The sequence below is a fragment of the Haemaphysalis longicornis genome, unplaced genomic scaffold (genome assembly GCF_048455015.1).
Source record: "Haemaphysalis longicornis isolate Haplotype H1 unplaced genomic scaffold, Haemaphysalis longicornis Haplotype H1 scaffold_3, whole genome shotgun sequence".
Classification (NCBI taxonomy): Eukaryota; Metazoa; Arthropoda; class Arachnida; order Ixodida; family Ixodidae; genus Haemaphysalis; species Haemaphysalis longicornis.
The window spans coordinates 198,607,181-198,741,696 of NW_027526335.1; the positions used below are offsets into that span (position 1 = coordinate 198,607,181).

At 46.9% G+C, this 134,516-nt stretch overlaps 1 protein-coding gene across 1 annotated transcript; it reads right to left on the reverse strand.

Annotated features, from left to right (window-relative positions):
- Nucleotides 1–5,474: 5,474 nt before the first annotated feature.
- LOC144173646 (DNA damage-binding protein 1-like) lies at nt 5,475–118,568 on the reverse strand. Its single transcript, XM_077701981.1, has 22 exons — nt 118,508–118,568; nt 116,940–117,088; nt 111,332–111,448; nt 92,607–92,752; nt 86,266–86,569; nt 81,624–81,863; nt 72,443–72,726; nt 70,567–70,675; nt 54,815–54,993; nt 53,989–54,152; nt 44,023–44,153; nt 41,023–41,207; nt 37,124–37,219; nt 34,852–34,980; nt 33,586–33,701; nt 29,045–29,209; nt 28,380–28,645; nt 22,196–22,305; nt 21,182–21,345; nt 11,532–11,634; nt 8,576–8,699; nt 5,475–6,544 (listed from the first exon to the last, which is right to left on the reverse strand). Exons 1-22 carry the CDS (start codon nt 118,566–118,568, stop codon nt 6,458–6,460), a joined length of 3,429 nt encoding a protein of 1,142 aa, XP_077558107.1. The 3' UTR covers nt 5,475–6,457.
- Nucleotides 118,569–134,516: the final 15,948 nt, after the last annotated feature.

A 134,516-nucleotide genomic window follows, 5' to 3' on the forward strand; every position in this document is an offset into this window, starting at 1 on the left:
ATCTGCTACAACAAACCTCATGTAACGGGCTAGCGCAGCAGCTGCACCGGTGTTTGAGTACTTAGAGGGGCGGGAAGAACGGCGTTGATGTACCAGTTCATCGACAGGGTCAAGGTATGTCTTGGCCTACAGAGTTGGTAAAGGGTTCATTAGGGCTAGACCATTCGGGGCCCACGAGACATCTCGATTGGTGGCATCTCGGCAATCCCTGTCCCTCATCGTGAGATGTTGGAATTGGGCCGGATACACGAGTGGGGATGTAAGACTCTGCACAAGAAGGCGAGCAATTCTGGTTCGGGACCCACCAGCCTTCATGGCTATTCAGCGTATCAGGTGTATTGTGCCTGCAGCAGTCTCATTTGCCCCCTACCACCCATGAAGCCGCGTATCCCGCCGAGGCGACGTCGAGAACAACACCCGTAGATCTAAAACTTCCTGTAGTGGTGGCGGATCAATAAACAATATGACAGCCGGTTCGCAAGTCGACGGCACCCGTTGTTATTACCCACTGACGTATCTGTTTTTCTTCGAGAGTTCATGCCCTACCTTGGCGTACCGGGAGTTGGTTGTGCTTAACGCCGTTCGTAGTGCCCTTGTATATCGATGTCATCGTGCACAGGCCACACAGTAAAGTCATCGGCGTACATTACGTACTTTGCGTCCGGCATTGCCGTCAACTGCCAGGCTAAGGGAAGCAAGGCGATGACTATTGGGCCAGCATTCACCCCTGCGGAGCCCCACGATACGAAGTGAAACGGCCTGTAGCTTTTTGGCCAAGCGAACAGAGAGGGTGCGGTTTAGAAAAAAAAGGCGTTCACAAACGTGCATCGACGACTTGACGGTTAGGCCACTCAAGGATACCAACGATAGCTTCGCGGCTGAGGTTGTCGTACGTATGCTTGCTTGATATCCATTGCCAGGACCATTCGAATCTGACGAAAGCGACCTCCTATAAGGACCATAAAGGAGAAATGCATGAGTCTCTCTTCAACACCCAATTGCGGCCTGAATTTTGTTTTACCAGGGTGGTCGCACTAATATTGCTCCAGCCTCAACGAAAGGCCTTTCGCTAGCATGCGCTTCATCAGCTTGCATATCGTAAATATAAGAGATGTGTACCGAAGGTTGGAAATGTGGCCCCGGGGTTTTGCCTTCATTCGGAATTGCAAAGCTTTCGGCGCGGCACCAAGAATCCGGAATGATGGCTGTAGTCCAAGCGGTGTCTATAACCTCAAGTAATACATTGATAGTGGTACCTTCCGTGTTCTTGAACAGCTCGTAAGGAACGCCATCCGGTCCTGGTGCTGTTCTGGGCTTGGCATGTTCGATGGCTGCCGAGAGTTCCGCCATTGTAAGAGCAGCTTTAATCGCTGCTATGTCTCCCCTTCTGGGCAATGAACCGGCTCCAGTCACCAAATAGTTTTGCACAGCAAAGGCAACTGACGGAGCGGCAAAGGCGGGAAAGAAGATACATGAGGCCGTATAAGCGAAAGTGGACAGGTCCTGCCCAGATGGTAATGGTGCACTAGCCGTTGGATCCGGATGAATTTTACCGCATTCCATTGCTCGAAATGCTCGCTGGACTGGAGAATTCTACGAATGACTGCCAAGTAAAGCACACCCGTCTAGCCAGCAAGCTTCAGCCGAGCGTCGATTGACGTATGGTTTCTCACTAAGCAAATTTAGCTTGGCAGCGTGCGGCCCACAGGCCGCAGAGTTTTAGGTTCGGAGCAGGGCGGGATTCCTCCACCCAGGTAGTGTGAGTCGCTGCCTCCAAAGTGGCACGGAGTCGGAGACTCAGGTCAGGTAAGGGACTGGAGACAGCCGTAGCTGATAGCGATCGATAGACGTCCCAGTCTACCACCTTACACAGCCTTCCAAGACGATCCCTACGACCGGGAGAAGGACCGAGATAAATCCGGTTGTGATCGCTGCCGCAGCAGCCCTCCTCCATGGGGCAGTCGTCAGCTCCTATAGTTGTGCGCGAGTGAAGTGTACCGCGACAACGTTCTCTTCTCCTTTGTCACCTCTAACGAATAAAATTTTTGGCAACATTGAGTAGCTTATTTATCAGGATGAATGTTTTTCCTCTCGAAAAACTACCCAAGGTTTATTCTACCACCGCAGATCCAAAGGAGAGAAACCACAACGAAGCAGAAACCTCATGTATTTCACTTGGTCTAAATCCGAATTGTAAGATAGTTAAAGCCGGCACGTGGGATGCATGCCCTGCATGGAAAAGGTGGGCGGGGGAAAGCCTTCTGTCAGTCCGACTTCACGACAACATTGAACATGCCGCTTGTGTAGATTTACACACTATACTCAGCCGTGAGACAGAACAAACACCGTGCTTCATTTTTGGCTTTTGCCTGAGTGAGATAATGCCAGCAAGGGGATAAAATAAAAGCTTGAATGGTCCTTCAATGTCGTTCTTAGTTACAGTCTCCTCTGCAGGGATCCCGTGTTTCATCTCTCCAGCCCATTGGGCCTGAATTTGCCCAAACTAGGCAAAACCGAACACCTCTAATCTTCCATAGTGCTGGAAATACCCTGAAAATGCCATCCGTTCATTGTTTTGAGATGTGGACACCTGGAATACCCAAAAACACCGCCATGTTTAAGGATCCCCGTCTTCAAACTGCAAAGAAAAGTTGTATGGGTGCAACTGCAGCGTAATCGCTTCAAACTATGATTTATTAGGTGTAATCGCAGAAACTGCACTCGTCCGGCTGGATAACCGCGAGTGGAATCCCGTTTCGCAGTGTATATATGCTTTCGCGTAATCAATGTGAGAAGTATGTAGGTCGAACCCATTCTGTGCTTCATGTTGTGAAAGACGCAGCTTTGTGAGCAGCAGATAGGCCAATATTCCTCGTGAGCATGTGTAGAACGGCTATCCAACGTATGAGCGTACGAATGAAGGACGTAAAATGCGGCTTTCAAAAAAAATATAATAAATACAAAATATGCCCCATCTGCTCCTGTAGAGATAGATCCGCGAGTCGCGTAGGCTTGTGGATCCGCAGCACACCAGCGGGGGTAGTGACTGAATGGGATGGCGGAAGGGCTAGTTACGAAAGGGAAGCCCGAAAAGGCTAACGCGGCTCATACTCGAAGTATCGAAGAGGAAACTCAATAGTGAGGTACGTCTCTCCCTGGCATCGGTTCTCGGCCATATCCATTTTCGTCGGACCCCACCGACAAGGGGCGATGCTTGTCGCACGACGAATGTGAGATTATCGCACTCAAAACTGAGGTGTGCACGTAAGTAGCTACTTTCGTGGCAGCCCACGCTTACCTCTTTAGTGGCGGGCTGTCGCTTCGTAGGCGTACGGATACTTGCATAGCCGTCATCTGTCATTGCTACACTTATTATGAGCATTAGCTATTTCTAAGACATGCGTTGTTAGTGGGTCGTCAGCTTCCAGGACAGTACCAAGATTGTTGTATCGGTGACGTTGCTTAATTTGACACCATTTATTTTTTGGACATGTATATCTCCTGGGTTCAGCCAATGGGGTTGGGGGCGCTGAATAAAACCAACAACGGCGTTTTTGGACGCAGTGTTGGCTGCGAGATGCAATGTAGCTAGCGCCACTGTATAGCCTAGCGCTGCTCCTTGAAAACTGTCACAAGCAGTGGCACACGATGGCCAGCAGGGCGGCGGTTCAACATATAAGGTAGGGAGGCGGGGGCAGCGCGAACGCACCCACAGAACACTGCTCCTTGCTTTGTGACGGCGAGAGAGAGAGAGCGAGAAAACTTTTATTTGAGCCATGGTTACTAAGGGTTGGTAGCGGCTGGGCGGAGGCCTCCTGGGCCTCGCTACGATGCAATTCGGCCACCCCTCCTGTAGTCCGCTTACTTTTGCGCGGACCTGTAAATGCTGTCAAGAAGGACTGCCTTCGCTTAAAATGACAGCAGCATTCCGGGTCACAAATTCATTTGTGGCAAACAGCGACCTCATTCACTTTGAATAGGAACGATGAGCAGCTAGCCAATGGCTTATCTAATGATCTGATTGGCTGATTTTAACAGATGGATTGACTTCACCTTTAGTACAAAACTTTATGTCCACAACTGCGGTATATATTAAGACTGCAGTAAATTCACTGAAAACCATACCTACATGAACGCTAGCCCAGGTCCCCATATCACACGGACGTAGGGCCAGACAGTCTCAAGCGGTCTCGGCAGTCTCACTCGAGCTCACTCGAGCTCACACGCACTCTGAACCACTTGGGCTTAAACTTACTCGTGCTGCAGTGCACTCAAACTCAGTCGGACAAACTCACTCGGGATAACATGGGTTCAAACTCACTCGAGCTCAAACTCATGATGCCTCACTAGTGCCACGCTCAGTCCAACTAATACTGACTGGCGAGTTTGATCCCAAATGACTCTGAGTGATTGGACTCACACAGTAATTGAGCCAACCTCTCCGTCAACACACTAATCATGCTGTACACGGTATGCGCAGCCAGGGATTTTTTTTTCTTTTTTTCGAATCATTGTTGGAATAGTGCACAGGGCAAACACCATGAGCTTGTCGAAGCAATTCGGGCATAGATTTCCGGTGGGTTAGAAATTTAACTTCACACAGCTTAGTTTCCTATACCTGATCATTTCGCGGGTTGGCTTGGCTGCGGTGAAACAGCGGACGACTCTCTGTCGTCGACGCCTCCTGGAGAAAGGAACTGATGAGCGCAACGCTCAACATACGTAGAAAAAGTACACTCTGGACAGTTTTCGGGATAGTAGAAAGGCGAGGCTGGAGACTTGCACTTAGAATAGTAGTCAAGCACATAGGCTGCGGTCAGTGCAATTCAAAGCAGTGGCTCCCTTTAGCATGGCGGCGTGTAATTCCGTTATGCTGTAATAGATTTTCACTAGTGCCATAAGTAGGTGTAGAGGTTTTGAAAGGGGAACGTTTATATATGTATGCGCAGCTGGATTGTCAGCCCAGTCCAGGGGCCGTCTTTTCACCTTCTGCCGTCTCCGTGAGGAATACCTGTACGGCGAGGTGTGCGCTGCAAAAAGCGGTCTTTCGCTGCTCACGGGGGGTGTTTGTCAATGAATTGGGTTTAGGTGGCTTTGCAAGATTATGTGCTACCGGTAGCCGGAATGTCAGCATAATGTCCATTAGGTGAATACTTGTTATGAAAGAGCGTTTCTAAACTGAGCAGCTTCGAAAATATTTTATTCTACGACTAGTGTCGGGAAGGCGTAGCACCAGACATTTAGGCCCCTTTTTTCCAACACCAGCTTACCGAGATTTAGGTTTGATGTGCTGAATTGAAATGTTGCAAGTATAGAAAATAAGCATCCGGTTGCATGTTTCCGGACTAACTTATCTCATCCAATGAAGTATCCAGACGTTGGTATACACCGAGTAAACAAAAATATATTTATTTCCGGAATGTATTGGCATTCAGGCCTATGTACGCCAAATAAATACCTCTGTATGATTTTCGAAAAAAGTATCAGCAACACTTTATATCGTACTGTATATGCAAAATGCCATCGTAAATGTAGTTTAAAATCAATGTGGACATTCATATACGCTAAATAAAAAGCAAAACATAATTTTTAATGAAGACATCAGCAAGAAAATGAATACGTTCATATTAGCGAATTGTCCGTTTCAAATCGCTTACATTAGTATACAACAGCTCAGTAATACAGCGCCACAGTTTGCAAACTGAAGTGGCAGTTGTATATGTGCAGCAATTGTTTAGTAAGCAACTGTTTAGCGAACTTGTATCAAGAAAGCTTTGATTTTCAAAAAGCTATATGAATCGCAAGAACACTAACCAGCTTTTCATCTGTGAGAGGTTGCATGTTTTAAAACTGATTAAAAGAAGTTTTAAAAACCGATTGAAATAATGAACCGGAAGACGTGAGTTATTTTATCCGAACTCTAATACAGGAACAAGGTGCAAATGGTGTTGTTAGAACCAAATCATGCTGTAGAGGTTAAAGTGTTTACGTGATGGAATCCTGAATCAGAGTTAGCTCACTTAAAAAAGCTACAATACGCAGCATGCAAAAAATCTGACAAAAAACCTTAACCGCAAGACATGACTGAACCGGGCGTTAAACTGCACACTAAAATGTGGCCCGAAAAACGCAACGTGCCTGGTGGACTTCGTAGGCAAGCAGCCTTGAAAGAGAAATATGGGATTCGATAGCTCCAAGATTACCGACCATTATCGTACAAATTGTGATTGTGGGGTTTTGAGGCCTACCAATATTAATCGGCCTTTATCTCGCCAAAGAGACACATACATTCGTCCCGACATCGCGATTATGCAACCAACCGCTGCGGCCACTGCACTGTGCTGGTTACTGGTTTCTTCAGTCAGACTGTGGAAATGGCGACACAGTGATTTTATGACTGAGTTGTGGCGAAGTTCTCTGATGGCAATTATCAAGCACTGGCAGTCTATCAGTGCTATCAGTGCACCAGTCGGTTTAGTTCATCCACGATGTTGATTAGATCGTCCACGGTGGCGTCTCTTTTCATACCACTCCCGTCGTCAATCTGGAAGAAAAAGGGAGCATGTAAGCCCTTCGACAAAAAAGGCAGTGTTCTAAGCCTGATGCCACTACGTTTGCTCCCCGCAACAACTGAACTGTTGTCATAAGCCTTAACTTAGATTTAGCACCTTAGTGCTTAAACTTCTCACCCGTATAGTTATTAAAATACTGACAGTTTGAGCTACTTAGCGCAAAACTACAGGTAATACGAAGCTTTTATTATCTCGTACCTGTTATAGCAACCATTTGCGTATTCTTACGTGCCTATAAAGTTTTCAGGGCGCACGACTAACACCTTTTGATAGCACAACATAATTACTAAATAACTTGGCGGGAACCACCTGCGCTCCGTAGTATTTATGAGACTGATTCGTGGTATTTAGTATTCGTATTTTAAGATGACCATGTCTGCTGTCCTACTTCATAGCCCGCTGCAAAACTACTACAAACGCTCTCGGTTCGTGCATCTGAAGATGTTGAAACTTAAGTTTATATAAAAAGTCATTCCTTTTTAGTAAAATTTTAGCAGTAAATTTTCTAATAAATTGAATACATGAACCGATGAAGCATTTTATAGAAAGAGCGCAATTTGTAGTCTGCCTACTTTATTCATACCATTTTCTATACCTTGTCAATCAATGTTTACGGAAACTATTGCAAGCTATTACTTCCTAAGGTGTGCGTACATTCTCAGAATGTACACACAAATCATATCTCTTTGTATAAGACGCACTAAGGACGCCTAGCTAGTAGTACTACTTCCCTTTTTCTTGGTCATCGTGTGACTCAAGCAAGCATTGTAAATAAGTTTTTAAATTTCAAACTCAAGGTATTATTACAGTGGTAACTCCTTTTCCACCACTAATGTCCTGTTCCCTATCCTATTACGTTCTACACTCATGTTAGAATATCTTTTGTATTATGCCACCAAGCATCTGTTCTGCGGTAGTACAATTTCCACTGTCATGGTTACAATACCATTATAGTTTTGTCACGGTATTCGTACCAAGCGCCAAGCAGGTGCTGTAATTTCCCCGACCGCATCAATAGAAGTTCTCTGTACACAACCATAAGGAATTGCGGTTACCATGTTGTTTCATAATTTTTTTCCTAAATGCTAGCCTCGAAGGAAAACGCAAGCCCATTGGTTTCACTTGCCTGTTTGTTGCGTGAGTGGAAACAGACCAATTTTATTTATTACATAGGCCAGCCACAGCAAATTGCACCAGGAAAATAAATTTGTGGAATACAGCAAAATGTTTCAAACTAACAATTCTATTCTTCATACTTTAGTTACCGGAGGCTTTGTATAACCCACAGAGTGCTAATTCACAAAAAAGAACCGTATAAAACTGTGTTACCGTTCCACACTATCTCAGTGGATGTTCGTGAGGTGATTTAACTTAACATATCTCGCCCCGGAAGTTGTTACGCGTACATACCTTTTTGCATGGTGTATCTGAACCTATATCAGGGTGGTTTTATTAGGTCTATTCCTTGAACCACTGCCATCGGAATCTATGTGTAAGGAATCCCCAATTTTTTTCAGCACCTTTCTTCCTTCAAACTATTCATCACCATCACCATCATGATGATCATGCATAATCATGATCATGCTTGTGCCCACTGCCGTAAAACGACATCTTTCAATTGGGCACACTACTACACGAGGCTGGCGAGACCCATTTTTTGTGAGAGAAGTGTCCAAGACTGCTTTTGTAACATGGTACTGTATCGCCCCAAATACTTATTCCCGTACATCCATCAAGGTATAAACTGCTGTGAGATGATATTTGATAGAGAGAATGCCAACGACGGATCTAGGGCCCAAGTTTACAGACCACTGCACGAATATTCTGTTTACAAACTTGCACACAATAGTTTGCTCAAAATCGCCCTTTCCTCTTGTGTCCTTACAGCGAAGCACGTAGTTTATTGTACACTTTGGGAAACCTCACAAATAAAAGCGGTGGTATAACCCTCTCATCGTAATATAATTGACCTTTCAAAATCGGTATGCAATTTAGTTTCTGACCCGAATTCCTTGAGCCACTTCCTGCATCTTCTCCCTGCTGAGGTCCAGGAAGCTCTCGATGAGATCACCGTCGATGAAGCCTGTGGCCGGCTCTGCTTTCGTCGCGTTCGAAAATGAGCGCCAGGTGCAGTCAAAAGGTTAAGGTTTAATTGTAATCACGCTGAACAAAGAACTTCTCCCCACCCGCAGTACATGGCGTGCTCCTGACGAAGTAAACTTTGCAGAATTATTGATGGTGTCGAGAATTAAAAATAAAGGCGGAAGATGTCTGGGTTAGGGGAATGTGTGGCTTCCTGACTTTGTTCATTGCAGCTGACATGGTATTGCAGTTTTAATCAAGCTACAAGAGGTTTAAATGCGCGCAGTGGTGAAGGCACTTATAAATGATCGTGAATGAAAATGAATAGAAAAGTCAAGTCAACTGAAGTTTCAGAACAAAAAAGAAAAACACACAAATGCAACACGGGGACATACGCATGGCTGCCTTTGTTGTCATTGTGTGTGATTTTTCCTGCGCTGCAGCTTCAGTCATGTTATACCAACTAGCCCACATTTCAACTTCACTAATTCAAGCAAGCTTTCAAGGACCAATAATTTCAAAGGTATTTAAATCATGAGAAAGGCCTGAATGAACCGGTTGTGGCTTTTTTTACGTCTCAAAGGATAGGTCGAACACATTTTATACACGGGCTACAACTGCAGAATCATTAGATTCTTGGTATAGGAAATCTGAACCAGTTACTGCGGTTTGCAAACTGCGGGAACATGACTACACTCCAGGTTCAGTAATTGCGTTCCGGGTCTACCGTAGGTTACTGCAACGCGTCTACCGACTTCACACGTAAGCAAGCAAAGACCTCTACGAATGGTCAGGTCTTACATATTTTATGGCAACGCGAGCATGCCAAGCTTGTGTCACTTCCTCATAACAGCCGGTTTCGTTGACTTTGCAGCTGTCACTAAAACGTACAGTAAGGCCTAAATAACTGTGCGTTTTAAACGAAAGAAGGCAACTTCCAAGGGTCTTTCTTCTTGCCTTTTAAAAATAACGATGCTTTGCTCGTGAATGAGAAATGACGTGTTTGCGAAGATTGAAAACATTGAATATAACCAAATACATTATCAAAATACTGAAAATATATTTTCCTTGAAAAAAAGGGTACAGGAAAAACATGCTGCCCAGGACTAGATGCATTAAATTAGAAGAACATGACTATGCGCACGAATAAATACACATGCAATAAATCCACAGCAATGTGTATTGTACTTCCTCTAATGACCTGGGATAGGGCACATTTCGCAAGCTTGAAACAGCAACAAAAATTACTTCAGTATTTTGGCTTAGTTATTGCTCTGTATGTAGCACTCCAGTGGACCCTTTATCACAGAAAACCTATCAAATGCTGGCAACAGGTTTGCTTTTTGTGCCACCCCCTTACATGGTACTTGCCTCCTTTCAACTTATGAACACCCCATCCGTCACTGTGAGCCACATTCCAATTCTCTTACCCCCATGTTCGCAGTGTTGTCAAATTCAATGTACTGGTTCAAATAAACTTGCGGTCTCAACCCCCAAGCTGACCAGCTTGTTTCACTTCTCTTGCCACAAATTCTCCGATGCCGCTGACTTGGCCAGAAAACTCTTTGATTACTTCGCATTAAAACTACCCTGTAAAAATACGGCAAGGCATCTGGTGAGCTCACAGTGACCTTCTATATCTTAAAGACAGTTTAGTAAAGACATTAAACGGATGTTTGGCATAAAAGTAGGGATACAATTGAGCACAAGAAATCACTGCTCTAGCCACCGTAACGGGGAGACAACACATTCACAAACTTGCTGACGTGTCCTCACTTTGCACAAAGAAGACGTCAAAGCCTCCCTCAAATACGGCAAGTTGTGTGTGGGATTGATTACGGATTTTGATTTCAAGCATCTGAGAAACACTAGGCAGCGTTCTGAAAACGTCCTCCTGAAAGTTGTCCTGACGTTCAATTTCCAACTTTGTTGTAGAAGCTGTAACCAACCAAGTCTCGTTAGGTATTCCGCAACCTAACAATATAAACGCAAAGTTATATAGCGTCGATGCTATTACGAGAGCTCGGCGCCCAAAGCAATTTTGTCTACGTAATGAAAGTCGAGCTAGTTCGTATGGTTGATTGCTTAAAACAGTGCTAACAGGACGGGGAAAAGAAAGTACGACGAACTCAGGCAAATGGGGTGCCAAACATGATTATGGAAACTTCACAACCGAGAACTTCAAGGTATCGGCAGTTTTTTGGTACATTAAACCTACTAGATATCAGCAGCTGTGTGCCGTATTTCAAGTCTTCGCATATTGGTAGTTATCTTCCGCCCTTGTGAATACGTACATGATTACTGCACAAATCTGGCGTAGAAAGATGACAGGTGTCGTGGTTCCTACGTTTAAGCAACAGCCTGTTGTAGACCGCGTTAGCTAACTCCTTTCTGGTAGAAAATGGGCAGCAGCCGCTAGTCATACGAAAGCCTCAATATGGGCGTGGGATAGAAAACTCTAAAAAACCGCCATGCTATATTGAAAGTATTCTATTACCAAATGCTCCAAGCGAACAGGAATCAAATAACGCGATTCGGATTCGAAATCATCATTTTCTTGGAACGGTCAGTGCCAACAGAGCGCAACGAATGGGCGCCACATTCAATATATTTTCTGCCAAGAACTGGTGGGTAAATAAGAGAATAAAAACACCTTACAGGAGAGATAAACATTTTGCTTGACTGCTTTACTTTTACTTTACTTTACAACAAGCAAGCAACAAGCAAGCAACAACCAACCATTACTTTTCACTCATAACGTTATATTTTTATTAACATGTTTTTTTCTGCGCAACACGGAGAGGTCAGACTCCCACTACTCCTCTACTGTTGTTCTAAAAGTTTACGCGCCAGAAAGCAAATCCTCAAAAAGGATATAAAGTGTGGTCAATCTTGCCCACACTCTTGATGACCTTGTTCAAGTTTTCCTGTACTTCGTAGAGGAGGTTGTACAAGTCGGTAGGCAGCTGCACCACCACACCTACATTGATGAGGGAAATAAAAACGAGATTCACTTCAAACGTTTTAGTTTTCCGTTATGATCTTGATTTGGGTAGCGTGACAATGAAGGGAAAGACATAATGAAAGTTACATTCGAGCGTCCGAAGTTGAGGCAAATGCTGGCGCTATACTGTCGCCACTACAGAAAAGATGCCTTTTTACATGTCCGCAAACAAACACGGTTGTTCTTTCGACTTGGTTAATTTATTTCTCTTGTACACAAGCTCATGTGGTCCGTCTCCTATTTTTAAACTTCCGGAGTAGACCGTTGGGCACATGATACGCTTAGTTCGGATTGGTGTTGCACGCACTGTGGCTACAGCTGTGGTATGGAAGAAGTTCAGCTTTACGGACTGTTTTACACCTCTGTTGGATGCATGGCGTGGTGTTCCCAATCATTTTCACTTTGGCCCCATCAGAAATACAATGACGCTAAAAACCATTGCAGTTCTGCCAGTGTTCTCAGGGTGGAACGCGTTAGCCACTGAGCCACTGCAGTAGGAGAAACGGAGTGCGTTTTCTGCACCCCCACGAACATGCTCTTGTTTTAATGACAGCGTAGCATTGCAGTGGCGATCACCATGGCTTTCGTGCCGTGCGAAATAGGCTGGTTCACACAGAGTGCGGGTAAATTGCACAACTAAACATTACATGGCGGAGTCGACTCTCGCTCACTGAATTTGATGGCGCATTTGCTTTACTAGGCACATTGTGATATTTTGATGGAGAGCAGGCATCGCGCAACTGCCGCGGTTCTCTGCCGTGCTAATCAGCCCTGATAATAATCGCCCGTGGAAAGGCGTCATCGCCAGTAACCGAAAACGACGATGACGTGAGCAACAAGCAAGCATTCGCCTGAAGCTGTAAGCAGGCGTAGCGACGACTGTAGTGCAGAAAGAAGGCGTGACTGTAGGCTCGCCGGCAGTGGTACTATGGCAAAAAAGACAGGATTCGTGACGCCAGGGAGTGTCCCGCTTGCGCACAGATGTTCCTTTTCCTGCCGTCATAGCTCATTCAGATGACGGGTTTCTCTGCCCAGCGGCGTAGAAGGCTAAACGCAAACAAAGAACGCGGACCGAAAAAAGGACACTAACAAGCGGTTACTCTAAACTGCCGATGTATTCAAACTGCGACAACCTATACAGAAAACAAACTATAGAATAAAGAAATGCAGTGCCGATAATAGCGTTCTTTCCCGATTAGAGTGATGCTTACACCCTTGTAACCACTCGAACTGATAGGCCTGTAACAGCTCGATAACAGTTGGGCCACTATGCCAGTAGAAAATCACAGTTACGTAGAAAGCAGGCTCGCAAACACACTTTTTGCAACGCGCAGGGAGGTGAGCACTCCTCGAATGAGAAGTTGTGAGTAAGCGCATGTCTGTGTCCTTTCTTGAAGTCCCCGTTCTTGGTGCGCTTTTGGTCTTCCGCGACGTACCAACTAGCCCAACTTTCGCTATTGCTTCAGCGGTGTTGAGGTACGTAGCACTGACGTTTTAAAGCCGAGCAACATTGGCATTTGTTTGCCCAAGCACTTAGTTTTGATGGGAGAAGTGGTGTACAGTCATGGACAATTGAAATGCGAACCACAGAACGCACGGCCGCAGATACCGGAGCGCTCACCTGGCAGCGGCCTGTGAAAAGATACGCACATGCACAGTAGAAGTGTCGGAGCGAGATGGCGTGCCCAACTGCAATATGTTTTTCCTCACTCCGCTCGCACGCTTGCCTTGTCGCCATGCCGCAAGAGCGCTGCAAGCACTGCAAGTAGTACCGCTGCCGCAGCTTCGGGTGTTGGTCGGGATGAGAGCAATAGGGCACGTAATTGCTTGCAGCTGAAGCCAGTGCTTGCGCGGGAAACGCGTGCATGCTCTCGGAAGGCAAACTGTTGCGTTCATTATACGTTCCTGAATAGAACCAGCGCACAGAAATGTAGATTTAGAAAATTCGCGCCAATTCACCCAGTTAATGTGGTTGGAAAGCAGAGCTGTAACCGGCACCCATAACGATTACTCATGCGACGTCGCTTGAATTCACTGGCGTCACTCTGCAAATATTGAAACCATTGACAGGTGAAATGCGCTTAACCACACCCTTTCTTACTTCGAAGAGATATTCTTGGTAAGGCTAAATTAATGCATGATGCATAAAAGGTGGCTGTTTAAGTTGTATTGGTGTAGCACAATATGGAACTCTTTTTTTTATATAAAATTAAAGGAAGCTCAAACACGGTGTTAGACGATGTCACTTCTCCGTCTCTGCCGCCGCGGGCGGAGGCGACGAGACCGGCGGCAGAGACGATGGCAGGGGAGGAGGAACAATACGGGGAGGAGGAGGCCAAGGGGATGAAATACTTATATTCAGATTTCTGAACGGCCCAGAGTGCGGCCCAGGGGAATGGTTCTTTCTTCATTAGAGCCCATATGGAGTCGCGCCGCCTGTGCTCTGTCCACCGGCTGAAGCTTGTAGGCAGAGAGGGGCTGGACGGCAGCTTCTCCCATTGCTCTTGTTCGGTGGTTTACGGAAAGAGAGGACGGTGCTCAGGGCTAAAGTCGCAAACCCCGATTTTGTGGCGGAGTGTTCCTCCTTCTGAGCAAAATTTACATTCAGCGTAGTAATGACTCGTGCGCAGAAAGTGAAGACGCGTCGGGTGGGTGAGCAGCCGCATCTTACGAGCCGTACAGGGTAGTTTGTTGCTCTCTGGAAAGGTCAGGGTAAGGCGAAGGTAGGGTCTGTCTCTGAATCCGATAATGCTGGGTTATGTCCCTGCACGAGACAAACGCGTGACTCAGCTCGTGCAGCTCCATAGCACGGGGCGTAAAAGCGCAGGCATGTTGGTGCGCGTATTCGTTGCCCTCCACGGAAGCGTGAGTGGGTGGCCAGATGAGCTGAATAGAACCATTTAGGGAGTGGTTGATTAGCACACGCAGTGCAGGTTGGGACACCAATCCCGACTGGTAATTTCAGAAGGCTTGCTGGGAATCAGTGACTACCATACGAACCCATGGTTGAATGAGAGCCAAGGGGATGGCTGCCTCTTCTGCTGCCGTCATCTCTGAGGTCTTGAGTGAGGCGCACGCAAGGAGGTTGGATCTGGAGGCAGCCATGATGATGTTGTGCTGCTGCCTTCGATGTTGGGAGGCGTCTGTGTAGATAACCGCATGATCCCCACCGAGGCTGGTGTTCAGCACTTGACCCCTGCTTGTCGGCGACCCTCGTCGTGTGAAGGGTTCATATTTCTAAGCAAAGGGAGCATTTTTAGTTCTTGCCGCCGAGAGTCCGGGAGTACATCAAGCAGAGTGACATTCTGCGCTGCCCAGCCAATGTGGTGAAGGATACGGTGACCCGCCGCAGTTCTGCTCATTGAGAGCTTCTGGTTAGAAAGAAGGCGCTTGTGAGGAGGCGCTGCTCACCGGACAGGGGTCAGCAGGTCGAAGCGAAGAGGACGAGGTGTGTGCGGAGGCCGAAGAAGGGAGCAGGAGAGAAAGAGGAGGAGGAAGCCAGAAGATCGTGGCACGAGAGCGGAAGGAACGATGTTCGAGGAGAGACCTGCCGGACGAGAACGTTCGGGGAACCTCCGTTGCGAGCCGCATCTTCCCCGCGGACATCGAGGCAGCTCAGCCGAGACTGGCCACGGAGCACCCGGGCCGAAGCGCTCATCAGTCGCCGCACCGGCGTTGACAAGGGCACTGCGGCAGCGCCCCGAGCCTAGCGCACGGGTCCCGACTTTGCGGCGGCCAGCGCCAGCGTCAAGGATACAGCGCCTGCAGCCATCACACCGATCAAGTGTACCGCCACAGCTTCCTACCGCGAGTACTGCAAGACTGCAAGACGTCAGCGGGAACTCTATTGAGTTAACAATGTCTTGTCGGATATCTAGTCCTTGGATTAGATTAGCTTCTAGTTAATTTGTGTAGTTTTCTAATTTGTGTATTTTTCTAATTCTGTCCCGTGAATAGTGTATGTCCTTGTCTGACGTCACGTGCCTCGCTTCTTCTCTGCCAGTTAAACTTGACCTCCTCATCCACACAACAACCCGCATCACAAAAATGGCGTCCGCGACAGGACTCTCTGCGTAACTTCCAGAGAGTCGAGGAGGTAATTTTTGCGGCGGAGAGGAGAGCACTTGGGGCCGGAATGGACATTGACAAATTGCTCGCCGTGGGAAAAGAGTTGGGCCTGGTGGGCAGTGAGCTGAAGGAATGGGTCGAGAGAGAAATGGAAAAGGAAAGACAGGAAAGACAGGATGCGAGACAAGAAAGAGCGCTCGCGAGACAAGCCGAAATTCGTAGGCTTGAGCTCGAACGCGACGAGCTAGATCGTGAAAGACAGCTGCAAGAGAAGAAGTGCGCGACTCTAGCTTTAGATCTCAAAATTGCAGATAGAGAGCGCCGCGTCTCCGAAAAAGGATGGAAAAAGAGTTTCGAACTCCACGCACGTGCGACGGAGGGCATGCGGGTCAGTGGCACTGATGAGGCCGCGTGTCGAAAGGAAGAAAAAAGAACAGATTCCGAACTGCCACATGTACAGGTGAAAGACTTGCTCCAGGCACAAGAAGTTGCACGGGCTGAGTGTGGCACGCAGGCAGACTAGCCGCGTGCTGGAACGCTTACCGTGAAGGCGCCGAGTGAGGTTCGCGGTGCACAGCCATGCGACAAGCCATCCGAGGAGTTTGGAACGCGCTCTCTCTCGGAACGCTTCGCTGTCGGACGACAGGCACGAAGGAATGAATCGGGCAGGGATGTCCTGCAAAAGTTCTTGGTCCCGGGCGAAAAGCTGTTGCTAGCCGAGAATGACCAAGCTGTGACACATTGCTTCCAGGAGAAGCGAGCACGTTCTTTCAAGGAAGTTCCCACACACGAAGGGATTAAAGTTGCGCCGCACTCAGTGAGAGCTCAAGTAACTGGTCCGAGGACCGCGTGCATACGCTAAGCTGGGGGTGCAGTTAAAAGGGACCGGTCTTTCAAGATACGGTTGCGGAAGTCATCATGCGGCACCCTTGCGAATAAAAGAATCCCTTGGAGAAGCCAACCCGACCATGCAGCGAAAGGTGTCCAATGGACGCGTCGGAACAAAGTGAAGATGAAGTTACATGGAAACAAACCAGATTGAAGACATGTATTCGACTTGGCTTGAAATGGCATGCCTAGAGGAAATAAACTGTTCTGAACAATCTTTTAGGAAAGAAAACTTGTAGCATGTATGTTAGGTTCATAGGTTGTACTCTGAACTGTGTGCGGGCTAATCGAGCCACCTTGAATGACGGCCGCCCGTATACATTGCTGGACGGTTTTGCGCGGTGGTAGTTTAATTATTGTTTGGTATTGTTTAAAACGTCTGTCACTTCTTAGTTTCGGTGGAATAATTCTGGTTCTATTAGTCACTACTTATTTTGGGTGGTTTGTGTAAGCCATGACTTAGGAGATGCAGTTTGTTGTATTATAAGTACTTGTATTTGAGTTTAAATGTGTGCTGTTTGGATTCATTGTTATGCAGTGATTTGGAAGTGTTACTATATGACGTGAAAGTGTTCTGGTGGTAGTGCTGATACGTGGTGCCTGGCGTGTAAGCTGACTGGACTTTCCACCGTGACCATCGACGGACTTTTCACCGGAAGTGTTTTTTCCCCCAAAACACTTCTTTCGATGGGGGCAATTGTGAGGAGGCGCTGCTCACCGGACAGGGGTCGGCAGGTCGAAGCGAAGAGGACGAGGTGTGTGCGGAGGCCGAAGAAGGGAGCAGGAGAGAAAGAGGAGGAGGAAGCCAGAGGATCGTGGCACGAGAGCGGAAGGAACGATGTTCGAGGAGCGACCTGCTGGAGCGAGGAGCAATTCGTCAATGTCCATTCCGGCGCCAAGTGCTCTCCTCTCCGCCGCAAAAATTACCTCCTCGACTCTCTGGAAGTTACGCAGAGAATCCTGCCGTGGACGCCATTTTTGTGATGCGGGTTGTTGTGTGGATGAGGAGGTCAAGTTTAACTGGCAGAGAAGAAGCGAGGCACGTGACGTCAGACAAGGACAGACTCTATTCACGAGACAGAATTAGAAAAATACACAAATTAGAAAACTACACAAATTAACTAGAAGCTAATCTAATCCAAGGACTAGATATCCGACAAGACACTGTTGACTCAATGGCGTTCCCGCTCACGTGTTGCAGTCTTGCAGTACTCGGCGGTAGGAAGCTGTGGCGGTACACTTGATCGGTGTGATGTCTGCAGGCGCTGTCTCCTTGACGCTGGCGCTGGCCGCCGCAAAGTCGGGTCCCGTGCGCTAGGCTCGGGGCGCTGCCGCGGTGCCCTTGTCAACGCCGGTGCGGCGACTGATGAGCGCTCGGCCCGGGTGCTCCGTGGCCAGTCTCGGCTGAGCTGCCTCGATGTCCGCGGGGAAGATGCGGCTCGCAACGGAGGTTCCCCGAACGTTCTCGTCCGGCAGGTCTCTCCTCGAACATCGTTCCTTCCGCTCTCGTGCCACGATCTTCTGGCTTCCTCCTCCTCTTTCTCTCCTGCTCCCTTCTTCGGCCTTCGGCCTCCGCACACACCTCGTCCTCTTCGCTTCGACCTGCCGACTCCTGTCCAGTGAGCAGCGCCTCCTCACAGCGCTCTATCAGCTCCTCCACAGTGTTGTGGAGCCCCGTGCTAAGAAGTCTCTTGTGGGCGCACTCATGGAAAGACCAATGGTCCTCTCAACTGCCTTTCTAATCACTATATAAAGCATCTTTATGTCCTCCTTGCCGACAAGAAGACCGCGGGTTGACGTAAGTGATTCTCGAGAGGACAAAAGCTTGAATTATTCGAAAGGTATCGGATTCCTTGCCGCCTCGGTTCTTACTGGCAACTCGATTGATCATGTGTATGATTCGGTTGATGCTGTGCTGGAGGCGCTTGAAGAATACGTCATTCTTGGTGTTGGCCTGGAGGTGTAGACCCAGGATCTTGATACAAGGGCTTGGAGTGATGGTCTCGCCACCAAGCAGTATTTGAATGTGTTTCTTGGTGTGTCGTTTGGCGTGACGACGCACGACGAAAAGCTGTGATTTCTTACGTGGACAGTGGAGGCCGGAGGCCAGAGGCTTTAGCACATTGGTGTACTAGAAGTGAGATGGCATGCGTTGGTGTGAGCTTCCAAATATTTTTAAAACTCCTAGCACACGCACAAGGCGCACACAGGGCTCCTAGACGTGCCGTGGGTACGGCGCACAGCGGCGCGAGATGTCGCGGGACGCTATCACTTGGCATTCAGCGAGAATGCAGGGGTTAAATCCGCAGATGTGCTTGGTGAGTCCACCACCTGTTTTCCTAGTCTCCGCGTGATCTCATAGCTGCATGGTACATGCCAGGTGGCGTGTATGGGTATTTTAAGGAAATAGTTATGACGACCCGTTTTCTATTCGCACGCTTTTCTGGCGGGTACCTGTCTTCTGTGACACGCAAAACACTGTATAAGGACATTTGCGATGTTGTTTTCCCCGTCCCTGTGTATAGATATAATTACCGTGTTGTGCCAGGCCAAAATGTACTAAAGCGCGTCAAAAGAATGGAGGTTCACCCTCGAGTAAAAACCTTTTTCTTCAAATTACACACAGGGACCTTGTCTGTTGGAACCTGGATGCAGGATAGAGGGATATCTGTGCCATGGGAACTCAGTTTTCTACTTGTAAACAACCAGAAACGATAGAGCACGTTTTTCTGCATTGTTGGGCTGCGCTATTTTCGTGGGATGTCCTCCAGAGGACCCTTCATAAAGATTTCCCTCTGAGCCCCCATGGCATACACTATCTAGCGGTAGAAAATGGGGAGGGGGCACCCTTGCACCTCGTTATGTTGGTGGCCTTGCATAAGATATGGCGTTCGCGCATGTTCTGGCTCCACGGTGATGTGGACGCCCGCCCTGCGCGGCAGTGTTTTCGTGAGTCCATATCCCAGAACGTAGAAGTCCAGAAGCGCAAGGCATGCGCTCCTGAGTGGCTGTCACGGATAGAACCCTTGACTACGCTTAGGGAATTTTAGAGAGACATCAGCCTTCATAGGTTGGTGGCTTGTCGCTCTAATTGCTCATGTGAATAAGTTTGTTTTGTGTTTCTATGTTGTGTCGAAGACCGGAAGACAGTCATTAAAGAAAAAAGAAGATCTCATAGCTACATCGGTAAGACAACGGGCTCGCGCTTTGTTTCTATAGCAGTTCCAGGTTCGATTCCTGGCGATGCCACTAAATTCTTTTATTCACTGGAGTTTTCAGTTGACACCAACGGTCGGGAAAGAACCCTTGTGGGGTAGAAGTAAAAAGCATGCCGCCTAACTTCTGATGGCACTGGAATCGTTTGCGTTCGTGCTGCAGTCTGAACAATGATCTGGCTGCAAAGATAACGCCTTAGTTTGACGCAGTAATGGCTGAGTCACTTCGCTCATTCCGTGTTTGTGGAAATAATAAATATACCACCATAATTTGTCTCCAATTATATAGACCTTTTTTTATTTCTTCGTCCTGGGAGCAACCACTTTACCAGTGGGCTGTGCTGGCGGATCTATGATTGGCGCAGTGGACAGCATGTAACTGGGCATGCGCAACACAGCCCAGAACCTGGCCTGGTCGTATTAAAGATTAACCCATGAAATGGTCTATATGTGACAGCAAGCACCGTCTGCGCTGTGAAAATTACTAACACAAGAATTCTAATTTTCTGAAAAATAAAGTAGTCACGCAGCTCCAACCATTCTATAGGCCAGTTGCCCTTTTACAACTATGCTGGCGGCCGGATTTTTTTGTTTTGTTTTACGCAGGGACCTTAGTGCTTGTAGGCCCCGAGCGGGCAGCACTGAACGTAATTGTGGGCGTTACCCAGCCGTCCATCATTATTTGCTCAAGTTACTGCGTCACACATGCAAAAATACGCTGCCAATGTGACGCGGGCACAGACTAGGAGCGGGCGCTCGTGTGCGCCGAGCAGGCGGTGCCCGCAGTTTTCAGCGCTCTTGCGGCATGGCGACAAGGCAGGCATGCGTGCGAGGAGAGGACAACATATCGCAGTGGGACCCGCACCCTCGTTCCCGACACCTGTACGGCGCATGACCGTCTATTTTCCCTTCCGCTGCCAGATGACGGCACCTGTATTGTCGGCCGTGCGTTCCGTGGTTCGTATTTCAATTGTCCATTAGCGTACTTTCAGCGGCTTGTGTACGAGAATAGTTCCCACAAAACCGTGGCCGCTAGTCTCTTTCCGTCAGCGGATTTTTAGATCTTCGAGAATGAGAATGGCCCGGCTCCGTTCCAAAACAGTGTCTTGCTGATGGCGTGATGCTACTAGATGTCCAATCTTAAGGCGCCTAGCAGATGTACCATGCATGTTTTTTACTATTTATTCCAACAAAATTTAGAGGCCCCTGTCTGGGCCTAAATGCTGTTATTGCGGTTAGGAACGTGTATTTAGGTGGAACGTATTTTTGAGGTCCCGGCGGCGTATAGTCAACGCTAGTCAAGTGTACAACGTGGAAAGATCGGCGGAAAAACAAAGAGAAGAGTCCCTCACCGATGGCACCGTGAATGGTGCCAAAGAGCACCGATCCCTGCACGGCTGAGGCCAGCTCGGTCATGTTCTGTCTCACCAGCGAGCCACGGCGGAAGACGTTGACGAACTCGCCCAGGTGGTACTGCGCCACCTGGCTCAGGCGCCTCCGCTCGTCATCCACCGCACTGTTGAAAGGTGTGAAGACACGCCCGAGCCTTTCACGGCCAGTACCGAGGAAGTTGCTGCACCACCCAGCAGAGGAGTGCAAAGAGAATACGTCCTTGCAGGTTCACGCTTACATGTGTGCGCTCCTATGAGCCTCGCAATGTCAGTAACCCTCACTTGCTCTTTATTGCCTCATTTCATTCACAACATGTAGGACAGTATCTAGCAATGCTAGGCGGTACAACGAGTATACTCATTTTAAAGTGAAGCTTTCTATGACTGAGTGTTGGCGTATGTACTGTAAACAAAACGCTGCAGAAAAGCCAACTTTTGTCGATGTTGATGATGATTATGGGTGACGTCAACGAAAAAACGCTTCCCGTGGTAGGAATCGAACCTGGTACTGCGTATTATGATGCCGATGACTATTTTATTGCCCTATTTCAACACTGTGGGAGCAGATTGGATTTGGAGAGAAGTGCGGGGACGTAACAAAAATAGAACAATTATGATGACCTCTGTTGACGGCAGTTGAACTCGCAGGTTCATTCGTATGAAATCAAATGGTAAAAGTCACCGCGATCAAAACTCCAAACCGCCTGCGAGGGATAGTCCAAACTTAAACGACAGCCAAGCTATCCCTTACGAAAACGCTTCGCGGTCAACCATCGTCGTCGTTAGGCGGAGGAGTGCATGAGTTGTTACGTAGGGCCTATGTTCTGAATTTACGCACGCAAGAGCGAAATGTCGTGCTAAGTTTAGTCATTTTTAGGATTCCCTTTTCCTACATTTCTCAATAAAAATTCGATAAACCACTGGCTGTGACAAAATCCCAGGCACAGAACATACTGCACGATTAAAACGTCTTACCTGTCCTTTTGGCAGGTGAAGAGGTTCATTGCTGTTTCCGCTCCAAGGAAGTTGTCGTCATCCAGGATCTCGACACCACACATCCAGTTAGTCTTATAATCTTTCGCGATCTGGAGCCGAAACACATAATGGAAACATTGTATGCGCACGAAACATCTGGTACGCCTAATAAAATAATGACAAGAGACAGCAAGTTTCAGTTGCTATGGCAAAGCCTAATGAGTTGGGAAGAATGAGCATGGGGTTGAATGCGTCGACACTGCACAGCTGATAAGGCGCTTCCTAGTGGGGGGCTCCGGATTAATTTTGGTTATCTTGGAATCTTTACCCTGCGACAAAGTCTTGCACACGGGGGTGTTTTTGCTTTTCGCCTCCATCCGAATAGCGCCTGCCGCTGCCGGGAATCGAACCCGCGTCCTCGTTCTCAGCACCGTTGTGGTGCTTTGCCACTGAGCCACCGCGGCGGGTAAAATAAAATAGAGTAATTCTGCCCACAGTAGCAGGCAAGCGCACGCTGTGTGCGGAAAAAGCTATACAGGTAGTATATAAACACGTAATTGCACTAAGTGTAAAAAGACAAATCTGAAGAAGAGAAAAAAAAACGCGTAGCAGCATTACATGGTGTCTATGAACCCCGCCCCCAAACACGCATCATATATGAACAAGAAAACAAGCGTGTGCGTATGCCGAAGATTCCTTAGGCATGCGCATAAAGGATGCAGTATTAGGGCAGTCTACCAAGATGGCTGGTAATTAGTTCTACTCGCGTATAATCCCCAGACGGAATGAATTTTGAAAGACGTTAGCAAAACAGTAAATCTCGGCTGGGTTTTTTAGTGTGGAAAGCTCTCGGGTAGAGCACTTATTTGCTCGTGTTAAGTGCACGTTGGTATCAAAATACAGGTTTCATGTTAGAGCAGCTGGGTTTCAGGGGGTCGCGGTAACGTCTCATTTGCAAGGTTTCAAGGTCGGCTAAAATCAAAAGCGCTGTATGGTAAATATGGGAACCGTGAGCATTGTAGGTAAATCTTAACGATTTTTTTACGCCTTCGAACGTGGATATATTAATTATGGTGAGCATACGGGTCCGACATGATGGATGGATATTCTAAACATATCGCAGGAATAGTCTAAAGAGCAGCCTAATAACGCATAAAGGACGCATACGGCAGGGATAGCCTAAAGGAGAGCCTAATAACGCATTCGCCACAAAAAACCCGAGAGTAGAGTTGGGAGGACGACTCATTCATCGTTCCTAAAGTAAAGGCGTGACGCAAAAAGAATGTTGCTCACATATCAGTGAATCTCTGCATATAATTGATCGTAGGAAATGGGATGAGAAGCGAATGTGCGAGCCAGTAATCGCAGACACTGAAAGGGACGGCGACCCCAGCAACCACGACGCTGAAAACAGAGCATGACTACACTGCCTCAGAAATTATTTTGGAACACACCCATGGCACACAGGTGCAGGAGTGAAATTATCTATTAAAGCAAGCAAGGTAAAAAAAAACATTGTGAAGATAAATCAAAAAAGTTCGCGCACATTGCTCTAGTGGTGCAAGGCAGGATAAACAGCAGAAATGAAAGTCTACGTAGCTTCTCTCCACAGTGAATGCGAACCCAGGAGACAGAAAGCAAAAAGAGCAAGTAAATGCACGTTTCTCGTACGGCGGTCGGAAACCCAAGACACCCTCGACAGTGTATGTTACGGATGACATTGACGGCCGAGAAGTTGCTGTCGCCGCCGACCGAGTCAAGCCCGCTTACGCCGGCGCCCCACGGCCCACGCAAGGATTCTCCGTCTTAACGACCGCGCCCTGAAATTCTCAAACTAAACCGTCCAAAACCTCACGTGGGCCCCACAACGGCCTGGGACTCTGCGAGAGGGAGTAAACTGGGAAAGCGTTAATTTATATATTTTTGCGGAGTTGGGTGACACACTCTTGTAGCTACCGGCGGGCCACGCGTCCGCCGCACCGAAGATGACGGCAACGAAGGCGGCAGCTCCAGAGGTGAGGCAAACCCATGCGCAAGCCTGGACGACGCCGGGTGTACTCACGAGGCGCACGCTGACGTGCAGTCGGTATCTCTTTGCTGAAGCCACTGAATTAGGGTCGTTACCAGTGCCTCGGGCCGGGGCAGTTTTTAGGTGCGAAGCCCCTTAGCGGCTCGAGCTGTGGGGTTCTAATGTCATCGTCGTAACCATCGTTTTATGTAGTCACGTTACTAAAACACCGGGATTCCAGCTTGCGCCTCGCGCTAGACTCTAACGCGTGCTAAAATATCACCGGGACACTCGTTTCTGGTTCGCGCGAGAACGCTTCGTTCTTCAAAGATATGAGACTTTTACAGCAAAGCTGTATACCTCTAGCCGCAAATGGTTAATCTCCGCTGGCAAACACGCCAAAGCGCTAAGAATAAACTTATATACACTGCATTAACGGCCGCATGCTTTTAACCTGCCAATGTTTGATGTTAGTGGAGATGGCCTGGGATTTTTTTTTGGTACTCCTCTGGAACGCCAACGGACAAAGGTCAAGTTCAAACAGCTATTCTGTAAAAGTAAGCGAACAAACCAGCTTGCACGCCTGGTGGGATGAGAAAAATCACGCCCACCTCCCCTCGCGGCAACCCTGGTGTGATGCGACGCTGAAGGGGGTTCCGTTGGTTGTTTCTGTTGTGTCGATTAGTCGCATTGCGTGAAACGCGTAGTGAACGTGAATTGCGTTTCAATCACATCGTTGGGTTCCACGCAAGGGGATGCGGCACAAGCCCAAGCGCGGGTGGCTGTCGACTGAGAGAGCGGCCGGAGCACGGCAGTCCGCTTATATGCCCAGCGCACACGAACGAGAGGAGACCGCGGAGAGAGAGGGTACTGGACATGCGCACAGCGCGCAGTGCCGCGCGCAGTGCCACCCACCGGCAGAGTGAGGGTGCGCTGCGCCACGCGCCCGCAGATGTTGGCCGAGAGTGCTCGCTATCGGAGAGAGGAGAGGGGGTGAGTGGAGGAGAGACGCAACTGTGCGGACGCGGACATGACGACGCAGGAAGGACAAGGCCGCCGGCAAAAGATGCTCCTCTCAGTGTCGCATCTAAAAATATAGCAAAAAATATATTCCAACCCGGTGGTGGTGATGGAAAACTTACAGCATAAGTACCTGAAGCGCCTACGCTTTCGGAGGGCCTACGTGGAACCATATATAACCAGCAACTGTAAATATGCACCGAAACCCGATACGAGCAGATGATGAGTAATGATAAAGAGTTTCGGCGTTGTCGCAGCAATTGGATATAATAAATGCGCAAAGTCCAATTGGGCCATTTATGGCAGAAAAATCTCTATTTGTGTGCTGGAATCTCCCATGCAGCGTAGCCGCCATATCAACGAGATGACTGCCACTTGCAGTTCAACCAGAGTAGATATTTACGGTTACCAATGTAGCGCCTATAAATTGAGACATTGTAGACAGTAAAAAAACATCCAAATTAGGCCTTTCTCTTATAGCGTTCCACTGGCAGGGCTAGCCTTACCAGAACAACAGCATAAGAAGTGGGTTCGTCACTGTTACTCCTGGTTTGAAAACGAATATGGAGATGCAGGCTCTAACTCAGCCTATGCAGTTCATTGCGGAAAATATTGTGGGACAGGGTACAGTGAAAAAAATTCCCCCGCACCTCCCCGAACGGAATCGTGCAGAAATGCGAATGGATTGGGTGCACCGATGAGTGTGTTGCGAGTAATGGCGTAATTAATGACGAGAGTGTGAACGTAATCATTTATTCATCAGCACCTGTTTGTGTTATCGTTGTACCTGACGGCCACAATCACTGACTTGTGATCGCTAAAGTGCACGGTAAAAGGGTCTTTGAGAAGCATACGCGCGTCACAGTTTCGCGTAAAGACCAGATCAATGCCACTCCCGTGAATGGTAGTGGGGCACGTGTCGAAGCCGGCAGAGAGACAATGCATAGAATGCTTGGTCTGCATGTACTCGACCAGCCACCCGCCACTCTTCTTGCGCACGTCAACGTTGAAGTCGCCAACCAAGACTATGTGGTCAGAGGGTTTGGAGCGCACGCGCACACTTTCCATAGCCGCGTCCAGCTGCGCGGCAACGGCGTCTCGAGCCCCCGACTAAGAAATGCATTCGCATTTACGACGACGACGACGACGAAGGCAGAACTACGAGGCGCGCGCTCACGTGCGCTCGCGCTGGAGGAATGCAGGCGCACATTCGCATTTACGACGACGACGACGACGAAGGCAGAACTACGAGGCGCGCGCTCACGTGCGCTCGCGCTGGAGGAATGCAGGCACACGCCTGCCAACGGAGCAAGACAACCTCCGGCTAATAAATGCATTCACATTTAAAATCTGCATGTGGCTACGCGCGCACGAACGGCACGAAGTCAATCTAGCACACCTCTATCATCTTCAATATATACCCCATGCAGCGGCGTTCAAACTAGGGCCGAAGAGCTTGGAGCATTGTTCAGGTGTTTGTTTTTACCAAAGAAGAGTACACTCCTGGCTTCACTGCAGAGCAGAATCTACCTCTCCATACACAACTGCGTTTTAGCGTGCACACGTGAGGAGTCTGAATTTATCTCGCACCTTTTGGCCTCTGTGGTGGCGTATAAGCAAAGTCGAAACTGACTGGTGCACGCTGATTTCTGACGAAAAGATTGTCGAGGAAAGCTGGCCGCAATTTGATAACTTTTTTGCAAAAATGCAATCAATAATCCCATCTGTCATAAATATTATTGCGCCACAGCTTTTCGGGCGGTAATATTCTCTGTGCTAACGATGGTCTTGCCATGACAACCGTTCCACACCGAAGAGGCATGTCGTGAACGATTTAAAAGGAGTTTGTTGAAAGCTTCTTCTTAAGGGCACTTTTTCTGCCTACATACATGACAATGCCAAGGAACACACAATATTCTCGTTGAGGTTGCACAAAGAGTATTCCTGTAAACAATTCAAGCCTCCTGAGGTGGCCCACTGCTTCGACATTTCTCATTAATCTTCCCGTTGCCTTCAACACGCCAATTCTTTAAGAAAGGAAGTACTCAAGTGCTTCATTACATACTAATTTCTTCAGCAGACTTGATTCGGACACCTATCAGACGGACGTGTATATGGGGAGCAAGCGGTGAACGCTAGTGTTCCATATTCCGCAGGTTGCCTGGAGTACTGGAATTTCTTTAAATTACCTTAGTTCTCAGTGAATAAAATTGCATGACCGAGATCCCTATGAAGAACATTAGAAGTGTATGCTGCCCCTCGCTATTGATACCTGGACAAATACATGGATCAAAAGTCTGGTTATGTCAACAGACAATGAGTCCGATGAACAACCACACCAACACGTAGGATTCTCTGACGAGAACTCTTACAAAGGCTTCTAAGCTCCTAAACACAGGAGCTCCACCTCGTGGGTTTCACCCAATAGCTCTAAAACAAAAGAACTGCATTTTTAAAACATTGCTCAGTGAAGTTTTCAGCAATAAGAACGTATGCGTGTGAGGTTTTACTGAATAGTTTCAATTGTTATGCACCAAACGTACCTTCTCACACTCAAACAGCCCCCAATGACCCATTTGGAAACAGCTACAATACGTACGTTTTTGTAAATATGATTGCTGTCTTTAAGCCACTACCATTTTGTTACACGTTTAAGGAAGTTTACTGAAGTAAACTTGTGACCTGAAATAAATTTGAAAATAACAAACGACGACGCAGCAGCCAATACGAGTGGTACACGCAGTCAAGAGTCGGCGAATGGAATATCGGGGAGTTTGGTCGGCATGCATCTGTCGTGAAGCACCTTACCTTACAAAACCATTAGGTCAGAGACAAATAATTTAGGGAACTTGGCTAACCATCAAGAATAGCCGAGATGAGTGAAAAAGGGGACAACCTTTTGCGATCACACAGGTTAACTTGACTCGGCCTAACGATAGAAGAAGCACCCGCTTACTCTTAGCGGGGTATAAGATAACCTTAAGCGATCCCGAGCTGCATATACTTCACATATACTTCACACGGGGTGGATATACTTCAGGGGATATACTTCGCTGGATATACTGCGCTGGATATACAATACTTCACACGGAGTTGTTGGGGGTAATAGAGTACGGCCCCCAAGCAGCCGAAAAAAGTGGGGCCGCTTCCCCTCACCTCCTCAAACCTGCCCTCGAGGGGCTTGTAAGCGAGCAGAGACATGGAGCGCATGAGGTCCCCGACGAGCACGAAGTCCCCCTTGGCTCGCAGGTGCAGTGCCAAGATGTTGTTGAAGTGGCTGCACTCGTTGCGCAGCTCGCGCTCGGCGTTCCACTCGAACAGCCGCACCGTGCTGTTTACGGACGCCAGGAGCTTGCCGCCAAACTCGAGCAGCATATAGGGAGCACCCTTGAGCTCCTGCTCCGTTACCAGCTCCAGCTTGCCTGCGTTTTATGAGAAGTACAATCTTGTAGACGGTTATTTATGACGTAATGGGATGAGAGCTCCAGATGAGACATCAATACACCAGAAGAGTACGGTACGCAGTTTGAGTAAAGGAGGCGTTTCAAAGCTCGAACGAAACATTCCCACCTTTGGCCGCACAACCGTTGTGTGTAGTTCACTATACATTTGTGCATAAAACAATGTTTGCACTTTTTCTCTTATATCGCTTCAACGTAACCGTATTTGGGTAAAAGGTTTTCTGCTGTTATTTAAGAAGATATATCGCTGCACGTCATGACAATGAAACTGGTTGTTTCTTAGCGCCTGTCCTGTCCTTTTTGTAGTCCTCGTCCATTTTAGGCGCTAAAAGCATGTCGCAAAATTGTTTGACGGCTCACCATTTGCCCAACAGAAAACCGTGATGCGGCCGTGCTTTGCGTCAGGTTCGTCGGGCAGAATAGTAGCAGTACCCACAACATAGTAGTCGGTTGGGTCGTCACCGAGACGCGTGGATACGATGCTCATGGCATATTCATTGTCCCGGAAGCGATGGGCGTGCAGCACTGCACAAAACACAAACCGAGCGTTCAGCAACAGTTGAATGAATACTTAGGTATATTTATAAAATCCCTTATTCTCACTTCTAGTTTTCCTTCAAAGTATTAAGATTTTGGCAATATATAAAGCAGATTTAAACCTTCGTACTCCAGATTACACCTTTAGGGCTAGGAATAAAAGTTTCAACTTCCCGACAAAAGTTTTTGGCGGGAACAATGAAATTGGCAGATATATCTGAATATTCGTCAGTTGTATTATTCAAACAGTATATTATACTGTGCGAACTTCAACCACAATTTAAGTAGACAAGAACTTCTCAATTTTTGCGTTTTAGATGTTAGCAAAATGTAAAGCTGTTTTATCCCCCTAAGAATCATGCAGGCCTGACGTGTATTCAAAACTAAAGGCAAGCATAAACCTGCTCCTCCTTGGTACTAGCGGGTTGTGTTAGTGGAAGGACCGTGTGAGCACCAGGCCAGGCGCGCATGGCGTGAGCGCCACATCGATACGATCGGAAACTTTATTTCACTCAATTTTGCAACCATGTCACAGACAAACGTTATAAGCGGGGAACTTCGCAGAAAAACGTTATAACCGAGGAATTTAGTTTAGGCTTTTATTGCGGCTGCAGTAATCCTTACACGGAGCTATCTGCCTTCAACAGCAGCGTGCTCGTACCTTTTGGGGGTCGAGCTCTGCAGCGGTAATAACGATAGTTTGCTGGAGCTAGCAGGTTTTGCAGACACATATTCCTGGTAGACGTGGACGTGTTTCTTATAACTTAGTCACTACTGCTGCAAGCGATATTTGTGTTCAGTAAGTACGGCGTTTAGCTGCAGTTAACGGTCTAAAAATCACGCTTTTCTCCTGCACATAAAACGTGTAATTTTTGTTACCAATAAAATCAGTACATTTAATAAACAAAGCATTTTGAACACACTCGCTCTCGATATGAGCGTTCCGTCGTACATTTGACAATCCCTCGTGTGTTTGCTGTCCTTGAGTTGCCACTTTGTTAAAAGGAGGGTCCACCGATTGCCCGTCATTCGCATGACATGTACTACCCATTCTAACTTCTTGCGTTAATACGCAAATGAAATGTACTCATCTAAGATTCTTGTAATTCAACCGAAAGGCTTCACCAATCACTGCGTATAGCCAAGACACGCTAATATTCAGAAAAAAAATGCTGTTTCCCTTCTGAATAGCGTTAATAAATTAACAGGTAAGCGTATTCTTGTGCAGGAACTCTAGAATTTATCGGCCAGAATAAGAGCAAACCGTATAAATTTATGTTGCACGCGGATGAAGCTCCATTTTGGCGAGCACCGAACTAGGAGAACGCCAAAAATGTTCCTCCTTTTTGCAGCGGCCTCTTTCTATAAGGGCGATTTTCCGTGCAAGCCAGGTGAACTTTCCAAGCGTTGTAGTCCCACGCAAGGACCGAGCGCCAGGCCCGGTAGTCGCTTGTACCTATTTTATCTGTAATTGCCCGGCACCACCAATCCACACGAATGCACACGGTGCCTTCCAGAGCCACGGCGGACGCTCAACTCGCAACCGCCTGTGGCAGGACATGCCGCCAGACTCTTTCACCCCCGGCAATGTCGCAACGCGGCATGACGGCCGGGGCCCCGACAGATGGACAAGGGTCAGGGGCCCCTCGAAAGGGTAAAGGCAGCTTTCCAGCATGGATTCCCCTTTCAAGGGTCCGCCCTTAACCAGGGACGCCTGTACCCGCTAAAGAAACCGGTGGGTGTCCGGCGGTACCAGGATTCGAACCCAGTACCTCCCGCATACGAGGCGACTGCTGTACCTCTGAGCCATCGCCCAGTCCTCCACAGTCTTAGCTGGAGAAATGCTTTACCCATTTATAACCTCCCCCTGCTTTTGTGGAAGGTAATTTAGCCACAACTGCTGCACGTTTTTCAAGAAATAAATACCTGCACATTCGTTCGAACAGATTTTTGTCATAAGTTTTTATATGTTCGAGGCTAAATTCAAATCTGGTGTTCCGGCTCAGAATGTGGACGACAGTAGAGCTAGAAACGAAGGGGACGCGTGATGTCATCACGTACCACGCCTTCGCAGAGGCCGAGAATCTCTTACGCGCGCCTTGGAGCCCCGGGTGCGTTCGGCAGGCATGTGTGATCAGCAACATCCCGTTCGCACATCTGCCATCTGCTTCAATGCAGCAATGCCCCAAATAAAAGCATTCCAGGAACGCAAACACAGAAAATTGGACAAAGCTACTGTGGAGACGAGCGAAGTTATAATGACATGGTGCAGAGCTGACCTGCGGTGAACCGAAAACCACCACGGATGTCTTCGTACGCGCACTGGTGACATGGTCCATGGACTGGCTTGACTTTTCTACCGCTCTCTAGACAATGCGTAATATCCACAATGGTGAGGAAGCCACCAAGTGGCCGCTGCTCGTGACACAATGGCGTTTTGTAGAGTGAGCGCCAAGGGAAGCGGAGCGTATATTGCCCGCATAACATTCCCACCTATCGCTCGTGTCCGCTAGAAAGGGGACACCACGTAAACAGGTAGGGCCTGCATCGGTTCGTTGGGCTGCGCAGTTACCTTTGCTACAAATCGGTTCGTTGGGCAGCTGAGCAAACCGCCTTGGTACTCTATGAGCACAAAAACAGACCAGAATTTTAGAGCAGCTTGGTTTTCGGCTAACTCAATGGAAACAGATCCCTACACACGAAGCATTCAAGCTACTGTGCAGAAAATGTGGACACCACTATTGCTGAAGGAGAAAAGGCTATTAAAAGGAGAGCTTGCAATTAGTGGAAAAACACCTTATACCCTTCCCCTGAAACTTTCCAATAGTTTCGCTGGCTATAGTTCGTAAGGGTGTAAGCCAAACCTGTTTAAACATACGTCTGAATTGAAGTATTTCGAGGGTGTATAACAACTAACCAAGCTTCACTGAATTAACGCCGCGAATGCTGTTGTTTACACCAAATTTGCCTGGCGTTCTCTATTCGCAAGGTTAAGGTTCATAGAACTTCTCAAAGCCAGAACAGCGACTCCCATTCACGACCAGCGGCGACTGCTTTTCTGATAGAGGCGAAACGCAAAAACGCCCGTGTGTTCGAGATTTCGCGCACGTTAAAAAACCCGAGGCGGCAAAAACTAATCCGGAGCCTTCCACTACGGCGGGCCTCATCGCCTGTGTAGCGTCGCCGCGTTAAACCCTACAATCAATCAATCAACCGTTCGCGACCATTCGCGCCCCAGCTCTTGCTGGCGCTTTCAATTGCCGGCGTCTTCTTCCGGAGACCGCGCTACTTTACTTAATTTTACCGAACATTTGAGGAATGACCGCAAAGCACAATCGTATCTCTATGCGCGCTCCTCCGAACCATTTCGGCGGCACGCGTTCTTTAATTTGCAGATTCTTCTTTTCCCCTCCATGCCACCGCCCACGTGTGCCTTGCACTTGATCTTCCCCTCCTTTACTACGCTGGACGAGTGCTTTGCTCTTTCCCTCCCCCTTACAAGACTATGCCCTCTCGACAACGCTGAGCTCGCGCTACAACGCCTGGTGCCATGAAAGCATTCACCGACAATCGCTTCGCAGTTAAACATTTAGTAGCCTTCCACTTTGTGAGTAAGGATGACGTGCGAAGCTGGGAGTACGAGCAGAGCTCGAGACAGAACACGTTTATTTGTAATTTGTGCTTGGGCATACTTCTGGCTTTTATTAAACTAGGGAAGACTGGAGTTTTATTTTCGCGGACAAACATAGGGATGTCCGTTACGAGCCTGCACCATAGGCATCTTACTGTCTTTGTAGCACACCAACCCAAATCCCTCAAAAACGCAGGACAGCACCCATATCACACAGGGCCACAAGACATGTTCTTGTAAGACTCCGAACGGCACAACGGGCAGGTCCCCGTTGAGGGCGTCAACCCTGACTGTGCCTGCACACCCCACTAACAACTCCAAGCCCCACCCGTGCACGCATAACTAGCAACCGATGACTTGCTCGTCCTTAGACGCGGAAGGCACAGGGAAAAGTATTGCTCCAGAAGCGCTTCAAGCTTGACGGCGAAAGCACCGGAAAAAAAGCCTAAACGAGAGTCTTTTCAGACGGAAATGGAATACGCAAGATCTGGTGCGAACCATTCTGTGTCTATGGTGATTTATCTCCGCACGGTTCATGTGGATGTCGAGGCATACAAAGCTGCGCTGTAAAAACAAGGAAATGCGAACATTTTGACTGACACGTCATGGCCACGTAACGTTTCCCCGTGTTTAGATACTACTTCGTCTTTGCAATACGCACCAATCACCCAGTTTTAGGGTTACTTCTGTCATAATTACACCAAAAACAATGAGGATGGTGAAGGGTGACTACCTTCAAAGGTGTGCTGGTTGATGATGAGGAGATTGTGCACCTCGACCTCCTGGCCGAGCCGCTCACTCGTGGTTCTACTGGCCCCGACAATGTGCAGGGCCGAACTGCTATGCGAACTGCAATAAACCATACATGAACATGGATTGCATTTAAAAACACAGGGTATAGGAAAAGGTGCACGAAAAACGCATTTAAACGTGATTCGTGCTTCTTTCCCCGTGGAAGGCAGACGTTTGTGCTCCAGAAATCGCTCTTACATGAAAGAAGCCAAACAAACATCCCCTGAAGTAGCAGTAATATAATTGCTATTCGCGCACAATTCCAGCAGCTTTACACTGCGTACATGCCAACGCCATAAGGTTAGTAGCGGTGGTTAAACCTGATCTTTATTACGGATGGACCTCGAGATCGATTGCTATCTCCTGATCACAACAACAATTCGTCACATCTAGGTGCGGGAAAACAACAAGGCAAAAACAAGTCAAAAGGAAACGAGGGCAACATTTGTGCAGCAGCATCATTTATACAAAGCAAGCACGGACGAAGTATATGACTTATATTTTGCATATAGCTGACAGCAACTACGCAGGGTGGAGGAATAGGTGCGCTTGCCAGCTTACGTCACATAAGTTAACCGAAAAAGCACGTTTTCAACATAAAACGTGCGGCGCAAATATAAAGTTCTTCGCCGATTTCCGTTCCTGCGAAGTACAGGTGTGTCAGGGAGCTTGCAGCTACGCGATGATGCTGGCTGCAAAGTTACAGTAGGATGACGAGCAGTAACCGATGATCCAAAGCACACTTGCAGTCACACATACCAATGTGCGTTTACAGGCACCTAGATCAAACGGAAACCAGCACTATAGTCACCGACCCTGCAAGCACTGTGCCTAACTCACACAAGGAGAGGAATAGGAATGTGTGAACTCCTGAAGGCAAAAGGGTGATGGAAACTAACTGGACCATTTTTCCAGCTACTGCAGCAACCACTAGGCCCACTGGAGTACAATCTGTGTCTGAGTCAATGTCGAATTACGACCACAACTACGGACTTCCACGCAGCTTTCTGGAGCACACATTATATGCCTTATCCCACTCCTCGTCCGCCTCCTTCAATTTTGCGTAGTATTAGACCTCCACCCGGCTTGCCCGCCCTTCGCCGGTTCAGCGCGAATGTACATCTTGAAAGGTGAGTGTACATCACCTTGTCGGGGATGAAAATATTCTAAAGAAAGAAGAAGCTTTGAATTGAAAGAAGCGTGACACCTGTACGTGAAGCTTTGCGCCAGCGTGCTAGCACTGGGCCGCACGGGTGCAAGGCCTGCACTGCCTTGAATGTCTTGGCGGACCGTGATCACTCCGAACGTCTGCGTGGCTCCCTGGTGAGCTATTCTCCTGCAAACAGCAGTTGCCGTTGTCGGTCATTATTTAAAACCATACTCACGACACCACTTAAGCAAGCATCAAACTGTGAAAATATTGGCAAATTTATAATTTATAAGCGGCGGTGCTGGAAGATAAATACCTTACCGGTGATAGATCATCAATTTTTAACCGTGAATCAAATATAATAACAAAGACTTATGGCAAATTATTATCAAATCCTTGTTAATAGAAACATCATAGTAATATTTCCTTCCGAGATAAGCACAAGCGTTGCACTTCCGGGTGTGATGCCGAACATTAATAAAGCGGACCTATATGCCACGTCCCACCCTTGAAACATCGTTACAATTACTAATAGACCTTTATTTAATGAACGAATTCTTTTAATAGACCCAAAGACATCGTATAACGAAGTAACAAATTACTGTTTTTACAAAAATTTCTGCACTGCTGTAGCTTCAATTCAAACGGTTGGCGACGAAATCCGCGGTTGTTCTAATTAGGCTATACAGACGCCGAACTGTGGGATTCCCTTACAGTTGCTCAAAACAACCCAAAGAGGGCTCGAAGCGAACCAGTAGATGGCTAATGCGGAATTCCGGACAAGCTGGCATTGCACCGCTGACGAGTAAAGCCCAAAAATTACACAAGGGACGAAGAAGGACAAGCGCTTGTCTCTGTTGTCTGTTGTCCCTTGTGTGAGTTTTGCGCTTTACGCGTCAGCAGGTGGCGCAGGATGCACAAAGGGAGCGGCGGACTTGAAGCCATAACGGATGGAATCTGGCATTATCATCTATGTAATTTGTGTGTTGATACCGCGCACACCTAGAGAAAAATAATTTGGGCAGCCACGATTTTACAAGTAGTATGTTAAAACGTTCATGTTGGGTGCGAAAATGTAAAAAATCGGAAATATTAGGACGAGGTGACAGAAGAGGGAAACAAAACCTTTGACAATCACTTTCACGAAAGAAGGCTACGTCGAGAATGTTTTATGAATGTCGGCAAGGTATTTTTCTGAGGGGAAATCAATATGGACACAAAAAAACCTGAAAAGCGGCTGCTATGACCAAAGTATCTTGATAACTTGCAGTAGTACCGAAAGATATATCTTTCCAGTTTATATTGGGTATATGTTTATTAACATTAATATATGTTTATTTTCTATATATTGGGACCTATTAGTTGGACGTGGCGAGAAGGAGTGTAAAAGCGGTGACAATTAAAGTGGCTTCACCTGAATGAAAAGTGGGAGTTGGAGAGAAGTGAGGGGGTTAGAAAAAAGCGTATTCGCTGCAAAAGCAACAGCATAGCGGGTTTAGACACATCCTAAATTGGGACTGGAGCCTGATATGCGTCAATAAAAGAAGCTGAACCTTTAATACTTGTTAGTTTGAATTTTGAAAAACTTTGTATCAGAAGTCGGATAAAGGCGGCGAGTGAACCACGTATTGTATATATTCAAAAGCTAACAGTAGCACACGCATAATTACAACGTTTCGGACATGCCCCAGCACTACAAGGTTTTTTCACACCTATTGCCGGTTCTATCGGTAACATTTTTTTTGTTGTTGCAGAATAGGATTTCATATCAACTATATTTTAATACAATTTTTCGCTTGGCCTATTATCTAAGAAATGCAGTTGAAACCTACATTTGACGACTGGTAGGTTACAGCGCAAAATACTAATTCATGAAACATTAGCTGACAACATTTCACATAATGCAGTATATCACCACCTCGCCCTCCCCCTCGTTTTGCTGTAGTTCATTTGTAGCAAGCCTGGACATTTATGCATATGTGTAGCGGACACTGGCTCTCCCTTGTTGCGTTCATACGTTTACTGTAATCTCTATCATGGCCATTGCGTAAAATGCCCCTAAATTGAAAATTTGATGGTGCTGTGTTGAAATCCCGAGTACTGGCAACGACTTCAAAAACACCTCAATTTGTTGTGTCTTCTTGGGAGCGGTCCTCACGCATGGCATCTGAAGAAAGCATGTGTTACTTAATCTACAAGTAATACCATGTACCCGTCAGCCCTTTTGCAGCCCTTTTCCAATGCTCAGGCTTGAACTCTAACGGTCCTATAAAATTACCGTGCCATTCTCGTTTTGCAGAGGCCAGCAACACACAAAGCAAACACTCGCCTCGGCTGCTCTCCGAGAGGCACCGTGTGGATGTGGAGCTTTTGGATTTCATCAACGGTCCCGATGAGGAGGCTGCTGTCACTGGCGAGGGCGAGGCTGCAGATTCAAATATCCGTGAGTCAAGACGAAAAAATGACGCTTACAGTGAAGAACTAAAAACAGTACAAATATTGTGCGATACACGGCCGTGGCTAAGACAAGGGCACACCCCACACCGGGATGGTGCTGAAGTGAAGAATGGAAAATCTCGAAGCGAAGACCCCACAACTTTGTTGCTTACCGCATTTCAGAAGAGAGTAGCACGTGGGGTAGGGAAGGACGTGTGTGCTTCCACTACTGTCTATTATGTGCCCTATAGGTGTGAAATGGGTGCAACAGCTTAGTTATTAGCTCACATGTGACTTCACTGTGCCCAAACGAAAACTGCGAAATAAGATAAACCGTCAATGATCTGCTAAGGCGGCATTTGTTGAACGCTTTAGATTGCACCATCACGGCATCTAAATGTTTTTTATCCGCAGCTAGTCTGTCATGACAACCCCACCTGCGGCCTGGATGCAGATGCGGCGCCGTGCAAATGTGCTCACTACACTATTGATGCAACGGTTGTCAAACTTCGTCGCCCTGACACACGTTCCGCACTAAAAGTGGTGGCATCCTTCGGCCTTTTGATGCAAGCAATGAAATGAAAGCTATTTGTAGCTCATGGGCATGCTGATGTCGTTCCCATTACTCTGATCGGCAGGCGTGAAAGCCCCGGCTAAGGAACCCGGGGAAACCCGGAAACCCGGAGGAAACCCGAAGGAAACCCGGCTTCGCTCTAAGGTTTTAGAGCGAAGCTTGCCACGCGTATTTGGCGAGGTTCGCTCACTAGAAAGGTCTCGCCGGAGCAGGCGCGACCAAAAAGTATCTCGGTGCGATTGCGTTGTTGCCGTGGCTGCCGAGCGCCTCCCGCCCCCCCCCCCCCCACCTGGTTTCCACTCCGCCACTCCGCGGCATTTGGTGGCGTCAGCGCCCAAAACACAACCACCAGGTTTGCATCAAGGGGTTGTGTCACCATTAGGAGCGCATACTGCTTGGAAGCATAAATGGCCTCAATGGGTTTTAAGGATGATAGCCTTTCTTGGGCTACCTAAACCCAGAAATTTTGGTCTGTCTGTCTGTCTGTCTGTCTGTCTGTCTGTCTGTCTGTCTGTCTGTCTGTCTGTCTGTCTGTCTGTCTGTCTGTCTGTCTGTCTCTCTGTCTGTCTGTCTGTCTGTCTGTCTTCCTGTGACTGGATTCAGCCACCCGGACCAAGTGAAACGAAGTCTGCGCAATGGTCTTACATCGTCACAGTCAAATCTGAATGTCTAAGCCTGGTTTATATGTTCATACTTGCCAACATTTTTGAACAAGAACAACACATTACCCAAATATAAGAGAGGACATCAATACATAAGTGGTATTTGCAGTGGTACTCTATTACAAAATTATGAATGCTTTGTTTTTGCTAAATGAAATACTACATCTACCGCAGAAAAAAAATTAACACTGTACTCTGCTGTCGTCCGCGCCACTATAGCTTCTGGTGGCATTTTAACAATTAAAGCGGAAACAGTTACGAAAGGTTTCACCAGATAGCTTCCACGTTCTGCTTGGAACGCACGTGGACTAAATCAACGCGGTTCTATAAACGTTGAAGTAGGGCGCCTCAATTCACGCGCGTCTCCACCTTACGGCAGCGTTGACATCGAGGCCCCCCGGCCTGGAGCAGTAGAACGCGGTAAATTCAAATTGACTGCAGCAAACATATAGTGAGTTTAACTTGGGAGGAGCGTGATGCAAGAGGGACAACATGGTAGGTGAGCGGGAAAGCGAATGGAGGAATTTACATGGCAAATGTCGACAAAGACTGTCGTCTTTTGTCGACATTTGCGACGAAAAGAGCAGATACGCGGATATTTTCTTTCCGAACGAAAAATGGCCATTCGAAAGATAGACAAAATCAAACAGAAGGATAGACACAAAGACAGATAACACAGAAGATAGAGAAAAAATGGAAATTTATCGGCCCATACTCATGCTCGTCTTCTTAATAAAGCAGTGGAAAAAGTTATCGTTATTTTTGAATGCGTACCTTGAAAACTCTGTCATTCTCACAAATGTTCAGTTGGGATTCAGAAAAGCCTATCCGAATCGCACAGCTATTTTGACCTTTGTAGATGCAGTGAGGAAATATATAGACAATTGTTTTTAGCGGCAGGAATCTTTATAGACTCAGCTAAAGCATTTTATTCCTTGAACCATGCACTTAATAAAGCAAAAAAATAGCGTTACGGCAATAATGAAACTACTTTGAGCGACACAGAAATTTATTTTAAAGATAGACAAAACAGAGTACATTTTGCTAAATCCCCTATCAGACGTTGTAACTATAAATCTACGAGTTCCTCAAGGATCCTACCTTGAACCTCTATTGTTTTCTTGTACAGAAATGGCCTGCGTTTTCAGCTAGTTCACGCCATCCAGGTGCTTTTCGCCGGTGATACAAATGCTTTAATTTCCGACCACGATAAGAGGGCCTTAATTATGAACGCTAGTGAAGAACCAAAATAATTGTGTTTGTGGTGTACAGCTAGTGCCATTCAACTTAACCCTCAACAGACAGTTCACATCGTATTTCACTCAAAGCTACACGCGTTGGAGATCTACCTCCTGTTATTCAGAATTCTGGATGATAGCACGCACCAACAACACAAAATGTTAACTATTGTTATTGATAATCCCTTAAACTTCACTCATCAAAACGCTTAATCATAAACAAGTCGTCTTATGAATTGCATGTACATGCGCGATGTCGACATTTCTTTACTCCAGACATGTGAACATATGCCATAAATCCGTACACTGAAATCATAAATTATTGTATCGTAGTCTGGGGCTGCACATATAAAACACATTAGTTGCCTATTTTTCTGTTACAAAAGCGAGCCCTTCGAGTAGTTTTACCTTGTTCAAGTAACAAAATATTAAACATGTTTAAATTTTTTGATGTATTCAATGTACAAAACTTAGAGACATATACCATTGCTCAACTGATGTTCCAAATTATTCATCGAAAAATAAACAAAAACACAGTGTGCCTGCAAGCTTCCCAACAAACCACTGATACCATCCCACAACGCCTTCTCTTTCCTAATATTCGAACCAGCTATTGAAAAACAAACTAGAATTTGTGGGAGAAACTTGCTGGAACACTTTGTTTGCCGGAACTCTGAACCTTGCTTCGTTTGTATTGTTTAAAAAAACGTTGCAAGCAACACCTTACTTCTGAAAATTACAACTGAAAGCGTAATATTTGTTCCTCCTTCTTTCCCTTGTTTTCTTTTTCGCTATAATTACCACTGCCAATTTGTTGTAAAAGTTCGCGACTATTTGTTTGGGACCCTTTGACAACATTGTTGGGTGCTTGTGTACATTGTATAGGTGTCTTTTTTGGTTGAAATAAATGAACTTCAAAATAAACTTGAAACACCGTGGCATCATTCCACTCCACGCAAACATGAAAAATAGGATCCGGCTGAGGCAAGATCATGATAGCGCTGGTTTTTAGCCGTGTCTTTCATGCTAATCTTTTTTGCGCGAGTAAGAAGGTCAAATTAGGCACAAAAGGGGCCGTAATTATGATGTTGATATTTTCGGGAGAGCAGCGTTTTCTGCTCATCACATTACCGAGGACATGATTTCGCTACTTGCGGTGAACAGTAGTGTCATATTAGGTTCATTAGCACCATGGAAAAAAATGGGAAGTCATGATGATGGTATAGCTCTCCCTTGCCAACAGATGCACACGGGAATCCAAATATTTCACACATGCCTCTGCAATGCTTGAAGCATAAAAGCAGCTTTGGCGATTCACCTGTCCGGATAGCCTTCCGAGTTCAGGGCGCACATGTGGTTGACCTCTTTGAGGTTCACGTTGGAGAAGACCAGCTTGTGGTTGACTGAGTAGATCACTGTCGGACGGTCCGAACACGCGAACACGCTGGTCGTCGAGAGCGACTTGAACGCCTTCAGCAGCGTCGGCTGGGTGCCCAGCTTCACCTATGAATACAATGCAACACAGTTGTCCCCCACACGTCATTTCAGTACAGACTGCATTCTAACCGGCCTTAGTGACCCAATATGTCATCAATTTAAACACATTGAAGTTGACCAGTGCGCATGCTCATCACAATTTGAAGATTGCATTTTTATTTTGTACGCCAGGAATGGTGTATGAAAATACTTTTTAACAACAAAAGAGCTACATTTCGGCATGTAAATTTTTGTGGTATCGTTTGAAGCGTCGGTAAAAAATGAGGTGGATCCTTCTTTCATAGAAATTGTTAAACACGACCGTAAAGTGTGCCTTCACATTAACATTTGAATGTCAATTGTGCATCGACATGAACTTGCACATGCCTACTTAAATTTCCGCGGTATGGTACCGTTGGACACATCAACATTAGGCGCTGAATTACACGCGCCGGAGCATTGCGTAAATCTGACTGAAACCCCAGGCGCCCGCAAACCATGCGAACGAAACCGAACGGGTTGTCAGCGAATCTTTTGGGGAAGTCACAGTACGCAACAGTGAAAGGAGCATGATTTGTGGTTCGGCAGCAGGCTTGTGGGAGCGCTTGGCGAGCGACGTCCTGTTGGCGGGTCACTCAGGCAAAGGTGCGACCACATTGGTCCTGCTCCGTGGCGTGTCCGCCAGACGCTTGCGTTGCAACGAGCTAAGATTTTGGAACTCGACGTCTGCGTTCACAATCTGAGCGGCGTTCCACAAAGGGGGTGAACGGGTAAACACAACAGCTTCCGCTCCTACACGCTGCCCTGTCGAGGCGCCAACTATAGGCGCTCATTAGCGTCATGACGCACTACTTCGCTTCACCTCTCCTAGATGGCAGCACCATCTGAATGAAAAAGGTAGCGAGAAGGACATAAGGCGCCTTCGTACCGCTACCCGTGCATTACTTCATGGGTCAGTCCGTTCTTTTCCGTTCCGCACCTCCTGTCCCACCCAGATTGATCGTGGGCTTCCAACCCAGCACCGACGCGCAAATGGAACATTTTCTGGTGATGTCATTTCCGTGACTGATATGACGTCGGTGAGGTTTGTGTACCGCGGCATAAAACACTTTCGTGTTAAAAGACCTTAAAAGTAACTTTTAATATTGGGTGTTAGACTTTTTACGCTCGTTATTGACAATAGCTTACATTATTGGTAGCGGCAAACAAGATTTCTTGCCTTGAATATGCGAAAATCCGTGAAACAAATCCACTCTTCTACCCCAACGTATGTACTTGGGTTTTTTTAAGAAGAAGGCGGCTGTAATCAAAAGCTATTACTTAGACAATTGTTAAACTAAGCCCTTAGCGGCGATATACATTTTGCCCAATAGCTGCGTATTAACTGCAAGCAGTAAATGGAAAATAATTTCTGCGAAGCAGTACCTGTCAGACCCTCTCAGTGTTCTTTCCGGTGAAGCCACTTTACTCGGCGTTGCTCCAGCGTTCTTTTTCTCCACCGCCAACCCCTCTTTTACAACTGTTAGTCCCTTACCAGGACCAATGCCTCTTTTACAATTTGCACAATCCGCTGACAACGGCAGTAGCGCCGTTATCTGATGATTGCGGAGAATCAACAGCAGTGCGAATTCGCGTGAAAAATGACCGAAAGCCGAACGTGAACGTTTAACGTTGACGTCAAACGGCCAAATCCCACCTGTCCGGTGCCATAAGTGGTGGAGTCGAATTCATTAGTGTGCTATGCAAACATTAAGATGCTACGACGCGGGAGCGAAACAAGCAGCTCCCTATTTTTCCGCTAGAATAAAGCTCGGGCCCATTCAAGTTTCATTCAACTAATTAGCTAGGAAGCATGCTCAATCGCACAATCCTAACAAAGGTGTTTTGTTTCGCAGGTTATCCTTCAGAGAACGGAAGAGCACTAGTTACGAGATTGACAAACAGCAACACTCGGAGAGCAAGCGCCGGAGTGCAAACAGCAACACCGCAGGGCTGTACGCACAGTCACTGACTATGGGACCTCTTTCTGAATATCTTGTACATGTATATTCAGCCCAAATAAACCACTTCTGAATTCTTAACACAGTTGAACACATTTTAAAACCTTGATCACCTAAAATGGCGCTTTGCAAAAAAGATCCACTTACGGTTCTCGCAAACACGCGGTTCAAACTACTGATGACAATTCGGAAGGTGGTAGACACTTTATCGGGTTATGAATAATGTGTGTGCCCCTATGGTTCAGTCTTATCTTCCTTCGTCTCGTCGTTTGCGCTATTTTTCTTAGTCTAACAGTGTGTGCCCCCAATTCTGTTTCTGAGGGCAGATGTGTGCTCCCCAAATCCTGTGTTACTGAGGGCAGCCATTCATTTAGAAGAAGAGTTAGTGCAGCCGCTGTGTTATTTTATATCTATTCTCGGTCGGATATTTCTACAATCTTTCAGGTTCCCGTCCACAAGTGCACGTAGCAGTACCTGAAGGATTGCCGACGTGTATACCCTGTTTAAGTTTTGCCTCAGTTCTCAGACTGTGTATAAAGCACCCACATATCGTCCATATAGCGGCCAACTATATCACGTAACTGCGGCAGTTACCGAGACGAGACAAACATATTGCCGATGGCTAACTTTTTGTCTTTTGGGATTTTGAAATAAGCTTTTGGGCTTCAGCGTTTTCATTTCCCGAGAAATGAAAAAATGCATGAACTGAAATACGGAAGACATAAATTCAATTTCCACAAAAGAATAATCGTGCTTTGTTTAGAGAACAAAACCGTGGAGTCATTATTCTTGCTTTAGCCGACAGCTAGGCAATGACAGACCTTGGTTGCTCTCCCACGTACCTTTCTCTTGTCGAAGAGGGAGCCTATCCCGACATCGACAAGGAAGTAGACGAGGGAACCGTCACCGAGAGAGCACAGCAGGTAGTTATCCCCCTCGAAGGCCATCAGCAGCACAGACCGCGGTATGATATCTGCGCCGAGGCATTTATCCCATTCGTAAGGTGAACGCCTTGAATGCCGCCTTCTGCGAAAAAATTAAGCCCAGCTCCACCTAGGGTTCCTCCATATAGCTCCCGCAGGGAGCTGAGAGTTGCGCGACCCTTTTCCACGCGCCGCGTGATGACCACTCCGGTTATCTATGCCCCGCAGAGAAGCCCCCACTACGGCTGCGGCGCACACACCGACGCGGGCGGCACCACGTCCCGCCCAGGAACAGCTGCAGCAGCAGCGTGAGCGACATCGCAGGAATGCAGCGTAGGCGCCGTAAAGGCGCCGCCGACCGAAGCGCCCCCACCGCGCGTCGGCCGCCGTCGGAAGCGTGGCGGCGAGGCTCCTACACTCGCGACGGGCGGCTTTCCCGCAGCTATCCGGATAACAAGATGGCCGGTGTTCGCGCAACTCTTAGCTCCCTGTGGGAGCTATATAGAGGAACTCTAGCTCCACCCAGTGTCAAATCTGCTGAAACAGCGGGGCTCTGGTTCTCTTGTGCTTATTAGAAAGTGAAAGGGCGCTTTGCCGAATACGGCAGCGCGGTCGGCGCGAAAATTGTAGGGTTCGCGCAAAAAAATCGGCAGCTAAACATCAGCGGCAGGACGCTCCCTCCCCGAGCGGGAGAGAGAGAAGCTGCGTCTGCGACAGCACTGCGCCCTCTATCGGTGGGTCTGAGAACCGGGTTCTGCGAAGCCGCCGGCAGGACGGGGAACCTGCTTTCACCCCACCGGGACGCACCACCTCCAGCAGACGGGCAAGGCTCAGCCTACAACCGCTCCGCTGTTAAAAGCGTCGTTGCTGTTGTGCAGTGAAGAAAATGGCCGTCGCTGCAAAGGCCAAATAAACAACAAACAAGTGTGATCCAGCAGTATTTTAACCCCGGCCTCCACACCAGCAGCTCGATACAATGCGAACTGGGCCGCCCCAGCACGTTGCAAGCAGTGGAACAAAAGTTGTTCTTGTTTAGCGTTTTGGTTTTAGTTGCTTGTTTCTTCGTAGCACGTGCCCACTTCGAAGATCTTTAATCCGGAGTTTGGAGGGCTCCTGTGCACAACACTTACAAAATTCGCAAAACTGAGAATTCTAAACGTAAATTGTTTTACGTAAAACGCAAAATTTCTAGAATGATGCGCTCCGCATGACCACTAGACTTGATGGCCCGTGAGTAAAACAGGTGCACACAACCTACGCGGAACCATGATTCTAGGGAATCTGTGCGCGTGCTAGTATGCTTGGTGAAGTTATTTGCGCCGTGGGACAAAAAAACAAGAGACGCAACAACTGTGTACCAGAAAAGAACTCAGTCGACGTAGCTCGGGCAAAAGGGCAAATGGATGAAACCAAAGAGAGAGACTCAAATACGATGAGTTATAAATATAACTAAGCTTTTCCCCTTCACTGCACGTAAGAAGACTTACGTGCCCCGAAGAATTTTTTAACTGTCTAGAGCTCCAACATGGCATTCGAGTTGGGCGGCTGAAAACTTGGAAAGACTGGGTCGATCACAAAAAACGGCGTCATTGTAAAACGGAGCAGGGTGACAACACGGTGGGTCTTTATTCTTAAGAAAGTTTCGGTGCAGCGTTTGTTGCCTTTGCGTACGCTAAACGCTAAACATTTGCGTCACGCTACGTAAACAGCGCGAGGGGAGTTTTAGTAGAGCGCCTCTACTCATCATCATTATCATCAGCCATTCTACGCCCACTGCAGGGCAAAGGCCTCTCCCATTATTCTCCTATTACCTCGGTCCTGTGCCAACTGCGACCAATTTATCCCCGCAAACTTCTTAATCTCATCTGCCCATCTAACTTTCCGCCGCCCCCTGCAACGCTCGCCTTCTCTAGGGATCAACTCTGTTACCCTTATGACCAGCGGTTATCTAGCCTTCGCAGTACCTGCCCTGCCCACGTCCATTTCTTGTTCTTAATCTCTACTAATATGTCCTTAACACGTGTTTGTTCCTTGACCCACTCCGCTCTCTTCTTGTCCCTGAATGTTAACCCTATCATTTTACGCTCCATTGCCCGCTGAGTCGTTCTCAATTTAAGTTGAACCCTCTTAGTGAGCCTCCAAGTTTGTGCCCCGTATGTGAGTACCGGTAAGATGCAGCTGTCATACACTTTCTTCTTCAGCAACAATGGTAGGCTGCTATTTATTATCTGGGGATGCCTGCCATATGCACCCCGCCCCATTCTGATCCTTCTAATTATATCTGTCTCATGGTTGGGATCGGGGGTCACAACTTGGCCTATGTAGATATATTCGCTTACCACTTCCACTGCCTCGCCACCTATCTCAAACCGCTGTGCTCTCCCGAGGTTATTGATCACTGCTTCAGTTTTCTGCATATTATTTTCAGGCCCACGGTTCTACTGCGTTCGTCCAGTGCGGAAAGCATGATTTGCAATTCGACCCCCGAGTTACTTATCAAGGCAATCTCATCAGCAAATCTGAGGTTACTGAGGTATTCTCCATTAACCCTTACTCCCACCTGTTCCCAATCCAACGTTCTGAATACTTCTTGCAAACATGCTGCGAATAACATCGGAGAGATTGTGTCTCCTTGTCTGACACCCTTCCTTATAGGTATTTTACTGCTCTCCTTATGGAGGATGAGGGTATCTGTGGACCCATTGTAGATATCCTATAGTATTCCTACATAATGCTCATCTACCCCCTGGTTCCGTAATGGCTGAATGACTGCTAGGGTTTCGACCGAGTCAAATGCTTTCTCATAATCTATGAAGGCTATATATAGGGGTTCAGTATACTCAGCGCACTTCTCTATCACCTGATTGATCGTGTAGATATGGTCCATTGTTGAATAACCTTTACGGAACCCTGCTTGTAATCTAGGTTGACTGAAATCTAATGTTGCAAAAATTCTGTAAGCGATTACCTTTGTAAGTGCCTTGTAGACGACTGACAGTAAGCTGATCGGCCTGTAGTTTTTCAAGTGCTTTATGTCGCCTTTCTTATGAATTAGGATGATGTTCGCGTTCTTCCCAAATTCCGGTACCATTGCGGTCATTAGGCATTGCGTATACAGGTTTGCCAGTTTTTCAAGTAGAATTTCTCCGCCATCCTTCAAGAGGTCTGCTGTTATCTGATCCGCACCAGGTGCTTTGCCCCCTTTCAATTCTTTCAAAGCCTTCCTTACTTCTTCGGTTGTTACTGGTGGGATGTCTATCTCCTCTGAGCTACTGTCTCGTTCGGCATTATCTTGGATGTCCCGGCTACTGTACAGATCCCTGTAGAACTCCTCGGCCACTGTGACTATTTTATCCCTATTTGTGATGACACTGCCTTGCTTATCTTTAAGTGTATACATCTGATTTTTCCCCACGCCAAGACGCCTCTTCACAGCTTTCAGGCTACCTCCGTTCTTTACGGCGTATTCGATCCTCTCCATATTATACTTCCATATGTCAGCTGTCTTACGTTTATTGATTAACTTCGAAAGCTCCGCTAGTTCCATTCTGTCAGCTGCGGTAGAGATTGTCATGGTTTGCCGTTTGCTAATTAGATATTTCGTCGCCTGTGAAAGTTTGCCAGTATCCTGTCTTGCCATAGTGCCCCCGACTTCTACTGCACACTCCGTGATAATACGTGTAAGGTTGTCGCTGGCTTCCTGTGTCGTAAGCTCGGCTTCCTCGTTAAGAGCTGGATATCGGTTCTGCAGCGCTATCCTGAATTCTACTTTACGTCTTACTGTTAGCTCATTTATCGGCTTCTTTCGTACTAGCTTGTTGCGGTCCCTCCTCAAATCCAGCCTAATTCGAGATCTTACCATCCGGTGGTCACTGCACCTTACCCTTCCGAGTATTTCCACATCCTGCACGACACCAGGGTTATCGCATAATATAAAGTCTATTTCAATTTTGTGCTCCCCATTTGGGCTCCTCCAGGTCTACTCCCGACTGTCCCGTTTACAGAAGAAGGTATTCATTATGCGTAGGGTATTCTGTTCTGCAAACTCAACTAGTACGTCCCCCCTGATATTTCTACAGCCCAGACCATAGTTACCAACTGCCTTGTCTCCAGCCTGATTCTTGCCTACTTTAGCATTGAAGTCCCCCATAACTACCTGTGTTTTTACTTTAGCCATTACTGATTCCACTTCTTCATAGAAGCGTTCCACTGCTTCGTCGTCGTGGCTGGATGTGGGCCCGTAGCCCTCCACCCCCTTGAGGTTGTACTTCTTATTGAGCCTAATTACAAGACCTGCTGCCCTTTCGTTAATGCTATAGTATTCTTCTATGTTGCCAGCTATGCTTTTATTGACCTGAAATCCCACCCCCAGTTCTCTTCTATCCTATAGGCCACGGTAACATAAGACGTGTCCATTTTTCAGCACCGTAAAGGCTTCGCTTGGTCTCCTAACCTCGCTAAGCACTATGACATCCCATTTAATGCCCTCTAATTCCTCGAACAACACCTCGAGATCGCTTCGCTAGATAAGGTTCGCGCGTTAAACGTTGCCAGGTTCAGAAATCTAAACTGAACCTGGCAGATTACTAAAAGATTACTAAAAAGGCAGATTACTAACTGATACTGAACCTAAAGATTACTAAAACTCTATAACTACTAAAACTCCGCGCACGCACATGCACAACCGCGCGCGCGCGTGCCCGCACACACACAAACACACACGCACACATTCACGTATGCACGCACACACGCACACACACACACGCATACACAACGCACACACGCACCCACACACGCACACGCACACACACACACGCGCACACACACACGCACGCACACACGCACATACACACCCACACACGCGCACACACGCACAGACACGCGCACACACGCACACACACACGCACACACACACGCACACACAACACACACACAAACCCACCCACACACGCACACACGCACACGCACACATGCACGCACTCACGCACACGCACACACACGCACACCCCACACACACCCACACACCCACACGCACACATGCAAACATGCGCACACGCACACCCACGCACTCACGCACACACACCCACGCACCCCCCCCCCACACACACACACGCGCTCACACACACACGCACACACACACCCACACACATGCACACGCGCACACACACACCCACACACATGCACACCCACCCACACACACACACCCGGGCACACACGCACACACACCCACACACGCGCGCACACACGCACACACACGCACACACGCACACACACGCACAAACCCACACCCACGCACACACACGCACACACACACGCACGCACACACACACGCAAGCACACACGCACACACACACGCACACACACCAACACCCACACACACACACATCCACACACAGACACGCATACGCACACGCGCACACACGCACACACCTACCCCCGCACACGCACACACGCTCACACACACACGCACACACGGACACGCCCACACACCCATACACACTCACGCACACGCACACACACCCACCCACCAACCCACCCACCCACCCACACACACGCACATACACACACACGTAAGCACACACGCACACACGCACACACACACGCACACACCAACACCCTCACACACCCACACGCAGACACGCACACACGCACACACGCACACCCACACACACACGCACACACGCGCAGAAGCACACGCGAACACACATATTCGCACACACACACGCACACACACACGCACACACACCCGCAGACCCGCACACACGCACACACACCCACACACACACGCCCACACGAACATACCCACCCACACACACACACACCTACAGCATCGGTCACTAGCCTGACCAGAAAGTTTTGGTCGGACGTTCAGCGATGTCACGACGCTAGAGGGCTGGGCTAGGGCGACGTACTAACCACTCGAAGAATTTAACAACAGATGTGCAGAGAACTTGGTCCCCCAAAAGGAAATTATCTTCCACAGAAGAGTGGAACCATGAATGGCTGTCGCGCTATTGGCCGCCATGTTGGAAACGGAAGCGGCCTCGCGTACGCAGGTTATTTTGCTGAAATAGCACCCGCGCATCTTCCGTCCGCTAAACGCAGAAGCGGCCTCTCGTACGGCGCTTCCGCAGTGCGAACGACGCAAAGAAATAGCGTTCGCTAAGTGTTTGCGTACGGCTGCGTATGTTATTTCACAACTGTCTATTATTATATGCAGAAACAAAGTGCTACATGGCGGAGTGGAAATATTTACAGTAACCGCTTCATCAAGCAGGGCATTGAAGTCAGCATATGTGTTGTGGTAAACGAATATTTACAGAGAGTGATGTGATACTGATGCGGCCGTGTTTTTTTGCAATAACCCGTCCAAGAACGACGCAACCAAGCCCCTTTAAAGAAATATTTCGTCATAAAATATTTTCTCACTTCAAATGTAATAATAAAAATTGTAAAATTACTAGTTATCTAATTTGCAGGTAGTAGTATGTATGGTTTCTCCATGGACAGAGTGTCCTCGACAGCGCAACATCCTAGCACCGAGGAGGCTGCTTCACTCTGAAATGGATAAAGTCGCTATAATGTGCTTTCGCAGTGCTTGCTCCCATCGTTCCCGTGAAAAGGGCTTGTCGTTTGTTTGTTTCCTGTGGAAAAATGGTAATCTTAGAACTATAGCAAAGAAGCTGAGGCACCCGCCGGTCCGACAGAAGTTGATGACCATCGAAGCTGTTGGGTGTACCAATTAAGGACGAAGACCGAAGCAAACACTACATTAGGTACCAACCTAAAAACAGGATAAAATCAATTGAAAAAATGAAATGCGTTTTGTAAAAATTTTGATTTCCTCCGAACAGTGCAAAAAAATGACCTTGTGGGGAACGTAGGTGCCGCGTTTTGAACGTTCAGGGGAGCGTAAAGACTTTCCCTTTTATTCTATAGTGCCCCAAGCCATGTTTATGATCACGAGTGATTATTAAATGGTGTCACGACTTGGGTAGCCACTTTTCCACGGCAGTGAGCTTCGACAGCTCGGCCGGCCTCTCGGTACAGACAGACAAACGTCTCTAGAAAATTGTACCTTACCTTCCGAAACAATGTAGATAGAAGCGCGAATTCTTTATGCAATCCAAGGAAAGTGCGCCCAATTCATTGTCAAACATTTAGGGACCCAATTAGGCAACGGAAAACCAGGCTATTCGGCGATTTTTGCGCTCTAAGTGAACACGTCTACGAACGATCTCAATGTATACCGATACGTGATTTAAAACATAAAGGTGCATTATTGTATTCCTTCTTCATGATGAATGTGCGCATTGTCTTATCTATAAACTTATCCAGCGGTTTTGAAGTAACACTTTTCACCCAATGGAACCCATGTTTCACGCACACGCCGTGCGCACACAGATGTTATCACAGCTTTTTGGTCGACCACCCGGTCTACTGGGAAGTGTTTTCGTTTTTTGACAGGACGCCATCAGTTCTACTAAGAAAGCTTTCGCTTTAAAAAGGGAATTTCGTGTTTGAGATATTCAGGGGATGTTCCGCGAAAACAAAGGTGAGGCGCCCCTTGAGTAACTCTGGCTGGGAAGCTTCCAAACGCGACCATCGTATATCTCGTTCTACCTCTTCGTTGGTTGTTTTCTCATCCGTGTTTAAAGCTAAAAAGCTTAGATCGCTTCGGTCTACTACAGCACGTAATAGGTTGCACGATTTGAAGGAGTGCACGGCATTCGCAATTGTGAGGCCCGAAACTATTATGGTTTAGCGAATTCCTAGATTACTTTCTTTTCGTTATATCACCTGAGCGGTCTATGTTCCCTTACAACTGATTTTTGTGCTTTTTATTTGATGTTGTTTCACGACTTCAAAGCTCCAAATGTATTTCTCTCGGAGTGCTAGTGAACGTAGGATTGCGGCGAAATAATAACGACGAAGGATCAGCAAGAATGCTTCATTTTATGCAATAACGTGGTGATGCGAATGTATTAAAAAGTCTGTATTAAAAAAAAAGTTTTTTAGTGCTAATATTCCCCTTTCAGCCTTGTTTTTTTTGCGCGAAGAGACCAACGTTGCACAAGTATGTATTTTATATAGTAGTAAGGAATGTAACAAAATGCGGGCAAAAATGGAAACTATGCAGCCAGAATAAAACGTACAACAAGTCAGACATGAGTAATTATATTATGACCTAGCTGAGCAACACGAGCTTCGCAATTGGGTGCAGACAGTGAAGTCCCGATTATATTTGAGGGAGGGGGGGTGACATAAGTAGAAGAAATTGTGTGAACAACGGGATACATAGGACGAGAAACACCCTTACCACATACTCCAGAGTGTCAATGTGCACTTCTTTCCTACGTGCATGTACATTAGGGCGTTGGGTAGGGCACCAACACTTAAATACCACCCCCGCATGACGGAAACTACCCGCAAGTGGTTCTTACCATCAAGATTCACATGGATATTTGCGATTTTCTGCTATATTCTACTGTCTTCAAATTAATAACTTGGCATGAAATACGCCTTGTATAATTTTCATCCTGTGTGTTTATATCTGCGCAATCATTCCTTGTCGTGCTGCGGAATTCGGCTTCTTTTTTCACCTCCCACAACTTGTGTTTACATAGTACTGGATACCTTACAGCGCCGCAGTGAACCATAGAGTACTTACGGAGCGCACAGTAGTGTTTAAGTGCACTTAGAATACAAAACAAATAAGTGTTGTCTATTACAGATAACTTTATATCGCTCCTCTTCTATGCCTAAGCCATTCATGATCACACTTAAAATGTTAAATGTGCGGCGGGTGCTGGTAAGAAACCGACTATTAAAAACTGCAAGTTGAAGGGCACAGTTAACAACTCTTCTGGAGAAACAAGCATGCATAGTTACGGACCCCGGGAACACAAATTTCGCCCCAGACAAAAAAAGACAAGACTACAGCGGGGGCATAAAACGGTTTGTGTGCGCTTTATTGCTGCTGTGCGGAAACGTCGGCCACGAAGTTGATGTAAGCTTCGAATGGCTGGTACGATATTCTGGCCTAGATTTATTTCCCACACCAACGCCAGTTTTCAATTTTTTTCGCCTGTGCTTTTTCTACACCGCCTTTCTTTTCCTACTTACGGCATTCCCCCCCCTCCCCCCCCCATTACCGTTCCTGTAAAGCGGGAGCAGCTTAGCCACAACATCGAGTACAAGCATGTGGTTGTCAATCACAGCCCATGTTTGTATGTTCCCTCAGAGCCCAATTTTTATTCATAATTTATCCCACTTAGAGGTACTTGAGAGTTCTTTTAATCCCTACCAAACCGACAAAACGTTATTTTGTTACTATTTTGGTACGTCAGAAACTGCAATTACAAAAGTTCTTTCATCGGCTTGAGAAGGTGATTCAGTCACGCTCCTCTCTGCGTGACAGTTGTTTGCTTGCACAGCTTCCCACACTTTTGTTTATAGCCGGATATTTGGCACTCATGTCGACCTACTTGTTATGCGATGCTTATGTTCATCTAGCGAAGGCTTGGTCAAAGCTTTACGTTTTCCCCAAGTGAGCCTTGCGTTGCGTTCTTGCATAACAAAATAAATTTTCGCTGTGAGCACAAGCACCACGCAGACCTAATCATCATTGAATTTAGACCTGCAACCTTGGATTTTGTACCCTATTTACATACGAACAATGTATCCGGTTTCAAACTTGCAAAGCCGCAAAAGATGTTTATTGCATTGCTACAGTTTTCCGCACTCCCGTTTCCGCTTATTCCAGTTGTGCTACAAGCAGCCAAGGAACGTGCTAAGGGCTGATGTCTGGCCATTCTGGTCCACACGCATATGCTGCCGAACCAGCTGTGGTCTCTGAGTACGCACTGGGGCTCTTAGCCTTACCTCCTCCGATGTTCTCCTTCCATAGCTGCTCCAGAGACGGCATGCTGAGGAGGCGGATGGAGATGTCCGTCCACAGGCCCACGGCACAAAGCGATGACCTCTCGGCCCCCACGGTCAGTGGAGTGATGTCTAGGCAAGCCACTTCGTTCTCCAGCACCACATGGCTGGGGCAAAAAGTTCAATCACACAGCTGTGCAAAGTGTGTATAGATTTTGAGGGTAGATACAATGCGTTTTAAGTGCACTGATGGCTGGCAGTGACCAACTATCCACTGATAAACTTAGCAGCCCTGACTATTTATTCACTCATTGTAGAGTTTTTTCCTTAATATTCTCGCTTGAGGAAGAAATGAGAAATGATTATTTCCGGCATTTTTTCTGGCCTGACTGCCCTTTTGTTAAAATGTATTTTGCTAGGAAGTCGGAACCATACACTTCGTTTTTTCTTCTTGCTTGGTTTCCACAACGTCGCGTTAGTACAACTGTAGCGTTCCTTTTTCAGAGCAGTTTGGGGCCCCCCGGAACAGCACATTCATGGCTGTTACACTATACGGAAGGCAGAAGTGAGTGAAGGAGTGAGGGGAAGTCGGGATGAGTTTCCGTCGTTTTGTTACAGAGCCGGACAAAAAATTCTCCCTCCCCCCCCACCCCACCGAGCTATCCACATAGCATGCCTTCCACCCATCAAACGATCACAGCGAGCCTCAAAAGAGCTTCTTTCACGGGAAAACATTACGACCTCTCAATGGCAGCATGACAGGTCTTCCATGGGTCATTGCCGGGAAGGGCAGGAAGGTTGAAGTGTCGGTGATGGCGTTTTGGCGCACCTGATTTGAGCGAGCGTGCCATCTCCAATGTCTAGGCAGAAGATTTCACTGCGGATGGCACACACGACCTGCGCCTGGTTGCATGCAGCCACGTTAATTTTCTGGCCACTGGGCGGCTGCCACTGGTGCAGCAGTAGCTTCGTCTGGCCATCCACGAGCTGCACGGAAGCCGCTGTGACCTGCGACAAGGACCACAACAGCGTTTTGGGTACAGAAGGCAGGAGTTGAATACAGATACCAGAATACAGGGCCCCTTAGTGTAGCAGCTGCGATTTCTTTCCATGCGTACGTGGCTGACGCATTGACGTACCGTCGTTTTTATCCGCCTTTGAGGGTTTAGTTAAGGTCAGGATGGGCAAAGTGTAGCGTATTTATATATTTTATAAGTGTGGCCTCATAAAGCACCTGTAAAAGCCCATGCCGTTGCTGAATGCAGAAACGGAAATAAAATATTCTTAAGGAAGTCTGGAAAGGCCCATCTCGCGTGGCAGGAATACTGAACAGTCGTTCTGTGCAATTAGTGTGGCTTTATGGCGGCTACAATTTTTCAAGCAAATATGCAATGGTGTAAAGTGGCCTTAATTCTATCCCCTCGACACAGTGTAGTGGCATCACTTAATACTCAGCTATAGCTTTGCATTCCATAGAAATAATTTAAGGGGGAAAGTTACGGAACTAAATTGCGTGATAGGTGGTGCAGTGCATGGCGGTCACACTTAGTGGGAACAAGGGAGCGCGTGGCGCGAGCTACTACTACTAGAGCATCCTAATGGCACTTCGCGGAAACAGCGCGCATGCGCGTTGCGGGGGTAAGTAGAGTAGAGAACTCGTCGCGCGCATCGCGTAATCAGGGGGCAGCGCGTCGTCTGCTAACTGCCAGCTGCCGCCGCTTATAAAAGCAGTAGACTTTGCCAGTGGCCGCCGTGAACAGCAAAAATAAATACTGCAGCACTGGAAAATAGTTCGCAGATTTCTTTCAAGTGCTAACAAACGGTTGATGTGGAGTAGCAAGAACGAATCGGGGGCTTTTTCTACGACCCACACCGGCATTCTGCAGCCGTGAAGATCTCTAGCAAGAGCCGTCCCGGCAAGCTGTGGAATGTAATCAATGCTCGACCAGCTTGATGATACGCGCCCACCACGCGCATTGTCTGCAGCGGGCGTCGGAATATACAGAACTTCCATCTGTGTGGACGTAAATAAGAGTGAATCTCCGTTCATTACGAAACTCGTTTGAAAGAAAAAAGTAAGCCTCGGCCTTGCGAATCTTCTGTTCCTTATTTTTTTGGTTTGCATCTTCGTGCGTTTCGTGCAATGTTGCCAATAACAGTAGCTCTGAGTTTGCTTCTTAGTTTGTGTGCTTTCTGTGATCTGCTAGCTATGGCTCGCGGCATAACTAGCTTTACTGCACGTTGATTAGGAGCCTTCTTAAACTGGAGAAGCTAGCTAACCTGCGATAGGGAGTTGTGCAATGAATCCCCCTCCCCCCCCCCCCCCCCCCCCCCCCTAGGTGGAACCATTATGGGGAAGCTAGCTTGTTCATTTCAAAGAATTTTTATTTCAAGGCCTACTATCGGGGAACAACCCCGACAATATGGTAGCGTCCCGTTCTTGGTTTTCTGGCAAAACTCGCACTCAACTTCCTCGTATGGGCGTCAGTGGAGTGAAGCCGACCTGAACGCTTTTCCCTCTAATCCACGACGTTTGTTGACTGGGGCGCCATGGCAGCTCAGAATAATTCTTACATTTATCGCATAGCTTCAGGTCTAAGTGGTATTACACTGTTTATATGTCCCAGGGGTAAGCACCAGCGCTCTATAGTAACACAGCAGACCTACTGCCGCAGGCGATATCCCGCAAGAAGTCTGGTGCAAACATCCGGCCCACGTGCAGCGCGCACCTACTTCGGCGGGTAGAATACAATAAATTTCGTGGCGCAATTTCAAATCTCAGGTTAAGCTACAGAGTCTACGCTAGCAGCAAATCGTAGGCCCGGTCGTCGTTCCATACGTGAGTTACAGAAACTATTAGGACAACTCATGGTGCACTTGAGCCAGAAACGACTGCTTTAGGTATGCTTTTTATTTGCTTCCAAATGAACATTCGAGGAACTGCGCTGTAGTTACTTCAACCTGGTTGATTGAAGTGTTTGCTACGCCTATACGTGGCTGCAACCTCTCTCGGAGCTCGCATTAACGGCTAGTGCTAGCGATCTTCATAGCAGCGGAATGCCTGTGCGCGCCGTAGAAAAATACCGCGACGGGTTCTTGCTTCTCTGCATCAACCGTTTTGTTTGCGTGTAACAAAAATCTTAACTTCTTTTTCGTGCTGAAGTATTTAGTGTTGCTGTCCACGGCGGCCACTGGCAACATCGACCGTACTCAAGTGGCGGCAGCTCGCAAGTAGCAGACGACGCGCTGCCGCCTGATGACGCGAGGCGCGCGACGAGATGTGTACTCTCCTTTACCTCGCAATGCGCATGCGCGCTGTTTCCGCGAAGCGCCTTTAGGATGGTGAAGCATAATATTCAAGCAAGTTACTGTTAAAGTCCTAGTGTTTGTAGGCGCGTTGCTTTATCAAATTTTGCGACTAAAAATGCGCAACAGAGGAGCAGGGAAAAATTTGCAGGAAGACAGAATGAACTTTTCAATTTCGTTCTCGCGATTTACTTTGAGGTTTACTTCTACATTAGAATATACATAAAAAAATTCTGGCAAAACTCTGTGAAATCATACTTTAGCTCATATGCACATTTCTAACGCTACGTATATATTGGTAATTAATTGGATATGCGAGTTCTTAACTAACCGCCAACAGTTCGTTTATGCTATTAACCATTGTTCCTCTCTTTCCACTGTGTCTTCAGGCGTACCTCAAGGTACTGTTCTTGGCCCTCTACTTTTCCTAATCTACATTAATGACCTGCCTAATAACATATCTTCTAACATCCGCCTTTTCGCCGACGACTGTGTAATTTACCGTCCTATCCGCAGTACTAACGACTCCGCCACCTTACAATCAGATTTCTCTGGTGCAGTCATGGTGCGAAAAGTGGCTAATGTCTCTTAATATTCAGAAAACATGTGTCCTGTCCATTCACCGTCGCCCGGCTTACTCACCCGCTAAATACTCTATATTTAATTCGGAAATTACACCAGTTAGTTCATGTAAATACCTTGGCATTACCATAACTTCAAATCTCACCTGGTCATCCCATGTCATGAATATTATCAATGACGCTAACCGTGTACTTGGCTATCTTCGAAGAAACTTGCGACTCGCTCCGCCTTCCGTTAAACTTCTCACTTATCTAACACTTGTCCGCCCAAAACTGGAATACGCATGTGCCGTTTTGGATCCCCATCAAATCACTCTTACTAACACACTTGAATCGATCCAGAACCGTGCAGCCAGATTTATTTACTCAGATTACTCCTATCTAACCAGCGTAACCGAACTCAAATCTCGAGCTAATCTTGCTGACCTAGTGTCGCGGCGCAAATTTCACAGACTATGCCTTTTTCATCGCTTTTATCATTCCATACACCTAAACCAGGCTTTCAGTCCTGCTCATCGCCTTTCATGTCGACTAAGCCATTCGAAAGCTGTTTATCCTGCTCGTGCGCATACTGCCGCACACCATTCTTCATTTTTTCTTCAAACATCTAGGGACTGGAATGATCTGCCTTCTGACGCCGTGCACCACTCCTGCATCACTCATTTTAAAGAAGCCATCGCACAAATCATCCTTCAGTGACTTGTTTACCCCCTCATGTAACGCCCTTAACGGGGCCTTTGAGGTATAATAAATAAATAATAAATAAATATAAAGTAGTGACTTAATTATTAACGTCAAGTTTAAAACATGTTCAGAAGAAAATACCGTATTTTGAGCGCCATTTTTCGAAGGATTGTAAGAAAAATGGCCGCACAGGACTTTCAGGCCTGTATAAGCTCCGAACGGGTAGCTATCTAAGTGCATCATCTGAAAGTCACTAAAAAAATGAAGGAAGCGCGCACTAATGCGTAAGACTTGAAGGTAGCGAAGCTGTACTCAGCAGTTGCGTTTTTCCTCTTTTTCGCCTCGGGGCATTGCTTAATCCTCACCGCTGCACGAGGGACCCCTTCCTCTATCACACACGGTTCTGCTCCGCAGGTGGCCTTCCCTCGTGGCGCGCGCTTGTCGTTGCGGTGGCGGCATCCTCGCCTTCCTCCGCCCCGCCCATCGCACGTCTCCTTTTCCTCCTCACCTATCTCTGCCCTGCTACGGAGCAGCGTGCTCCATGCAGGGCGCTTGTAGGAGGGGGTGTGGTTTGACTTCTAACGCTCAAGGGCAAAAGGGGTCACCCCGCAACGGCTGCCGGAGTTAGCCTGCTGTAGCTTGCGCTACAAAAATTGCCCCGTACCATCTGGCTTTGCTATAAACGTCGTCGGATGACGACAGTCGTCTCCCGCCCCTGCCACGTAACTGTGTCTCCTCTGTTCCCAAACTACCACTCACGCTGTCACCTTCTAGTCTCAATTCCGTGATAGACGCTATAGAGCTCTGCTCAATTCAAGTTTCCCCGCGTGTGCATGCTGGCGTGCTATCGGTGGGCACCTTTGGTTACTGCTTCGCTTGTCGTCCGATCCCGGAGTTCCGGGCTTTAGCGCGATCTAGTTTTGTATTTTAAAGTCACAATATTGTTTGTCACAGTGAGGAGTGTTTGTGGGTTTCCTATCGTAAAAGTTCAGCAAGCGTTAATTTTTATTTAAATGAACAGTGCTAGTATCAGTTAGGTATTGAAGTTTGACTTGAACATGCATTCCGTTTTCTTTCCGCTGAGCAACGTTGACAAGTAGGAGCTGAGCGACCAGGTTTAGTAGTTGCGAATTGCTTTTGGACGAGCGCCTGAATCGAGGGTATGACCGAGAAACGAATCAAAGAAAAAAGCAAAGGAAGAAAATATAGAGAAAGAGAGAAAGGAAAACAAAAAAATAAAGAAATACTTACAGAAGGACAGACCGACCAAACTTTTTGCGGTTAAGTAGCCGAAAAAAAGGCTATAACCTTAAAAACTAAGTTCTGACCATTTGTTGCGTGGAGATCTTCAAAAGGCACCAATTTCGAAGCCAGTATTACTACACTCAATTCGGGACCACTTCCTAAATCAAAATTTTAAATTGAACACCACAAATAGATATTATTGTATATTCATCTAAAGCTTGTTTATAGCACCATGTGTTGAAGAATCTCAAAGGTGAACGGAAAGCAAAAAAAGCGGACTGTATTTAGTGTAAGTACCGGGCATAAGTAGTTTTAACATGGCGACCGAAAATCTTCCTTTTTTCTCGTCTTCGTCGGTCTCTTCCGCGCGCCGTCGCGACAAGATTCCCGCTTTTTTTCCACGCGATGGCCCTAGCACGCGGGCGCGAAATCTATTCAGTTGTTAGTCAGCGCCCATGTTTGTCTCTTTCTCGTCTTCCGTACCGCTTCTTGGCGCTGTGTTTTGCCTCCAATGCAGAGTGATGCGGGAGTCTGTCCAAAATATAGTTTCGACGTGGCACCATACTTTGGCAAGAAATGTTTCCAAAAAGTTTGGCATACGGGCCCCGAGGACGGCGCCAAGAAGCTCTAGTCGCGGCAATGTCAACGTCTTCATTGGGGCGACACTTGACTTGGCCATCACCAGTTCTGTTTCTACGCACTTTCTGTTGTCTTCAAGCCTTAAATGCGCGAATGCTGCGTATGTCTTTGGGCACATGTCACAAATTATGTGCAGTTGAGCTACCGTAGTCTCCGAGGATAAATGTACCCAGCGACGTATTTTAACGCTGCCAAGCTCCTGGAGGTCCGATCGCCAACGTCGAAATTGCGCTCCGATGTCAAGCACCCTCTCTTACTGCCACCTCAAGTGAGAAGGTGGCAGTAAGAGAGGGTGCTTGACTTCCTCTTCTTGAGAGAACTCTAGCCTGCTTCGTACACGCATCAATTCTTCTGAGTGAAGGAAAGGACTGAGAATCCGAATGCTTGATCGGCAGTCGAGAAGAGCTTGATTCCGGAGCCGCTCGAGTTCCTCACCGTAACTCTGTTGTTGAACAACGCGGATCCAGTAAACTTCCACGTACTTCATCTGTTCCGCTCAGATGGATCTAGATATCCGGTTGGCGACATTTCTACAATTTCTGATGAATCGCAGAATCCAATCGGTGGTTCGGAGAATACGCAACAGGTTGGTATACCGCGCCAACTCCAGGATGAGATTCACAGTCCTCACAAATCCGATTTGCACACATATCTCCCTTTCTTCCTCTACGCCTTTCAACCCAATTTCTGACTATTCCGTAGGCCAATGTGTCGGCTCTTTCAGTAACCAAATGGGTCCATGGCATCATCGCTCATCGGTTTTCAGAATGTCCAATGACACTGCGCGAGTGAGATGATCAGAAGGATTGCAATTTCCGGGATAATACCGACACTGTGTCCTAGCCGTAAATGTTTGCATTTGAGTAACTCAATTTTTGACAAATTCTTTTGATTGTGATTGACTACACGTACTCTAATGCAGAGTGTTAAGTCGGGCTCGTTGGTTCATAGTAAAGGCAAAAAAACAGCGCAAAGAAACGGCACGGAAGACGAGAAAGAGACAAACACGGGCGCTGACTAACAACTGAATAAATTTTTTTGCTTGTAGGCAATATAACAAAATCGAGAAAGAACACTAAAACAAGATACAGTTATGATTGTAGAAATGCTATCGCTTTGGTCAACAAGTCGACAAACGGTTTTCGGACGCATGCGCCCGCTCGCTCGTTCATAGAAAAAGCTTCAACGATCTCGCGTGTTCTCTGTAACCATAGCGCTCAAGGACATGCTCAAGGACAATGCTCAAACACGAGCTATATCTACTCATTGCCCGTCTGTCGACTTGTTGCCCAAGTAAATAGCATTTCTACAATCTTTAATGTACCCTGTTTAAGTGTTCTTTCTGGATCTTCTTATATTGCCTGCGCGCAGTAAAATTTATTCAGTGCTTAGTCAGCGCCCATGTTTGTCTCTTTCTCGTCTTCTGTACCGCTTCTTTGCGCTGTGTTTTGCCTCCAATGCAGAGTGATGCGGGAGTCTGTCCAAAATATAGTTTCGACGTGGCACCATACTTTGGCAAGAGATGCTTCCAAGAAGTTTGGCATACGGGCCCCGAGGATGGCGCCAAGAAGCTCGAGTCGCGGCAATGTCAACGTCTTCATCGGAGCGACACTTGACTTGGCCATCACCAGTTCTGTTGCTACACACTTTCTGTTGTCTTCAAGCCTTAAATGCGCGCATGCTGCGTATGTCTTTGGGCGCATGTCACAAATTATGTGCAGTTGAGCTACCGTAGTCTCCGGGGATAAATGTACACAGCGACGTATTTTAACGCTGCCAAGCTCCTGGAGGTCCGATCGCCAACGTCGACATTGCGCTCCGATGTCAAGTGGAAGATCCTAATCCCAAGAGACATCCCGCTTCCATAGCTCTTGAAATAATATCTTGGCTTGAACTGTGAATGGTGCAATCATTCCGAGAGGATCAAACATACTTGCCACTGTATGGAGCACTGATTTCTTGGAGTTCCGAGGCTTGTTAAAAACAAACTGAATTTGTAGCTATTGTCAAAGTGGTCTCAACGCCCTGTCCGGAAGTGTCATATGCTGTCACCACGGAATTCCTAGGCTAAGGTAGGTATGGAGTGCCCTTGACTAAACGAAATTGTGTGGTCTGAAAGGCTAGATATGAAATATTACAAACACATTTTGGGCACCAGTCTGTGAGATCAGCGGATCTGGGTTTCAAAAATAGCGCTCCATGCTTGCGTGTGCCTATTTGCGGTGGATATTATTTAAATACAAAACTGTTGCATAGCGAGCACTAAAACAGGAGCCCCGGCGAGAAGGTTTCAAACGGTGAGTTGTATCCCCAACGCCAGTAAATACGTTAGAGAGGCCTTTCCAGGTTTTAAAAGCATACGTTAACGGAAGAACGACAGAAGCGAGACCGAAGCCATGGATGCCCGTAGCGGGCACGATCACTTTTCTTACACAGTAAATTCACGATGATGATCATGACTGGCGCATAGCCAGTGGGAGATTTAGCATCCTCCAGCGCGTGCAACGTTCGTGTCTGCCGCTGTAGAAGCGCGCTACAGCATGCCGTACTTGCTCGCCAGTCGACAGCTTCTCCAGCTAGAACCACGACCGCGTATCGGCCAAATTTCAACATGGCCCTCTAGTGCTTGTATTTTCGGATAATCTACGCGTAGAGTGTCCCAGAGCTAATAGGAAAGCTTGAGCGTCATGCGGGCTCTAGTCACTACGGGCTGATTCCTCGCTTTGACACTTCTTGAACATCTGCGTACTCCGCCGCAGCTTGAACAAGCGAATCTGGTTCTTCAGAGCTTCACAACACTGAAACTTGGCACTGTTGCACGGCGAACACCCGGCTGGGATTTCACCATCCTCCCAGATAGTTCATGGTGAGTAAACAACAGGTCCACAATCCAACCTTTTGGTCCAGAAGCTCCTTCCTTGTACAGCTGCCGGCAAACGCTGTCCCTTTACGTCTCCAGCAATGCTTGCGCCGTCTTGCCGCTTTGAGGATAGCCAAGCGCCTACTTGGTGACGTGGACGACAACCAGCTCTGCGTCCTGCTTCCCGAAAGACCTCCTATCCTTCAGTCTTGCTGCGTTGCCCTGAATATTATGACATGCAACCTGGAATGCCTTGGTGTAGAGAGGTCTTCTTAGAACAGTTTTGTTACTCTCTTGGGTTTTCTTTTGTGCAAGTCCCGTTCCTGAGGAGCGCACTTTCGTCGTAGGTTTTAGCTCAGAATATGGTTCTCCTGCTTCTTCACCAGGCCTGCCTGTCTCCGCCGAATGACGAGAAGTAGTCTGCAAAGACGGTTCAGCCTTTCTGGCTACAGGTATACGGAAGGACACAAACTTTCCTTTGGGTGAAAATTCCCGGACTACGTCTGCAATGTGGGCTATCCGGCTTTCACGAAGGTTCGGCTACGCTTCACCCTTTATGAAGTTGGGAACAAAGATGTACTCGAACTCAAACTCACACGGTGGTGGCTCGATTCTTTCGTTCGCGTCTTTCACTTCACGCGTTCCTTCGTCTACTTGGGAGGAAGTAGCTGAGTTGTCCTTGTGTTGGGCTGTCGTAGCTTCACGTTTTTCCAGTTGTTTTCCGCTGAAATGCTCGACGCTACCTTAGTGCTGGCTCCCACGCCGTCAACATCTGGAACGTGGCTGTTGTCCGTTGTCTTGACACGGCCCCGGAACCCCTTGCACCCTTATGGCTAACCGTTCAAAGTTGAAACCTGAAGCATCGGCAGGGCAACTGGCGAAGTCGACGTGTGAGGGGTCATGTGGACGGGGTGAAGTTTCCTTTCCGGTAAACTTAATGCCAGCTGCCCGTAGATCGTTCAAAGTCGATCGCAGCCGACTGAGGGTCCCGCATATCTTTTCCTGGTAGTGCAAACTGTCGTAGCAATTGTGTTCTAGCGCGTCTCCCTGCAGCAGCTCACCTACCATAACGTTCAACTCATTGAGTTGGGCTTCCTTCTGTTCGAGCTCGTTGACAGCCAACTCCAAGTCCAACGCAGACGGTGAGGGAACTTGCCGGAACTCAGTCGCTGCCTTTAGCAGCCTCGTTACAGAAGCGCGCCGAGCCTTCCTCAACGAACGCAGGGCGTTCAGGTCATCACCAGCTTGGTACTCGGGGGACGTACCGTTGATCCCAAGCGTGGTACCCTGTACGTGACGGTGTGTATCTGCGTCCTGTTGAAGGTTCCAGTCGGTCGTAGGTGGGCCGTCAGGGTCAGCCATGGCGACCTCCGGCTGAGGGCGGGGCAACGGCGGTCAACGGCAGTCAAATCAGAGGGCTCTACAAACCTCAAGCCGAAGGGGACGTCGGTGGTCTCCTTCGCCACACCTGCTCATTCTCCCGGGCTTAACGGCACCGAAATGTTAATGGAAGAACGACAGAAGCGAGACCGAAGCTATGGCTGCCCGTTACGGGGATTATCCCTTTACTCGCACGGTAAATCTATGATGATGACCATGATTGGCGCATAGCCAGCGGGATATTTACCAGCATAACCAAATTTCTAGATCACTTCATTCTTGTCCATGTGCTCAGGTGACTTAGATATTTATAGACAGTGTATAATGCTTCCGTTAATGCGCCCATTCTTCTGCTAATGACGTATGGGGCAGAAACTTGGTAAAGAAACTCATACCTACCAGACGGGCTATGGAAAGAAGCATGCTAAGGATCGCACTTAGGGTTAGTAAAAAAGCTTCGTGGATTACGGAAAAAAGTCGCGTGGAACATATTATAGCCTACATTAAGCAAGAAGCTGCTGATACAATGACACTGGAGACCTGTGCTGTTCATTTTGTTGTTGCTCTAGGGAACTTGGATAAGTTCAGTATACCACTAGAGTAATATGAGAAATAGTTACGAAAGACAACAGTAAGAAATATTGTTGCGGAATAAAATATTGAAATACAACCAAAGCATCAACCCAGTTCTAGCATTTAAGTAATTTAACTTACCGTACAACCATCATATCAGCTCAAAATAAACTCATTTATATCTTTTGCTGAGCTTGTTTTATAGGCTCCGGAACGATCGCCGAGTGGCGCTGCACTCTCCCCGGAGGGGGAGTACGCCGGGACGGCCGCCTATTCGGCACGTACTTTTTTCGCTGCGCGCGTGCTGCATTTCTCGCGCTAGGAAGAGGGCTGGGTAAAATTTTCTTTCGACTTATGAAAGCATACACATTACCACGTGTGCAGCAAGTTCGGTTTACACCTAGAGTAGCTACTGGGTTCATTTTTTGCCGGTGCTTGTCTTGTCGTCTGCTAGAGACGCGTCGTCTGCTACGCGCCGCTCCAGCGGCCGAGCGCCCCGGCGGTTTCTAGGGATAAAGAGTGCTCTTGTGGGTGACCCTTGGCTGGTCTAACCACCTCAGTCATCGCGAAACGACTGCGTTTGGTGAACGGCTTTTCAGCGCCCTAAGGAAACGCCCCCCGGCCCGCTCCTCCGCGTCTGGCAAGTGCACGCGCAGCTCGCGCTGTCTCCCACACCGCCTGAGGCATCCAGCCTCCTACTCACGAATGTGAACAAAGCAACCGCCGGCTGCGCGAGCTACTTAAGCCAGCACGTACAAAGAGCGGCGGGAACACTCCCCACTAGCCCGAAACAAAAAGATGAAACTGAAAGCGAAGCAAACCCCCCTTATTGTTGCATGGTCAACTGCCACGACAGTAACAAGGCGAAAGAAGAGGATCCATTCGTTAAATTCTGCATATTCCCCGCGAAAGCGCACCAAAAGGATAGACGGTAAGCATGGATCACTGCGGTTCGAAAGGTGAAATAGGTTGACATATTTTTGTTTGTATCTGTGTGCTTTCAGTTTACATTACCCGGCTTTGAAAATGCGAACTAGTGTTCTAACGAGTCCTCCCCTCTACCCTTTTTTTAATGCATGCTGCCAATAATTGTTTTCCGCTATAACAAATGAACTTCGGAGTTGTTTAGCCGGTGGCGTTCGATATCGTCAATATATAACACAATAGGTTGACATTTTGCATGGGTGAAAAAAAAAATATTTTCTAGCGATTTACCTGGCTGTAGTAGCTCTGGTCCGTCTTGTCATTGTGTTCTGGACAGGATTGCTGCGTTGTTCGCTTTTTTCCCACAATTAGAAATACTGGTAATTAAAAGAGGTATACACCAAATTCTGTATATTATAGTAATTAAAAGTTATACGCCACAAGCTGTTCTGTTGTTTCGGCGAACTTTCACGCTAACCCATACTTGTACTCCAAGTGGGTGACAAACATTGCGAACAAAAAGTTCTTCAAGGACAAGTAAAGTGGAAATGCGGCGCTGTCAGCGCACCCCTTCATTAGCGTGTGCCTTTCTAATGCGTTTTTATAAGATGCAGCTGATTGTTTCAAGAGTAAGAAATAACCTATAACCATAATCAATCACGTTTTTCTTACATTTCTTCCAAGCCTCAGTGTTTCTGCAGTCCAGAAAGTCCGGATGCCCGAAGCGCGAGCATGCGAAGGGAGTAACAAACAAGAGAAAAGTACGCTGTTACAAGCTGAACAGCTGTCGCCTTGCAGAAGAAAAAAGCAACCGACGACCGCCGAAAAACGCGTTTCCCCCTTTAAAATCGTCGGGGCAGTCTGCCGGTCGAGCGGCTTGAAGCAGGCGGCGCGTCTGTAGCAGACGACAAGACAAGCGTCGACAAAAATGAACTGAGTAAGAACTCGAGGTTTAAACAGAACTTGCTGGACACGTGCTGACGCGTATGGTCTAATAAGTAAAAAAAAAATTTACCCAGCCCTCTTCCTAACGCGAAAAATGCAGCACGCGCGCAGCGGAAAACGCACGTGCCAAAGCGGCGGCCGCCGCCGGGTACTCCCCCGGAGGGGAGAGGGCAGCGATTCCCTCGCCCGGCAAACTTTAGCTTCGCCTCCCTATACATGAAAAAGACTTCGATAAAGAACACAGCACGGGCATGCTTTGTACCATTTGCTGGAATCTCCTTCAAATATCCCAAACTCAATTTCGCTTGGAAGTCACACACTTTTCGCTTCGATTCGAAAATATTTTGTGAAGATTCCGGGATATCCCGCCAACAATATTATTCGCTGAGTATTCAGCCCGTAAAACAAGATTCATTATCCCGAATATTAGGCAATCTATGAAATCACCTTGTGGAATACAGAAAGCATGACTTTACGTCAATGGGCCATTGTTTTTATCGGCCCTGATATACACAAAAGTACGCGAAAGCTGACCAGGTTGGCTAAATTTGGAGTTAGTTACAAACTCCAGCACGAAACGAACGGGCACAATAGAAAAGGGACGGCCAGTTCGCAGTTATTTTTCACTGCTTAATGGTCGCTCCTTTGTCTTCGCAAGGCGGTTTACACGGAAGCTTCGAATCCTCCACGAGCCATTACTGTATTACAAATGTACACGTCACGATTATTTTTGTTCTGTGTTTTTACGTTCATTGGAGTGAAAATAAGGTTTAAGAGTTTCAACTTTCAAAACACTGCCTTTTTTAGAGGTGCACAGACAGGCATTCGCTAGAGGACCTTTACATTCTGACCATTCCTCGTTTTCAAATCAAATCAAATGAAATCAAAATTAATTAGTTTCATGATAGTACACAAATACATTGGAGTGGTACAGAGAGAGGGCCCGAAGTGAAGCACTGCCGAAGGGACTACTTATTATGGAATATAAGACAAGTGATTAAGATTAGTGGTTTAGCCATTATTGCAGGCGCACAATTTACAAACAAATGTTCAAACAGGCAGACATACATCCAAACAATTATATCTTAAACACTATTACAAACCAGCGTTTAATTTATTGTTCAGGCTATCAGCAGACAAAATAAAAGGAAAAAACAGAAAGGAAGAAAATATAGAAAGGAAGAAATACAAAATAAAGGTAAGGGTACAAAATAAAAGAAAGAAAGAAGGTATAGAAAGGAAGCAAAAAAAAGTAAAGGAAGAAAAGAAAAGGAAAAGAAAAAATAAAGTTTGGTGCAATAATGATTGCTGTGAAAAATGTGAAAAACACACGTGAAAAAACAATGCGAAAAACACATGAATATAGAAATTACCAATGTTAAATTACTTCAACAGAATAAAATGATCAGTAAAATGATCAGAATAGCAAAAACGAGCGCAACAAACATTTTAACCAGAATTAATATAACGACAGTACTTAACGCAACATCGGTTAGAAATACAGGAATAAAGAATAGGAAAAATGAATAATAAAGGAATAAAGAAAGGAAATAAAGAAAGAAAAAGGAAGGAAAGAATAAAGAAAGGAAAAAGGAATAATAAAGGAAAAAAGAAATCACTACCGTAGACAGGGAATAATTGAAAAAAAAATGCCAGGTATATTATTTCCAAAATACTATAGGGGTTAGCGGCAGGGAAGCATTTAGGTTACGGCCAGAGTACCTAAATTATGGCCAGAGTTGTGCTGGCTTACGTTTGGAGTCGATATGCAGGGAAAAAGTGAATGAATCGAGGCAGGGGGTGCGAAGATAATGGCACTTCTTGGACGATACATGCATTTAATACTGCCTGTCTCTTTAAAAGTGAAAAACTATGCAAGGTTATGTTAGGCTTCTAGAGTATGCAAACCTGATAAATTTTTAACATAATACATCCTGGAGCTCAGGAACCAAGCGTAAATTTACCACGTGATCCCCTTTTTTTCGCCCATCATGGCACATCAGGGCTGGAATCATGCAGTTCCAACACATCAATAAAATTATTGCATTATGTATGCGTGGACAAACACCGAGAAAGTGAAAGGCTGCAAACATGTCCAGTTGCGTGTATGGGAGCTCAATTACAGCGTTAACAGTAAGAAAAATAGAAAGAGAGAGCGGGGTTCGCATTGAAAAGAGGCGTCCATGCAGTAAAACCCTGGTGCAACCAATTCATGAATGGTCCAAGGGAGCAAACCCATTCACATTTTTGTCGCAAAAATATCGATAACAGGTGCTTTAAGGGACAGGGTAGACAAAACGTTTTGTAACTGAATGGTCACCGCTTTGGTAATAGTTTCTTTTTTACTCCAAGGCAACCAATTATGCTCTCATCTCTTTCATTCACTTTTTTGCTTTTTTTTTGCGTCGTAATAATGCGCAAAACGTATCGGCAAAAAACAATCTGCTCCCACTCAACGAACAGTATGTTAGCGGCTGGCATCTGCGTGACGCTGCAGAATGTACGAACAGTAATCCGAAAGCTATATTCGTCATGACGCCACTTCAACATACTACGTCTAAAACTTTTTGCCATCACTTGTCACACATTTTTAAGCGGGACAAGCAACTACATTTATTTAATTAGCACATGCTTTTACTTTACTAAAAGACATTTTAACTCTGTTTAGCAATGCAGTGTCCCTTTACAACCGCAATCCGAGAAATCCTTTTGGGGATTATTTATTGGGTGGGAACACAGGTCAGGACACTTCGGCCTCGTGGGGGTTACAAAACACACGCAGCCAGACGCATCGAAATATTTGCAATCACGTCACACCAACCGACTGGTGTAAGCAAAGTGGTTTTGAGACTTGACAAAACTACATCCGCACCACGTAAGCCCATTTTTCTGCCGTGTCACATTTACCGCATTGTATAGTGCACAGAATTCTATCCGGGCCTTTTCCGCACCAAAGCATGCGCCTGACGACTAGCTGTTCAATAGTTTAGGGCATTGGTTTCAAGTATTCACCAGAGAAGGCGTGTTGAATTATCCTACTGGCAAACGTTTCCTCCCTTCCATGTAGCCTGTAGTGAAGCGGTGAATTTACAGATGAGAACGGAGCCCGACACTTCTTTCTTTTCAGGTGTCATTGGGATAACTAATGTGTGTGCGTACAGAGGCACGCATCTTCGTTTGCAGACACAAAAATATTTATGAATTGTTAGAAGCTACGGACAGAAAGCTTGACCATAGGGTAACACTATGATTCAGCAAGCAAATGAGTGGCAGTTTCGCATTCGCTTCAGGTTTGTCGCGGAACAAAGTATTTATTGGACGTTATCTCTTTTTTTCAGGCCGGACACGCGACTACAACCACATAACAAAACCAAATCAGCAAATCTTTCAAAGTGTAGCAAAAAAAGACTAGTACTGGATCTGAGCAATGACCAGAGACCGTACCTGAATGAGTTGCTTGTTGCGGACATTGCCGCAGAATAATGTATGCTGTGATGTGTCGAAACCGGCCAGTGCCGTCTCCTCCACCTCATCCCCACACAGCATTAGGACACTGCAGGAGAAGCCAACACCATTTCGTCTACTGATCCGGCTTTCTAGACGCGTGGCAAACAATGATAAAGTGTTTATGTTAAAAAATAATTCTGAAATAAATTCGGAAATGGTGTATTCACACAAAGATTCAGGCCAAATGAAGGAGTCCTAGCGGTGCCACAAGAACATTGGAATATTACATTATCTTATGTGGGAAGGTTCAGAGGGGTGCTCTTGCCTGCTTTGTCATTGCTGCGTATTCTCGCTTAAGCTCCCTATTCACAATGGCGCCGCTACAGACCAGCTGTACACGGAATTTGTATGTGCAGAAATATAATCTGAATGCATTAATTACAGATGATGAGGTGAGTTTGTTCTTGACGTAACGGGAGCCCTTGAACACTACAATTCGTTTTAAAGTATTCGGGTATACAAGGAAACGAATTAAACAGACTGCACTATGTTTTTTTGCTGTGAACAAAGTCGTCTTCTGGCACGCATGTTTCTGTGCCGCATAATGTTGCATAACGTCAAGGAATGTCGCATAACGGCATAACGGCATAATGTCACATAAGGGCAAGAAATTGCGAGCCATAAATACGACCAAGCTTAATTACAGCAGTGCATACTCAACGAGTGCAAACATCTCATATCTGCAGTGGGTATTTATAACAAAGTAACAGTATGTTTTGAGCAACATTTCTCCGCAAACAGGTTATTTTCCCGACGGCAGCATCTCGATCTTGCTTCAGCTGACAGAGCTACAAATGAGTACAATCTTCCCACTGCTGGGACAAAATGTCAATATGTGCTGCTTCATTATACCACCTTTAAACTTCTAAACACGCCGAGAATTACGATATTTTTGTGAAATTATCAAGGTAGCAAAAGGCATAGCAATCTTAAAAAGACTGGCCACTGTAAAAACAAGAGATAAAAATACAGAACGTGATTAAGAGGGTCTCGTATCTTAACATTCCTATTAGACCTATTACTTAAGACCCACGGGCTTGAAAACCATCTAGCACCTACGCGAAAAGCTTCACAAACACATGGAGATGTGCACAACGGCCTAGTTTGCCTATTCTAAATATATGCCACTTTCGTACAAAAATTAAAAAACAAAAGGCTCGCTTGGAAGACCGCAAGCGCCATGTAATGAAAACAAAGCTGAAACGCAATGTCTGGTTGATTTTTCACTGCAGCAAATATGCGCTATATTTCTAACAGAAGAATTTTTTAGGGACATTTTGCTGGGTTTGTAAAACTTTTTGTAATTGCGCACGCTGCTTTTTGATCTCTTGGGTTATCAATTAGAAAATCCCATAGGAGTGTGTTCAAGTGAGTCCTCTTTAACAGCACAAAAAACTCCAGTATATGTCAAATACGACCTCCATAGTAAAAGCGAACGTGGCTCTCTTCAGAAAGATTACGAAGAACTTATGTCTCGCTGAGAATCATTATATATTTGATGCTGATGCACTAAATATATCAGCGCATTCCATGTTCGAGAGAAGAGTACAACTGAAATAGACAGTGTGGAAAGTATCTCTACAACAGTAAAAGAGCATCCCGGAGAACAGTTCTGGGGCGGGTCCCTTTGTTTACTGTCGTCCACGAGCACGAATGTAAAGTTGAAACCTCTCTAACCTGCCCTCGGGGCAGATTTCTCACTGCGTTTCCGATCTGATTATCCTAAAGATATAGATTAACCCCCTGCCTGTGAAGCATGCATACGATTTGCACAGCCGTGAGAAAAAAGTTCGCGGGATTCTTGCTAGTCAACCTGGTTTGGCCCACGAAGGAGAGGACGAGCATGTTGTCCCGCGTGTCCGCGTCTCCACCAGCATTTGGAGCCCCAACCCTGAGAGGCCAGATGCCCTTGATGCCGGGCAGGTCGATGGTGGCATGCTCGTGGATGCCAATGCCATTACGGATGACGCGCAGCGATCCCTCCTTGGAGGTCCCCGAGCAGGTCACCAGCTGGGCTTGGCCCTCGCTGTCGACCAGGCACATGTCCACGATGGGGCCAAGGTTTGTGAACGCTTCCATCAGCTCAACGTGGGAACCCTGCCCATAGGGAAGAAGAAATGAGCTCGTCACAAGAGAGTAAACGCACCGCCAACTTTTGTAAACGTGAGAGCATCGCTCGCCCACTTGTCGAAGGTTTAGCGCTTGCGTGATTGTTCCATTTGAGCAGCCGGATCGCTGCCACCAAACCACTTCCTACTACTAAAATCCTGCGCGACCTTGCTGGAACGAACATTCACGTTTCTCAAACGAGTGCAAAGTGCACCTGCAATTTGTTTCTGTCACAAAATATAGTGTGCGCCTGTCTCCAAGAAAGCTTTGCCGATATGTACCGGCTTATTTATTCATTACTTCAGAGTACCCCTAAATGCCGTCTGGACGAGGGTATTACATATGGGGAGCAGGACAACAAAATACAAAAATATGTACCAACATGCATAAACGTATTGTAACCAGTAATTAGCTGCAACGAAGGAAAAAAAAACATAGTAGAAGCTACAGCCATACTGGGTTGTACAAATGTTCAACAATCAGATAAATTTCGAACCTAGAGCCCAAGAGCTCTAAGAATTTGGTTGAAACTTTTTCGTTGATAAAATGAACTGGAAAAACCAATTTGGCGTAAAAACAAAACATGGGAAACATAACAAGTGGCAGTACAGCCACATAGCCTGCAGCAAAAGCAAGAACAATGAATGCAAGCTACAACTATAGGGTGTTATACAAATTCAAAAATACAAGGACAACATTTATAGTTAGTGACAATAGTGTGCAGGCGCTGCAAGAACTTATTGGGATCTTTTTCGGTGGCAACATGTGCCGGCAAGTCATGTTACTCAAAAATGGTGCGCGGTTTAAATAATCGTGCGAAGCGAAGTGAGTGACATTATGGATGTTTAAATATGCTGAGGTGATATCGTGGAAAGAGAGCAGAGGGGCCTTCAAAGAAATTTTCATGCAGTGATGGGTATTTGCAAAGCTTGTGAAAAAACGATAAACGCGCATGTTTCCGACGAAGGGCCAAATCCACTAGTTCAGCACGGTTTTAGATGCGAAGCAGCTTATGGTCGAGCCGGTTTCTGCGCCGTTGTGTGCGCGCCGTTGTGCGGCGTCCGCGCCCCCCCCCCCGTGCATGCCTGGCCAGGCACCGCTGATGATGATGGTGGCAGGTTCCTCTAGGAATTTGCCAACCAAAGAATCCATCACGAGATAGCTTCGCGTTCAATCACCGTCGTCATCTTCCGTAGGGGAACCCTGAGTGGTATTGAAGGCATTCCTCCTCTCCTATCCGACGCTCCTCTCCTCTCCGGCATTCCTCCTCTCCTCTCCGAGATTCCGCAATAAATGGCAACACCTGCGGCTCCGCGCGCGATAATGCGAAGCAGCCTAGGGTTAGAGACGCGACGGTAGCCGCTGCATACTGCTCTGGGGGCGCCACTGTATCTCCGCGGTATAAATGACGCGCGCGCGCGCTGCGCTCTCCTCATTGCCCTCCCGCAACGCCGCGATCTAACTGAAAACTAATGAGAACTTGAGTCGACCCCATGGCTGCTTCGCATACTACTCACGGTTCCCCTACGGGAAGATTGCACATTTTTTTCTCAAGTCAGTGGCACTGGAAAACAAAGAATAATTAGGGTAAATGAAACGCGCAACATGGTTTTGCAAGGATACAATATTTTATATGATGTAGGCTTGATGAGGGTCCTAAAAGGCGCTGGCATACTCTAATTTAAGGCAGAGAAAAGTGCTGAAAGCAATCTTTTACTGTGATACAGCCTGTTTTAAATTACGTTTTAGCGACTCAAGGGAACAGTTAGAGCTTGCACTAGTAAGTTGGAGGTGATGCTGCCATGTTAGATGATGCGGAAAGTGAAGGCCAAGGTAGCTTTAAGTAAACTAAAGTGCTTTATTATTCGAGGAATAATAAATAAGAATACGTCTAGTAGAGTTAGTAAATGACATCAACTTAGTGTTATAAACATTTAGCGACAAAAGACAGGTTTAACAGAAGAGATTAATTTAGTCTAGATGAGATTGCAAGGCTGAGTGGTCTGAATCACAGCAAATGGCAGGATACATTACGCAGTCGTCTGCAAACCCTGTAACTTGAGAAGATAGAGTTAGGCAGATCTTTAACAAAGACAAGAAAGAGTAGTGGTCCATGAAGGGTTCCCTGGGTTACCGGTACAGAGGAAGAATTTATATTCATAGCGAAGGTGAATTGGGACCTGAAGGACAGGAAAGCTTTTATTCATATAAGAACGTCCGGGTGAGGCTTAAGTTGTGCTAGTTTTAGTAATAATCTGTGGTGAGGAACGTGGTCGAAAGCTTTAGCGAAATAAAAAAAAATCATCAACCTGGTAACCGGCCTCCATGGATTCGTGAAGATCGTAAACAAAACCGGCTAGTGGATATACGCAGGAATAACTCTCGCGAAAACCGTGTTAATTATAAATATGTTTTTCTAACTAGTGTATGACTTGACTGTGTATGGCATTCTCAGTGATTTTTCAAATGGGACTAGTCTGGTAAATGAACCACGAGTTCAGTGGGGAAGAGTGGTCATGGGATTTAAAAAATGGGACAACCTTGGCTGCTAGCCAGTCTTGAGGTACAGTTAAGGTAGACGACGATTGTGAAAACCGAGGCCTTAAGAATGGACTGACGCTCAGTGATATGGATTGAGTATTTTATTAAAAAGCTAATACTGTCGGCGGTGGTAGAAATTTTGTTTCTCCAAAGTCTCAAAATATCCGCTTCGCTTGTAGTAGCCTACGGCATAGCTGTAGTGCATGAACTTTAAAATTGGAATGAATCAAACATCTTCTCTTGTAAAAACATAATAAAACGGCTATTTAGCAGCTCGGCGCATTGAGATAATTAGACTGAAACGCCGTCAATATCGTTTATAACGTTTAGAATAATGTTTCGATTACTTTTAGGGTTTACAACGCACCAGAACCTGCGTGAGTTACTTGTCAGGTTCGATGACAAATCATAGACAGCGGGCATATTTAGTAGTGACTGATATTCCTTGTCGCATATTTGTATTTCGTCCAAGGGTGTGAATTATCATTTTGGCAAACTGCTTATATCAAAGCTTCTTTATTCGAGCGTGGTAGCTGCGGCGTAAACCATGGAACCATCCTCCGGGTCCTCACGGTTAGGACGGGTGTAAATTTGTCAATTATACTAATACATTCACTTTTTAACAGCAACCAGTTTTATTCAACCGTGGGGAGGAGATGCTGATCTAGGAATTGCTTGTAGAAAAGAAATTATTTTTAAGTTCATACGACCAAGGTTGCCTCAGTTATAGCGCATGATTATTTTGCTAGTCCACCTTCTTTCTACCACTGGGCTACCCAGGTTTATAGTAATCAGGTTTATAGTATAGTATGGTCGAAAATGCCATTGTTCGAGCAAGCACGGTGGTCGTTCATTAAAATACATCAAGAGTATTAGAAGATGTTGCCGAGCAGCACGCAGGGAAATTGATAAATTGCATTAGAGACAAATCTAGACAAGTCTGGCAAAGTGTGTGCGCTTCCGTTTCACCTTGTGAAACTGCTAGATCACTCGAGTTTATAGCAAAAAAATTGAAATCACCAAAAATGATAAGGGTGACATTAGGAAGCCGGGTTTAAATATCGCTTAGAACACGGGAAATTCGCTCGCAGTGAAGGAGCCCATATCAGGAGGGCGGTAAAAGACAGGCAGTAACAACATGATTACCAGAAGACTTCAAGGAAACAAACACGCATTCAAGAAAAGTGCATATTGTGATAATGGTTACAACAAGATCGCTTTTGAGGGCAATGAGTACGACACCGCCCCTTCGCTTGCACGGATCACAGCGGAACAAATTGAACGGTAATGCGCAAACAAAAATATTTTTTTATCGCTTACAATGTCGTTGAGTCAAGTTTCAGTCAATATTACAGTTGATGCTAAGGAAGAATCAATAAGTCAACAATGGGGGACAGTTTTCGAAAGAGCACTTCGAATATTTGTGAACAAGAAGGTAGGCTCTCTTTGCCAAAATTTTCTAAGCCATAGCATATGAGCATTGTCAAAAAATTCTGAGTACAAGCTTACCTCTTGAGAGGCCGAAACGTTTTCTGCGGGAAGCTGAAGAAAATGCCTGTCTTTCTTACTGCCACGAAACATACCAGTTACCATTGAACGTTAGGCTTTGGCTACGAATTATTTGTAACTCATAGACCTAACGTGTAAATTAGAAAAATTTGACACAGACTGTACGTGCGCATTTCATACTAATGGTTATCACCACCACCACCATAACCCGCTCCTCCCCGAGGTTGAGCGAAAGTTAGAGTCACGGCCGATGCTCCTGCTCACCAGTTGGGTCAGAGACGGTTGGTCGTTCATTGTCATGTATGAGGAGAAACTAGTACAGAATCACAATTCTGCTTTTCATAAGACTGTGGTGAATATGTGGCATCAATTGCGACTGTCCCTGTTAAAAAGTACTACTGTAGTGAAGTAAAACACCGTGACTTCAAACTCTACGTTAAAATTTTTTAGCGATTTCAAGCGTTTGCTGCAGCACAAACATTCAATCGTGGGGCAGGGAACGGAAGGAGAATGAACGTACGAGTGCCCAAGCCTAATGCACGTTTGCCTGGAGCATCGGTACCTGAATTGAAAACATACATATGATTAAAACACGTGCAGCCTCATTGGCTAGGAGTACGTGGCTGCGTGCAGAGATTCACGTAAGAAACGTAATTGATGATTTTTGACAGTAAAGCTCCAAGTTGCAGGCATGTTTCGAACAGGCAGAAAAGATCAAAATCCTAGCAAAAAAAGCAAACCTCGCCGTCAGATACCGTGTGTTGCGACGGTAATTGCAACACTTTAAAAAATTTTCCTGAGCGAACCACAGCTCCGTTCGCGCTCAAACTTGCCACGAAGATCGCAATTTGTGGTTTATTTTGTTTGATACCGGTAACAACGATGGTACTTACCTGTTTATCCTGAAAATAAATAAAAATAATTTTTGCCTATGGGAAAATGCCGGCGATTTGGACGTGCGAGCCCGAAAACCTGGTTTTCTGATCGTCTGCTAGCTCATTTCTATGTGAATTTTCTGATCGTCTGCTGCACCATTTGGCTCCGTACGTTAATCACAAACGTGCATTTCACTCTGCAGGTGGTTCCGTCGTTCCAACATCAACTTGCGCTGGCTCGCACGTGCAGATCAGCCGCCGTTTTCCCATAGGCGAAAGTCGCTTTTATTTATTTCGAGAATACGCAGGTAAGTACCATCGCTGTTCCCGGTATCAAACAAAATAGACCACAAAGTGCAATCTTCGTCACAATGTTTAGCGCGAACAGAGCGGTGGCGCGCTCAGGAAAAAATTTTAGTGTTCCAATTATCGTCGCAACACCCTCTATTTGCATCTGTTTAATTCAGTCTTAAATGTGCCTAACGGCACTTCCTGGCTTCTCGATGGGAAAAAACAAAATGGGCTCTGCCGATGACGCGAGAGCGCATTTGAAGCTACAGGGGTCAACAACAAAACAGAAAGAGCCTACAGTACAAGGTTCCGTTTTTTTTGGTTGCCGTCTGTAGTTTCAAAAGCGCTCTCCCGTCTATGATGTACCATTACCAACTAGCCCAACATCAACCTTTGTGGGGGTTTACTGTCATCAGGTTGGTTCGCTTTTGCGTGGTTCCTTCCCTTTTGCGTGCTCCTTCTCTTTCAAGAGTATTTCCGTTGCAGCTACTATGTAATTTGGAAACAATGAAGCAACGTTATTTTCTGTCCTAGTCAAAGCGGCAACAATGCTGTCCTTTCACACCAGCCAGCAATTGCCAAGTTGAGTCAGACACGATACCTACTGGCCTGCTTTATTTCCGGGCAGTGCCATTCTCGGCGATGCTGCTTTAATGCTGTGCGATTTATTTTAGTGTTACATTTAGGGATAGGGTTAGTGTTGAAATTCACTGGAAAATAAGGCGTGAGTCAAGTAGTTTCAGGCACTGATGGTGTTGGTTGGCCTTGTAAAGTGACAGCTTTTCTTGATGCATCAGCATTCTTTGCGGCATAACCCCACATCCCCAACTGTGTACTGCCCTGATTATGCACAACATTGAACATTCAAATAATTATATTATCATGCAGCTACATAATTAATGAAATAGGAGTAAAAAAGCAAAAATGTACAGAACGTATACCTTCAACAATAAAACTCCCAATGAAATAAAAATCTTGGCTACACAGCGCTCTCGAAAAACTAAAAGAAAAGTTTAAAAGGCCTTGAAAAAACAAACCTGGCACGGTTAAAATAGTGAAAACGGACCATTTCTGCAACGCCCTGCTTTGGCACAAAAATGCATACTTCGCTATGTTGACACTTTTATACGCTGATGGCTAAATGGTTATAATTAGGAAACTGCTCGAATCCGAAAACAACATACAGGACATTGAAAATATCAAAAATTAACTACCGAAAAAAATGGAAATGTAACAGAGCAATAAACGACAAGGGACCGAGAAGAAATTTACAAGACGGGCGCTGCCTTGTGGTGGCGCCTCAGCCCAGCTAACCTTGGATATGCAAAGCAACACCTTGGCTTAATCTGCTCGAGTCGTGCTTCGCTTGGTTAACATATGATTTAGCTGTACTGCCGACCACGTCTAAAAGCCGTTAGTTGCCGTGCAACGCTCACAAAAGGACGCCGGGCGAACGCGGCATTCGGAGGGGCGACCGCGGCGTTCAATCACGCGAATGCGTCGTCTCTCTTCGCCAGCTGCGCGACGGGTCACGTAACCCGAGACGACCAGCGGCGAATGAATGAGAGGTTGCGTGGCTGGTCGGCTGCCGATCAGCTGATCGGCGCCCGATCATGCGCCGCAGAACGACTCAAAACCTGGCCTTGTGCGCATCGGCGACAGCGGTCCCGGCGAATGACGCGATGCGCTAGTGTGTGTCGCCCGGGGGTGTGTCTCCGGTCAAAAGGTCAAGTTGCGCATCCTCCACCAAACCGCTGAACGAAAGCAGTAAAGCTTTGGTATAAAGTATATATATCTTATACGCCGCCTACTACGTGTCTGGCAGCCCCAGCCCTGCGGTGACCGGCATTAATTTTGATGGCGTCCTCCCCCGTGTCCCCAGCTCTCTCGTCCGGCGAGGTTCGAGTTCCTTTTGGCGACTTCTCCCTGCCTTCAACACGTTTGCCTTTCCGGGGCCTGGCGTCATCAAGGACATCTTCACAACCTGCGGCAGCAAACACTCCTCGACTGTTTATTTTCATATTTTTCGCTCTCGCTCCACTCAATATGCCACTGCGGTTCGACCGGGACGCTCGTTCCCAGGGTCACAAGGAACGGGTAACAGGGTCACAGCGTCGACGGGTGACACGATTAAAATGAAGAGCGAAAAGTTTAATGTGGTATGCTCCACTGACACAGACGATGTGCGTGACGCTTGACGCGTGGCCTAGCTCGGGGTCGGGAAAGGCCGTACTGTAAATGGTTTTAAATACACATTTCGCAAGCTTCTTAATAAAGCAATATGACCGCACTACACGACTGATAACGCAGTTTTGTAAAAAAAAGTAAAAGCGCCTTTCTTAGGAGAAAGTTTGTTGAAGGAACCCTGCAACACTTTCGATACGCGCTGTCACTCTTTCTTTCGCATCTAGAACCACTGCGTAAGTTATACCTAGTTATCGCCAGCACGGAGCGGCACTTCGTGATCTGCTCGTCGCACCAGATACGCCTTCCGTTTCTGTTTGTTTTTCTGGTTTTTTAGATGCAACGCATCTATTTAACTCGCCTTGTCCCACGTAGTTGTCGCGGCGTAGTCCGCATCCCTCCCCCATTCTCCACGCCGCGGCAGCTGCGCGCTCCGCCGCTCACACCGCAGCGCCATCTGTGCGTCAGCGCGGTCAGCGCGCAGCTAGCGCTCGGCTGCGCTCGCTCCCGTCGCCGTGCCAGCTGTGCGTTAGCGTGCAGCTTCCGCTCGGTTAAAAATTTACACCATCTTCCCGCTAGGGGAACCATGCGGTAGATGCGACGCATCGGGGGTGAACATGCTGCGTAAATAGGATACACAACAACAGCAATCCACACACTGACATCGCTAACATAACGGAAACGCAACGGCAACCCCAGGTGCGTTGCATCTACCCCATGGTTCCCCTCGCGGGAAGATGGTGTAAATTTTCAAGTTGCTATTGAAAACCGTTCATTGCTGCAAGTGAAGCAAAACCGGCGAACAACCGCTCCATGTTCTTAGTGACGCAAATCGATCCGTCGAAAAACGTCAAGACTGAGAAAGGGAGAAAAAATTTTTAGCGAGTTCGCCAAATATCTGACGGGCATAGAGCAGTAATTTTTGGGTGAGGTACTTTGCGGCCACCTAAACTAAGTATTGGTTGTGTTGGGTGATCACGTTCTGCAAGTATTTAAGATTTTAAAAAGTTGAAAAAAGTGTTGCAGCATCCCTTTAAAACCTCCGCAAACTTTTTTCAATCAAAGTCAAAATCTGAGTACGATCAAAGTCAGAAATCCCAACTGCCAAGGCCGGACTCCAAGTCCACATAAACTCAACCAAATCCAAAACCAACGCCCGCGCAACGAACCAGTCGATGCGATTATGGTGCAAACGGGTAGAATTCGGCTTCATAACGCCAGGACCCCGGTTTTGTTACGACCACTGGAATATATGTTTCTAATATGATCATCGCCATCCTCATCATTCTGATTCAGTGCCCTCATTGTGTAAAGTTGGCTTTCCTACAATGCGTTTTGGTTACGACACTATCATCAGTGTGGACAAGAACACTTGACTTTTAAAACAGTCGCGAAAGCCATTCACAGCTCGGGTAAGAGGGATAAGAAGCAATAGCCTGGCTTTTGGTACAGCTACAGGTATGTACGCTGCTGAGAAGGTGGTACCTGATCGTTGCGCTGGGAGTCCAGTTTGATTAGCTGTGAGTCCCCGAGGCGGGATCCGACGTAGACGACGCCGTTGTCGAGGTAGCAGAGGCACTCAGGGATGGTGATTTCCCCGAGGAACTCGAGCCTCAGGTCGCCGACCACTCGGGTGCCATCCATGTGGTCCTCATAGTGCACAAGCAGCATGAACAGCCGGCCCGCTAGATCAGCCAGTAGATACCGGGAGCCGTCAGCGTCCACCTTGGAGGGAATAATGTAATTTTGAAGAAAAACATTAGGACGGAGAAAGTGGCTCATCGAGATCATGAAGCGCAGGCACCATCTGCAGCAAAAGTTTTAGTGAGAAACTGGATCCACTCTGCCTCCCTATAATTTGAAAAATGTAAGGTGTGTCTTAGCAACGGAGTCACCGTTGCTAAGGGACCAGCAGAACTGCAAGCGGCGCAAGTGGAGACGAGGATGCGGATATGCACCGCTTGACGTGACGTGTAGGCTGATGCTTTGGGGTTTAACGGGATGAAACAGACTTAATGTACACGAAGTTTAACTTTGTTTCGCAGAGCATCTCGCGTAACGTTAAGGCTGTTAAACGTTGAGCATAAAGAAATGCCTAGAAAAGGGCAATTCCTAGGTTCTCAGTCAGAGTGACAGAGAGGAGGGAAGCCACACGAGAAAAGATCAGACACAGAAATAAAAGGTGACGATTACGGTTTGACGCCCAAACTAAGCGTTACGACTTAGATATCCTTAGCTCGTACCGAGCTCGAAAACACGGACACACACCCTCAGAAGTGCAGCGTAAAGGACTTTGCAAGATGGCTAGTCGGCAAAACATTTACGGTCAGCCAGGAAGTTCAATCAGTCAGTCAATCAATCAATAATTAAAAAAGAGAGGTGTCCACCACAACAAATCTGTGGGGTACTGTGAAGCCCAGTAAAATGTTGCGCACCTACAGAGTACCACATATTAGCGCTAGTGTATTAAACAAGGTTTCGTAAGCTCCCGCCGCGATGGCTCAGTATCTAAGGCGTTTTGCTGCCCAGCACAACGTTACGGGTTCGATTCCCGGCCGCCGCGCCCACTTTTCTGCTGGAGGCGAAAAGCAAAAAACGCCCGTGAGTACGAGATTTCGGTGCACTTAAAGATCCCCAGGTGGTCAAAATTAATCCGGAGCCCTCCACTATGGCGCGCCTCATCGTTTGCGCTTCGTCGGCGCGGTAAACCCTACAATCAATCATCATTAGGGTTTCGTAAGCAGGAAGGTGTGGTACTCAAGGACATTTCATGGCTTCATTTTGCACTGCCAGTTCATCAAACTTTTACAGAGAGCAAATAAATTCATTTGCAATATATGCGTAGCTCTGGGACGTTTTATAAATTTATGTTGTGGTAAACATAGCGGGTTACACGACGAAAAGAAAGAGAAAAAAAGAGAAAACCACACACCTCTGCATGTTGCAGCCCTTAAATTTTAATAAAATGTGTACAGACCATGGGGTAGTGGCCTAAACGCCAGATGGTAATATAACACCAAGGCTATTCTGACTGGGCGGCTCTGGTTCCCGCTTGGGTTTGGTCATAGGTACATGCAAGTGTCTTGCATTCTTCAGCCGCGTGCAGCAAGCTGCCATACGCGAACAAGCATATGCGGACCGGCGGGGTACTGCTGGAGCCTTGCCCTCTTAAAGGGACCCGATAACACTTTTTTAACCTTTTTTGGAATATTAAATGCTTGTAAAACGTAGTTACTCCACGCACCCAGTACTTAGATTAGGGGGTCGCGAAGTACCTCAGCCAAAATTTCCGGCTCTATGGCCATCAGCTAACATGGAAACTCACTGAAAAGACATTTGTCTCTTTCCCGGTCTTCACGTTCTTCGGCGGCCGGAACAACGTCACTGAGGCCATGTAGCAACTGTTGGCCGGTTGTCTTTCAGTTGCAGCAAAGAACCCTTTTCGATAGAAACTTTAAAAATTAAGGCACATAAACAAACCAGAAACGGAAGGCGTAGCTGGTGTGACGAACCAATCATGCAGTGCAGCTCCGTGCTGGCGATAACTGTAGCTTTCGCAGTGCTTCCAGGCACAAAGCTATAGTGAAAGTATTTATTGAAATTGTTGCAGGGTCCCTTTAAATGCGACCAAATTTTAGCAACCATAGAAGCCACGATACAGACAACAATTATGACCGGCGGCAGTGCGTGCGAGCAAATAACGTCAAGGGATGAAGTACTGCGCCTGTGCGCCTATAGTTTTTGGTTGTGACGCGCGTGGTTAGCCTGAGCATTAGGGTCAACAAACATTAAAGCTAACGTCATATGTATACAGACTTGGGTGGGTTGGTGACGGGCGATGACATCAGCCTTGAAAAACTCGCAGTGGATCAACGTGTTCTTCTTGGGCTCTAACCTCAACACACGGACACACCATTCTCACATATGCATTCAAGGAATTGGCCATTGCCGAGAGCAGTTGCAGCGAGAAGGTCAAGACTAATTTACCACCTTCGATGTCGATATACCAATCCACGATTCCCTCATACCCACTCAGAATGATTAACGAGTAGCAATGACTGCAGCGGTCAGAAGATTATGTTCGCTTCACCGATTTTCATTGAGAGCGGCGTCAACGTAGCCAGCTGCAAATATGTTCCCACAACTTAACGAGAAATAATGCCCCAAATAGATCATAAGAGGAAGCTTATGTGCCCCGCTAAATTTCTGACAGATTCTTTCACGCAGTTATTATGGGGTATTTGCTGAGACCAAAGTTCGTTAAAGCAAGGTTAACGAAGCGTCATCTAGTATATGCATTTTCGAACTTTACCAGAATTTTTTGAAAACACGAAGTTACTGAATGCCGATATGGCGACTCCACCCAGAATCAAATTTTGTATTGTTCACCCCAATACTGAAAAGTTTCGAATATTCACGCACCTCTAGCTGCAGGCATTCAACAACAGCGTAACATCTAAAAGTATCAGTTTGTTTTAACTCGCACAGCTGGGTTCTTGCTCATTCGTACAGCCTAATCATTTTCGGATGTGGAGCAAACTAATTTGTATGGATGTAACCTAAATGTAATTCACCAACTGCGCTCCAGTAGGACTCTTACATTTCGCAGTTATGACCTTCAATCAATAATTTATTACTCCTCACTTAAGACGAATCTGCGAACAGCGTTTGTACCAAACTTTTTTCTGAGCATCAGGACTCTTGTAATCGGCTGCTGGTTTGTAAAACCGAAAGGAATATTTGTTTTGGAAATATCATTAGGAATTTGAAATTTCTGTTGCATCAACAGAGAGATAGCAAAAATGAACATCCTCGAAGTATACACCTTAGTTTTACCCGCCGCGGTGGCTTATTGACAATGGAATCGTGATGCTGAGCCAAAGGACGTGGGTTGGATTCCCCGTAAGAGCGGCCGCTTTTCTGATGGAAATGAAAAGCCAAAACGCCCGTGTCTTCCACATTTAGGCGCACATTAATGATCCCCAGTGGATCAAAATTAATCTGGAGCCCTCCACTATGGGACGCCTCATCGCTTGTGTAGCGTCGGTGCGTTAAACCCCACAATAAATCAACCAGTCTTAGTTTACCCGTGCTTCCTACACCTGTTCCTTTTTGCTTTTGCCAGACGGATGTCTTGAGGCAAGAGCCTTGGCCACACTTACTCGTTTGCTTGCGGCACTGTAGATACGTAGATATCTGCCATGACGCTCTCAAACCTTCCTTCCAGTTCGTTTGTATGTGCCCTTATCCCTTTCAAAAACGTCCATGGATATCACAATCGACATTACAGGTGCACTAATTTTATGCCTGAATCTGAATTTTTTCTATGTATAAAGCGAAAGCATGCTCAGTGTGTCCGATGGCGGGCTCTCAAAAAAACTCATGCATTTCCCCGTGGAAAGGTTGGTCCACCGAAAAACTCTGATAAGATCTTTGTACGCATGGCGCGTAGGTGAATCCGGGCTTCCATTGTGTCAAAACAGTTATATGAAAATCGCGAAACCGGAACGCTTATAGATAAGACAATACACGCAGAGATCTTAAAGAAGGGGTACGATAGAATACATTTAGATCGTTCTTACTTGCGTTTGCTTCGTTCGCAAAAAAAGACGCATGGTTTCATTCTTTATTTGCTATTTGCGCCCTAAAAGGTTTGATGATTCATTCGACGCACTTGCATCAAAGTTTGGACGCACTTTTAGCTTTCGGACTTCTTTAAACCTACTGCAGAAAGGGGTGGTAATTTTTTTTTATGGAGCCCTAAACAGAGCGTTGCGTGATAGGGCTTTCTTCACCTCTGCACTTCTGCATTCCCATTAATGTGCGCTAATATCTTGCTTCACGAAGTTCATGCAGTGCAGGTAAATCTGCTGTGGAGTTCCGAATATAGGAAAGTGGGACAAAGCCAATAAGGGATGCCAACACACCAACATGTAAGTTATTTTCAGCACGCGTGCTCACATCGTCTGCTGCTTCCACAAAGAGGACGCGGGCGACGTACCTTGGGGTTACATTCGTTGGCGCATCGTTGCGTGTGCCTCTCCGCACTGTACAACTTATGCAGCACTGCATATCAGCTCAGCATAGCGCTTGTATAGCGGCTGCAAATAGCGCGACACAAACATACCTTCCCGTAGCAGACAACGGTGCTCTGCGCGAGGATGTCCGGCGTAATGACGATGTACTGGTCCCCGTTGTGGTAGGTGATAGTGTGCTGGCCAATGACCAGTGCGCCGCCGCAGGGCACGGCTATGACCATGTCAGCCTCGCTCTCCACGTGGTCCTGCTTCCACGGGCCCTGGACAAAGCTCCTGTCCCGGACCTCGTAGGTCTTCAAATGGCGTGCCTGTCTGTCCTGGTGCAGGAGCACCAGCGTGGGTGCCTCGTAACCATACAGGAAGGCCATGTCCTTCACACACAACTCCTCCATCCTGCGCAAGCAAGGACCCTTTATGAGAACGAGTTACAGGAACGAGGCTCTGGAGCTTTAAGGCGGGCCCAATTCAGATTCGCGTTCGCATATCCCTCGCCTACACCACGAAGGCCGCTACCACATATTAACTTTAAAATGACGCATCCTGCACTAGCAGATCCGTATTCTAGCTAAAATTTGCGCAACGCATTCCTCAAGCAGATTTAATGTCTTCACCTATTTCTAATCCCATCCCTCCTCTTTCTCATTCAGCTGTATCAAATTCGCGTTAGATACCTCCAGCACATTGCTGGCGTAGGATCACTTTGGTCTCTCAACTTCAGCCAAAAAACAAACAAATCTGTCCCTTAAACTCGACGCTCGGTTAGCATTTTTATTTTCATGGCACATCGTGGTGACCGAAGTTCTGTACAAAGTGCCTAGTAAGACGCTAAATTGCTACTTATAGTAATCATCGAAAGTACAAATTGGTTTTGCATGATTTCGGCGGGCAGAAGTAAGCTATCATTTCCTTGCCTTCAAGACCGTCTGTAATGCACAACACATGTTAATTCTGCATCATATTTCTTTCTTGAGGTTACAAAAAGCATAAAGCACCTTTTTAGAGCCTTTTCAAACTGACAGCAGCAGTTACATACACTACGGCGCGCCTCATCGCCGGCGTTATGTCGGCCCGTTAAACCCCACAATCAATCGATCGCCGCCCCAAGTATGGACGGGTACCGCCATCTAGCGGCAGCCAGGAAAGATGTTGCGCACGACAGACCGTTTAAATGCGCACTGACGTGAATTTGCCCAGCTCCTGTTTTTGCTTGGAACTGAGTAGACTGGCTCAAATAAACACACTTTTCATCGTTTATCCGGGCAATAAGGCGGTAGTTATTTTAAAAAGCCTGAACGAAGAAAAAGTACTGTGCTCTGTTTGCGGCAGCCGCACAAACTAACAGCAGTGACGTCAGTAAACGGTGCTTCGTGATTGGACGATGTCCAAGATTAGAATTCAAACAAAATTTTGGTTTCGGTTCTACGAAATAACATGCTGGCATCCGACATTATTGTTGTATGGGCATTATCGATATCTCAGTAATTGGCATACCGCACTTCTGCCATGTTGTCGGCTGTAAAATGCGTCAGATAAGCCTACAAGCACAGCTTCAAATCGTAGCTATGACTAGCAGAGGCGTACGCAGTGGAAGAACGCCCTCCGCGTCACCGAAGACGCTGAAATGAGATCTGCGTTTCCCCCATCTTTGGAACTTGCCAGACTCATGCCTGTATCGTAGAAAGCGTGTTCGCACTTGTCCAAGTGTCGGCTGATTCTGGACTGTGTCAACTGACCGCTAGCATTCGGTGCTTACGGGAACAGCGAGACAACGAGAACTGGCTAGCGCGACAGTGTCAGTCTGTGCGCGTTCTGCGAACTCGCTGGTGGAGCAATGATCGTTACACCGCAAAAATGGTATATTCACTATTGAAAACACTGGCCAGAAACAGAAAAATCAACTTAAAAAACATTCGCTCTCGGGGATTCGAACTTGCGACTTGCACAATTAACATGCCTACCACTCGATACTATTGAGTTTCATACAATGATAACTACTGGGGAAACTGTCGCTAGTTCCAGCGCGAACACCGAGTCGGTGCTTCCGCTTCGATGGGAATGATGGGTAGTTCTACACTCTTAGGCAAAAAGGACTAAAAGTTCGTCCTTTCGGGGACTAACGGCCTCTGCCACAATCATTAGTCCCTTTGGGGACTAACTGCGAGGGGACGAACGGGTTAGTCCCCCACCCGGATGGTCCGTCCCGATACTCCCCAAGGACGAACTGCGTAGAGTGCAGAAAAAAGAAACACATTTCGGCACCGGCAGGAATCGAACCCCTGACGCTCGGGTATATATACTCAAGGAACCCGACGCGCTATCCACTAGACCACGCCGCCGGGTGGAAACTGTGATAGATAATATTCAAGTGTACAGCGTGTAGTTCTGTGCATAACAACAGATCCATTGCAACTGGTGCCCGAATTTCTATCTGTGCAAGCGAACGTGACCGCGTTTTGCGCCTTGCGCTTAGCGCTTTGCTAGGTTTAGGGACTATTGCTCAGTTCGATTCGAAGTAGAACCTCACAACCATAGTTTTTCTCGTAATTAACAATCAACTCGTCGTCGTCTAGTTGAGATAGGTGGCTGGGCGATCGGACGACTCATTTGTTTCCGCACAAATTATGCGCAAGCTAAATGCTTTCTTAGTGTTCGATACATATGTTAAGTGCTCTATGTAACGTATGTGAAAGGTGTCGTCTGTGTGAGTGTCAGAATAAGGAAACAGGCCATATTTTCCTGCATCGGCGAAAGCGAATTCGGTGTTGCTTAGCTTGAATTCTTCAAATTCGCGTCGGTAGACGATTGCGACTGGGAAATGCAAGCGGGTTTTACAGCAGTTGCAGCATTGTCATAGCTTTGGTGCCCAAGGCAATTATGTACCGAGTGTAAAAGATAACTTCGAGACGCTTACCTGTAGCGAGCATTTTTGTTTTGCAGTTGTCATCAGCAACATGCGTTTTTTCTCGTCTGTTAAACACATACATATTCATTACGCTCAGGAATCCACTTTTGCTATTATTACTAATTTTTGCGCCACTGTTAAGGCGCTTGAAAGCTTTCATTGGCCGTTATTACCTCGCACGAATCGTATGCAACACAGCGTATCAACATAACCTCGCCGAGAAGCGTATGACAATCGCGCTTCGCCGCTCCTTGTCATTACCCGCCGCTCTACTAACCCTAGGCGATTTTATTATAACTAACATCAAAATTTTCTCCCGTGGCACCATCTAAAGCGCCCAGTGACTGCAATGGCTTGTGTTTTGGAAATATGAAACTGTTCGCAGAAGGGCAACGACGACGCCATTAGGGGATTAACGACGCAGCAAAGAGACTAACTGCATGCGTTTCGTCTTCCCGTTACTCCTTATAGATCGGCGGGGACGAACAGTTAGTCCGAATTTATGCACACGGCACGTACTCTGCCGCAGATACTCCCCTTGAAGATGAACGGTCGCCCGCGAAGACTAACGGCTGTATTTTAGTCCCTATTTTAGTCCTTTTTGCCTAAGAGTGTAGAGCCGGATTGCGTAGGATCGAAACGGGCCTGAGGCTGCGCGAACTGTGTTTTGTGAAAAAAAAAAAACTCTTATTGCCCGGTTCGCCGCTTACAAATTATATTACGAACAAAAACGTTTGTGACCAAAAACTGTTTTTATAAAAATAAAACGGAACGTTCAAAGAATAAGCAGACGTGAAGTCGAGGAGGTTTGTGGAGCAGGCTTGCAATTTGCCGCACACTTCCGCAGGACGCGGAATTGTTTAAAACATAATTGTAAAAGTTTCGGAGCTTGTAGTCTGTAATAGTAAGAAAAGTTTTGTGATATTAAAAACGATTACCTTTCAGGAAGTTATTCTAGCCTGAAATAGGGACATTTATCAAGCTGCGTTCCTATCAGCCGCCGGTACTGCTAGTCTTTGCCGTAGGACCCAGCGCTCTAATGAAACTTGTGGCCGTTCGAAGCAGTTCGCAACCGCCATCGTCTTCGAAAATACATTGCTCTTCCGAATGAGCAGCGCCGTAACCCCTAATTCACAGGCAACTTCGAAGCATACAGCCCCGTCATTTCTGTTTTCGTGCTCGTTGTTCCGGCAATGAACTCATTACCCGCCCGATTTACAACTGTAGCTACAAAACATTTTCACTCACGGCGGGTCAGTGCACGTGCAGCATCCAGTTCAAGGAAAAACGTATGGTTGAACCGTCCTTATAAAATAGGGGTTCATGCAAGTCCAAAAGGAAAACAAAACTGGCTGCACGATTCAATCCATAATAACTTCCGCAAGCCATGAAGTGACAATCCAAATACAGAACTACGCATCACGCCCGTTGCAGCGGACGATCGCAGCGCCAGATTCCTCTCTAGTTGTTATAGTATGAAACGCTATGCTCCAGACTGCTCGGGCACGAGCCAGTACTGGCCGTACCTGAAACAAAGAATATATATAATGTGTAGCCAGTTTACATATTAATCTAGGTTTAGCATTTCAAGCTGCTTAGATGAATATTTCATGAGTAGCGCTCCTGCAGTAAGCGTCCCCTAAATTCATACAATATCTCACTGTAGCGGCTGCATTTCTCAGACGAAAAAGCATTCGCAGATGTGTAGTGGTGCAGACAGCTGTGCTTGTTCACCCAGCGAAAAAAAGGGCTTCCTGCACCCTGGTTTTATGCTGTGCGGTAGAAGTTTCGGTTGATTTTATTTCCTTAGACCTATCATAACCAAAATTACTTTTCAAACGCCTTCAATTGTCCTTACATTTTTCTAGTTCCGTACTGGTCAGCAAAGCGTGGCATGTGCACTTGTGTGGTACTGTTTGAACTTATAGCTTGATACAGTCTAGAAACGAAAAAACTAAAGGCACATTCCTCCTGGCGGAAACTGTGTCATCGCCTAATTTCAGTTGAGCGAATTAATTGCGACGACCCGCTGTCGGCCGGCCGAATAAACTCTGGCCCGACTAACTCTGTTGGAGGGTCGGCGGGCCATGAAGTAGAGCAGTCAAGCCAAGTCACTTTGTTGTGACGTGAACAAAACGCCACACAAAAAATTGGCCAGGATTAGGAGACGAGGACAGAATTTGTGAGTTGATTTTCCTAGTGAATAAAGTCGCGTAAATGCAGGTAGAGTGGTCGAAACATGGCCTAGAGATTCCAAACTACAATTTGCGCTAGTAATCCCGCAATAATTACAAATCACTTCAGTGTCCCTTTAAGCTCTTCCGGTGCAATTTGCGTGCTATAGACACTTGTTGCGGCACCCGTTTTCACGTTTTCGCTGTTTTCTACGTTATTTAAAAAAAAACGCTGTGCTTATGGCTAGATCTTCGTGTTTTCGGTAAGCTAATCTATGTATACTGTCACATAGCGGCAGCGCAAATGACTTGAACCATGGTTGAACATGAAGCGATGTATTAAATGGTAGAACGATCTGTCTACAGTATTTACATGGCGGCCATTAGAGCGCCCGCCCCAGCCACTTCGCTGTCGTCATCGTCGTTGTCTTACTTAGGTCATGATCTTTTGGGATATTTTCCGCATATATATGAGTTCCGTGTCAATATAGAGAAACTTCTATTGTGACATTACTGTTCTTTGAAGTATGTCTTCTTCCATCTGTTTGTACGCCATGCACCAGTAGGAACTTAGCAAATTGACAGCGGTTCTCAGCAAGTGGAATTAAGTAAGCCACAAGAATCCAGTTTTGCAGTTTTGGCGTATCGCTACTCCAGAAAGGCCAAATATTGGCTGACAATTACTATACTTCGTAATGCTAAATTTGTGTGCAGTGGGAACTACAGTCTTCCGAGTCACGGCGCATAGCTGCTGCTCAGGAAGCGATCGCATGGTGAGCGAACGCATGGAGGCGTGGACTACTATGCCGTTGCGTCGCAACCACCGAGCATGTTGTCGTAAATCGTGTTTGAACCTCCCGCGCATATGTTAGCGATGGTAAGACTCGGCGTCCGTGGCGCAAACTGCGCCTGAGGAAGTGATCGCAATCAGAGTCGCGGAAAGAGACCGCGAACTGCGTCTCATGGAGTGAGCGCGTCATCGTCTTTCCCACGACGGCACGCACAGTTATAGTGTCAACTCGCAGCGCGTCGCCACCGCCCAGCATGTCTCCCACTCTCCCCCTCACAATTTCGCCACCCTTTCCCCCTCTGCTTTCTTTCTATCTTTGATTCTCCCTTCGTTGGCTCGGTAACGAGGATAACGCCCCCTTCATCCTGCAGCAGCGGTCGACAAAGTGCGGTGCACTAAAATGTAACAAGCATAAACCCATTAGCTAAACTGCAAAGACAACCACTGTAGTGTGGCATACTTTGGCGTGGAAAAAAAGCTGGAAGGTTACGCATTGCCGGCGTGCAGATAGCTGTCATTCTAAGCAGCAGAGCGAGGCATGGCTTCTCCAAGGGTATTTGCTACCTGATAGTGAAGGCCTTCAGTTCACTGGTGTCTCTATCCAACGGGATGACCGTGAGGAGCCCATCGTACAGGTACAGGCAGATCATCCTGCCCTTGGGGTCAATCATGCATTTGTTTCCAGTCTCAGAAGCCCGCGCGAACGGGTCCTGAAAAAAATAGGATTGCAAAAATTACCATTCCAATTAGCCCCTTTCCGTCAGTAACACTAATTGCTCGCATTCGTTATTCACTTGCGCGGACTACTAAATCTCCCACTCTCATTATCCGATAGAAGAGAACCACGACTGCCCCTCTGGCAGAGGACGTGTCACTTACACTGGCGTCGAGTGACCACTCCCGGCTATTCGCGGTCAGTGGTATTCGATATGTGGTCACTTGTTGAGTGTCTTCTTTATTGCACTCAGTCGTCTCACTGAACCGATGAACTCATTGTCAAGGGAAAGAAGTACAATGTCTAACTATAGGGATATATTGCGTAATTATGGAAGGCCGGGGTAGGTGGTGAGCACGTGTAGTGAATCAAACAGCGTCACACGGTGAGAACAAATGAAAAAAAAAACATCACACATGCACGTTTTTCTTTTTTCAGCGTGTTGTTTATTTATTTATATTTTCATTTATTTATTTACCCTCAGGGCCGGAAGGCATTACGGAGGAGAGTGGTTACAATCTACAATACAAACACAATAAAAATCAGTCAGTTACAATACAAACGCAAATAAAGCAATCAGTTTGTTATATAAAGATACATTCAGTTCAAGTAAATAAACAATTTAGGTAAATAACAAGAGCAGTCAGATATAATACAAACGCAAATAAAGCAATCAGTTTGTTATGTAACGATAAATTCACCTAAATATACAATGTTAGGAAGGGCATCGTGAAAAAAATGGTTATCAGTAATCGATACCACTTCTGCAGGAAGGTGGTTCCAGTCTCGTGATGTACGGGATATAAATGATTCTCGCGAACGTTCTTCGTTTCCGTCTTCGCGCACCCTTTGAGCACCCAATTTGGCATACTCTACCTTTACGGCTTTTTTACACCTACTTCAGGACTTGTCAATGCTCAATTTGTTACTGTTTGTAAAGCGTTTCAACCATTCTATACTGTGGAAATGTTCAATGCAGCTACCTCAAAGTTTAACTTCTCAATAGAATGATTACGAATCTGTACGCCGCTAGCATATTCGCGCGTGCTGCAACTTGCGAAGTGCTCTGCTTCTGCACAAGGAAGCAACGTCTGACAGGTAAGAGCTTGCCGGAGAATGGCCGGCGCGTGGGCGCCTCGCAGTCGGTGACAACGTCGACGGCTGCACACGGATCTTAATGTAGAGACCTGCCCCGGTCAGGCGCACGCGGCAGATGTGATCTCCTCTTTCCCTTTCTCAGTATCAATGAGTGCCGCTACTGCCAGCCCCTCACGAACTCTGGAAACAGTGTTGTGTGTGCCTGCACTATTTCCGGGCCATGTGCACCGTAGCGTTGTGATTACTGCGCAGCCGGTATGGCTATTGTGTATAAAACCACCCTTTCGGAGGATAGTTCGCATTCGTTTTGAAGCAGCGAATTCATGCTGTCGCCCTGTCGAGTTCTGCTCCCTCGTAAGGGTATTGTTCCTTTGTGGCTTAGGCTCATCTCTCGTCATGAAGTAAATCAGTTTGGTTGCCTTCAGCGTCTTGTCGCCAGCACAACAGCGGCAACTTTTGCTGTCCGCTCTTCCCCACGCTACCACGCATGACGGAGGCAATAGAGCCCGGTTTGAGGACGCCTTCCCGACGGCACTTCGTCGTTGAAAGATTATATGCGTTGCATTATTCGCAAGAAAGACATTACTTGCAATAATAACCAAGCAGTCCGATCGGGATCTTTGAGAAATTACACTACCATACGTTAATAGCAAAGCTAAAATACTTATACGGTACGGTAGAGCCCCCTAAGCCACGGATCATGATAAAAATGCCCGACGGATGATAGGAAAGCTTGTTTCTATACATTGGCATACAGCAGGTACAAGGACATTTTTTTCGCGCCTGGATACGTTATAAGGATCACTGATAGCACTTCAGCCGGTATCTTAGCCCTTTCTTCTTTACAACAGAGCGTACAAATGAAGCTACGGAATAAAATTTACGCTGCCTATGGACTTTTGCTAGAAGAAAGTAGCAGGCAATGTCCGAAATTTCTCTAATAGTGGCGGGACAACAATCCATACCACCAGATACAAGGCGTCGGTAGACAAAACACGTCTGGGTTTGTACATTTTCACATACAATACGGAGCGGCCGTACGACAATCTGCGCTCCGGAGACAACGGTGGAGCGCGCAGACAGTGTAAAATGAAATCGATAGGTTGATTATGAGGTTTTACGCGCCGATGCAGCGCAGGCGATGTTGCGCGCCGTAGTGCAGGGCTCCGGATTTTTTTCGACCACCTGGGGGTCTTTATCGTGCGCCGAAATCTCGTGCAAGAGGGCGTTTTTGTCTTTCGCCTCCATTACAAATGCGGAAGCCACGGCCGGGAATCGAACCCAGGACCTCGTGCTCAGCAGCACGACGCATTAGCCGCTGAGCCACCGAGGCGAGTTGAAATGAAATCCTGAACACCGTACAGAGCTACAGAAATAAATTGACGTCACGCCAAAATGCCACTTGCGTGTAAAGCAAGCAAACAACGTCTCCGGAAGCGTCGCCAGATATTGCGGAACTGTAATTACAAGCCCAGTGTCCAAACTGCACTGTCGCAACCCTTCAAAATAAAAAAGCGTAACTGATCCAGAGCGCCGTATCAACAACAGGCTATGATGAATTAGGCAAGCACCGTGTAAAAACACCACGCCTACAAAGAACCCACTATGAACGTTGGCACGCTACTGCGGGGATATATGAAAAAATAATATTGTTGGCCCGAAAGAAATAAAGCAATGAAAATCCTTTCACTGATTTTAATGCATGTGCGAGAATCACATCCACCACCCTCGCGAACGTGGGGTATGCCCGAAGCGCGTACCGTGCTCCGGCTTCAGACGCCCGAAAAAGACGGCTCCCCTCTCACAACTCGTCCACCATGATTTGCGTTCTAACTGTTTCAGAGGTCACGCTTTGCTCGCTGTATCACTGTGTTGGCTGTCGGTAGTTTTTAATTGTACAACGGTGCATGTATCTGGACTGTCTTATTTCCATTCCATCCGTTTTTTTTTGCGTCTGGTCGGTGCGACTCTATTTTACTCTGAGACGTTGCGCGACAAGCCCATCGAAGGCAGGAGGCGCTGTGCAGCTGTTACAGCCGTCGCTTCACGGGCAGCAGGCGGGCAGCTCTCTGAAGCCAGAGCCACCAGCTGCCTTCTGAGTTTTACCTCGCTTCTTTCCGCATGCGCTCCTTTGTCCTCTGTACTTCTGTCGCCCTGTGTCGATGTATCCCTGGGAGAATTTCAATCATCTGGACCACGTGATCTGGAGCATCCAGTGCTCCCGCAATAACGAAAGTCCCGCGGAAGGACATCACGCGTAGAAGCAACTGTAAGTTTGCTGCAAACTTACCCACGTATTCACAAACCTACCTTCAGAAAGCATTTTCCCTTCGGACACTTTTCGGCGCTTTAACGCCTTTCAAGAACCACACTTATGCTCAAAGGGCGCCTTTTCGGGAACTCATCCGACCGAAAAGTAAGCGCTACCTAAGGTAGCTCCCGACCTAACTTAAGTGCGCCTTGCCCTACCAGCACTGCAGACGACGTACCTTAAGTGCGCCTTTTCCCTACCAGCACTGCAGACTACTACGGTAGCTTTGCTGAGGTGTTCGCTTTGGAACGTTATTCGCAAGTTATTGATAAAGTTGTACACAATAAAGCGCTTTCTGCGAGCAAAAATGAGCCGCGCACACGCCTGCCACACTGACGCGGCCGTACACCCGCACAACGGCCCGCACATAGAGTTTAATATACACTACAGGGAAATCTAACGCTGCAATTACGGGCCGCTGTTGGTGGCGCCATTGCAGCTAGCGACGTTGCTGGTCAACTTGGCTTGGTCGGCAACATGGTTTATTTTTCTTCCCAAAGCAAAAATCCACAAAAAACGGTAACACCCTTCCCTTGTGCATCTTACATTGGGCTTCTAAATGATCCCTGACAAATAAATCTCTCTGGACCGTTGTTTTTATAACAGGCAAATTCGAGCACTATTCTGCAGTATTAGTGTGGCTTTCTTGCAGCCAGAGTCAACTTTCAAGCCTGTTCGTGAGCCATCCCATGGACAAGTGGAACGTGCCTGCCCGGTACATGACGGAACACTCGCTGTAGCGCCGCTCCCCTAGACAGTGGCGCCAGATTTCCCTGTAGTGTATATTACAGTCAAACCCGACTATAACGAACCCGGATAGAGCGACTTATACTATATATCGTACAACGAAAGGTTAGTTACGAAAATACACGCGAAACATATAATTCTTATAACGAAGTTCACATCTGATATATCGAACTCGGCATGCCTAGAGTTGCCGCCAAAATGCATGGCCTCGGATTCCGTAACTGTTTCCGACGAGCCTGTCTCATAATTAAACCCGCCCAGTCAGCGAGTCCGGACCAAAATAGAAGCACCGGTGAACTCTGGGAAGAGCCCGCCAACGTTCCCCATGTTGTGCTGAAAGGGGTGCCCTTCGAGGATTGCCTGAGCGTCGGCGACGACGTTGCGCTCACTGTGAGCCCCTCGGACACCGACACCGTCGCCGATGTCATAGCTGCGGCTGCTGCTGGAAGCACCGAAGGGGTGGAGGATGTCGCGAGTGTAAGCCGTCCAATGGTTAATGAAGGGCTTTCGGCGGTAAATGTGCTCCATCAATATTGTTTCGATATTGAAGGACACGGACTGCAACTGATGCAAATCTTATCACATGTAGCGACGTTCTCAAAGGTGACGTTGCCAAATCGAAAGTGAAAACAAGAATCACCGCTTTTCGGGAAAGTAAGTAGTTACTGGGAAAAGTAGCCTTATTCTTTGCAATAAATAGATAGTTTTGTGTATGGTAATGGCATGCTTCATTATGTTCCTTTCTGCATACGGGGATGGCAGGAGGAGGGGGTTGGGGGTGGGGGGCCGCGTATTGCGAACTCGTAACAAAAGACTCGTTCTTGGCGGGTTCGGCTAATTCGAACTATTGGATACATCGAACTATTAGGGGCGCATATTGCAGTTCGCTAAAACCAGGTTTGACTGTAGTATGAAACTCCATAGGCCCGCCAGCCCGGCCAGCGCGTGATGCGGCCTTCGCCTGCACCATGGCGCTGCCTCCGCGCGTAGAACGATGCCGGCAGGTACACCTACATTTGTCGCCGCTTGCCCGAATTGAAACAATCGAGGAAACCAAGTTACGCATGCGAGAAAGGGGATGATACTGCGGTGACCATTCACGCATAAGATATTCATGCGCGGTAGTAGCGCCAGCGGTGATCAGCATTCTGCCGGAATGATATGCCTAAAGTTTCCGGCGAGTATCGACCACCGCGGACGCAGCTTGCTGACCCGAGCACTTGGAAACTGGCGCCACGGAAGCGTTCTTCCCTATTGGCGCGAAGGTCAATTCCCGTCCACATGCCGTGTGCGGAGTGGCGCATAGCGCGCTATCATCGTTCGCAGGAGGCTAGCGTGCCTCGCAAAATACGCCTTTGATAACTGCGCCTTAAGGAAGGCTTTTGAAGAGCATGGCATCCTTTTCTCATTATGTTACTTTTCCAACACTTACGCAAGGCTTTCTTATGGCCTAAGTTAAGTATGCTTTTTGAATACGGGGGTTGCAGTGCGATTTGTAAAGGCCGACAGAAAGACAAAAACAACCGCTCAGTCACCCCTAGTTTTGTTGGAGGCATCGTATCATATATATACAAAAACAGTTCCCGGAGAATGCGCTCAAGAACACCACGAAAAAACCCTGCTAAGATAACTGCAATCAGACAGCAGCTTCCAAAATTGGAAATTTACTCGCACGCTGTAATGCCGATGTCTCACTGACGCACTGGTCCCCTTTCTTCTTGATCTGAAATGCTTTTGAAAGCTCCCTGGCCATTGCGTTTTCACTTTTTCCCAGAATAGTAATCTTCTCTATTTATCCTATAATATTTTAGAAGACTCACTTCAAGAAGAAAGGGGACCAGTGCATCAGTGAGACATCGGAATTACTGCGCGCAAAGTGAATTTCAATTTCTGAAACCTGCTCTCTGATTGCAGTTTTCTTACCAGGGTTTTTTTCGTGGTGTTCTTTGTGCGCATGCCCCGTGAAATTTTTGTGTTTATATATGAGACAATGCCTCCAATAAAACTAGTTGCGAGTGAGCGCTTGTGCTTGTTCTCATTGTTCAATCTCCCTCTAAGTTTTACGAACTATGCACCAACTTGCCATACAGTGTGTCCTTCTGAAGTACACACTGTAGGTTGCTTTTGGGGCGAAACGTTCGGAGCGCTGCTCTCAATGAAGCAGTGTGCCAGAGTTAAATCCGAATGCGCTACATATTGTGGCGTTCAGCGTAGGGCGGGCGCGAAGCTATTTTTCTATAATATTGGTGCGTGCGGACGCCATGCTGCCTTTCTGCGTTTTGGGGCCCTATTCTCGACTGCACAAATTGCCGGCATTTCGCCCATGTTTTTTTGCGTAAGCACGACGTAAGCAATCAGTGACGTGCTGCACCTATAGCTATGACGACATGCAGTGTAATTTGACGAGTCACTCATAAAGATCGCTACCAAGGTATCAAATATTGTGCAAGAAAGATATAAAAACACTTGGCATGTACTATAAAAATTCAGACGGTAGCTGAGGCTGACAAGAAAAACACATTTCTGGAGGTCACATTTGGCGCCAACACCACAAGGCGATCGAGTAACATTGATTCAAAAGCGAGCAAAAGGCGGATGTCGAGCTAAAGAACATCACACAGTTTTTTTACCGTATCTATTTATTTCTTTCAATCGCTTTTATTAACATAGCTGGGCTCTCTGCTTAAATGCAAGCTTTGTTGCGTTATCACCTTCCCTGCCGCCACCGCCGCCACACCATCGTCTGCTGCTGTTACAAGTTTATGGCGTGATCCCAGAAAAATACGGCCGCGACCATCGCTTCTGTGACACATAAGAGCAGCGAAGCGCTACGCCTGATAACCGCGGAGCGCACCGATGTCGCCGATTCACTCATTCGTCAAGCTCGACTGCAATCAGCGCTGTAATGAACTAAATAGTCACTTTTCATTGTTATTTTTCTCATGAGTTCGATCATGTGACCCAACAGCTTACTGGGACGAATATGGACAAATGCCATGCATTGGGTTCTCTTTGTCATGGAGAGGCTTGTACTGCCCTCTTATGTTGCGGTTACGCCAAACAAATAATTTTTATTTCATTGCCAAACATAAAAGCAAAATACTGCATGTCATTTGTATGTTCCATGATCGCTGACTTGGAAGCAGTTGAAACTATAATTTGTTTCGGTAGAAAACATGCTTTAAACAGCGCGCATGCGAAACTGCGCCTGCTGCAAATTGCCGCACATTTCGCGTCGCCGTAAGCCGAGGCAATATTGTGCCCTATTTTGCTTGTATTTTGCGACAAAAACAGCCGCCATTTTCAAGCTGTTACGTAGCAATACGTCACTTTTACGCAGGCTGAAGTTGCCAATGCATGACGTAATCGTTCCTGCCAACTGTTTAAATTACGTCACGCCTTCTCAGCCAATCACAGAGGGGGTGTGTATTACAAGCAGTATTGTTGTTGAATAGCAAAGACAGGCTTACGTTGTCATGTCCACTGCATTTAGTCTCGTTTTTCATTGCCCGCCAAGAATTATGCGCCTTTAGTAACGAGAAATAAGGCAAACTTTAGAACTGGTGTCCGTAGACGACATGAAACGTCAAAATGACGACAGCACACACAACCACTTTGTCAACCGGAAGCACGTGACCAAAATTGAAAGCCAATCAGAAAAGACTTCCGGAAAATTGTCTGAATTGCCGGCAATTTGTGCAGTCGAGAATAGGGCCCTTGGTGAGGTTGCGCTTGCGCCATAGATTTCTTCTACTATGCTTGCTCGCTGGCTGTATAAGCCGGCAGCACGTATCTGAGCGCCTCCCGCGGCAGTAGCACCTACAGTACATGCGCAGAATTAGGCAGTCAGTTATTTCGGCCAACTCGTTTGAATTCCGGCATTTGCAAGGTGAACAGCCAATAATTCGCAACTCCGGAAAACTCGCACACGGGTACGCTAACTTCAAACGGAACGCACGATCTTATATGCACGGTGCAAGAGCTTTTTGTGGAATACACGCCGGCTATACGGGATACACGGACGGAAATAAAGGCCCGCACCAGGCGATCACCAGCTGACCATTATCTTTGCGCACTTAGAGGCACGGCGCCTGCTGTCGAGACAGACGCGAAAAGACGGGCGCCAATAGGTCCTGCAGGGCTTATTTATTTTCAGCTGCGCTTTGATTTTTAGCGCTATGCGCGCCATGCGCCTTTCGAATGCACCATCGTTGGTGTATACGCAACACTGTAGTGGAATGTTTTGGTATATGTGCTTCTTCGGTGCCGATAAAGCGTGACTCAGAAAAATGCGTGAGTGTATATGCCCTAATTTCGAAAATCCAAGTTTCCGTAAATAAAGGTAGCGCGAATTAAAAATTTGAATTCCCGTGTTTTATTCTTGGTACGATGTTGGAAACATTGCCTCAAATGTGTATTGTACATTTTATCAAATGGCTAATGTCCTTACCAGATCAGTCAGTCGACAAACTCAATAGATCGATCAATCAATCAATCAATCAATCAATCAATCAATCAATCAATCAATCAATCAATCAATCAATCAATCAATCAATCAATCAATCAATCAATCAATCAATCAATCAATTAATCAATCAAATCAATCAACTTCTACATTGATATAATTTGATTGATTGATTGATTGATTGATTGATTGATTGATTGATTGATTGATTGATTGATTGATTGATTGAGTGATTGATTGATTGATTGATGGATGGATGGATGGATGGATGGATGGATGGATGGATGGATGGATGGATGGATGGATGGATGGATTGATTGATTGATTCATCGATCGATCGATCGTTCGATCGATTGAGTTTGTCCACTGACTGATCTGGTAAGGACATAAGCCATATGATAAAATGTACAATACACATTTGAGGCAATGTATGCAACATCGTACCAAGACATAGGCATTCAAATTTTTAATCTGAAGGATCAATCAATCAATCAATCAATCAACTTTTTCAATATAATAATTTGATTGATTGATTGATTGATTGATTGATTGATTGATTGATTGATTGATTGATTGACTGACTGACTGACTGATTGATTAATTGATTGATTGATTGGATTGATTGGGATTTCTTTATTTTTTTAGATGCGACGCTGAGAGGAGCGTCTCTCGCAGGCGGCCCTGTCCTTCCTGCGCCGTCGTCGTCCGCGTCCGCACAGCTGCGTCTTTCCTCCGCTAGCCTCCTCTCCTCTCTCCGATAGCGAACACTCTCGCCCAACATCTGCGGGCGCGTGGCGCAGCGCACTCTCACTCCGCCGGTGGGCGGCGCAAGCGCGCTCTGCGCATGTGCAGCGCCCTCTCTCTCCGCGGTCTCATCTCCTTCGGGCGCGCTGCGCATATAAGCGGAATGCCGCGCTCCGGCCGGTCTCTCAGTCGACGGTCGTCGGCGCTACGCTTGCTCTCTCTCTCTCTCTCTCTCGCATTACCGGACGATTGCTCACGCAATTCGAGTAATCGACCCAACGGAAACGCACAATAGAACCCCCTTCATCGTCGCATCACACCAGGGTTCCCGCGAGGGGAGGGGGGCGTAATTTTTTTCTTTTTTGAAGGGTTTTCATGCATCTTCTCTCAGGGGGTTCCCTGACACATGACAGTATGTAAGTGCTTTATTTGTACAGTGTCGTCTTCACTATTCATATACTTCATCGTCCGCCGCAGCAGTCTTCGTCGAGCGCTCCTTCGCAGTTGAAAGCTTGGTCTACTACTTATTTTCTTTCTAGGCGATTGCATTGTCGCTTGTCAGCGCGGCACGCTTCCTAATAATCAGCTCCTTCTTTGGGCGTCCGGATCTCCTTTGGTCGCCCCATACCCCCATGTGCGCGGCACAGGGTCTGGGTGAGTTACGCCGCCGCCACGGCGTTTCCGAGTCTTACGAGCGCTTGTGGTGGCTCTTAGCAACGCGGAGCGAGTGACGTCAGGAGCAGACGACAGTCGTTTTGTAAGCCAGACTTTGTGCTCAATAGATCGGGATTATACGCAGGTTTCTCAATAAAATGTTCGTTTTTATGCACAGTATTGTGTATCGGCAGCATTAGTCTTCCTTAGGCCCGATGCATGGTCAATGCCCCACATCGGTACGTGCGGCCGGGTGCTCAAACGAAACGCGAAGCTCATTTTTTTATTCCAACATCTACTTCCGAATTCTGTTCTTATTTTCGTTTGGGATTTTATGCTCATTCTTTATTGAAATGCTTAAGTTTCTAATTTACAGTTTCGTGCAGCGAGCGCATTAGCCTCCCTTACGGCCAATTCCTGGCCAATCATGGCCTTTTGACGCGAATTATTCCGACAGGCAAGGCAGAGTGGCGGCGCTTCATGCGGCAGCTTTCCACACTGAGCACTCTCCTCCGTGTGCACCGGTTCTTCGCGTACCGCCACGTTCACTTTTGGCTGGGCACGCTTGGGGCAATGTTTTGTTTTATTTTGACACGGTGCTGTTTCGTTGACTGCAAAGTGGCTATATTGCTCTGGGCTGTGCTTCAACGGACACTCCACAAGTACTTTGAATTATTACCCCGCAGTGTGCGATACCTTGTGCATCGCAAATGATGTGCCTTGTAACCTGTTTTTCTTTGATAGCTATACACGCTTAATGGATAACGCGAATGTTAGACGGAAACGCTGAGTCTATGGTATCTTGTAAGTTGCCCTTTCATCAAACGATAATTACGCCTAACTGCTTCTACGGCCAAAATAATTTCAAACCTGATTTGTACCGTGTTTTGCACCGGCGTGTATAATTGCCACCTTACAAGCGGTAATCATTGCCATTGTTTTGTTCGCCGAATTACAGATTATAAGCCGCCAGATGGACATGTAGGTGGCGACAGCGTCGCGCCGCTAGTGTGGATGCTCCGCTGAGCGGCCCGGGAGAATGCAGAATGTGGGCGCGCTTCCTGCCTTTCTCGCGCCGTATGTGCGCAAAAAAGACGCACACAAGAGTGGTATGCTGTAGTTCGGTTCCTCAACGTTCAATGTATAGCATGGAAGCGGCAGTCAGTTTTCATTATTACGCCATAAAGCGGCGATCCATCGGGAACCTCGCAAAGGCCGCAATATTGACAATGAACTTGTACGCCGTGGTTCGTAGCAAGCTCGATCTTTTCAAATTATGGCTTTGGGCCTTCATTAAAATCGTAACTAGAAGCAAATCAGGAAGCCTCGATCTCCGGAATTCAGTTTACAACAGCAGTTTTAATCGCTTTCACTGGTAGCATGACGCTTGGAGGACACAGAAAGTCGTTGACCAAATTCCAATACATTGAAATTTTGATAAGGGTCTTGCATTTGTTGGATGCTCTAAAATGGTAACACCACGGAACTGCCCCGACATATTTTCTAAGAGGTTACAATATTTTTTGTGTGTTCGAATGGCCAGATAAAATTACTGAATTCAAACCAGCGCAGGGATATAAATGCAACCGTTCTAACAGGTCTGTTGGGTACAGCTTTAGTTAAATAAAAATTCAGTGACTCTGAAGGCCGATTTACATTTCCATTCTTTTTTGCAATGTAAGAAGTGTACTTAACAAACATGAGTCGTTGTCATCGGCGATTGACACATGTTCCGCCCACATTATTGCGCTAACAGAAACTTGGCTTTCCACACATGTGCGCGACACGGAAATTTTTTGCAATGCCTCTCACTTTTCCATTTATCGTTGCGACCGTACTGAACGTCGAGGCGGAGGCGTTCTTTTAGCCATATCAAAAGATATTCCATCCAAGTGCGTACATATTAACAGTCATTTAGAAATAATTTGGGCCTCAATGACGCTTCACCATCAAAATATAGTCTTCGGTGTTTGCTATCGACCGCCTTCTTCCTCAATTACGTTTATGAATGAGCTACATGACGCAATCAACGCAATTTCTACACGCTATCCTTCCTCGTGCCTTTTTCTTCTGGGTGACTTTAACTTTCCTAACATTTGTTGGAGTACGCAACCGCCTCACTTATCGCCGTTTTCGACTGAAGCAAGTAATTTTTTAGATTTGTGCTCTGTATTTTCTTTAAGCCAATTGATAACACAACCGACTAGAACGCTAAATAACACAGCAAGTACATTAGACGTTATCTTAACGAACCGACCTGATTTTGCTTCATCTGTCACTTATTCCCCTGGATTGAGTGATCATTTGTTGTTGACGTTTCACATTAACGCAATCCCCCCAAGAAAAGCAAAAGACAAAAAATATATTCGTGACTACAAGAACGCTAACTTCGAAGCTATTAACAACGAACTGTCAGTCTTTACCGACTCATTCTTGCTGCACTTTGATGACCGGTCTGTTCAATGTAATTGGGATTTATTCTCGAGTAAAATTCACCAACTAATGGATAAATATATTCCGAATCGTGTAGTTACATCTTATCCCCACGCACCATGGTACAACTCGTATATCAAGCGCCTCTCTAACAGTAAGAAGCGCTTTTACCGATTAGCCAAAAAGTCCCCCACTAGTTCCCGCTGGGATACTTATCGCGTCGCTTCTGATGCTTACGTCCATGCAGTAAAATATGCTAAAAAATCTTTCTTATCTACAGTACTGCCATCTATGCTAAAGACTAACATTAAGAAATTTTGGCGCGTCATTAATCCACCCGCTCATGATGATATTGGGCTCGAGGACGACTTTAACAATCCAGTGCCTTCTAATATGTGTGCGTCTATCTTAAACGGCACTTTCGTAAAAAACTTTTCCAACACTACTGTCGATAAGTTTCCGGCCGTCCAACATTTCGAATATATTGCCATGTCTCCAGTGATTGTCGATGTTCTTGGCATTTCCAAATTAATTGACGGTTTACAGAATCATTCATCCCCTGGTTTTGACCTAATTACTGCAAAGTTTCTGAAAAATACAAATGCTTATTGTTCTATACTACTAACAAAAATTTTCCAACAATCACTAAATACATTTACGTTACCCGCCGCGTGGAAAATCGGGAAGGTGGTTCCTCTGTACAAAACTGGAAATAAATGTGATCCCTCTAATTACCGCCCAATTTCACTGACCAGCACATGTTGTAAAATGCTCGAACATGTTATTTTTTCTAATCTGGTTAAATTTCTTGAATCTAACTCATTTTTCACGTCGGCACAGCACGGCTTCCGGAAATCATACTCTTGTGAAACTCAACTGGTAACATTTACACACAGTCTTCACCGTATTCTTGATCGTTCGTCGAATGCAGATTGTATTTTTTTGGACTTTAGCAAGGCTTTTGACAAGGTCTCTCATAAACTCCTGCTTCACAAACTACGCCAACTAAATATCGATGATAATCTACTAAAATGGATTGAATGTTTTCTTACTAATCGTTCGCAATTCGTTGCAGCAAACGGCTACAACTCACCCCTACGAGACGTACACTCAGGTGTACCTCAGGGGTCAGTGTTGGGGCCGCTGTTATTCTTAATTTACATTAACGATCTCTCCTCCCTGGTAACTTCTAAAATCCATCTTTTTGCTGATGATTGTGTCATTTTCCGAGAAATCAACACCGACAACGATTGCGCAATTCTTCAGTCTGATCTTACTAGTATCGCTAACTGGTGTCATGAATGGCGAATGGAGCTCAACACTAAGAAATGTAAAGTCCTACGTGTATCTCGTACAAACACCACTCCGTCTCTTTATTTTCTTAATAATTCCGCTCTAGAATTGGTTATCTCTTATAAGTACCTTGGCGTTCACATCACATCAAACTTGTCCTGGGCCCTTCACGTCGAATACGTTATTAACAATGCTAACCGTATGCTGGGATATATAAGGCGAAACTTTTTTAACGCCCCGTCCGAACTTAAACTGTTGCTTTTTACAACACTAGTACGTTCAAAATTAGAGTACGCCGCGCCGATGTGGGATACCACTCACGAAATGCTAACAACTGCACTTGAACTTGTACAGAACAATGCAATTCGCTTCATTCTCTCCAATTATAACCGAGGTGCAAGCATTACAGCAATGAGAAATACACTTGGCCTACCTACGTTGTCTTCTCGTCGAAAGCTTTTTCGTCTAACCCTGTTCCATAAATTGTATCACCACCCGGAACTCTGTAAATTAATTCCACCACCCCCGTACACTTCCCATCGCATTGATCACTCTCACAAAGTTGGTCTTGAATTATGCAACACAAAAACCTTCTGTCATTCATTTCTCCCCCGTACATCCCGCGAATGGAACCACCTTCCCCGTGACATTGTTAATATTAATGATAACCTGAACTTTCGCGAGAATCTAGCTAATATTGTATATTCAGGAACAATCTAATGTTTTTGTTGTTATACTCACTGCACTGTATTATTTTTTTTTGCTTGTAACCCACTCCCCCTCTGTAATGCCTTTGGCCCTGAGGGGTACAATAAATAAATAAATAAATAAATAAATAAATACATAGTGGGGTCGTAGCGCTTATTTAAGGCTTTCATCGCAAGTGAACATGCGAAATAAAATGATAACGCGCGCAGTGCAACCAATATCTCATGTTTAGCTAGACTTGCAAAGAGGCCGCCAGATTTACAGTGTATAAACCAAGCTTCTGGTTCCTCACAGTGAACACAACATTTTCTGTTACGAATGCACTGTTGACCATATGCGTTCTTTTTAAAGTCTAACAGGCGCCTAGAACAGCGAGATGTGTTGGCATTGTTGCGTACTGTCGCTTACGAAACAAAGATGGCAAATGAAGTGGCCGTGGTGCAGATGTAGTTAAACGTTGCCTTTCCATTTCTCGTTACGAAACCGCGCCATGGGTTGCCGGTGCCTAATTTGTGTTGTAAACTGAACCTCGCTTTTGTCTTCGCATTGAATTCTTGAGGATTGGTTTAAAAATACACGGAAAAAAAGTTTCCAGTGCATTTCGTGTGCGTGCGTGCGTGCGTGCGTGTGCGTGTGGGTGTGCGTGTGCGTGTGCGTGTGCGTGTGTGTGTGTGTGTGTGTGTGTGTGCGTGTGCGTGTGCGTGTGCGTGTCCGTGTGCGTGCGTGCGTGCGTGCGTGTGCGTGTGCGTGTGCGTGTGCGTGTGTGTGTGTGTGTGTGTGTGTGCGTGTCCGTGTGCGTGTCCGTGTCCGTGTGCGTGTGCGTGTGTGTGTGTGTGTGTGTGTGTGCGTGCGTGTGTGCGCGTGTGTGCGCGTGTGTGCGCGTGTGCGCGCGTGCGTGCAAAAAGCAGCAAAAGCAGCTAAGCAAAAAGCAAAAAGCAAAAAGCAGCTAAAAAAATAGTGCCCTTCCACTCTTTGAAAAAAGATGACCTGCGAACTCGGACGCAGTGCAAGAGATGCACGAATCTAAACACGCTTGTTCGTAATTTTCGATTGAGCAGTTAGCACTTACCCCATGCGAAATGTTTAGGGACTCGAGCTTCATTCTAGCGCACAAGCCTGGAGCTGCGTGTTTCCCTCCCGCGTCGTAGGCATCTCACAGTGTGCGTAGCACCAACCCAATCCGCTCGACCACTGAGGATACAGGACAGTTCGCGTTGGGGCGGTGGGCGTACATGTTTGAACCTTCCGTCAGCACAGCAGACATGTGAGCGAGAAAGAGCATGAAACCTATAGCTGCATGTGCATGTCCCTCCCCTCCTCCCCACTCCCGAGTAGTTCCTGCATATACCAACAGCCAGTTGTCTGACGTGCTTAAAGGGAAAGGCACCGCCAAAATTGTCGCTCTCAAAGCCCTTTAAGCTGAACAAGAAATATTGGCTCACGTCGATGTTGCTGTTCATCTGGGAGAAATCCCCAGCTACTCGACGAGTGGGAATATGCGGCAGCGGCGGCGGCGGCTTTATGTTGTTTTTGCACCCATTCGCGTTTCAGTTCCGGCAGACGCTCCTTCGATTCCTGGTATTCTTCCTCCTAGCGAGTGACAGGCGTCTGTCCTGTAGGGAGTTAAATAAAACCTAGCAGCACTGGAGTTTTGATTATAGTGGACAGACATATGGCTGTCCGTTTCCCTCCCGCGCCGTAGGCTTCTCACTGTCAGTGTAACACATCAAGTCAAACCCAAAACTTTCTACCATTGAGAGCAGCTCGCATTAATCCGTGAGACTTCCACGTTTAAATTTCCCGGCAGCAAAACGCGCTTGCCATCGATAGCGGCCTGAAGCCTACCTATGCATGCATGTTACCCTGCTTCCACACCGTGGCCTCCGCGATCGGCTACCGGCGGCGCGCCGTTGCTCCGGCCGTTCCAATCGCCCGGAGAGATCGTAATTGCGAAGAGGCTGTTTCGCTGTTTTCCGCCGCACCGCGGCACGCGTAGCCTAAGGTCGTTTTCCCTGGCGCGGGCGGGTGCTGAGGACGAAAACTCGGCCTTCGCACCCTGTGTGCGACGTTTAATAAAAAAGTTACCGCACACCAATGCAGGTGGAAGGTAGAAGTAGTTATTGGTGCCATTAGGGTAGTTACTGGTGCTCTGAATTTTTGACGTAGACTATGCCCGGGGGGATGCATAAGTGAATCCATTGCACAGCAGTATTCTTTTTTGTAGTCACGCATGGTTCCAAAACACAACACGTTTTCCGGTTTTGTTTCTAAAAATCTCCTACGTGTTGTTTGGAACTCACGGAACGCATATTCCGTGCGTTCCAAGCAAGAACCAAATTATGTGAATTCAACTGACCGAAATCCAGCCATTAGTAAACACGAAAATACCCCCTATGTCGTTTCTTTTTTTCTCCTTTAAACGTGCGGTCTTTGGCACATAAACTAGATGACATGGCAACACTACTTGAAACGTTTGGCGTAACTTCTACCGTGATACTGTTAACAGAGACGTCGTATACTTCAGCATCTGAAGTATACTGTCCAAATGGCTATCGGTATTTCTTCCGCAATAAGCAGGGTACACGTGCTGGTGCCGTTTATTGGCATGCATGCTTGCATATACAAACGTACAGAGAGACTTCCAGTCCACCATAAATGGACGTGGTCTAAGTAATGTAATAAAAATCTTTACCCGAGTTACGATTGGTATAGTTCTCCACTTGATGTGTTTATTCACTAATATCCCGAACAACTTACTTACAGCCGATGTTGTGCATACAGATATTAGTGATCAGCTTAACTGCTCACCGAAAAAAATAATGCCCTTAATATGTCATGAAAACCAATTAGCAAATCTAGAAATTCCGAAACAGTCTTTCGAAAAAATACATATTTAGAGTCGATAGCGATATGAAAGACATCCCGGAATATCATGACTTTTTCACTCACGGCAAATTTGATACCGTGATTGCAGTAGGTACTTGAAACCCCTAAGCATATTAAATAAAACGCAAAAATATGATTGAGTCTTACCCGTGGAAACCTAACAGATTATTTGACTATCATAGTCGCCTGCCTATAAACAATACATGAGAGCTTATCGGTATCACGCTGTTTTCGCGCGCGCACTGACGCACGCACGCACGCACACACACGCACGCATGCACGCACGCATACGCACGCACACCACACACACACACACACACACACACACACACACACACACACACACACACACACACACACACACACACACACACACACACACACACACAACGGATACCCAGAGCGTTCGAAACAACTTAAAAGGCAAAAAAGGCATATTCTCGCGCAGCGATATCGCGCGAAAATGATGTAACAGCGAAAGAAGAATTCAGCACGCTGGCATTCACTCTGCCCGAGATGACAGAACCCTTCTCGGCATTCGCCTTCCAAGCAAACGACCACTAAAGCTGCGTGCAAAGACAATCGTGGGTGTTAAACAACGTACGTTAAACAACTTTGTACTTGTAGGATCGAGTCAAAATACATAAACCATATATTCAAGTTTTCTATCCCGAAGACGCGCCAACGAAGGCTGATTTACAACTCATAGCGCAGGCAGCGTCGGCCAGACGAGCCTCGCTTCAACCTTAGGCTAACGGCGCCGCCTCGCGGCGTGTGTCGGAGTTAGCGAAATTACACCGCTTCCCTTGCTTCCGCGCCGAATGGGACGGCCGGAGCAACGGCGCGCCGCCGGCAGCAAATCGCGGAGGCCGTGTCCACACAAAACCAGTGCACGCATCAACCGCCACCGGTGATGGGTGCGTGCTTAGCCGAAAGCCTTTCATGGTCAAAAAGAATTATGGGCTATCATCGGCGTTCAAAGCGGGCAAGTCGCTCTGGTAACGCCTGATGATGGCGCTACCGCCGTTATCAGCGGATTGCGTAACCTGTGAAAGAAGCATCGCTGGTGGGTCATCGGGGGTGAGGACGACCGTTGCGTCGGCGCGCCGAGTAAAGAGGATTCACCGGAATGAGAATTGAAGAGGGAGGGCGGGGGCTGAACATTTACTGCTTCGCAGTAAAAACGTTTAAGAGATGACAGAGGCGGGAAGGAGAGGGATCTGACGAAGACTCACCGCGACGTTGCCGTGCGCTCTGGTGATGATCTCGATGCTGTCCTCATACTGGACGCATTCCAGTATTGCGACGTTGTACTTGGCCGTGAGGAAAAACAGCAAGTCCTTCTTGTCACCCTGCAAGCAGGAAGGGGCGAATAAAGCCAACGGAAGAAAAGTGCGGTAGTGCAGAAGACAAAGCTCGCGTGTTGTAGACAGACTCATCATCATTATCCTCAGCCTGTTGGTGTTCGTCTGTTTGGTAATCAGACTATATGAGGTACAATGTATGGCGGCTTGGCTGCGACTTTCAATAAATACAACGCTAAAGCAGCATACAATCTTGCCTATAAAGTATTTTCCAAGAAGCACCAAGGGATCCCTTACCATATCGTCGACGACCTTCTTCGCTCTTGTCTAACAAACCACAAACTGACAACCGCGTACTACAGTCAGACAAATGACCTTACTGAGCGGCTCATCAAAACGCTCACTGAAGTGCTTGCAATGTACGTCTCCAACTACCACCGGGATTCGGACGGTACTTTACCTTATGTCACATTTGCATACAATTCCTGAAGGCACGGAGCTGATGGTTAGTCTCCGTTTCTCCTTCCGCTTGGCCGTGAGCCTACCCTGCCATTCGACAGCACGCTGCCTGCTTCGACCCAGCCGACCACTACGTATGCTCGTGACGCCATCGCCCGCGCTGACCTGGCTCGCCAGGCCACCCGAGAACAGCTATTGGCATCACAAGCATCCCAGAAGTCTCGATACGACTAGCGCCACCGCCCTCAAACTTAACTCCTGGCTCCTTGGTTCCTTTGTGGACTCCTTCTAGCCGAGTTGGGCTGTCTGAGAAGATGCCCCATTCACTGGCCCTTACCTCGTCGGGCGTGCTATCACTTCCGTCACCTACGAAATCATGCCCCTGACGCTTCCAAAGTCGTCCCTTCACTCGGGGCCTCAGCTCGTCCACGTGAGCCGCCTGAAGGCGTACCACACACGGGATTCGCCTACTGCTGCTCCCCCGTCATAACAGGCACCCAAACCGTACTTCTGCAGCCGGGGAGTTGTGTCGCAGACCTTGGCCAGCATCGCCAAAAGCTGACGGTAATCACATGGGCACATCCAGCTACGTCCAATCTCACTTTATCTGGGTCTGTGCTGGTGTTGAAGGACCGACGGAAAGGAATTGAAGAGAGACGAAGTTGGAGTTTCGGCTGGACTAGGTTTGCGCCATCAACCCGCCTCTGGGCCGGTGACTACGGTGTCTTTTGTAAATACACCTTCTCGATAACCTATCTCTGTGTTGTCACGTGACAATATTTTCCAACCTCCGAACCCAAAAGAATTCGCTTTGGCTGAATTCTTCCTCCAGTCATCTGGCGACATGAATTGTACATAATTGCACATGGGGCACATTCAATGTAGTTGTTTCAAAATCACTATCGATGCAGCTTCCACAATGCGTCCTAAAAAGTTCAAAGCCAGCTGGGACTACAGTGGAGATTTCTAGTGCACGTGCAATTGTTTTATTTTTTCTAAGAAACGCTTGATACAGGTAAACCTAGATGTAATGAAGTGGAAGATGGTTATCAATTTTGCGTTACATGCAGTTTTTTTTACATGTAGGTTTACATGTAGGTAGGTAGGTTTACATGTAGGTAGTTTTGTTACATGTAGGCAGTGAACGCTCGCGGGAATAGAGCAGAAACAAAGCCAAAATACGAGACATCACGAAAGGTTGACGCACACTTCAAGAACTGATTTCCCAGTGAATCTGCGTGAGTGGCGTCTGCTGCTTTTGCTCGAGCTTAGTCACTACAGGGCGCTACAGAGAATCAAGGTCGTATTAACAAACGTACTTTAATTGTCACTTTTGCTTTTGACCCTTTTCGCTACCTTAACGCATTTCAAGAGTTCTGAAAGGACGCTTTTTCCCTAACATATGCATGTTTCCACAAGACCGTGCTAGCGCACATACTGAACCTGGCGGCGACATTCTTTATTGTCGTCAGAGACGGCATTTAAAATTGGGAGCTTGCTTTCAAATGACAAAAATTTTCGTTTTCTGGCCGCAAAACTCACTCCTGACGAACCGATAACATAGTGATGTGCGGAGACGCGCGACTACCCACTGATAGGGTGGGCTAGGACCTCAAAACTTGTCTCGAACCGACACCGCACTCACACGTGGAAACGCACAGTAGTATGCAGTGCGGACGAAAAAAATGTAGTGGCTCTTGCTACCGGGTGTTGTTCCACGGTACCCAAAAAAACCAGAACTGGATGCTTCGTTAACCACGGGCTGGCGTGAGCCGCTCCGTTCATGATCATCGGCATGACGAACTTTGTTTTCAGGTGACTCTAGAGGTTTTCGTTGCTGCATGGCTCATTACAGAAGTAGTAGTATTTACTAAATTAATTAATTTCTCCGGCCGACTTTTCTGTAAAAGTGCAAAAAACAATGACTAATCTGCTTGCCGACTTTGTTACATCAAGATTAACAGCCGCAACGCCTTCGGTACATAAATGTCGCAAACACATGGGCTGCGATGGTGGCGAGAATGCGTAATTGAAAGAATTCGTTGAATCCAGGAATTAGTCACGTAGAGGTTCGTTACAACCAGGTTTTTCGGTATAGAGCACGTCGCAGCCAGTCGGAAGCGAGCGCGCACGGAGTATTAGTTTCGCTTCGAACGCTTATTAGTTATGCCAGCAGGTAACGCTCTTTCGCCAGCCTAGACCGTGGCCTCCGCGATCGGCTACCGGCGGCGCGACGTTGCTCCCGCCGTTCCAATCGCCCGGAAAGAGCGTAAGTTGAAAAGGAGGCGTGGTCGCGTTTTTCGCCGCACCGCGGCGCGCGTAGCCTAAGGTTGTTTTCCCTGGCGCGGGCGGGTGCAGAGGACGAAAACTCGGCCTTCCCAGCCTGTGTGCGACGTTTAATAAAAAAAGTTACCGCACACCAATGCAGGTGAAAGATAGTAGTAGTTACTGGTGCCATTAGAGTAGTTACTGGTGCTTTGAATTTTTGACGTAGACTATGCCCGGGGTGATGCATAAGTGAAATCATTGCACAGCAGTATTCTTTTTTGTAGTCACGCATTGTTCCAAAACACAACACGTTTTACGGTTTTATTTCTGAAAATTTCGTACATGTTGTTTGGAACGCACGGAACGCATATTCTGTGCGTTCCGAGCAAGAACCAAATTATGGGAATTCAACCGACCGAAATCCAACCATTAGTAAACACGAAAATACCCCCTATGTCGTTTCCTTTTTTCTCGTTTAAACGTGCGGTCTTTGACAGATAAAGTAGATGACATGGTAACACTACTTGAAACGTTTGGCGTAACTTTTACCGCTATACTATTAACAGAGAAGTCGTATACTTCAGCATCTGAAGTGTATACTGTCCAAATGGCTATTGGTACTTCTTCCGCAATAGGCATGGTAAACGTGCTGGTGCCGTTTATTGGCATGCATGCTTGCATATACAAACGTACAGAGAGATTTCCAGTCTACCATTAATGGACGTGGTATAAGTAACGTAATAAAAAAACTTTACCCGAGTTACGATTGGTATAGTTCTCCACTTGATGTGTTTATTCACTAATATCCCGAACAACTTACTGACAGCCGATGTTGTGCATACAGATATTAGTGATCAGCTTAACTGCTCACCGAAAAAAATAATGCCCTTAATATGTCATGACAACAAATTATGTGCAGAATATATTACCCCAGCAAATCTAGAAATTCAGAAACAGTCTTTCGAAAAAATACATAGGTAGAGTCGATAGCGATATGAAAGGCACCGCGGAATACCCTGACTTTTTCACTCAGAGCAAATAATTTGGTAGCGTGATTGCAGTAAGTACTTCAAACCCCTAAGCATATTAAGCAAAACGAAAAATATGATTGATCGTACCCGTGGAAGCCTAAGAGATTATTTGACTATCGTAGTCGCCTGCCTATAAACAATACACGAGAGCTTATCGGTATGACGCTGTTTTCGCGCACGTGCACTCGCGCGCGCACGCACACATACACACACACACACACACACACACACGCACACACACACGCACACACACACACACACACACGCACACACACACACACGCACACGCACACACGCACGCACACACACAAACGCACGCACGCACGCACGCACGCACGCGCACACGCACACGCACACACACACACACACCCAACGGATACCCAGAACGTTCGAAACAACTTAAAAGGCAAAAAAAAGCATATTTTCGCGCAGTGATATCGAGTGAAAATGATGTAACAACGAAAAAAGAATTCAGCACGCTGGAATTCACTATGCCCGAGATGACAGAACCCTTGGCTATGGCATTCGCCTTTCAAGCAAATGACCACTAAAGCTGCGTGCAAAGGCAATCGTGGGTGTTCAACAAAGCACGTTAAACAACTTTGTACTTGTAGGATCGAGTCAAAATACATAGACCATATATTGAGAGTTTTCTATCACGAAGACGCGACAACGAAGGCTGATTTACAACTCAAAGCGCAGGCAGCGTCGGCCAGACGAGCCTCGCTTCAACCTTAGGCTAACGGCGCCGCCTGGCGGCGTGTGTCGGAGTTAGCAAAATTACACCGCTCCCCTTGCTTCCGCGCCGAATTGGACGGCCGGAGCAACGGTGCGCCGCTGGCAGCAAATCGCCGAGGCCACGCCTAGACAAACTACGTTTCGCCGTTTTACCACTCGGCGGGTTTGTGCTACTGCCTGGTTACGTAACAGAGTTTTAGGTTTCAGACTACGGAAATAGATCCACAGTAGGGCGCACATTTTTTTTGCGACCCTCCTGGTGCTTCGCTTAAAGTAATTGACTTATTCATTTATTGATTGGTTGCGCATAATGCATCGCCAGAGACAGCACCTGTAGTAACGCTATTTACTGCAACATGCATTCCTTCTTACAAAGCGTTGTGAAATGCGCCATTTAGAGTATATGGTAGTGTGTGGATATTAACATGTCGGTCCAATGCCAACAGAGACTGTCGCGTACGCGCCACATATTACGTCTAATGTTTCTTATTCGCGTTCGCGGCTTGACACCGAATGCACGTATTAGGTTGCTATTTCAACATGATGCACGATACGTGCGACCCTAAAAACACTCTTTTCTTTCCATGCACCAAAAAGTCATTTAGTGTTGTTATAGTGGGTTCATCTAACACTGTCGCAGAACACTCAATTTTGTTCTGTCTGCCAGTCTGCTGGCTTGCTTTTGCTCGCCTGTTAGCGCCACTATTAGCGCGCCAAAAAACCCTATAAGAGAACATTGGTTGCGGCTACAAAGAACAAACCAATTAAAAGAGTTTTCATTCTCTCCTTACTATGTCTCAATTCACAATACCAAGTTACCATGTCCCATTGACAAGTCTCGCAAAATCAAACTAGACCAGCGCGATTGGCAATGTTCTGAAACAACACTTAGACTTCCCCTCCTTGCAATGAAATTATTATGTATATCGATCATTCGCTTTAATTTTTTTTATTCTAAATAATTTTGTCATTCTTTTTTGTAGAGTTCTAAGCAATATGCATACAGATGGCCTCCATCTATGGGTAGTTTTACACACACTTACCGGCATCCGGAAGAACTGTATAACACTTATTCTCCCATAGATGCTGACTTCCTTGAGAGGACGGAGGCCTTCTGGCGAGACGACATAGATGTCGAGCAAAGTGTTTTTGGCAATGATTAGGTTGATGTCCGCAGATGAAGTGAAATGGCCTAAAAAGAAACGTTTGCTTTTTCATCATATAAGAAGTGGTGTAAAGTGACAAAATATTTGCTGTACATCGTCAAAACAAATTTAGCTCATTGATTGAAAAGTCTGAAAAGTCACCCAGGCAAATAAGCTGAACAAGTTATGAGCCAATCTACCGTGTGAAGGTGAATGCCCAACCGAGCTTTGCGTTTTTGTATTTTTATTTATTTGTTCATTTATTTATTTGTTTATTTATTTATTTATTTATTTATTTATTTATTTATTTATTTATTTATTTATATATTTATTTATTTATTTATTTATTAACGTCCCTACATCCACCAAATGTATTGTAGGGGTGGAGTTAAAAAGGAAAATAAACACAAACAATCAACAAGCACGACATAATGGTAACAAGGAAAGAATATGCAGCCTTTAGCACGTTTACGACAGGACACTGGTTAGTGCTCAGCAGCGTAAACAACAGCCGACAGCGGCACACTGAATAAAAAACAAAAGAAAGAACACGTTTCAGATCATGTGCCCATGCTCATGTGCTGCCAGGGCTTCGCATACAGAGATTACATCCCAAACACGTTCCACCGGTGGTTAGAGAACGTACACTTAGTTACTTCTGTCTCCATTTGACAACGGTCGTTACTCTGGCTATGCGATTAAGTAATGAAACTTGGAGGATCGAATACAGGTTTACCGTAACAGAGAATTATGGTATTGTAGGTTTCCATTCAGTTGAAGGAACTACGTTGCTAAAAGCAGGGAACTGTGTGCTGTTTTAACCTTCAATGTGAACTTATCAGAAAATAGAAATTCCAATAATGAAAAAGTCATCGCTGCAGCTAATTCTCATGCAATTTTGGTTGGGAATGTTTGGACAAAACAGAGGTTATATGCACTTTCTGTATCCCTACACCAGCTGTAGGCAGGCGTGCATTGACAGCAGACAAGGCTTCTGAGACGGTTACAATTTCACTCCTAATTACTCATGAAAAGTAAGTGAAATTAGTTTTAATAAGGGAACCGTATTTGCGGTCGTAATTGTTTTTCCGAAAGCTTTACTAAAATGGTAGCGAAAGCCGTTTCCTGCTGACCACTCGCGTTAATGTTGGCTTTGACTTAAGCAGCACGCGCACGCGAAAAATAAAGCATGCCTGAGCCAGCTCAAGTTTCGCTTCCAAAATTACCAGAGTATACTGGATGACCCCAAATGCGTTTTCAGATGGAGAGTCGTTCTTTTGGTTTCTTGCTGCCGTGAACGCACAGATGAATTACGGGCTCAGAGATTCAAATTAAGCAGGACGAAGCGTGCGTACGACCGGCGAGCATCCCGCCAAGCGTGCAGCAATTATGAAACGCCTAGCTGCCGCCTTTCTAAAGCCGGTAGTGCTTTGGAGTGCAGCAGACGCGGCGGACAAGTGACTTACCTGTCGCGCAGGCACACGCTCCCGTCGGCTTGTAGGCCGTCACGACGTAGTTGTACGACATCTTCGGGTGTAGAAGGCGCCTAAATTTAGGAAACACGGTCCAGGACCACTTGTTCGGGGAACCGCGCGGCCAGCCCGGGCGTGCGCGTGGTCCACTAAAGAATGATGATGATGACCTTAATGTTTTCGGCAGCTACCTACAAGTGGGTTGGCCAGGGTTGAATCGCTTAAAAAGGGTGAGTATTCAAAATGGTAATTTATTTCCGCAAACAAAGATGCCGTGTAATGAAAGTTTGCAATGTTTAAAACCCCAATTACCCATTAATTACAAACCCTTCAGCAATTCAAGCGACCAGCAGGAGGAAGTGACTGTTGAATACAATCATATATACATATTGCTTATGGCATACCCTACATTTGTTGCCGCAATAGGTAACATAAGTGGATGCAGTAAGGCTTCTTTCTGATCCTCATCGTCGCTGCGGCACGCATGAGCATGTGACACATACGCGCGAGGAGGATTGACCGATGCGAAATACATTATACGTAGGGCAAATCGAGTCCCCGCGCAGCCATTAGGAGACCGCCGAGCTCACGCAACGGCTGTAGCCCTGACTGACGTGCTGGCTACTGACGGAAGAGCTCGGAATAAGTTAGCACAATCTTCCATTCTTCATTCGGTCTTTCTGTTCTATCATTTCATTTCTCTCTACTCTGTTTCCTCCGAACGGGGTTGTATGAAGCTTATCTCTGTGCTGAGCTCAATAATATTCTTAGTGCACTTCATTTCTCTTTTTTCATTAAAAACAAACCATATCAGTTTTGACACACCAATTCCTGCCCATGGGTTCACTTTTAACCCGCGATATTGTAGTATTAAAGCGGTGCAAACTATTTTTTTTGAATTTTTAATCAAGCACAGCTAAATTCGCACATACCCTTCTGTTTACTTTGATGCCTTGCTGTATTCCTTGAGATTTAAATATATCTCGATATGGTGCAGTAAATATGCAGGCAAATATTATATTTCTAAAAGTAAGGAAAATCACGACTTCTATTTGTGTACATACACTTTCGTTCAGATGGAAGAAGCATTTTCGATATAAAAATTAAGGTGGTGCTGGTAACACGCGTGTTCATATGCGTAGAGCAATACAAAGAAGCTATGTTATGGATTGTAGACGGGTGATTTCTAGGTGTGGTGGTGTACGCAAATTTGTTACAAGACGCATCTAGTTGAGGAAGTCGCCCCAAAGTGGCGCCATTTTTACCTTTTAAAATTTCAACTAATGACCCAGCTTGAGGCGCGTTAAATAAGCAATTTAGGAAAACAACCTGCCGAAATTGAAAGAATTCTCTAATCATGTGTAGTACTCACACGCCATTTGTACGCACTGAAAGTTTTAATTTTGAAGAGAGATTCGGTAGCAAAATACATTGGGGTATTTTAGTGTTTAAAAGTTTCCTTTTGTTTCTTTTAACTGATGGGATAAAAGTTTCTCCATTTGGTTCAATTACCTGGTCAATCATGTTTTTTTGTATACTTTGAAAATTCTGGATTTCGTCAATAATATTTTTATAATATTTTAAATATTGCAATATATATATCTTTAATTTTTTATGTTCGATCTTTTTGTGTTTCGGTTTTTCAAATTCTGTTCGACCCATTGTAGCCATTTACGCTGACATAGCTTATTATTAGGTAATTGGTAATCTTGTAGAATCAAACGTAATGCTCTTAACATACCGTGGTGGGCCTTGGTAGGGACACCTTCTGTGTTACTGTATATAATTTTCTATGTTACGTTAAAAATGTGTGCTTATTCGAGTCACTCTCTTACGTCCTACCTTCCTGTTCTCTTTTGTTTCCTTCGGTTTTAATTGCTTTATAATCACAACGCTTTCACTTTTCTTTTCTTCTATTTCTTTTCTTTGTTTACAACGGGTTCCTGAAATTGCTAAATTAACAAACTTATCCTGATAGGGCTGCGCATAGCCTGCGGTTTTCAACAAATAAATAAATAAATAAATAAGTAAAGAATAAGCAATAAATAAATGAATGAATGAATACGTCTACAAATAAATAAAAAGTACTGGACATTTCTTATGTTCGCCAATTATGAATTTTTGTGGGAATGCAGGGTGTTGTTGCAAAGATCTTCGTCCTCGCTATTTTTCACGCGAATCTATCGTTGTCTCGCTGATGGCGGAGTCGTAATAAAACACGCTGCAGGCAAGACAACTTTACACAACTGGAGGGCACAGGATGATGATATGGAGGAGGAGGCTGAAAGAAGAAAAAAATGCCTCGGGGGGTCGGAATCTAAACTGAGCCCCTCGTGTCATGAAGCCGACGTCTCTCCCATTTCGACATCATCGCATTCGGGTCACTTAGACTTTCCTTAGGTTTCGCTGCGCGGGCGTTGGCTCTCAACTTAAGCTTGGTTGAAGGCAACAAAACGTAATTCCTTTAATAAGAGCACCTTCTGAATTCAAACAAAACGACACAGCGCATTCTTTCTTCAAATAAAAGTTCATTGTGCCTTACGACGACGGTGGTCAAACTGCGGCGATATTTTTGCGGGTAGGTGGCGCTCAGCTTTCTCGAGAGGGATTTGTTTGCCGCCGTGTGTGTTTGGAATTCGACCCGAAGGCAATTCGCCCTCTGATCGTTGATTCTTGGACTTTTACTGCCAGGCGGTTTGCAATTTGATCGTTAAAGCTGTGACTTTGATTGCAGCGGCTTTGATTTTGGCATGCAAGAAAGCTTCGCGTTTCCACCATGATCTTCATTAGACGGAGGGGACTTAAATTTTTTGTATGTTCTTGTTCTTCAAAAATTCGTTCGGCCAATTATCTCCATCTAGGCTACTATTGCTTGCATCCACTGGTGAGGCGCGCATGCAGAAAACCGTGTGAGTGGGCATCACAGGTTACGTTGGGCTCCTCGTGATGGCGGTACTTGTCCGTGCTAAGCACATGACTGTGTTCCACCTTACAAACTCTACCTCACCGAACGCAAAGTATTGCCTCGAGTCCTTGAAGGCGACAGCCAGAACTTTTTGCTTAAAGAAGAAATGCAGCGGAACGCGTCCTGTTCGCCTTCTTTAAAACTGAATAAAAGCCCGGTGGAATTATACGCTATGATGACTGCTGTGCAGACGCCCGCATTGTTGCATCGTCCTGTTCCTCTTCATCGTCATTGGCAGGGACAGGTTCTGCATTTCTTTCTTTTTTAAGATATAATGCCCTCATGTGCGTTTTCAATTAAATTTGTTTTTTTTCTCTGTGTGCCACCATCTGTAGGAGCGTCAGGAACCACTGCACTCGCGTCCATGTCGACGTATTCCCCAAAGAATACCCGCCAAACTTCGTCAATGGGGATGTACATTGGTTTTACCTTACTTCAACCGCTCTCTCCGTTCTATCGGCAACAGCGCCTCATGTAGAGGCGGCGCGTGAGTCTCCGGCTTTGTACCAGCGCCAAGCCGAGGCTGAGAGGGCGCGTAGTTCAAGTTAAACCTGTCGCACCCAACTTGTGTTCGAAGTGACAGGGTTACTTGTAAATATACTTCTATGGAACTTGGCCCAGCCGTCCGGTACAATTCGAATGATCAATAAATTCAAGTTATCTAAGTTCTAATTATTAAGTTATCCAAGTACACTGCAATTTGGCCTTCGCACGCGCACTATATTTGACACAAGGGGGCTCGGGCTGCCTCTGTTTTTGTCAGCTTTATTACTAAACAACTGACTCCGTATCACTAAAAACTGACCTTCTGTATTCCAAATACGGGAACATGCAGTTTTTGCGCAGATATTACTGGAACCGTAGAACGTGACTCCCTCATCTGCATCTCTAACTCCTAAGTTACCTTAACACTAAGAAACAATCCTCCGTAAAATTCGCACGAACACGTTCCCTCACTGCGTAAATGCGGGCTAGTTGGTTCGAACTGTGAAACATGGTTAAGTAGCGTGGTAAGGACGGGACAGAAGTAGAGACCACACAGTACTAGCGCTGGACATCAACGTCTAGCGCTAGTACTGTGTGGTCCCTAATTTTGTCCCGTCCTTACCGCCCTACTTAACCATGTTTCACGTTCCCTCACACTGTGCGGCTACACTACCTATATCCAGCATAAGTTCGTTCTCAACTAGGCGCACCAACCCGCACCATCACCGGGTGCCCTCACATCCCATCCTTCGCGCCTCGTTTCTCTCCTTTTGCTCTTCTTCCGCTGCGAGTGAACCTGGCGACCTCTGACCTGGACACCGACGAAATACTGGTGTCCAGACCAGGGATGATTTATCTGCGAGAAGTTCTGCACTGCTACTACTGCTAGTGACTACTTATCATCCAATTTCCTCAACTGACGCCCAGCCGCGGTAGCACAGTGGCTGAGACGTTGTGCTGCTTACACGAAGGGCGCGGGTTCAATCCCGGCTGCGGTGGCTACTTTTCTGAGGGAGGCAAAATTATCAAACGGCCATGTGTCGATATTTTGGCGCATGTTGAAGATCACCAGGTGGTTGACATTTTCTGAAGCCCTCCACTACGGCTCGCATCACAGCTGAAGTCTAGCGTCCGCGCATTGAACCATAAAAAGTTCGTTAAATTTTCTCAATATACTTCTACTTTGACGGTATATCTCTGGGACGCGTAACTTATTCTACGGCAACTACTATTTGGAATTTTGAACGGTGACACAACTGCTTTACCTCCCACTTGATAACCGCGACCGATGCTCCCGTCATTTACCAAAAAAGCAGGCTAGGGATAATTTTGCCGTGACTTAGATTGGGGCTGTTCTCTGTGCCAGTTGAAGATATTAAGTCTTTCTCCGCAGTATTTTTAGCAGTATTTTTAGTACAAACGCTTGTAACCTCATGTTCCTTCTACACATACTTGTTAATCGCGCTCTAATGTTAATAACAAGATATAATTTTCTTCTGCTGTGTCTTGGCGTCCCATTATTCACGTGGCCTACTTGGAGCCCTTCCGTATTAGCGGCATCCTTAATTTGTAGATGTCCCTCTGGTATGGTTGCTGGCATTCACAAGTATTGAAGTAAGGGATTAGGCGTGCGTTCTGCCATTTACAACTTGGGACGGTTCGGCAGTAGAGGTTCTTTACTTATTAACTTCAAAGCTACGGTGTGATTTCGTAGGCTTCGCCACCTCCAAACATCACTCACCCATAAAGCTCGAGTACTTCCGGTATTCATGGATGCGCCTCATTAGCCGGTCGCGAACTATGGAGCTTATTCTGACCAGTTTTCGCTGTCTCGTAACAAATTCGAATTACTATTTATGTCGCTGTAGGCTCTCTTCTCCAACATTTGTTTCGCCTTTTGCGATGATATAAAATAAATGGAACACTGTATTCTCTCCTGCCAATGATTACCCTCCGTATCCCGGAGTTTCCTGGAAAGCTTATCCAAGCAGTGCTCCGACTCACTGTTCCCACCTCTAATTCTATAATCCCGGGAAAAGGCGTTGCTTTGCAGCCACGGAGCTATTCGCCAAGGGGTGCAGTACATCTCTGAATATTGAAGTTTTCTGCGCTGACTGCCATGTGGTTGAACCTTATTTCCACTGAAACAGCGCGTGTTTTCGCGAGATGCGTTTATTCTCATTGTCTTGCTGTTGCCGGCGTCATTCGCCTTCTTTTTCTTCCCTCGCTGTCACTCCATAACAGTGGAGCTGTTGAAGCTTGAGCTTGGTCCGGTGGAGTTAGCAGAAAAAAAATACAAAGAAAAAAACTGCGCCACCTGTAATGGGTGCACCACCGCAGATAGGGAATTATTACAATACAGCCGGCTTTTGTGCCTGCTCGGGGGTTAGGACAAAAGCATATATATCATTTTAAATGGTATAGGCTTTCTTGGACTAGAAACTCAAGAAAAAGTGGCGCCGCTTGCACTAGTGGTGTAAGGCTGGGGAAACAGGGGAGTTGGGGGCCGACCTAACTTCTTCCCCTCTTCGATCCACTATCTGTATGGGGGAGCGACCAGAACAACCTTTTAAAACCCGCCTAGCATCGGCCTCACCTATCACCAATTAGCCTAGCCTAGCGAGAACATCACAAAACCTAACAAAACATAGAAAGGGCTAGCAAAACATATCAAAATCGGGATAAGCTAGGTTGACACCAAGCTCCGCTTTTTTCCCGCCTTGCACCGCTAGGGCAACCTGGGGGAATTTTTCTTCTCTCTTTTAATTCCATTTTTTAGTTATTGTATTCATTGGTTGCTGCAAACCTCGTCCTACGTATCACATTCACTGGCTGTCAAATATATTTAATTGAAGGGAAGCCCTTTGCTGCCACTCTATGTGGTGTCGTAACCAAAACACACTGCAGAAATTCACAATTTACACAATGTTGGGGCAGATGATGCTGATGAAATGAAACAAAAGAAAAGCGGTTCCCTTGGTCGGAATCGAACACCGGCCCCTCGCGTTATGAAGCCGGCGGCTATCTGATTGGGCCATAATCGCTTTTTTTTTTCTTTATTGTGGGCCATAATCGCATCCAGGTCGCCCAGTATTTCCTTTAGGTTTTTTGCGCGGGCGATGGCTTTCTCACCCCTCGTGCCAACCCACTGGGAGCAGGCCTTGGGTAGTTCTTGCTTCGTGGACCAACCGACCTTGACACAACGGGTGCTACAGGTCGCTTCGGCCATCTGGGCTGAGGCGACCCCTGCCTGAACCCAACGTCTCAACAACAGTTTTCTCTCTCTCTTTCGACTTTGAGTTGAAGTGAATCCTGGCTTTGGACATTGTGAATTTTTGACAACCACACTTGTCTAACGACGACTATGGGGTTGGGAGGGGTGTGCTCAGCTTTCTCGCGAGGGACTCGTTTGCTGCCGTGTGAGGTTGGGCTTTGAGTTGCAGCTGCTTGTGGGCGATTTGACTTGGATTTCAGCGGCTTTGAATTTCGTACTGCGCCGTTTGATTCGCGCACGCAAGGAAGCTTCGTGTTTCAACCCTCATCGTCGTTAGAAGTAGTAGCTTCTGAATTTGTTCATCCTCCCTCAATTTATACGCAATTGTTTGGGTTATATATATCTAACGACCAGTCAAGTGGCATCACCAGAACCGCCATGGGAAGCGGAAAATGTGGACAACAGGTTTTGACCGGTACGGAGAAGCTGCTAATAAGAATTGCTGCTGCAAATGATCAGCGAGTGGCGAAGGTCTCCATCTAGGCCTGCTCGGAAACATACCCTCCATCCTCCTTATCTCCCCCGCTGCTGCGCGCTGCACAAGGCGCACGTGTCTGAGTGAGTGAGTGAAAGAACTTTATTGAGGGTCCGGCGATGACGCGAGCTCGTCGCGCACCCGGCTAGTCCCACGTCGGGATCGGCAGGTCTAGCCCACCGGTCCGGTCGCGGGCACGCTGGACTGCCAGGATTTGCTTGTCTAGAGCGGGGCTACGCAGAAGAGAGTCCCACTCCTCCTTGCTGAACTTGGGGTGTGCGGACCCGCACTCCCAGAGCATGTGAGCTAGAGTAGAGGTCTGTCCGCAGGACGGGCAGGCGTCGTCGCGATATACGTCGGGGTAAACTTCGTGTAGAACTGCCAAACACGGATATGTGCAGGTCTGTAATAGTCTAAGTGAAACGGCTTGCGCCCTATTCAACTTGGGGTGAGGGGGTGGAAAGACCCTTCTAGACATGTAGAAAAATTTCGTGACCTCGTTATAAGTAGCGGGAGCATCCCTGTGGCCGTAAGGGGGAGGCGAGTCAGCTCTCCTTACAGAGGAAGCGCGGTCAGTGAGGTCGCGCGCAGCCTCGTTAGCAGACTCATTGAGGTTCGGGGGAGCACCCGCGAGACATCCTACATGAGCGGGGAACCAGTGAATTGAATGATGCGAGAGAGCATCTGTACGCCAAACGCTAAGAAGGCGAGCAGCTTGCTCAGCTATGCGGCGATTCTGAAAAGCCCTCCTGCCAATTTGGAGTCACTGTAGATCTCTGACCCACGACCGTCTAGCAGGGTGAGGGTGATGGCGACTTGCTCAGCGACTTGGGGGTCTGATGTGCGAATGGAAGCGCAGTTAGAAATATTTCCGCTGGAGTCGACCACAGCGACGGCAAAGGTCTTCCCATTGCTGTACTCCGCAGCGTCAACGAAGCTTGCTATAATGTTTTTTTGCTTGATCTGTTTGAGGATCGCTGCTGCTCTTGCCTTGCGTCTGCCCTCGTTGTTGACAGGATGCACGTTTCGGGGCACGGGGGCCACCATGAACTTCTCTCGAATGCACCTAGGGATCGGGGTACTGCTCCTCGAGGATCCTGCTGAAGGGAAGCCTAGCTCTTCGAGGATGCGTTTGCCTACTGCTGTGGTGTTCAGGCGAGCGAGTTGTGCGCGTTCTTGGGCTTCGGCAATCTCCTCGGCGGTGTTGTGTAACCCCAGCTTGAGGAGATCCTCTGTATGAGTCCTGATGGGCAATCCGAGAGCCCTTTTGACTACTTTACGGATGAGAGCGTTGAGGTTGCCTCGTTCCGCTCTGAGCCAGTTGTGCATGTAAATCGTGTACATGAAGTGGCACAGTACGAAGGCATTGATCAGCCTGAGGAGATTGTCCTACTTCATGCACCGGTGTTGGTTTGCAATTCTTCGAACTAGCTGGAAAGCGTTTTCCGTCTTTGCAATGATTCTGCGGAGAGCCGTTCCATTCCCGCCATTGAATTCGACAAACATGCCCAGGACCCGAATGACGTCGACCCTGGGTATCATCACCCCGTCACTGGTGCGAAGAGTGATGTTGCTTTCGGAGACTGGCTTCCAGTCTTTGGGTCTGCCTCCCTTCTCCTTTCTGTAAAGCAGAAGCTCCGACTTCGCGGGGGAGCAACGAAGTCCGGTGGGGCTGAGGTACTGCTCGGTCACATCGATCGCCTCCTGCATAGCTTCTTCAACTCTTCCCTCGAAGCCGCCGGAGCACCAGATGGTGATGTCGTCGGAGTAGATGGTATGCTTGACGCTCTCGACTCGTGCCAACCTCTCCGAAAGGCCAATCATACAGATGTTAAATAGCATGGGGGAGATTACGGCGCCCTGAGGAGTTCCCCGTCCTCCGAGGGGCACTTCGTCGGAGCGGAAGTCTTCAATGCGAAGCGTGGCCTTCCGGTCAGTTAGAAAAGAGATAACGCACCTGTACAATCTGAAACCGAGACCCAGGTCCGAAATTGTTTTGGCGATGAAGGTGTGGAGCACGTTATCAAAAGCCTTCTCGAGGTCCAGGCCGAGCAGGGCCTTTACGTCCCTGGAACGGCCATCCCCGATCTGATGCTTGATTAGTTTCATGGCGTCCAGCGTCGAGAGTCCGACTCGGAAGCCAATTATGTTGAACGGGTAAATCTCGTTGTCTTCGAGGTACCTGTTAATCCTATTAAGGACGACGTGCTCCATTACCTTGCCGACGCAAGACGTTAGAGAAATCGGCCTGAGGTTCTCGATGTTCGGGGCCTTGCCGGGTTTTGGGATGAGCACCGTGCAGGCCATTTTCCATTCTGCAGGAACAAAGCCATTCTTCCAGACCTCGTTGATCTTGTCGGTCAGAAAGGCAATCGATGGGGCGTCAAGGTTTCGCAGCATTCTGTTAGTGACCCCATCGGGACCCGGCGCAGACTTGCGATTGAGCGCGAAGATGGCCTGTCTGACCTCGGCAACGGAGAAGTCTTCATCCAGTACGGGGCGAGGAGGGCCTCGGTAGTCCGGGAGTTTCGTCACCACATCTCCGTTGTGCCGGATGGGCAGGTACTTCTGAAGGAGTTCAGAGACTAGTTCGTCGCCCGTGTGAGTCCATGTGGCCTCGTGAAGGGCCCGGGCCAATGTGTGCTTCTGGTTTGACTTGGGGCCGCTTACGTCGAGAAGGTGCTTCAGCATGCCCCAGGACTTGCCGTTACGTATCTGTCTGTCAATGTCGATGGATTCGCAGAGCTCCTCCCACTGCTGCTTGCACAGCACTTTGCAGTAGTCATTGATAACCTTGTTGAGCTCCGAAATCTTCTTTCGAAGTCTGCGATTGAGTCTTTGACCTTTCCATCGGCGGAGCAGGGCATTTTTGGCCGCGATCAGGTGGGCAAGCCTACTATCCATTTGCTCGACGTCGAGATCGGTTACCACTTTCTTGGTGGCCGCGGAAGCGTCGTTGCGGATGCCTTCACACCATTCCTCGAGGCTGGCAGGTGCACTCGCTCTCCCGGGTTCTTCCCGAATCTTGCGAAAATGGTCCCAATCGACGAACGTGAATTCCCTGACCCTACTCCGAGCGACCTTGAAATGCGTCTCGAGAATGTAGTGGTCGCTGCCGAACTCCATGGCGGTGTTCTCCCATCCCACGTCCTCCACGTTCTTGACGAAGGCGAAGTCGGGTGTAGTGTCTCGGGTTGCGGAGTTGCCGATGCGTGTGGGAAAAGCCTTGTCTGTTACCAGAGTAAGGTCCATCTCGTTGGCGGCTTGCCACAAGTTGCGCCCCTTGGTAGTGTCATAGACATAACCCTAGAGGCCGTACGGGGCGTTGAAATCACCTACGACGACCAAGGGTCGAGGGCCGGCCAGGTAGGTCGCTTTTTTGAGGATGGTCTTGAACTGTTGGCGCGAGTCTCTAGGGTTGCTATAGATATTGAGGACGAAGACGCTATTTTTTCCCTGATTCCGCTGTGGCGCGTCGAGCAGTACCTCCACCATGACGTATTCGATTCTACCGCTCGCCAGCTTGAGGTCGTGGGTGAGATGAGTCAGCCTTTTATCGATCAAAGTACAAATACCACGGCCACCACCACCAGACTGGCCCGATACGGCTCTGTAGCCTTGAAGCGATGCGGCGGAGACTAATGTTTCTTGGAGTGCGACGACCTGAGGTTTAACCGCCAAAGACCTGAAAAACTGCTGCAGAGGGGCTTTCTTGGTAGAATACCCCCTGCAGTTCCATTGCCAAATGCGAAAACTTTCTTTGGACCTATCCATTATGGGGCTGATCGAACTGACTACCGCCTAGCGGAGCAGTTAAGGTTGCGCTAAAAATGGGACATTCTGTCACCGCGTTGGTGGGATACTTAAGCGTAGCTTCCCTCAGTACGGTGGGAACGGTTAGAGGATGTACGACAGTGGCAGGTGAAGCCATTCGCGCCTCATTGGCGTCGATGCGATCTGCGAGAGCTCCGAGGCCCCTGTTGGGATCCCCGAGCGCAACCTGAATTTGCCGGACGTTGTCGCTAAGAAGGCTGACGTTAGCGGTGACCTGTTTGAGGCCGTCTGCGAGCGCAGTGAGCGTTTGCTTAATCTCGCCAACTTCTGCGGTCAACACTCCCGACTCGCATGTGTGATCGACCACTGCCCTGCGTTTGGAGGATGTTGCAGTACCGTCTACCGGAGCCGCGACTGGAGTCTCGGTGGCCCTGACTGCCTCACCGTTACCCGACGTATTCGAAACGAGTTTTATGATTTCTGCCGTTTCATTAACTAGCCTGTTGATCATTTTCTTAAGGTCGTCGTTCTCTTTGCGGAAACGAATGACTTCCGCGTCCCTAGCTTGCTCTGGGAGCGGGTTGTTACGAGCGCCAGGAGCAGCCCCAGTATTGGCGCTGGGGTTGGGACGCACCAAATCGGCCCAAGCGAAGAACGGTTGCCTCCCGCCACGTGTAGAGACGGGCTGATGTCCGGATGCTGGCTGGGTTCTGGAAACCGAACGGCCCCTGGATCCGGATGGGGACCTGGGACTGGATCGGATTCGGGATCTCGACCTGGACCGGATCCTGGAGATGGAACGGCTCCTGCTACGGCCCCGGGAGCGGCTACGAGATCTGGATCTCCCCTTGGACCGGGAGCGTCTGCGGGCGGATGGGCGTTGAGACGGTGATTGCTGAGCTTGATTCGAGGTCTCCATGGACGGAAAATCGTCGTCGTTGAAGGTGACGGTCTGTCTCGAACTCTCCGCGGCGCGGGAGCGTTCCTCCCGTCTGCGCCTGACCAGGTACGGTGTCTGGAATCTTCGCTTGCACTCCTTGGCGGCCGTAAGGTGACCGCCACCGCACAGCTTGCATTTGGGGTAGCATCTGTGCTGAGCGTCGGGGTTTTCTTCTCCACATCCCCTGCAGCGGTGGTCAGCGGAGGGGACTATGACCGGCAACGAAGACCACGAGATGGAACAAGAAACCCAGGAGATGTCAGTTCAATATGTGAACACCAACACCCAGGTCATCCATGAAGCGCATACTAGAGAAGAAGAGGAGATGCGTGAAGAAGCCGCTGATACCATGATCCAAAGCGGGAATAACACCACCCTTGTGAGCTATGTCGCAGACAGCGGAAGAACAATATATCATTCACTGTGGATGAAGGAAGTTAACAGAAGGAGTGCTGCCAAGAAGAAAAAAACAGGAGGAAATGACCGCAGCTTCTGCCCAGGGCAAGGAACTTCCAGAGGGGAGCACTGCGCCTGACAACAACATGAAGGAGCAACCTGCAAGGAAGAGGAAACCCACGGGCCACTACAAGATCGTGTATCGCCCCGAAAACGGGTTACAGCTAGCAAAATGGGAAGACGCAGGCGCTGCTATTGCCGCGTCCCAAGCAATGAAAATGCCCCTACGAGACCTTGTGAACAAGATCACTGTCCAAGTAGAGTGAACGCAGAACCTGCTTGTAGTCAGCACGGCCCATCAGGAGCTGATCAACCAACTCACAGCAATCCGCCAACTACAGATGGGCCCGAACGTTCGCAATTTCACTTCATATCTCAAACCATTGCCAGATTCGAGTGCAGGAGTACTAGTAGGAATCACCTATTGGCTGACCAATGAAAACATTATGGAATCCATTGCGGCAGAACTTTACGAAATCGCGTCAGCAAGACGTCTGAGGAACTCGACGGCACCGGTAATAGAATTCAAGGGACCGCGCGTGCCCTCTTATGTAAAAGTATTGGGGACAATAGCCCTTTGCCGCCCGTACCGCAAATCTATTCAGTACTGCAAGGTATGCGGCGATATCGGCCACAGACAGGACGCATGCCCATCACCCAAACCAGACGTATGCACCAAATGTGTCAGTAGAACAGCCGCTGCAGATCATACGTGCAACCCGAAATATAAGCTGCTTGCAATCTAGCTCACGAGACGGCTACTAAGGAGTGCAAGAGGCGCCTGAAACATGCCCCACCACTGTTGCACGTCCGACATGCTGAGGCACAGAAGAGGGACAATGTGCGGTGGGGGACACCCTCGTCGGACCGCACCTTTACCTGCTCACAGAGCAGAATTAGTTTAGATTCGTTGCCTTGGAGGATTCAAACGGCCACCAGTAATGGCTCGCCTACTTGCTTAACCTCGGGGGCCACATCGTGATCCCGTTCAAAGTCGGGGACGAGAAGAAACTCGAGGTCCAGGTCGCGGTCGATTTTACGGAGGGACTGCGGTAGATGTGACGAGCACAACACTAACAAAGTTGTGTTCTCGGATAAACATTTCCCGCCTGTATCCTCTGCTACATCCTGCTTCTGAAAATTATATCAAAGGAGGGAAAGACACGCCTGACTCGGTATCCCCTTTTGAAGCACTCCAACGTGCCATGAAAGAGAACACGGAAACAACCAAAGAATTGATCAAGGGAAACGTAACGACGATGAAATACTTAGAGGAGATAATGAAAGATATTCAACAAATGAAAATAGAACAAGCCCAAAAAGATAAACAAATTCACTGATGAAACAAAATCAGGCCCAAACGAAGCAATGCCACGCCGAATTTCAAGAAGCAGCCTTAGAAACTTTCCAAAATATCCAAACGCAGATCCAGGGCATAAACGATTCTGTAACGCAAACCCACAAAACGCAACAGAAAATACAGAAAAGTATAGCAGCAATAGTGAAGAAGATATCGGAGCTAGACAAACGGCTCACCGCTAGCGAGGAGAGAGACAAAATTCGCAAGCAGTGCGAGAACCCCCCAAGCAAAGAAGCAACGATGGAAGAGATGCTCAAAAGTGAAGTGTAACAACTCCCAGAAAAACAGCCACGAAGCAAATCACAAACAGAGGATCACAATTTGGCAGTAGAATTCCAGGACCATTAAACCGAGGCGACAATCCAGTGATAAAGAGAAACAGGACATTCTAGCCATGCAGGAAACCCAAACAAAAACCTATAACTTCAGAGGTTACGATACCCACATTTCCGAAGGGAAGACTCGCACTGCCATCCTCACCTCGGAGAGTCTAACGACGCAACAGCACCTAATCCAACACTAGATCGAACACATGCTCGTTGAATTATTACCAGTGAAGAAAAATCTTTTTTACTCAACATATACAGTCCACCCGCCGACAACTTAGGAGACTTGGAATAATCCTTCCGTACGTTCCTCGAAGTGACCAAAGGGCATAAGATTGTTGTTGTGAGCGATTTTAACACTCCTCACATAGCGTGGATATATGCTAGAACAGTAAAGAAAGGCGAGCAAGTCCATAACATTGCCCAGCAGCACCACCTGACCCTGTAGAATGATGTCCAATACCCAACAAGAATCGGCAACAGTGTGTCCAGAGACACTACTCCAGACCTGACATTATCCGGGGAATACCATACAAAGAGTGGACCACGTGGGATGAAACTCTAGGAAGTTATCATTACATTATCCAACTAACCATTGATCACCCCGATACCAGGACATTTATTAGGGTGGGGAAGACACGAATCACGTATAGGAAAGCCTTCAGAGAAGACGAGGAGGTAGAAGAAGAAGACAATCAGTTAATTGATCTCGAAGAATTGACCAGACGATTGGTGGAGCAGGCCAACAAACACACAAAAAAAATTTAACTTACGATAAATAATCCTAATGCGGATTCACACCTATTACCCCTTTGGGAGGCTCGACGAAGCCTTACCCGAAGGTGGAAGAAACAAAAATGCAAGAAGAAATTGCAACGTCGCATCGCCCTATTAACAAAAGAAGCAGCAGAGTACGCCAATCAATTGGAAAAACAAAATTGGAACCAACATAGTGATAAAAAATAAAAGAAACTCTGAGTACTGGGGGAACAGGTAACTTTTTGAGGTCGCTCATTCCACACTATTCGGAGTCAAAGTGCAGGACCATAAAAAAACGTTAAACGACTTATTCACAATTTCCCGCGCACAGAGATAGACATGCTCGAAGCGGTAAAGAAGAATTATTGGTGGAAAAACACGTCAAAAGCCATCACCCACCCGGACTATGGTGGAAACCCCAACCCAGAACTTGATCAACCATTCATGAGGGCAGAACTTGATGCCGCACTGGCTAAGCTCACAAAAAACAGCTCCCCGGGAAAAGACAGAATAACAAACAAGATGCTACGGAATACCATCCAAAAGATGAAGGTTGATCTCTTGGGTAAAATAAACCTGATTTAGGACAGCGGCAGACTTCCGGCCATGTGCAAACACGCAGATGTCACCATGCTTCCAAAGCCCAACAAACCCTTGGGCATATCCAACCTTACGCCGATATCTCTGACTTCGTGCGTGGGCAAACTAATGAAACACATGGTGCTAGACCGGCTGACACCTCACATGGAGGATCCAGCAGAGCGACGAAAAGGATTCCTGCACACTATGTATAGGTTCCGTCCCAACGTGTCCACTCAGGACATCCTCTTACAAATTAAAGAAGAGGTCATCGACAACCTAAGCACCTCACAAACAAGCGCCATCCTCGCCTTGGGCGTCAAAGGGGCTTTTGACAACGTGTCGCATGTGGCCATACTTGAAACCCTGAAGACTTTCCATTGCGGTGAGAAACGTATAATTACTTCAGGGACTTCAAATCTGGCCCTATACACCAGCCATCATCCTTTTATTTAACTGATTTTACTATGTTCGGTTAACACGTTTTTATACCTACCCTTGGGTGGTACTCACTTCTATTCATTAAATCACCTCTTCTCTGGCGCTGTTTGCCCTCGTTGGCCTTACGCCATTAAACACTAACCATCATCATCACCTCTGCCTTATGGT

Excerpts from the sequence above, each read along its gene's own strand:
- LOC144173646 (XM_077701981.1), bottom strand. The coding sequence starts at position 118,568 with ATGTCGTACAACTACGTCGTGACGGCCTACAAGCCGACGGGAGCGTGT. Across the intron at positions 54,994-70,566 it reads GCAACAAGCAACTCATTCAG|GTCACAGCGGCTTCCGTGCA; the intron begins GTACGGTCTCTG and ends TCCTTGTCGCAG. Across the intron at positions 22,306-28,379 it reads TCGAGGGCAGGTTTGAGGAG|ATCGCGAAAGATTATAAGAC; the intron begins GTGAGGGGAAGC and ends TTTCGGCTCCAG.